The sequence below is a fragment of the Gorilla gorilla genome, chromosome 22, assembly GCF_029281585.2.
Source record: "Gorilla gorilla gorilla isolate KB3781 chromosome 22, NHGRI_mGorGor1-v2.1_pri, whole genome shotgun sequence".
NCBI classification, from domain to species: Eukaryota; Metazoa; Chordata; class Mammalia; order Primates; family Hominidae; genus Gorilla; species Gorilla gorilla.
The window spans coordinates 15767351-15911529 of record NC_073246.2 but is presented as its reverse complement, the minus strand read 5'-3'; the positions used below and the strand labels follow the sequence as shown (position 1 = coordinate 15911529).

Here is a 144179-nt window from a genome sequence, read left to right as displayed (position 1 = left end):
CCAAAGTGCTGAGATTACAGGGGTAAGTCACTGAACCTGGCCAGAATGGTTTTTTCTTTATAGAGCTGAATAATATTCCATGTGTGTGTGTAGATCACATTTTGCTTATCCGTTTACCTATTGATGGGCACTAGGGTTGGTTGTACCTTTTGGCCATTGTGAATAATGTTGCTATGGTGTACAAATACCTGTTTGAGTCCTTGCTCTCAGTTCTTTTGGGTATATACCCTGAAAGGGAGTTGTTGGATTATGTGATAATTCTGTGCTTAATATTTTAAGGAGCTGCCAAACCATTTTCCACAGGGGCTGCACCAGTTACATTCCAAAAAGCAGTGCATAAAGGGTCAAGTTTTTTGATATCCTTGCTGACATTTAATATTTTCTGTTTATGTGTTGAACATTTAAAGTGTTTGAAATTCATTTGAGGGTCTTTGTTGTTACCAAAATATTACAAAAAGTTTTTCAAATAGAGCAATATGCTGTAATATAAATCATCTTACTTGTTTCTTGATGCCTGTGATCTATTTTCTCAGTAAGAAGAGAAACTTCTCTCCACCCAGCCTCAGTCCACTGCACCCACCCTTCGCTGTGTCAGGATGTGCAGGGGAGAGAGGGAGCTTGGCAGCTCTGTCCTGCATTGGTCTGTGGTAGTCCATCACTGGGTTGTAAAGCACCTCTCCTCCTCCTCCTTCTTGGGAGAAATTTCACTGATTCTGAGTGCCATCTGCATTTATTTTGGGTGTGATATTAACCCAATGTTATTGAAATAACACTAGATAGAAAGTTAGGGGGTAGATTTTCTATCTGATGAGAGTTTTGGGCAAATCACATACTTAGTTTTTGAGTCTTGTTTTTTCTCTTAGGCAAGAAAGCAGTAAATTAGGCAGCCAGTGGGAGATCCTCAAAGCTCTGAATGTGGGTCTGGAACACCAGGTTTCTACCACTCACTTTCTTATTACTGGTCTTGCACAAAGATCATGGCCAAAGTAACAATGTCCACCCTGGCTGTTGAAGATGAGGAGTCCTCAGAGAGCAGGATGGTGGTGACATTCCTCATGTCAGCTCTTGAGTCCATGGTGAGACCTTCTATTCTGACATTCCATTGTTGGGTAGAACTGTGCTGTAGATAAGGTTGATTTGTTTTTGTAGAAGATACAATTTTATGTTTTTTTTAGTTTTAAGTAGTTTTTTTTCTTCAATAGTAATTATGCCTTTCAAATCACATTTTATTACCATGCTTCAGAATGTTTAATTTTTACTTTGAATCTCAAATAATTTTCTACCATTATTTTAGGCAATCATTTGTTTTGCAAGTGTTAACTTTGAAATTATGTACAATATTTGTGGTTACTCAGAATGAGTTTGTATACTAGAGTATGGGGCTGGAGTTTTATTGTATCGATATGTAGAAAATTCCCAGAATTTGGGGTCGTTAGGGCATCTTTACAGTGTGTATCTATATTTCTTCTGCTTACACATTCACTATTGCATTAACCACCTCTTTCTAAATTGTTTAGTGTTAGCTATTTATGTGTGTGTGTGTGTGTTTTGTTTTTTAGATGGAGTCTTACTCTGTCATCCTGGGTAGAGTGCAGTGGTACGATCTTAGCTCACTGCAACCTCTGCCTCCCAGGCTCAAGTGATTCTCCTGACAGCATTTGTAGTAGCTGGGACTGCAGATGTGTGCCACCACACTCAGCTAATTTTTGTATTTTTGCTAAAGATGGGGTTTCACAATGTTGGTGGGGCTTGTCTTAAACTCCGGAGCTCAAGTGATCTGTCTGCCTTGGCCTCCCAAATTGCTGGGATTGCAGATAAGAGCCACCACACCTGGCCAGCTCTTTACTTAAAAAAAAAAAAAAGCCTATCATATGCATAATGACAGTGAAATATTGAGTACTGATTATGTAGTTTTGTATTTTTATATTGCTATCATGGTAGTTATACAATTTATATTTTTATGGGTATGTAGCTGGAAATAATGTTTATTATAAAAAGTATCAGGTGGCTGGGCACGATGACTCACACCTTTAATCCCAGCACTTTGGGAGGCCAAGGTGGGCGGATCACGAGGTCAGGAGATCGAGACCATCGTGGCTAACACGGTGAAACCCCATTTCTACTAAAAATACAAAAAAATTAACTGGATGTGGTGGCGGGTGCCTGTAGTCCCAGCTACTTGGGAGGCTGAGGCAGGAGAATGGTGTGAATCTGGGAGGCAGAGCTTGCAGTGAGCCGAGATCATGCCACTGCATTTCAGCCTGGGTGACACAGCAAGACTCCGTCTCAAAAAAAAAAAAAAAAGTATCGGGCTTAGGTAGTCTCTGTTTTTTAAAAACCTTTTTTTTTTTTTTTTTTTTGAGAAAGGGTCTTACTCTGTTGTCCAGATTGGAATGCAGTGGTGTAATCATGGCTCACTGCAGCCTGGACATCCTGGGTTCAAGTGGTCTTCCCACATCAGCCTCAGAGTAGCTAGGACTGTAGGCATGTGCTACCACATCTGGCTACTTTGTTTTGCTTTTTAGTGGAGATGAGGTCTTAATATATTGCCCAGGCTGGTCTCTAACTCTTGAGCTCAATCAATTCTGCCTCTGCCTTTCAAAGTCTTGAGATTACAGGCATGAGCCACTGTTCCTGGCCTAGCTATTGCTTAAGCTTTTTTGTAGAGACAGGGTTTCTTTATGTTGCCCAGGTTTGTCTCAAACTCCTGGGCTCAAGCAATTGTCCTGCCTTGGCTTCCCAAAGTGTTGGAATTACAGGTATGAGCCACTATGCATGGCCTTAGGTATTTTCTGACATATTAAATGTAAATGTTTTAAGCAGGAGGAGCTATGCATTTTCCTCCTCTTAAGTGGTTGAAAAGTATTTAGGTGGTGCTTAACCTCACAGAACTCTGTGTGACATAGTTTGTGAATGCTTTTTATTTTTCATTTTTTTGAGACAGGATCTGACTCTTTTAGGATGGAGGGCAGTGGCATGATCATAGCTCAGTGTACCCTTGACCTCTTGGTTTCAAGTGACCTTCCTGCTTCAGCCTCCCAAAGTGCTCAGATTATAGGCTTGAGCAACTGTGCTTGGCTATCTTTTTTGTTTTCTTATTAGGGCATTTAAAAAAATGTTGTAAGAACTTTAAAAAATTATCTCCTTAAAGAAATTTTAGAATGGTTGGTGGTTATATATTGTTATTTTATGAATGGCTTGTTTCTGCCTTGTGATCATAAAACCAGGCAAAATTTGTGACTGTTAATGTTAAATAAAAATTTAGAGACGAAATGCTGTTCTGTTGATAATAAAATAATTTTTAAAATATTGATCTCCGCAAAGAGTACCATAAGGCCACATAAGACCCATTCACTTCCTTAGAGTTTCTCTACAGTTCCCTCATCTTTGGCATAGTCATTTCACTATTCTCAGCCTTTATTTCTTCCTCCCCAGCATTAGTATGACCATTTCTCCTCCTATTCCTAGTTGTATATTACACAGTATAATTACAGTTGTAGAAACTGCTGAGTTCTTCACTGGCTTGTCAGAGTGCTAAGCAGATCAAGGCTGACTTTATTCCTTCCTTGGCTGGTAGACTTCTTTTATCTAATCTATGGATAGTATGTGAATCTTTCTTACTCTTTCATAAACATTGCCTTTGTTGACAGGATTGTTTTAGAGTGTAGATATTGAAGCAATAATTTACCCTCATTTACTGCAAGGTAAGTAAATAATAGTTCCTTACGGGAGAGTAGCCACAGCACATGTCATGTAAGTGCAATGGAAGGAAATTACTGAGGCTCATCATTCTTCACGCTGGGGCAGCTGTTGGCCCACCTCCAGTTCAGAAGTTCTCTACCATGGCTTTATTATAGCTCAAAAGATTTCTGATCACCTCACTAGCTGCTAAATTAGTTACTGAAGATAACATTTTAAAGCAATATTATGCAGAAATAATCTCCATTTAAGAAATTAAAGGGCATTTATCGTACAAATCAAAAACAAATAGTGGAAAGCGTATAGTTTTCAACAAATGATACTGAGAAACTAGGCTATTTGGTAAAAAGTAAAAATTTGGTAAAAACAAGCTTCAACATATAGTCTTCATCATGTGATGAGTTAAATTCTAGATGAGCAAAAATAGTTACACTGAGACAAATTTTAAAACCAAAATAAAATATATGTAATTATTATATAATTATTCAATTCCATAAATGGCTTTTCTATGCCTAAAATAAGTGATGTACTTGTATGGGTCAGTCAGAGATACACCAACACATTTGATAAATAGACAAAGGATATGGTAATGTGCAGAAAATTATGCTGTGATACTCTTTAATTTTAACACCAATCAGTGGAGTATGTTTATGACCCTAAGATACCCTTCTTCAAGGTTTCTGGAAAAGTCACATGGTAACATTTGCTAGGATATTATGAACCTTATTAGAAAGCAAATTTTAGTAGATTTTGAGTATTTGGAGTATTGACTCTCAATGGTTATTTTTCTTGACTCTCATGTCTTTTTTGAGAAAGTCATTGAAGATGTACATAAATATTTCCTTCCCAGGTTATTACAGTAGTGGTATTTTTAGGAGGCAAAATTGGAATCACTGACCTTTGAAATGATGTTAGCACTAAATGAATTATGGTGTATCCATAAAATGGAATACTATGTACTCTATAACGTTTTTAAAGAATTTGACTCTCATAGAAATATTCTTAGTGAAAGTAAGTAATCACCTAAATGTGATTCTGGCTATGTGTAGATGGGGTAATACTTTTGGAGGAGGGGATTATGTACTGAATACTGTAGTGTGGGTTTCAGTCCCTTCTTTCAATACTGATGGCACTAACTTCCCCAGCTGCTGTGAGTGTTCGAGTCACCTTGTCCACCGTTTCCCTGGAGGGCCACACTGGCTTCTGAGCTCTTGGTGCAGCTGCATCCCTGTTCAGCACTTTGCCTGCTCAGCCATGCCTGCCTCCCACCTCCTGGGTGCTGTTATTGATAGTGCTCCCCGGCAAGCCTGTGTGAAATCTCAGTCTCTTTCTTGGAGAATCTGACCTATAATAGATTACAAGGGATTTCTGCATTTTTTTCTTATAAATTTTGTGGTGTCTTTTGCTTAAAATCAGGCAAAAATCTATGTAGAAAGAGTAGTAACTTTAAAAAATGGTGTTAGATTTTGTGTGTGTGTGTGTCTGTTTCCATAAGCCGCTAGGTGGCAGAGATTCTTGGGATTTCTTCTGCTGACCCTGGTGAAGTCATTACAGGTCTTCAACATGAAATTCTCTCTTAAAGATCCCTGCCAGGATGCAGATTTGAATACCACAGTGAAGTTTGTAAGTGAAGAATTGATGCTTTTAGGAAAAGAAAAATATAAAAAGGTAACAACCATCTTCAAGAACCCCTGCATCTCAACTCAGCATGAACAAGGCAAGATTCTGAGAATGGCTGCCCTGGGAAGCAGAAATTATTCTTGAGGATATCCATCGGCTGAGGCTCTCATCAGAGGTGGAGCACCTTTAATACCAGGAAGTGGCTGTTCCCCATATGCCACTGGAAAATCAGCTTTCAGGAACTGCCCAGGATCCTGAAGCTGCTGGTACTGGTGCATCTCCTGACTGTCACGTAGAAGGCAACAAAGCTTTGGTGACGTTACAACATAAGAACTGTGGAGAGGTGTAATCCCAGTGGAAGACTGAATCCAGAGACTCAGGAAGGTAAACACTCTGAAAAATGAGAATAGTGTCATCTCCTTTGTATATTGGAAGGATCACCTTAGAGGAGAGGAGAGGCAGATCTGTGGAGTGTACATTTTGGGGTGCATTCTTTCCTCGTGAGGATAAACAGTAACAATGGGCCCTCACCATATGTTCTCTCCATCGACTCATGTCAGCAGTTCTCTTCTACACTTAGTCACTTGGAGACTTTAAAATTTTAAATGCTGTTGCTCAGACCCACCCCAGATCAATTAAATCCAAATCTCTGAGTGTAGGGGCTGAGCACTGGCTTCTTTATAAATTTCCAGCAGTATTTAGCCAGGGCTGAAAACCCCTGAGCTTGCCTATCACCACCACAAGTGGGATTGCACCACAGAAGAGAGACAGTCCTGCATTGAATTCCCCAATGTAATAGAGGAGTAGGGCATCACAGCCTTTAAACTTACGTCTTAGAGGGCTTCTCTGTAGTGTCTGCCATACCTGCACAAAGCAGAAGCTCCAGGATTTGAATTTAGCCTTAATATGATGCATTAACCAGATGCTTCTTTTCCGTTTTTCCTAGTTGAGCCTTTTCAGAATGCTGTGTTTTTCTCAGTAGGGGAAGATGGAGAAGGAAGAAAGGAATGCTGGATCACTGATGATGAGGTCCTAGGTAAGTTCAATTTTCTTCTCCTTTGAAATGCTATTACAGTTCTCAGTATGTGGGCAATTTTCCTTTTCAATTCTCAGAAGTGCTGAGTCCCCAAAATCCAGAGCCCAGGAGATTCATGTGACAGATGATATACTCTCCACGGCATCTTTTCCTTTCACCTATATAGGTCTTTCTAGCTCTTCTTTCCTTCCAGCATTTTCACCAGACTCAATTTCATGGGTTCATGCCTGTACTGGATGTTGTGAAGAAAACAATGGACTGTCTTTTAATCTCCCTTAAAAAGCTCACTAGAATTTAAATGATGCTTACATTCTCTCTGTGAACACAGTGACTGATGCCCAGGCCCCTGGGACTGCTTGAAGCTAATGGGGTTATTAAGGATGCATGAGGATAGCAACTACCACAAATTAATGTTTACCAAGCATCTGTTCTATCTCTTCCAAAACCTGTTTAAGCCTGTTATGACGATTCTGTAATTTGATTCTGTGTTATGTAAACTGATGAGTATGAGTGCAACAAGGATGTTTCTATAAAAAGTCAAATGTTTGGGAAAGAGTTGATAAATGCTGTCACTTAAAAAATCGCTATCAGGTTAGGTGTGAGCAATACTAAATCACTGAAGAAAAATTATAAAAATCTCAGGATTCCTTCACGAATATTATTTCTTAAGTGTCAGTTGCTCGTTGCAAGTTCATGAAACAGAAACTGTTGCGTAATAGGTATGAGCACTCAGTCTTTAAAATCATTCTCATAGAAAGGGGCGTAACTTCATTTCCAAAGATAAGAGAATGAATGCACATTTATTTTTTAAAGTAAAATATTTAAGATCTCTTCTATGGATCTCTACTTTAGCCATCCTTTTTGCTAACACAACAAATACCAGTCTCAATTGCTTCAGATAAAACGACTTCTATCATTCCAATTATATGAGATAATCATTATTCTTATGCAGCCAGTAAACTCATTGAAGGGGATTTTTTTGTTTGTTTTTTTGTAGAGACAAGGTCTCACTATGTTGCCAAAGCTTGACCACCCTAATCAGTCAGCAGCCATCAACATCAAGGCAACACCCTCCACCAGCAAAAAGATTACAGCTCGTAAATGGCTCAGATGACCATTAGCACTTTTAGTAATATAATATTTTATCTTACCTCTTTATTTATTTATTCTGAGATGGACATTTGCTCCATCGCTGAGGCCGGAGTGCAGTGGTGCAGTCTCGGGTCACTGCCACCTCCGCCTCCCGGGTTCAAGCAATTCTCTTGCTTCAGCCTCCTGACTAGCTGGGACTAGAGGCGTGCACCACCACAACCAGCTAATTTTTGTATTTTTAGTAGAGGCGAGGTTTCACCATGTTGACCAGGCTGATGTCAAACTCCTGACCTCAGGTGATCTGCCTACCTCTGTCTCCCAAAGTGCTGGGATTACAGGCGTGAGCCACCGCACCCCGCCTAGCAATAGAGTATTTTAAATTAAGGTATGCACATTATTTTTTTAGACATAATGCCATTACACACTTAACAGACTACAATATGGAGTAAATTTAACTTTTATAGGCACTGGGAAACCAAAAAATTTATGGCTGACTTTATTGCAATATTCATGTGGTAGTCTGAAGCTGAACCCACAGTATCTCTGAGGTATGCTTATAGTTCTTTAGTCATTTAGATGAAATAAGAGTCATATTTCCCCTGCAGCAAATTGTAAAACTTAAATGCAGCAATTATTTCATGTATGTTTTCATTTGTCTTGAAAGATGGTAGAAAGGCAGGTACTAATTTTTTAGAAAACGTTTGAGGGCCCAGCGTGGTGGCTCACGCCTGAAATCCCTGCACTTTGGGTGTCCAAGGTGGATGGTTCACTTGAGGTCAGGAGTTTGAGACCAGCCTGGCCAATATGGTGAAACCCTGTCTCTACTAAAAATACAAAAAATTAGCTGGGCGTGATGGTGCACGCCTGTAATCCCAGCTACTTGGGAGGCTGAGGCAGGAGAATCACTTGAACGTGGGAGGCGGAAGTTACAGTGAGTCAAGATCGCTCCACTACACTGTAGCCTGGGCAACAGAGCCATACTCTGTCTCAAAAAAAAAAATAAGGGAATCGCCACCAGAAATACCATTTAACCCAGCAATCCCATTATTGGGTATATACCCAAAGGATAATAAATCATTCTACTATAAAGACTCATGCACACGTATGTTTATTGCAGCACCGTTCATAATAGCAAAAACTTGGAACCAACCAAAATGCCCATCAATGATAGGCTAGATACAGAAAATGTTGCACATATACACCATGAAATACTATGCAGCCATAAAAAAGGATGAGTTCTTGTCCTTTGCAGGGACATAGATGAAGCTGGAAACCATCATTCTCAGCAAACTAACACAGGAACAGAAAACCAAACACCGCATGTTCCCACTCACAAATGAAAGTTGAAAAATGAGAACATAGGGACACAGGGAGGGGAACATCACACACCAGGGCCTGTTGAGGTCTGGGGGGCTAGGGGAGGGATAGCATTAGGAGAAATACCTGATGTAGATGACGGGTTGATGGGTGCAGCAAACCACCATGGCACATTTTATACCTATGTAACAAACCTGCACGCTCTGTACATGTATCCCAGAACTTAAAGTGTAATTAAAAAAAAAAAACAACAACAATATTACTTTGAAACAACCCCTTCCCCCAAAAAACGGTTTGACCTGAATTACTCAGAGTCCTGAAGACTGTCAAGCACAACAGTTTAGATATCCCAGTGCTGCACTTTTACCCCTCTCCTGAGGGTCCCTGTAAGAACAGTTTCTGCCTGAGCAGGGATGTGCTTGATGTTTCATGAATCAGTGACATTTCAGGATGTGGCCATGGACTTCACCAGAGAGGAGTGGGTCAGCTGTACCGTGCCCAGAAGAACCTCTACTGAAACGCAGTGCTGGAGAACTACAGGAATCTGGTCACACTGGGTGAGGGTGGCATCCCTGTGAAACTGGAAGCCATTCATGTGGGTTTATTTCCTTAAATAGTGGAAGCCTTCAAAGCTTTTGTTAATGCAGTTTGGGCCAGGACAGAAGAATGCTAATCAGTTTTGGAGTCAGAGACCTTTGTTTTCTGCTGTTTCTTCTCTGGTGGAATGTCTTGATTGAGTTTGAGATGGGGAGCTTTATTTTGCTGCCTCTGAAGTCTCCCCTCCAGAGGCCCTAAAGACTAAAAAGGTTGGGAATGTGTCTGAGAGAGAATTTTGCTCGCAGTATAAGCTCCTAAGATGTATGTGTCTCCCATGAATAAGGCATCATCTTTATAAGCCGGAGGTAATCACGCAGCTGGAGCTACAGGAGGAGTGGGTGATAGAAAGGTACAGCCCGCTGGACACTCATCCAGGAAAGGGCATGCTTCTGGGCACTGCTGCTTAGTGAGGGAGAACAGCCACTTCTGAATGACTCAGTGGAGGGTGCTCCACAAATTTCCCTCTGGGATTTAAAGAATACTGAGGCTTAAACAAAAATTCAGTTCATACTTGATATTTTTCAAACTTGAAATTGTTGTCTTATTTTTTCTCACTGAACAGATAATATATACTTATCATTTTACAAATGGACACAAATCAAAGGCTATTTTGATGGTATCCATTTAAACACCCATAAATACCTTGATATTGCAGATATCCACATAGCACTTTCTTTGTATTTTTTATTTACACCTCCTCTCTCAGTATTATTTAAATCTTTCTTTTCCATGGAAGGTGACCCCAGAAGAAATTTCCGTATCAAAAATCTTCTGCCATTTTAACCTATTTTTCATTTTTTCTTTTTCCTTTTATCATCAAACTTTTTACACTTCAAAACTTCCGAATTTGATTGTGCGCGTACATGTGGATGCCCAAGGCTCTTGGTTCACAGATAAGCTTGAGCAAGTGATTTTTTTCACATCTCTTCTCAGGGACAGGCAGCCTAACTGTCTTCTCTGAGGAGACTGCTTGCATTTCTTCCACATCCTGTGAGACAGAATCAGTGGTTCCTGTGAGAGCATGTAGTCAAACATTTCTGTTTGTCAGGTGTCTAAGAATGATAGAGCTTATGTTGAGAGGTGACAATGTGCTGGCAGCCCTCGCTCTCTCTCAGCACCTCCTCAGCCTCGGCGTCCGCTCTGGCCACACTTGAGGAGCCCCTTCAGCCCGCCACTGCACTGTGGGAGCCCCTCTTTGGGCTGGCCGAGGCTGGAGCCGGCTCCCTCTGCTTTCGGGGAAGTGTAGAGGGAGAGGCACGGGCGGGAACTGGGGCTGTGCGTATGACCTAATTCTGCATGCCCCCTAGGTACTGCGTGCCTCGTTGTTACAGACATTTGCTGGTCCCTATAGATAAATTAGCTTAGAAATCTTTTCTAAGCTAAGCTGAGACCTGGAAAACACCCAGTGGATTGAGCAGCAAGAAGGTTGGCAATTATATTGAGAGAAGTGTGTGTGGGGGGGAATGATTAGAACAGTCAGTTTGTACATTGTTGCATGAACAATGGGGAGGTTAAAAGAGAAAGAAGTAGAAATCTGGCCTAGTAGTTACTTCAGGTGGTAACAGATGGTAAAGCTGGATCAGTCTTTAATAAGAGCATCCTCTTTAATAATAGGGAAAAGATTTATTGAAATTTATAGGCATAGCAGTTTCCTGCTGACAGCTCTTCAGGTGCTTGTCCGTGTTCTCTGGAATACTGAGGCTCTAGTTAAGGCATACCCGGGTGTTGTCAGTAAATGAATTTGTATACATATATATGTTTTTACAGTTCCTCTTCTTGCTTCCACTGCTGACCTTTTCAGTTACCCTCCCACATTGAGTTTATTTAATTATGTAATCTCTCCTTAAATGTAGAATTAATTCAACTAAATTAAAAGGGCTAATTTTTAATAGGCATCTAATGTTCATGCTATTTATGGAATAACTGTTTTTAATACTTGAGTTTTAAAAATTTGCTTTAGATTTTGTCATTTTAGTATGTCTTTATGTGGTGTATTGCTTGGCTTTTTTAATTTGGTAAAACACATGTAACATTTAATTTGCACATTTCACTATTTTCAAGTGCACACAGTTCCCTGGTATTGAGCACATTTCCATTGCTGTCAGCACTCTCCACCTCCAGAGCTTTTGCATCATTCTCAACTGAAACTCTCCACCCACTAAACAATAACTTCCCATCGAACCCTCCTCTTGGCGATACATATTTTCTGTCTATGAATTTGTCTATTCTAGGTTCCTTATATAAGTGGAATTGTACAGTTTTTGTCTTTTTGTGCTTTTTGTTCTTTTAAAAAAGAACCTATAGATTCATGGCTTTTGTTGAAACCGGCTCAATAGTCCCATAGACAGTTGTTTTTGATCACCATGGAAACTGACCCTGCTGTTAAAAGGTTGAAACTTGTATCTGTTTTATCTGAGTTTACTGCTCAAAAAAAAAAAAAGACCTTCAGGAAGTATGAAAGAACAGAAACTCACCAGACCACAGCACCAGATTCCTCCTTGTCCCTCCCTAATTAGTGTTTTCTTATACACATTGTTACATTTCTTCTCTGCCAAATAAACCCCTTCATCAGTCAAGGAGAGAAATTTGAGACTGAGCTCCCATGTCCTGTCAGCAGCAGCCAGTTACAGCCTGTTTCTTACCAATACTCGTTATTGGCTTTCTTTGTGGTGAGCAGCAGGATCTAGACCAAACCCCTGATGTTTCAGTAAGAACACGAACAACCCTTGTTACTCTTTACCAAAACTACTTTTTAACTACTGGTCTCTTTTTATCTCTCATTTTTTTTGCTCTTACATCTCTTTTATTCTTTGATTTTACAGTCAGAAAACTTAATGCTCCCTAATTCAAATATTAAGCTTAACAAAAGAGAAAGAAAGCGTGTGTAGAGAAAGCATCTTTTAAAAATGAATTAAAGATTGATTCATAGGTATAGGTTTGTAGATTTACCTAGAGTTTTGAGTTCAAGTGAGTTTTCACAATATAAAGTGGAAAAGAATCCCAAGATAATTGTGGCATGACATAGCTATACTGAAAACCAAAAAGATTTGACCTGAGTATGGCACTTTTAATTCGAGAATACTAGCCACTGAAAGACAGTTTTTCAGAGTGTAATGATAACTCTTTAAAAATTAAGAAAAAAATATATTTTATCTTACTTTTAGTACAGCTTCTGAATTTAGTTATCAGTAGACAGGACAAAATAGATAAGCATCTGCTGCCCTTGCCCCTAAGTGATGCATTCTCACTGAGATGTAATATATGTTTATTCATACCTGAAGGCAGTGTTTTTCAATCTTTTCCATGTTAGTAGCTCACATCTTTTAAGGACAGAGGATGCATATTGGGGGCAGCTTGTGTTCTTAATCCTAAGTGGCTCTCTGATGTCTTAGGTTCTTTCTTTCTTATTTGTGAGTAAAACTTCTGCTCGAGTAGGTTGAGCCTGTTTACCTCACTGATGATCCATTGCTTTATGTTCCAGTTTTTAGAAGCAGGCAGATTCTATTACCTGAATTAAAATGCTTTTGAGACTAAAGGTAGTATCTTAAATGTTACCTTTTGAGTTACTTTAAGCACAACTTTGATTAAATTGTGGGGATTGCGTTTCCATGGCTTTCACCATAGTGAAAATGGAAAGCAGGAAATGTTCCACAGTGAACCCTGAACTTATTCATAGAGAGTTAATTAAGTGTGTGAGCAAAGCGAGCATTTACTCTGATTTGATTTGTATGTGTGTGTCATTGACAGATGAGCATGGTACTTGAAGCGTAATTGTGCTTTCTTAGATTCCAATACCAGTAATTTTATTATGTAGTTACAGTAACTAATATTAAATCCCCAAACCTACTTAGGTCTACTCTGTATTTGTATTTTAAAATAAAGTTTTTTATCTTCCAAATAGAAGTGTTATTTTGTTCTGAATTAGAAAGCATTGTTGAATTAATTGAGTTAAATGAATCATTTTTATATGTTTATTATATCTTAAAAGTGTTAGCATTGTTAACTAGATTTTCTTTTATCTCTCAATGTGAGTTTTTATTGGTTTATTATATGTTGTTGTTGTTTTAGGAAGCCGTCATTCTTCAGAGGGCAACAAGGGGACAGTACCAGCAGAAATGGAAGTATCAGCAGAAGGTTAGGAGAAAAAGAGCTTTTATATTTTACTGTATTTGTTGTATGCTTATTCTATTTTATAGATTATACTATTTTAAAACACCTTATTTGGAAATATAAGATGATTCTTTTGGTATGCTTTCCTAGTCAACAGGCTGTGTTTTTTTAAGTTATAAGATATAATATGCCTCTTTTACCATACTGATCAGTAAAGCCAATAGGGGTGGAAGCTAAGTGGTTAAGTAAAGCTCTTCGTGATGCAAAATACTGTTTTTCTTACCGTGGTTTTTGTTATAAATTGTAACTTCCTAAGTGTGTATGCTTCATTACTTGTTGATGCCTAAACCTGCCCTAGCAGTCAATGCACATGGGAACAGATGGTAAAGCTAGATTGCAGTCTTTAATAATAGGAAATTAGAGCATCCTCTGTAATAATAGGCAAGAGATTTACTGACATTTTTAGGCACAACAGTTTCTTGCTGACAGCTCTTCAGGTGCTTCGATCTTCTCTGGAATACTGGCGCTTTAGATAAGGGATACTCGCGTGTTGTCAGTAAATTAGTTTATATACATAGATATGTTTTTACAGTTTCTCTTCTTGCTTCCAGTGTCTAATTTTTCAGTTATCCTTCCAATTAAGTGTAATTATTTAATCTCTCCTTAAAAGTAGAATTAATTCAACTAAATTAAATAGGCATCTAATTCGCATGCTATTTACAGAAAACTACTTGAGTTTTAAAAATTTGCTTTAGATTTTGCCATCTTAGTATGTCCTTATGTGGTGTATTGTTTGGTTTTTTATTTTTTTATTTTGGTAAAATATACATAAAATTTACACTTTTAACCCTTTTTATTATTTTTATTTTTATTTTTATTTTGAAACGGAGTCTTTTCGTGCCCAGGGTGGAGTGCAGTGTTGTGATCTCGGCTCACTGCAAGCTTTGCCTCCCGGGTTCACGCCATTCTCCTGCCTCAGCCTCCCGAGTAGCTGGGTCTACAGGCACCTGCCACCATACCCAGCTAATTTTTTGTACTTTTAGTAGAGATCGGGTTTCACCGCCTTAGCCAGGATGGTCTTGATCTCCTGACCTCCTGATCTGGATGCCTTGGTCTGCCAAAGTGCTGGGAATACAGGCGTGAGCCACCGTGCCTGGCCACTTTTAACCCTTTCTAAGTGCACACAGCTCCCGGGTGTTAAGCACATTTCCATTGTTGTCAGCCATCACCACTCTCCGTCTCCAGAGCTTTTGCATCATCCTCAACTGAAGCTCTATACCCGATAAACAATAAGTCCCCCTTGAGCCCTCCTCCTGTCCCTGGCAACTACTATTCTATTTCCTGTCTATGAATTTGTTTATTCTAGATACCTTATATAAGTGGAATTGCGGAATATTTGTCCTTTTGAGTCTGGTTTATTTTACTTAGCATAATTCTATCAAGGTGCATCTATAGCACTATCAGAATTTCCTTTAAAAATATTTTTTTATTTGTAGAGATGAGGTTTTGCTATGTTGCCCAGGCTGGTCTCAGATTTCTGCCCTCAAGTGATGTGCCTGCCTTGGCCTCCCAAAATGCTGAGATTACAAGTGTAAGCCACCGAACCTGGCCAGATTTTTTTTCTTTTTACAGCTGAATAATATTCCAGGTGTGTATATATAGCAGTTCCTTTTTTATTTATTTATTATTTATTTACTTATTTATTTTTGAGATGGAGTCTTGCTCTGTTTCCCAGGCTGGACTGCAGTGGCACCATCTCAGCTCACTGCAAGCTCTGCCTCCCAGGTTCAAGCAGTTCTCTGCTTCAGCCTCCCCAGTAGCCGGGATTATAGGTGACCACCAGCATGCCCAGCTAATTTTTGTATTTTTAGTAGAGATGGGGTTTCACCATCATAGCCAGGCTGGTCTTAAACTCCTGACCTTGTGATCTACCCGCCTTGGCCTCCCAATGTGCTGGGCTTATAGGCGTGAGCCACTGCGCCCAGCTATATTGCGTTTTCTTTATCCATTCACCTGTTGGTGGGCATTAGGGTTGGTTCTACCTTTTGGCCACTGTGAATAATGCTGCTATGAACATGGGTGTACAGATAACTGTTTGAGTCCCTGCTCTCATTTTTTTTTTTTTTTTTTGGTATATGCCCTTAAAGAGTGTTGTTGGATCATATAATAATACTATGCTTAATATTTTAAGGAACCGCCAAACCATTTTTCACAGTGGCTGCACCATATTACATTCCAAAAACCTATGAATAAAAGTTCTAATTTCACTATATCCTTGCTGGTTGTTAATGTTATCTGTTTATTTGTTGTATTTTTATAGTGTTTGAAATTCATCTGAGGGTCTTTGCTGATAGGAAACATTAGGAAATCTTTTTCAGAGAGAATAATATGCTGTATTATATAAAGGCTTACATGTTACTTGATGTCCTGTGATCTGTTTTCTCAGTAAGAAGAGGAGCTTCTCTCCACCTAGCCTCAGGCCACTGCCCCCAGTCTTTTCTGTGTTGGGTTGTACAGGGTAGAAAGGAAGTTTGGCACCTCTTTCCAGTGTTGAGTTGTGGTAACCGATCACTGGGTTGTAAACCGCCTCGCCTCCTCTTCCTCCTACTTAGAGAAGTGTCACTGATTCTCGGTGTCATGTGTGTTTATTTTGGGTGCGATATTGATCTGACTTTATGGAAATAATACTAGATAGAAAGTTAGGGGATGGATTCCCTATCTGTATAAGTGTCTTGGGCGAATAGAATACTTAGTTTCTGAGCCTTATTTTTCCTCTGATGCAAGAAAACTGTCAATTAGCCTGTGAAAAACCCTCACAGCTCTGAATGTGGGTTTAGGACACCGGATTTCTACCACTCACTTTTCTGATTACTTCTCTTATGCAGAGATCATGGCCCAAGTCGCAATGTCCAGCCTGCCCATTGAAGATGTGGGGTCCTTGGAGAGCAGGATGGTGGTGACACTCCTCTTGTCAGCTCTCCAGTCCACGGTGAGACCTTCTGTTCTAACATTTCACAGTTGGATAGGCCTGGGCTGTAGATAAAGTAGAGTTGTTTTTGTAGAACTTATGATGTTAAGTTTTTTAGTTCTAATGAGTAGTTGCTTTTCTTGAATAATAGTTATAGTCAAACACTTCCAACCGAATGTGTGTGCAGAGTTTCCACACCAATTTTCGGACAACCTGGATACCAACTGTGTATTCCATAATTCCATTCTGACACTACCTGCAGATAGTGCAGACCCCACACGTTAGGGGCTCAGTCCCGCAAGACTACCCTCACTTCACATGTCAATTGCAAGTCCTAGGTTGTTACATGTACTTTTAACCCATCAGTTAGAAATCAGGGTCTCATGACCCCATTCTTGGGTTGAATCATTTGCTAGAATAGCTTGCAGAGCTCAGAAAAACAGGGTTTTTTGATTTCTGCGATACAGGGTCTCACTCTGTTTCCAGGCTGGAGCGCAGTGGTGTGATCATAGCTCAATGGAGGCTTGCATTCCTGGGCTCAAATGATCCTCCTGCCTCCGTCTCCCAAGGAGTTGAGACTGCACCACCATATCTGGCTAAGTTCTTTTGTTTTTTGTAGACATGGGGTCTTATTTTGTTGCCCAGGCTGGTCTCAAATTTCTGGGTTCACACGATCCTCCCACTTCAACCTCCCAAAGTGCTGTGTTTACAGGAGTGAGCCACCATGTCTTGCTAATTTACTTTCTATTATGGGTTCATCGTAAAGGATACATCTCAGACACAGCCAGTGAAAGAGATGTGCATGCCGGGCACAGTGGCTCACGCCTGTAATTCCAGTACTTGAGCAGGCCAAGGTGGGAGCGTTGCTTAAGCTCAGGAGTTTGAGACCAGCCTAGGCAACATGATGAAACCCCATATCTACAAAAAATGTGTCAAAAACTTAGCCAGGTGTGGTGACATGCACCTGTAGTTCAGCTGCTTAGGTGGCTGAGTTGAGAGGATGGCTAGAGCTGGGGGTGCGTGGGTTGCAGTGAGTGAGCTGCGATTGTGTCACTGCACTCTAGCCTGGGTGACAGAGCCAGGCCCTGTCTCAAGAAAAACAAAAAAGAAAGAGATGCACAAGGCAAGGTATGTAGGGAGGGGCACAGAGCTCCCGTGCCCTCTATTGGACATGTTACCCTCCCAGTATCCCCTTGTGTTCGGCAACCCGGACACTCTCCAAACCCTGTTGTTGAGGGTGTTTATGATGGCTTCACTATGCAGGCATGAAAGCTTCACTATGCAGGCGTGATTGATCAAAATCATTGACCCTTGTGATTAAGTCAATCTTCAGCCACTATTTCTTCCTGGAGGTCAGTGGGTGACACTGAAAGTTCCAAGCCTCTAATCACATGGTTTGTTCTTCTGGCCACCAGACCTTTCCCTGAGGCTATCTAGCAGCTTTCAGTCACCCAGTCATCTCAGTAACAGCACCAAATGCATTCTTATTATGGTGGAGATCTCAAAGGTCTTAGAGGCTCTTGTGTTAGAAGCGTGGGACTAACACCAAATATTCAAACAGAAGATGCTGCTATCACCTTTATCACTGAGGACTTATAAGAACTTTAGAAGCTCTGTGCCAGGACAAGAGGCAGAAACAAAATGTGTTTTTCTTTTCTTTTTGTGGACACAGATTCTCTCTCTTTCACCCAGACTGGAGTGCAGTGATGCAATCATGGCTCAGGCAGTCCTACTTCTGGGACTACAGGTGCACACCACCCATGTCCAGCTAATTTTTGTGTTTTTTTGTAGGGACAGGATATTGTTATGTTGCTGAGGCTAGTCTCAAACTCCCGGGGTAAAGCGATCTTTTCACCTCAGCCTCTCAAGTAGCTGAAACTACAGGTGCAAACCACCATACCCAGATAATTTTTCTTTACTTCTTTCTTTCTTTTTTTTTTGTGGAGTTTGGGTTCCACTATATTTCCTACGCTGGTCTCGAACTCCTGGCCTCAAGCGTTCCTCCTGCTTTGACCTCCAAAATGTTGAGATTACGGGTGTAAGTCACGGCCACAGTGTCCAACAATCACAAGGTTCTTCGTAAGAGAAAGAGGGAGGTAGGAGAGTCAGCCTTGGAGGAGATGTGGTGATGGAAGCAGAGGTCAGAGAGGGAGATTTGAATATGCTTCACTTCTGGTTTGAAGATGGAGTTAGAGGCCATGAGCCAAGGAATGTGGGTGGCTTCTAGAAGCTGAGAAAGGCAAGGGAACACATTCTCTCCAGAGCTTCCAGAAAGAATGCAGTTCTGCTGACTACTTTTTAATTAATTCGTTGTTGTTGTTGTTGAGACAGAGTTGTGCTCTGTCGCCCAGGCTGGAGTTCAGTCACAGGTCTCACCCCACAGCAATCTCCACCTTCTGGGTTCATTCGATTCTCCTGCCACAGCCTCCTGAGTAGCTGGGATTACAGGCACGTGCCACCACACGACCTTGATTTTAATGTTTTTTTTTTTTTTATCCTTTTCTTTAGAAACAAGCTGTTGTTCTGTCACCCACATTGGAGTTCAGTGGTGCAGTCATGGCTCACTGCAGCCTCAAACCCCTGTGTTGAAGTCATCCTCCCACCTCCACCTCCCAAGTATCTGGGACTATGGGTGAGTGCCATGTCACTCAGAAAATTTTAAAGTTTATTTGTAGAGATGGGGCCTTGCTACATTGCCAGTGCTGTTCTTGAGCTCTTGCACTCAAGGGATTTTCTTGCCTTGACCTCCCAAAATGTTGGGATTCCAGGCGTGAGCCATTGTGCTCAGCCTCTCTGGTTCTTAACCTTCTTCGTCTCTCTTCCACATTTAAAGAACCCTTGTAGTACCTGGGCTTACCCAGATACGCCAATATAATCTTGTTTTAAGGTCAGCTGATTAGCAATGTTAGTTGTATCTGCACCTTTATTTCTTTCTTCCTATGTAATTGTGTTGTGTAACAGAAATTTCACAGGGATTAGGACATGAGCATTTTAGGGAGCATCGCTCTGGCCACCACAGAGACTATTTTGTGCCAGGTGCTGAGCTAACACTGGGAACTTAAGCATGAATAACACATACACCTTAATCTTCATTCATTCATTCATTCATTCATTCATTCATTCATGGGAGAGGCACCTCAGCTTTCATGCTCCCAAGAATCTAGGGAGTCAAGGAAGGCCTCCCGGAAGAGGTGATGCCAAAGTAGACATGACAAATGAGTAGACAAAGGTGATGCCAAAGTAGACAGGTGAGCCAAAGCAGACAGGTGAGCCAAAGCTAGCCAAGAAGAGTAGAGGTTTAGGGGGAAGCATATTCTAAGCAAAGGGGATCACCTACTTCAGAGGCTCCCAGAAAAGACAGTGTGGGTATTCTTGGGGCAGATGATGGTCAGTTGGACATGACAGCAGGTAAAATGGAGAGGGGCAAGCAGTAAGCCTGCCTTGCTTGGAAGGTCAGAGCAAGGACTGTTAAGGAGTTTGGACCTAATCCCTGAGGCAAGGAGAAGCGACGTAAATGGGGGTGTAATGTGATCACATTCATGGATTAGAGACATCACTCAGGCTGCTGTGTGGAGGAGGCACCAGGGGGAGCAGAAGGCTCAGCGGCTGTGCTGGAGACCTAAAGCAGGGGACACCTTGAATTTAAGGAAGGTCTTTTAAAATAGAAGAAGTATGAGTAATTTAAATGCTTGTGAGGGGGAACTGAAAGAGGGGCACAGGTTAAAGATGCAAGAAAGCGGGAGGAAGAACTGACAAATGAGGCTCCAGGGAAGGCAGGAGAAGAAGAGATCCCAAGAGGGGGATTAGCACTTCTTTTTCGTTTCCTTTCTTCATTTTTAATGACATAGTCTCACTCTGTCGCCCAGGCTGGAGTGCAGTGGTGCAACCATAGCTCACTGCAGCTTTGACCTCCTGAGCTCAAGCAATCCTCCCACCTCAGCCACCAGAGGAGCTGGGGTGACAGATACGTGCAACTGCACCCAGCTAATTAAAAAAAAATTGTAGAGATGGGTTGTCACTGTGTTGCCCAGGCTGGTCTGAAACTCCTGCCCTTAAGCAAGTCTCTCACCTTGGGAGTGCTGGGATGGTAGGCATGAGACACTCTGCCCAGTTAGCATTTTCTTTACTTTTTTTTTCTCTCAGGGCATGCATGTTTTTGTTTCCTTTTTCAATTTTTGTTTTAGATTCAGGGGTACATGTGTAGGTTTGTTACCTGGGTATACTGTGTGGTGCTGAAGTTCGGGGCATGAATGATCCAATCACCCAGGTACTAAGCACAGTACCCAATAGGTAGGTTTTCAGTTTTTTCCCTCCTCTCTTTCTGCCCCACTGTAGTCGTCCCCAGTGTCTATTGTTGCCATCTTTATGTCTATGAGTACCCAAAGTTTAGCTCACACTTATAAGTGAGAACATGCGGTGTTTGGTTTTCTGTCCTAGGTTAGGTCACATAGGATAGTGGCCTCTGGCTACATTCATGTTGCTACAAAGAACATGATTTCATTCTTTTTTATGGCTCTGTAGAACTTTATAACATGAGCAAAAGAGGAAAGATAGAGTGCAGGTTTCCGTTAGATGCTGGGGCAAAAAGTTGCGGGAGTTTTGGTGTGATGGTTTTTGAGTTATTTGTGAAATAGGAGATGGGGACACTCACTGCCAATGAGGGACAAGTCCCTGGCATTAGGGACGTGAGGAGCACAGAGAAGCATCTGGGGAACACGGGAGAGAAAGTGGACTAGAGACATGTAGTCTCCTCCTTGGATGCATCAAGGGTCCAGTGTTGGGGTGATCAGACCGAACACCAGGCCATGGGGGCTACGAAGTCCAGTGGAGTCAAAGGAATGAGACGAGACAAGTTAAGCATAAAGTGGGACGAGGGGGCCAACGCTAGTATGGAGGCTGCGAAGGCCCTGAGTTCTGGGAGCCCACGCTATTTATTGGTGATCAAACAAAGAAACAGGTGGTGAGGATGTGGGGGTTGAAAGGTAGCGATGCATAAAGCACATCATCTACAGCTGTGACAGTTTAGCATTTTCTTTGAAACATATGGAACATATTCTGCTACTTGAGATAATGGGAAACGTGTTCTTCTAGTTTAAGATACATTCGATCTATGAGCCTGGGAGTGCCAGAAGCAAGGAGCCAGCAAGTCTAGGCACATTCCAGAGGCCACAGGGGGTTTTATGCCCTGAGCCCTGGATTCCATCCAAGCCACGAGGGGTTTTATGCCCTGGGCTTAGATTGTGGTGCAGCAGGGCAGCGTTCCACCCTTTGGCACAGAGCTTGGTGTTCCAAAGGCCATGAGGGGTTTTAGACCCTGGACCCTGGACATGTTCCAGGACTCTTTTACATTATGTCAGACGTGCAAGCCCTGCCTCAGCTTTTTTCCTAACACTCGGCTTTTCCTCAACAGTCCAGTGGAAAGTGACAATCATTAAACGATGGTGACCCTGACCCTTGTGGTTACAGCACTCTTTGTCCTGTTTTTATCAGACTGTTATCTTCAGACCTGGAGGAGCCAGCTTCCTTTCCTTTTCTTCCTTCCTTCCCACCCTCTCTCTCTTTTTATTTTTATTATCATTTTCTTAAAACAGAGTTGCACTCTGTCATCCAGGATGGAGTGCAGTAGTGTGATCTTGGCTCACTGCAAACTTTTCCTTCTGGGCTCAAGCGATCCTCCTACTTCAGCCTCCCAAATAGCTGGGACCACAGGTGTGGGTCACCAGACCCAACTAATCTTTTTTTTAATTTTGTTTTTTGTAGAGACAGGGTGTCACTATGTTGCCCAGAATGTTCTGAAGCTCCTGGCCTCAAGCAATCCTCCTGCCCTGGCTTCCAGGATTTCTGGGATTACAGGCATGAGCCACCATGCCTGGCCTCTGCTAGTCCTATATTCTTTAGAGTTCTCTTTACTTTGTATTAGCCATTCCCTCATTATGCTGTCCCTCTGTTGTAATTAATAGTTCTTAATATTACATTTTTACCAGTTTAAACTTTTGAGTGCTTTATGTGTCCCAATTGGACTCTGACAAGTACAGAATTGATGCTAGGAAGGGAACCAATAGATAGACCGGCAAAGATGGGATTTGGGGATAGGTTTAGTTGTTGAAGGAGCAGTGCTGACCTCCTTGCCAATGGGAAATGGACTGCTGGTGTTTTACAGGAAGTGACCTCACAATGAATCAAGCTACCACTTGCTGTTGATTGTGATGAAATGCCAGCCGAGGCCCATGCCTTGGAAGCTAAGTGGCGCTACCCTTGACCACTATGGCAATAAAGATGGCATGAAGACACATGGGATGGATCCTTCTGGATGCACTTCAGCAGGGTTCTTAACCCCTGGGCCATGGACTGGACTGATACCAGGCCACACAGCAGGAGGTGAGCCAGTGGCAGGTGGGCAAAGGTTCATTGGTAATTACAGCTGCTCCCCATCACTCGCGTTACCGCCTGAGCTCTTCCTCCTGTCAGATCAGTGGAGGCATTAGATTCTCATAGGAGTGCAAACCCTATTGTGAGCTGCTCATGGGAGCTGCTCAAGAACAGATCTACCTTGCTCTGTCCTTACGAGAATCTAATGCCTGATGATCTGTCACTCTCCCATCACCCCCACATGGGACTGCCTAGTTTCAGAAAAACAAACTCAGGCTTCCCACTGATTCTACATTATGGTGAGTTGTATAATTCTGTCATTATATATTATAATGTAATAATAATAAAAATAAAGTGCACACTAAATGTAATGCACTTGATCATCCCGAAGGTTGCACCCAGCCTTCACCATTCATTATTAATGTAATTATGCACTACTCAGCCTAACAAAGAGTTGGGATTACACACCTGAACCACAATGCCCAGCTTCTTTGTTTTTTAATTTGTACAAATTTATGGGGTAGAAGTATAATTTTGTTATGTGGATAGATTGCATAGTGGCAACCAAAACTTTTAGGGTATCCATCAGTCAAAATAATGTACATTGTACCCAGTAAATTATTTCCCATCATCCACCTTCCTCCCATCCTCCAGCCTCTCTGAGTCTGTGTTGCCTGTCATCCTGCACTACACACCCTTGTGTACACATGATTTAGCTCCCACTTATGAATAAAAACATGCAGTATTTGTCTTTCTGTGACTGATTGTCTTAAGATAAGGGTTAAGTTAGGCTTTCTGTTACTGAAATTGAACAACTCCTAACTGAGGGATCACTCTCCAATTCCCCCATCATTTAGTCTTCGTGGGTGCTCCTGTGTCCTATTTTATAGAGCAGGAAATGCTGTAGTTAAGTTTTTCACCTTTAGCTGAGAAAAAGAAAGAAAAGGAAAAGAAAAGAGAAGAAAACAAAATAGTACCATTCTCCCATTCCGTAGAACAATCCTTTCATCCGTACTGGTAGTACCTGCCCGGTTTCTTCTTTAATCAGTTCTATTTTTTTATTGTTGTTTTTGTTGAGTCATGATCTCGCTGTGTAACTCAAGTTGTTCTCAAATGTCTGGCCTTAAGTGATTGTCCTACCTTGGCCTCTTACAGTACTGAGATTACAGGTATGTATGAACCACTACACCTGACCTCTTGTCAGTTCAGTGAACTCTACTAAATTGGGTACAGTGTGAGCCTGTTATGTTCACTGCTGTATCCCCAATACCTACAGAGTATCTGACATGGAGTAGTAACTCAACACGTATTTTCTTTCTTTTTTTCTTTTTTTTTGAGACGGAGTCTTGCTCTGTCACCCAGACTGGAGTGCAGTAGCGCGATCTCGGCTCACTGCAAGCTCCGCTTCCCAGGTTCATGCCATTCTCCTGCCTCAGCCTCCTGTGTAGCTGGGACTACAGGCACCCACCACCATGCCCGGCTAATTTTTTTTTGTATTTTTAGTAGAGACGGGTTTTCACCGTGTTAGCCAGGATGGTCGCGATCTCCTGACCTTGTGATCCACCTGCCTCGGCCTCCCAAAGTGCTGGGATTACAGGCGTGAGTCTCCGCGCCTGGCCTCAACACGTATTTTCTAAATGAATGAGTGACTGTTTGTTTCTGATTGCTGCTGTAACAAATTTTAGAGGCGTCAACACCAATTTATTATATTACAATGCTGGAGATCAGAGTCCCACATGCATCTCACTGGGCTGAATTAAGGTGTTGGTGGGGCTGTGTCTCCTTCTGGAGGCTCTAGGAGAGAATTGATTTCCTGTCCTTTTGCAGTTTCTCAAGGCTGCCCACATTCTTTGCTTTTTGCTCACTTCCAAGGTCACAATGGCTTATCGAGATTTTCTCATGATGCCATCTCTCTGGTTCTGTTTTTCTTTTTTGTCTGTGTTTTGAGACAGAGCTTCATTCTGTCACCCAGGCTATAGTGCAGCAGTGCGATCATGGCTCACTATAGCTTCCACCTCCTTGGCTCAGGTAATCCTCTCACCTCAGCCTCCCAAGTAGCTGCAGCCACAGACATGCGCCACTGCATTCTAATTAAAAGAAAATTGCAAAGGGAGAGCCAGGGTCTTGTGATGTTGACAAGGCTGGTCTTGAATTCCTTGTCTCAGGTGATCCTCCCACCTCAGCTTTTCAATGTGCTTGGATTACAGGTGTGAGCCACCATACCTGCCCTCTACCCTGGCTTTTGAGAATCAAAAGAAGGAACCAAATTTTCTTTAGCTCAACTAGGGCCATTTCCTGATTGCTTCATCAGCAAGAAGCTGGTTATTGGGCTGTCCAGCCCTCCCAAGCAGCACAGAAATGAGGTGAGGGAGTTTTCCTGCTGCTGCACTCTGTGGGGAGTTGGACGATGACGTTTACTCATTTGCAGAGAGAGATACTCTGTAGGTACCTTAGGATGGAGGGGACTCTGATTCCAATGTCCTTATTTGTTCTTTTTTTTTTTTTTTTGTCTTGCTCTGTCACTTAGGCTGGAGTTCAGTGGTGCAGTGATGGCTCACTGCAGCCTTAAGCTCTGGGGGCTCAAGAAATCCCCTTACCTTACCCTCCTGAGTAGCTGGGACTACAAGTGAGTGCCGTGACACTTGGTTAATTTTAAAATTGTTTTGTAGAGATAGGGGCCTCACCAAGGTTCCAGGGTGGGTCTTGAACTCTTGCACTCAAGGGATTTTCCCGCCTAGGCCTCCCAGTGTGCTAGGATTACAGATGTGAGCCATCATGCCTAGCCTCTTTGTTTTTTTATTCATGTGATTTCCTGGGGAACAAGTGTAATTGTTTCCATGAGTAGATTATGCAGTGGCATAGTCAGGACTTTTAGGGTATTCATCAACTGGAATAATGTATATTGCACCCGTTATAAGAAATTTCTAATCATCCACTCTCCTATCATCCCCCAACACCTCTGACTTTGTTTTCTATCATTTTGCACTGCACACGGTAGTATACACATGATTTAGCTCCCCTTATAAATAAGAAAATGCAGTATTTGTTTTTCTGTAACTGATTTGTTTCACTTAAGACTGGTTAAATTAAAGTTGAACAAAAGTCATTGAGATTGAACAACTCGGAATTAAGGGGTCAGTCTCCGGTTCCTACTTCATTTAGTCTTTGTGAGTGTTCCTGTCTTATATTATGAAGCAGGAACTGCTGTAGTTCAGTTTTTTGCTTCTGACCACAGAAATGAAAGGAAACAAAATGAAAACAGAAGCAAACAAAATGGTACTGTTCTCCTATTTCTTCCAAGGACAATTCTTCCATCTATACTTATGCAACCTGCCTAGTTTCTTTTCCAATCAGTATTTTTTTTTTTTTTGTTTTGAGTCCGAGTCTCACTGTGTTGCCCACTGTGGTCTTAAACTCCTGACCTTATGTGATCCGCCAACCTCAGCCCCACTTAGTGCTGGGATTACAGGTGGGAACCACGGCACATAGCCTTTAGTCAGTTCAGAGAACTCCACAATGTTTGGCAGCATGTGAGCCTGTTTTGTTCACTGCTGTATCCCCAGTGCCTACAGAGAACCTGACACAGAGTAGGAACTCAGTACGTGTTTGTTGAGTTAATGAGTGACTGTGTTTCTGATTGCCGCTGTGACAAATCACCACAAGTTTTAGGGATGTCAGTGAACACCAATTTATTGTGTTACACTGCTGGAGATCAGAAGTTTAACATGGGTCTCACTGGGCTGAAATTAAGGTGTTGGTGGGGCTGTGTCTTTTGGAAGCTCTAGGAGATAATCTGTTCCTTTCCTTGTGCATCTATAGGCTGCTTGCATTCTTTGCTTGTTGCCCACTTTCAAGCTCACAATGGCTGGTCAAGTTTCTCTCATGATTCCATCTCTCCTGTTCTTGTTTTTTGAGACAGGACTTCATTTTGCCACCCAGGCTTGAGTAACATGGTACAATCATGGCTCACTGCAGCTTCAAGCTCCTGAACACAAGTGGTTTTCCCACCTTAGCCTTCCAAGTAACTGGGACCACAGGCATGCGCCACTACACAAAAAGCAATTCTTCTGTTAGAGATAGGGTCTTACTATGTTGCCCAGGCTCTTCTTGAACTCCTAGCCTGAAGTGATCCTCCCACCTTGGCCTTCCAACCCCCTGGGGTTACAGATGTGAGCCGCCATGGCTGCCCTCTACCTTGCCTTTGGAGAACCAAACAAAAAAGGAGCTAAATTTTCGTTAGCTAAACTAGGGCCATTTCCTGATTGCTTCATCAGCAAGAAACTGGTTATTGGGCTGTCCCAGCCTCCCACGGAGCCCATAACATGAGGTCAGGGAGTTTTCTTTCTGCTCCACGCTGTGCAGAGTTGGAGGCTAATGTATACTCTTTGCAGAGTGAGATGCTCTGTAGGCACCTTAAGGTGGTGGGGACACTGATCCCAGTGTCTTTTTTTTTTTTTTATTCTTTAGAAACCGGGTCTTGCTTTGTCACCCAGGTTGAAGTTTAGTGGTGCAATGATGGCTCACTGCAGTCTCAAACTCCCGGACTCAAGCGATCCTCCCACTGCAGCCTCCTGAGTAGAAGTGACTACAGGTGAGCACCGTGACACTTGGCTAATTTTTTTTCTTTTTTTTTTGTAGAGGTAAGGCCTCCCTGTGTTGTCAGGGCTGGTCTTGAACTCTTGCACTAAAGAGATTTTTCCACTTCGGCCTCCCAATGTGCTGGGATTACAGAGGTGAGCCATAGTGCTCAGCCTCCCTCTTTTTGTATTTGTGTAAATTTATGGGTTGCAAATGTTTTTACATGGATAGGTTGTCTAGTGGTGAAGTCAGAACTTTTAGGGCATCCATCAACTGGAATAATGTACATTTTGCCCAGTAAAATTTCTCATCATCTACTCTCCTTGCATTCCCAGCACCTCCGACTCTTCATTGTTTGTCATTTTGAACTCCACTTCTTCATGTACACATGATTTATCTCCCACTTATAAATGAGAACAGTCAGGATTTTTCTGTGACTGACTTGTTTTACTTAACAGTTAAGTTGAAATTGAACAAAAGTCTTTGAAATTGAATAACTTGGAAATGAGTGGTCACTCTCCAGTTCCTACTAATTTAATCTTTATGGGTACTCCTATGTTTTATTTTATAGAGCACGAAGTGCCCTGGTTAAGTTTTTGCCTCTGTCCAAATAAATGAAAGTAAAGGAAAAGATAAGAAAAGAAAATGGAACTATTCTCTGATTCCATCCAAAAGCAATCATTCTATCTGTACTGGTAGAACCTGTCCTGTTTCTTCTTCAATCAGTTCTGTTTTTTTTTTTTCTTGTAGAATGAGGGTCTTGCTGTGTTGCCCAGGCTGGTCTCAAACTTCTGACGTTACATTATCCTCCCACGTTGGCATCTCATAGTGCTGTGATTACGGGTATGAATCCCTGCACCCAGACTTTAATCAGTTCAGTGAACTCTACAAGGTTTAGTAGCATGTGTTTTGTTCGCTGCTGTTTTCCCAGTGCCTGCAGAGTACCTGACACAGAGTAGGACTCAATATGTACTTACTGAATGAATAAGTGACTGGGTTAATTTTTTTGCTGTGGCTGTAACAAATGACCATAAAGTTTAGGGATGTCAAATCACACCAATTTATTATGTTACAGTGCTGGAGATCAGAAGTCCAACATGGGTCTCGCTGGCCTGAAATCAAGATGTTGGTGAAGCTGGGTCCCCTTTTGGAGGCTCTAGGAGAGAATTTGTTTTCTTTTGTTTTGCAACTCCTAAAGGCTGCAAAAGATCAAAACAAGAGATACCGGGGACTCCAATGCGGGGAGGGTGGGAGAGGAGCAAAGGTTGAAAAACTACCTGTTGGATACAGCGTTCACTATTTGGGTAATGGGCGTACCAGAAGTTTAGTCACCACCGCTATGCAATTTACCCATGCAACAAACAAGCACATATATACCCTCTGAATCTAAAATAAAGCTTAATTTTTTAAAAAAGTAATAGATTTATTTTGTAGAGCAGTTTTAGGTTCACAGAAATACTAATAAAAAGATGTAGAGTTTCAACAGACCACCTCCCCTGACTGTTTCTCTTTTTTTTGTATCTTGTATTGGTGTGGTTCATTTGTTACAGCTGATAAACCCATATTGATACATTTTTACTAACTGTGGATCACTTTTTGTGTTGCATATTCCATGTGTTTGCACAAATGTAAAATGATGTATCTATCATTACTGTATCACAGGCAATAGTTTCATTTTCCTCAAACATCCCTGTGCTCTGTCCTTCCTTTCCTCCTTCTCCCCTAACCTCTGGAAAAACTAGAAAACTACTAGAAGATAACATAGGGAAAAATCTTGGGTTTGGTGATGACTTTTTACATACAGCATCCAAAGCATGATTCATGAAAGAAACATTAGTAGGTGGGACTTCATTAAAATTAAAAACTTCTAGGCTAGGCAGAGTGGCTCATGCCTTTAATTCCTGTACCCAGAGAGACTGAGGTGGGGGGATCACTTGAGCCCAGGAGTTCAAGATCATCCTGGGTAATGTAGTGAGACCCTGTCTCTACCAAAGTTTTAAAAAATTAAATAAATAGCCTGGAGTTGTGGTCATGTCTACAGTCCCAGCTACTCAGGAGTCTGAGGTGGGAGGATCACCTGATCCTGGGAAGCAGAGGCTGCAGTGAGCTGTGATTGCGCCACTGTACTTCAGCCTGGGTGACAGAGCGAGATCCTGTCTCAGAAAAACAAAAAACAAAAACGAAGTACAAAAAAAAAATGCAAAGAAAACTAACAGGGTGGGGCAAGGTGGTGCATGCCTATGATCCCAGAATTTAGAAAGGCCAAGGTGAGAGGATGGCTTTGAGGCCAGGAGTTTGACACCAGCCTGGGCAACAAAATGAGAACTTGTCTCTACAAAATATTTAGAAATTAGCTGGCTGTGGTGGCACCTCTACTCCAGAGGCTGAGAGGGAGGATCACTTGAACCCAGGAGTTCGAGGCTGCTGTGAGCTCTGACTGCACCACTGCACTCCACCCTGGGCAACAGAGCCAGATCCTGTCTTGAAAAAACAAAAACAAAACAAAACAAAAGAAAAAAGAAAAGAAACAACCTGATTTAAAATGGGCAAAATATCTGAACAGACACCTGACCAAGGAAGATATACAGATAGCAAATAGCATAGGAAAATATGCTCCACATCATATGTCAGTAGGGAATTGCAAATTAAATTAAAACAACAGTGAGACACCACTACATTCCTATTCAAATGACTAAATTGCAAATGCTAGTGACAACCTGAAACCATAAGAACTCTCATTCTTTGCTGATAGGAATGCAAAATGGTAGAGTCACTTTGGAAGATGATATGGCAGTTTCTTACAAAACTAGTTGTAATTTTTTATATATGTGATCTTGCTCTGTCATCCAGGCCAGATGGCATGCAGATCAGCAGTGGCATGATCATAGCACACTGCTGTCTCAAACTTCCAGGCTCAAGAGATCCTCCCATCTCAGCCCCATGAGTAGCTGGGACTACAGGCATGTGCAACTATGCCCAGCTTTTTTTTTTTTTTTTTTTTTTTAATTTTGTAGAGACATGATCATCCTATGTTGCCTACGCTGGCCTTTAACTCCTGGGCCCAAGTGATCCTTCTGCTTGGCCTCTCAAAGTGCTGAGATTACAGGCATGGGCCGTGGTACCTGGCTTTAGTTGTAAATTTTAAATTGGAAAATAAATATATAACTTGTTTGAGTTGTATAGTGCCATAAGCAGATTTTTTAAAAGAGTGAAATCTCAAAAAGCAAGTGATAATAGAAGACAAAGTTCCTGGGGGTAGGACCTGTAGTACAAAGAATACTGTATGAGTACCTGGATAATCAGGCCATTTATTGTGCAGTAGCCCACCTTTAAGTATATATATTGTTGACTCTCCATAATCCAGGCAGAATTCAAACTTCACATTCAACAACAACCTGACTGTTCTTAAAACCATTTTTTTGGTTGGATTGAGGGTGGGCCAAGATTTTATTCTGTCACCCAGGCTGGAGTGTAGTGGCTGCAATCACAGCTCACTGCAGCCTCAGCCTCTCAGGATGAAGTAATCCTCCCACCTCAGTGTCCTAAGTAGCTGGGGTTACAGGTGTGCTTCACAATGCCTGGCTAATTTTTAAAAGTTATTTGTAGAGTAGGGATCTTTCTATGTTGCCCAGGATGGTTTTGAAATCCTTGGTCTAGGTAAGTAGGGAGATCATGTGTCCCCCAAAATGGTGCTGGGATTCCAGGTGTTAGCCACTGTGCCCAGCTGAAAACTATCTTTAAAAAGGCATAACCTAGGTTCTTTCACATGACCAATTCCATCTGAGTTCAGATGTGTCTAAGGATTCAGGTCAGTGGTCTTCAAAATGTGATCAAAGGAGACTCCCACAAGGTGAAAATGATTTTGATAAAAATACTAAGACATAGAAAAAAACTGTTGAAAAAAATTAGACACAAGCAAATGAAAACACATCCACATTTATAAATTGGAAGAAATGATAATGTTAAAATGTCCATACTAGCCAAGCAATCTACACATTCAGTGCAATCCCTACCAAAATCCCAATAGCAGTTGATATGGTTTGGCTGTGTCTCCACCCAAATCTCATCTTGAAAAAAAAATACTAAGACATTATCTGCCTCTTTCACCCTTGTTCTCTTACTAGTGTGTGGTGGAATTTTCCTACATGAGTTGTGGTATCACAACAGATTAAATCGTGATATGAGAATCCACTTGTTTTTTGTTATGCCATTCAAGAAATGCAAAAATGTACAAGTCAATTTTTCTGTTTTTTAAAATTTTGAAAATAGTTATTTTATTTTATTTTATTTACTTATTATTTATTTTTTTTTTTTACACCACATAGAAAAAATTTTTTTTTATTATTATACTTTAAGTTTTAGGGTACATGTGCACAATGTGCAGGTTAGTTACATATGTATACATGTGCCATACTGGTGTGCTGCACCCATTAACTCGTCATTTAGCATTAGGTGTATCTCCTAGAGCTATCCCTCCCCCCTTCCCCCACCCCACAACAGTCCCCAGAGTGTGATGTTCCCCTTCCTGTGTCCATGTGTCTCATTGTTCGATTCCCACCTATGAGTGAGAACATGCGGTGTTTGGTTTTTTGTCCTTGTGATAGTTTACTGAGAATGATGATTTCCAATTTCATCCATGTCCCTACAAAGGACATGAACTCATCATTTTTTATGGCTGCATAGTATTCCATGGTGTATATGTGCCACATTTTCTTAATCCAGTCTATCATTGTTGGACATTTGGGTTGGTTCCAAGTCTTTGCTATTGTGAATAGTGTCGTAATAAACATACGTGTGCATGTGTCTTTATAGCAGCATGATTTATAGTCCTTTGGGTATATACCCAGTAATGGGATGGCTGGCTCAAATGGTATTTCTAGTTCTAGATCCCTGAGGAATCGCCACACTGACTTCCACAATGGTTGAACTAGTTTACAGTCCCACAAACAGTGTAAAAGTGTTCCTATTTCTCCACATCCTCTCCGGCATCTGTTGTTTCCTGACTTTTTAATGATTGCCATTCTAACTGGTGTGAGATGGTATCTCATTGTGGTTTTGATTTGCATTTCTCTGACAGCCAGTGATGGTGAGCATCTTTTCATGTGTTTTTTGGCTGCATAAATGTCTTCTTTTGAGAAGTGTCTGTTCATGTCCTTTGCCCAGTTTTTGATGGGGTTGTTTGTTTTTTTCTTGTAAATTTGTTTGAGTTCATTGTAGATTCTGGATATTAGCCCTTTGTCAGATGAGTAGGTTGTGAAAATTTTCTCCCATTTTGTAGGTTGCCTGTTCACTCTGATGGTAGTTTCTTTTGCTGTGCAGAAGCTCTTTAGTTTAATTAGATCCCATTTGTCAATTTTGGCTTTTGTAAATTTATTACTTACGTGGATATATAACAGTTTTATTATAATTATATAATTAACAATACATTTTTTCAATTTTTGTTTTAATTTCTAATTTTAATAGAATAACTTATATGAGCAAAAAGTCTTAGAGATCTTAAATAAAGTTAAAAAATATAAAGGGATGTTACACCCCAAAAGTTTGAAAACCAGTAGTTAAGCAGTATTCAGAGTAAGCCACATACAGTTTGCTACTTCATCAATTTTCTGCTTTTTCTTTTTCATTTTAGGAGATGGGGCCTCATTCTGTCGCCCAGGCTGGAGTGCATTGGTGCTATCACAGCTCACTGCAGCCTTGAACTCCTGGTCTCAGGATTCTGTCCCATTAGCCTCCTGAGTAGCTGGGCTCGCAGCTATACACCACCATGCCTGGCTAATTTTTAATTTTTTTGTAGACATGAGGTCTTAAGTTGTTGCCCAGCCTGGTCTCAAACTTCAGACCTCAAGCGATCCTTCCACCTCTGCCTCCCAAATCTCTAGGTTTACAGGTATGAATCACTATGCCTAACACGTGCACAATTTTCTAAAATAAGGCTGTAGGATGATAGGAAGATAAAGGTAGAACAACAAGAATAAGTTCTAGTATGACTACTCATGCCTACCCATTCTTTTGACAGCAAGAAGAACTTTTAGTAGATACTTCTTACAAACAAAGGCAACTGAACAATATTGTACAGGAACTTCAACACACTGTGTGCAATATTTCTGCTTTGCTAACATCAGTTATGGAAGTTGTTTATGATTTACTTGACCATCACTGTATTTCCTTTTCTGATCATTTTTATCAACTTCCTCATTTGTTAACTTCTCTCCAAGGTATGTCATGTCATATTGTGTCATACTTCTGCTGCATGAACATGGCCAGTGTCATCTTTTTTTTTTCTTTTTTTTGAGACAGAGTCTCACTCTATTGTCAGGCTGGAGTGCAGTGGCGTGATTTCGGCTCACTGCAACTTCCACCTCCCGGGTTCAAGCGATTCTCCTGCCTCAGCCTCCCAACTACCTGGAACTACAGGTGCACACCACCATGCCCAGCTAATTTTTGGATTTTTAGTAGAGACAGGGTTTCACCATATTGGCCAGGATGGTCTTGATCTCTTGACCTCGTGATCCACCTGCCTCGGCCTCCCAAAATGTTGGAATTACAGGTGTGAGCCACCACACCCAGCCAGTGTCATCCTTTTAAACACGTAGAATACTTCCCTATTTTCTTCTGTACTCTCTTTGTGTCTTGCATTTTTCTTGCCATCATTTTCATAAACTATGGAAAATGAATTGTTCTATTTTTATCACCGTTTGCTTCATTAATTTATACTTTGCTTATATAGAATTTTGCCCAACACACTTCATGACAATTTCTAACTTTTTTTTTTTTTTTTTTTGAGGCAGGGCCTCACTGTTTTCCAGGCTAGAGTCCAGTGGTGCTATCACAGCTCACTGCAGCCTCAACCTCCTAGGCTCAAGCGACGCTCCCACCTCAGCCTGCCGAGTAGCTGGAACTACAGGTGCTTGCCACTATGCCCGACTAATTTTTTTACTTTTCCTACATGTGGGTTCCAGAGGACTGACTGCAAAACCTGAGTACGTGTGGATTTTGGTATATACAGAGTTGGGGGGCTGGAACCAATCTTCTTCGTATACTGACGTACAACTGTATATGTTTTTATAATACAGTTAGACTGTAGGACACAAAACTGTTGTATAGTTTTGACAATGACATTTTTAATGACAAATAATTTTTAATTGAGTGGAATTACCATAATAATAGTAATAATAAAATAGCAGCTGGCAGTGTGTGCTGGCTCACAACATAATCCCAGAACTTTGGGAGGCCAAGACAAGGATCGCTTGAGACCAAGAGCTGGAGAGCAGCCTGGGCAACACAGTGAGACTCTGTCTGTCTCTACAAAAATAAATAAATAAATAAGTAAATAAATAAATATACAAGAACTAGCCTGGAGTGGTCATGTCTGCCTGTATTCCCAGCTACTTCAGAGGCTGAGGAGGGAAGATACCTGAGCCCAGGGAGGTGAAGACTGCAGTGAGTCATAATGAGGCCACTGCTCTCCAGCCTGGGCAGCAGAGTGAGACCCTGTCTCAAAAAAAAAAAAAAAAAAGTAGCAGCTAACATTAACTTCTTACCAGGAGCCTGTAAATACTATGGATTGTTTAATCACCGTAACTGTTTCTTATTTCCCTTAACCACTCTATCTTAAATTACTCCCAGATTTTCACCGTGTTTGTGCATCTGACCATTTGTTTAGGTTGAATTGTCTCCAAAGATATCTCCAGAAGTGAGATGACTGTGATTCACAGGGCATGAACATTCTTACTGCCCTTGATGTAAATTGCCAAGCTTTTGGGCACCTCACAGCTATAATCCCAGCACTTTGGGAGGCCAAGATGGGGTGACTGCTTGAGGCCAGGAGTTGGAGAAGGCAGTATAGTGAGACACTGTCTCTTTCATTTTAAAAAAATTGCCAAGCTTTACCCTGGAAGGCTTATATAAAATTTAAACAGCACTAATAGTATAACAAAGTGCCCATTTCACTGAATCTTTGCCAGCACAGGGTATTATAATTTAACCAATTATTTTTTGTTTATTTTTAATAGATAAAACATGTCATGTTACTTCACTTTTGTCTGTCACATTTGAACAGCTTTCCTTATGTTAGCTTATTAGCTCTGTGTTTTGTTTTGTTTTTGTCTGTTCTTGGTTTTTGTTTTTTTTTTTTTTTTTTGAGACAAGGTCTCACACTCTCTCTCAGGCTTGAGTGCAGTGGCACGATCGTGACCCACTGCAGCCTTGACCTCCCAAGCTCAAGTAACCCTCCCATTTAAGCTTCCTGAGTAGCTGGGTATGCAGACGTTTGCCACCATGCCTAGCTAATTTTTTCAATTTTTTATTGTAAGGATGTTTATGTTATGTTGCTATGCTTCCCAGGATGGTGTCAAACTCCTGGCCTCAAGTGATCTTTCTGCCTCAGCTTTCCAACATGCTGGGATTATAGGCAGGCATGAGCAACCTGTGCCCAATGCACTATTTTCATTTTTTAATAATTTATTGCAATATAATTCACATGCCGTACACTTTATCTATCAATGTATGCAATTCAGGCTGGGCACAGTGGCTAACACGTGTAATGTTAGCGTTTTGGGATGCTGAGGCCGGTGGATTGCTTGAGCTCAGGAATTGGAGACCAGCCTGGGCAAAATGGCAAAACCCCATCTTTAGAAAAATACAAAAATTAACCAGGCATGGTGGCTTGCTCTTGTGGTCCAGCTCTTTGGGGGCCTGAAGCTGGAGGATTGCCTGAGCCCAGGAGGCATAGGTTGCAGTGAGCCGAGATGGCTGCACTTCAGCCTGAGTGACAGAAGGAAACTCTGTCTCAAAATAAAAAGAAAGAGAGAGAGAGAGAGACAGTGATTTTTAGAATACTCATGGAGCTATGCATCCATCGCCACAATCATATTTAGAATGTTTCATTATGCTTTAGAGAAATCCTCAGCTCTTAGCCACTACCTTCTATTTCCCCTATGTCCCTGTGTCTTCATAGGCAACCACTGATTTACTTTCTGTCGCTAGAGATTTGCCTAATCTGGGTCTTTTATGGAAGTAGGATTGTACAATATGTGATCCTTTGCGGCTGGCTTTTTTTTTTCCCTCTTAGCTCAGTGTTTTCAAAGTTTATGTCGTACTGTGTCATAGAAATACCCAGTATTTCTTTCCTTTTAGAGCTGAATAGGAGTCCATGTTTATCCATTCATCAGTTGATGGACATTTGGGTTGTTTCTACCTATTTGCCATCATGAATAATGCTGCTATTAAGATTCATGTAAAAATTTTTGTATGAACATGTATTTTTATTTCTCTTGGATTTATACCCAGGAGTGAAATTGTTGCATTATGTGATTACTGTACATTTAGCCTTTGAGAACCTGTCAGACACTTTTGCCAAAATGGTTACACCAGTCAGGTGTGGTGGCTCACGCCTGCAATCTCAGTTATTTAGGATGCTGAGGAGTTCAAGACCCTTAGCCTAGGAGTTCAGGACCAGCCTGGGCAACACAGGGAGACTCTATCTTGATTTTTTTAATAAATCAAATGAAAAGGAACACCCAAAATGATTACACCATTTTATGTTCACACCAGTAATGTGTGTGGGTTCCAATTCTTCCACATTTTCACCAACTGTTTTTTTGTTGTTGTTGTTGTTTGTTTTTTGAGACAAAATCTTGCTCTGTTGCCCAAGTTGAAGTGCATTGGCATAAACATGGCTCAGTACAGCCTCAACCTCCCAGGCACAAGTGACCCTCTTACCTCAGCCTCCCGAGTAGCTGGGACTTACAGGTGCCCGCCATCATGCCCAGCTAATTTTTGCATTTTTTCAGTAGAGATGGGGTTTTGCCATGTAGCCCAGGTTGGTGTCAAACTCCTTAACTCAAGTGATCTTCTTGCTTTGGCTTTTCAAAGGGTTTGGATTACAGGTGTGTGTCACCATGCCTGACTGGTGTAACCACATTGGAAAACAGCCACTATGCCCAGCCTTCACCAACATATGTATTCTTTTTTTTTTCTGTTTTTTCATTAAAATTTTTTTTATTATAATAAACAACAAAGAATTTTGTAGTAGAGTTGTGTCCCCTCAAAACTATTTGTTGTTTAACTGAAATAGTTTTTTTAACCTAGATATTTTGTTTCCATTTTCATTTTATTTTCAATTATTCTTTTAAAAATTATTTATTTTTATTTTAATAGGCTTTTGGGAAACTGGTGGTTTTTGATTCCATCATTAAGTTATTTAGTGTTGATTTCTAAGATTTTTTAGCACCCTCACCAACCAGTGTACATTGTACCCAATTTGTAGTCTCTTATTCCTCACCCCCCTCTCACCCTTTCCCCTGAGTTCCCAGAGTCCATTGGGTTATCCATTTATGAGTGAGAACATGAAGTGTTTGCTTTTCCATTCCTGAGTTACTTCACTTGTTACTTCACTTAGAATAATAGTTTCCAGTTTCATCCAGGTTGCTGAAAATGCCATTATTTCATTCCTTTTTATGGCTGGGTAATATTCCATCATATATATATATGATGTGTGTGTGTGTGTGTGTGTGTGTGTGTGTATCACACAGTTTCTTTACTCACTGATGCATTGATTGATGGGCATTTGGGCTGGTTCCATGTTATTGTGATTGTGAATTGTGCTACTATAAATATACATGTGCAAGAATCTTTTTTTGTATAATGACTTCTTTTCCTCTGGGTAGATACGTAGTAGTGGGATTGCTGGATCAAATGGTAAATCTACTTTTAGTTCTTTAAGGATTGTCCACACTGTTTTCCATAGTGGTTTTAGTAGTTTACATCCTCACCAGCAGTGTAAAACTGTTCTTTTTTCCACCACATCCATGCCAAATCTATTATTTTTTGATTTTTTTGATAATGGCCATTCTTGCAGGAGTAAGGTGGTATTGCATTGTGATTTTGATTTTCATTTCCCTGATCATTAGTGATGTTAAGCATTTTTTCATGTTTGTTGGCCATTTGTATATCTTCTTTTAAGAATTATTTATTCATGTCCTTAGCCCACTTTTTGATGGGATTGCTTTTTTTTTTCTTGCTGATTTGTTTGAATTCCTTGTAGATTCTGGATATTAGTCCTTTGTGAGATACACAGACTGTGAAGGTTTTCTCCCACTCTGTGGGCTGTCTTGTTTACCCTGCTGATTGTTTCTTTTGCTGTGCAGAAGCTTTTTAATGTAATTGTTTCAATTTTTTGTCTACTTTATGATATAATCACCATTAGTTTGCTTATTCAGCTGGTGATAAACATTTGGGTTGTTTACATTTCTTGGCAATCATAAAGAAAGCTGCTATGAATATTTGGGTGCAAATCTTTGTCAAGACATATGTTATATCTTCTGGGTAAATGCCTCAAATTGGTAGGGCTGGATCATCTGGTAGTTACAGGTTTAACTTTTTGAGAAACCACCAAACCAGGTTTCAAAGTGATCCTTCCATTTTACATTACTACCAGCAGGGGGTGAAAGTTCTGGTTTTTCTACATCTTCATCAACATTTGGTGGAGGGGAAAGTCAGTCTTTCTTTGTGTGGGTTTTTTTTTTCAGTTTTAAAATTGAGATATAATTAACATAACATAAAATTTACCATTTTAAAGTGTACTATTCAATAGTGTTTAGTATATTTGCAAGTTATGCAACTATCACCACTAATTCTAGAACATATTTCTCACCATATAAACCTCCTTTCTGTTAGCAGTCACTCCTTTCCAGTTCTCTGAGACAGACGAATCCTTAGTAGCAGTCTAGGGTTGGGCACAATGGCTTATGGCTGTAATCCCAGCACTTTGGGAGGCCAAAGTGGGAGTCTTCCTTGAAGGCATGAGTTCAAGAGCAGCCTGGGCAATGTAGCAAGATCCCATCTCTACAAAAATTAGAAAAAATCCATATTGTCATTTATACATCAGTAGAGTCATATTCTATGTATTCTGTCTTAGAGAAATGGTATGTTTCTGTTTCTCACCGACAAAAAGGAGAGCTTATTCATTAAAACAAGGTACAGATGGGAGAAGGGATGAAAAGCTGTGAGATGATTGTCATTCATATTTATCTTCCTTACAGGAGAAAACAAAGTATACTCTTTGATAACTAATGCAGTACTTATTCTCGTATGACCCAGAACTGCAAAACCTTGTTCAACCCCTAGTTATTCTATATTTAAAGCCTTTGGAAACATCAGTTATATCTGAAATATTGAAAAAACTAAATCTAATTCTTTTTTTGTACGTAGGTGGTCACGTGATGGTAACAGATGCTGACGTGACAATAATATCTTTAGGTGAAAAGTAAAATCTAATTTCCTTACTGCTGTTTAACCTCCATGCCTCAAAATGTTTTAGTTTTTGGAGTATTGAGATTGAAGAATATTTAAAAGGCCTTATGTCACGCATCTCAAAGTTTAATAGGCAAGAAAATCATTTGGAGATCTTATGAACGTGCCCTCTTTCACTTCGCGTTTCTGAATAGTAGTGTTCCTAGGTAAAGCTGGGGGGATTAGTGACAGTGTGAATTGGAAAGCCTTAGAGTGGGGTTTGTAAATTAATATGCGACTCTGTAGTATTTTGTACTTTTGTCCACAAAAGATAGATTGGAATTAAAGTACTAAATTCAGTTGACACCTGTTATTTATGCAAGAAATAAACAGTTCAATTTGCAGTTGAGTCAGTTTTGCACTCTCCTTGGTCAGGTAAGTGATCTTACACTTTGAGACCCACAGTATCTGAATGCTGTAGGAGTGGCTGTCACCAGCATATGGCTTGATCAGGGCTTACTTCTACTTGTAGTTGTGTCCCCATCAGAGTAAAAACTGAACCTGCGAAAGATTCTTGTATGTACTAGTGCTTTTAGAATCAATTGTTAAATTAAGGAAGACTTTTCCTTAGTTTAGAATATTATATTTTGACTCAATTGTTGTTTTATTTTAATTAAAAACAGGCAGTTGGTATAAATGTGTTGCAACTGTGACACTGTTCATAGGATTTTCTTGGAATCTGTCCTGATAAATGATTTCTTTGTTTCATACCGCATAGGAGCCAGCAAGGGCAGCTCCAGTGAGAGGTTGTTAATGGATGTCAGTTGGTGAGGAAATGAAGTGTGTTTCGTATTGGAGAGAGAGAAAGAAGTGGGTGCTGTCTATGAGTACCCACTGTGGGGTGGAGGAGTTGACAGAAAGAAGGGGACGACCAGTAGGGATGTCTCCAGGGAAAGCCTTCTAATTTGGTGCATGGTGGGGCGGCGCTGACATAAAGGAGTAGGGGAGGAAGGAGATGTAAATGTAGTGGTAATGGATGGATGGGTTCCAGATAAATGGATAGGTGTGGTCAGATATTGGATGAGCCAATTTTGTGATTGATTTGAATGTTTTGGTGGTCTTGAGAAAGCTGAAGATTGAGGACGTATTAGCAATGGGGTTTTGGGAGGGCCCCAAGAAAAGTTGTTTAAGAAGGGTTTGTAAAAGAGCAGTTGAGGCAAGGAAAGGCCAAATTGGTTTGAGTAGATATAGGACCCCAAATGGGGAGCCTGGCAGATTTTGCTTGGTCTTGGAGTAGTTGGAGTCCAGAAGCTATAAGTCTGAGATAAGCTATGACCCTTTGTGAGATAGTGTGGATGGATTGAGGAGGAAAGGAACCTTGGAAGCGGATCTGCTGAGTAGGTAAGGTGTAAACTCATACTGGAACTGGTCCAAGTGGTTAGATGGGCTGGAACAGCAGTGGAACCTTGGGTTTGAGCTGACAGACATATCCAGCAATTGGAGGACAAGGAGGATTTTGTTTGCCTTAATAGTTGGTGGGTGATATTGACAAGAGGTGTCCAGCTGTTGGGTTGAAGAGGTTCCCACAAAAAGAGTAAACAAAAGGAGAAGAAAGACTTGGATTGGGGTGAAATCTTGAAATGTGCCTTGGAGCCATAGTTCTTGTATTAGGTTGAGAAGTGAGCTGGGGTGTGTATAGGGGCTGGAAGTAGGTACCAGTAGAGGTCCTGGACAAGATGGGAAAGAAAGGATTGGAAGTTAAAAAATCACAGTGACATGTGCCGGCAGTTTCTTGAGGAGATTCTGGGACTCTGGTTAGTCAGAGTGATGGTGTGCCTGTGGGAGATGAAAGATACTTAGGTAGAACTGTGGGGTATATGGAGGGATGGGGTTGAGGTGCCTTTTAAGATTTGGAGTGGTATATCTAATGTGTTAAGTTCTTACCTTTGGCTGCCGTGGGTGTGGTTAGTATCACCTGATAAGGCCCCTTCCATTTAGGCTGTAATGGAGTGGGAGATTCAGCCACCCATACCAGTCTCCAGGTTGGAGGGGGAAGGTTGTGAGTTGGGTGCCAGGTTTTGGTTGGGGGAGAAATGCATCTGCATATTCTCTGAGGAATGCTGCCTGAGGTGTAGGGTAGGCTAGACTTCGTCGGTGAGAGAAGTTGTGGTTTGTGGGAAACTATGTAGGATGAATGTCCACCCATACATGAGTTCCAAGGGGCTTAGTTTTAGTGGCTGACAGGGAAGGATTTTCAGCCTTACAAGCTCAGTGGACAGGAGCATGGGCCAGGCAAGCTTAACCTTCAGGGCGAGTTTAGTTAGTTGTTTTAGGAGAGCGTTGGCCTGCTGTACCTTGCCCAAGGATTGGGAGCAGTAAGGGATGTGGATGATCCATTTGATATTTAATGCCTTGGAGACCTGTTGAATGACTTTTGAGATAAAGGCAGGGCCATTTTCAGACGTATGGTTGTGGGCAGTCCAAACCGTGGGATAATTTGTTATAGGAAGATCGAGGTAACCTCTTTTGCCCTCTTGACGGTGGTGGGAAAGGCCTCGATCTACCTGGCGAAAGTGATCAACAAGGGCGAGGATATATCCATGTTTCTTGACAGGGGACATATGAGTGAAATCAATTTGCCAGGTTTGCCCTGACCTCTGGACGCTGGAAGGTGGCCTCTAGCTTGATTTGTGGGCTAAGGGGGTGGTCTGAGTGCTTCCTGGAAAGAAACGTGGTTGCAAATGGTACAGGCTGAGTGAGTTGTTTAAGGGTGGTGGCCACGGCAGGAGACTGCAGGTAGGGCTATAAAAGCTGAAGCAGAGGATGATAGCAGGTTTGAAAGAGGCTGTGGATGTGAGTGAGTATGGATTTTTTCTGGGACATGGGCAAAACAAGCTTGTTGTCTAGAAAGAACCAGCCCTCCTTGTTCTTTCATAGAGACTTTCTTCTTATGAGTGTGAGGGCTGTAGAGCTGGGAAACAGGTAGTAGGAATGGGGGTTTATGGGCTGCCTGTTTAGCTGTGGAGTCACCTAATGAGTTTCTTTTTGATAATGGGTTTGTTGAGAGCCTGATAAGAGGTGCAGGACTGACGAAGGGAAGACCACGAGTGGAGGTAACTGAAAGCTTGAATATAGGATATCTTGGACCACTTCCCATTGCAGTGGATAAAGTTTTCAAGATTTCCTTGAATTTGAAAGTCAAAGGTGCCATTTTCAGGCCATTGTCTACCATTGTCCAGTCGGTATTGGGGCCAGGTCATGTTGCAAAATAAAATTAAACATTTGGGTTTAATGGGAGGGCTGAGACATAGGGTCCGGAGGTTGCAAGGGAGCAACCAAGTGATGTGTCACGGGGAGGTTTTGAGGGAGCCTGCCCCATAGTAAGAACCAAAAGAACAAGGAAGGCTGCGAGGAGGATGAGAATCCCAGTTTTCTGGATGAAGAGGGACAGCAGGAAGCCGGGGCATCCCCACAGGTTTCTGCTGTCTCTCAGGATAGAGTGATGAGGACTCTGATAGCGTCCCTGATAATCCAGGTTGCAGTCACCCAGTGGTGACTGGGGAAACCTCTCACCCAGTGCGGGGATTTCCAGGCAGAGAATGAGAGGATTCCGGGAGTAGGAAAAAAGGGGAGACTCACCCAACAACTGGTGACTGGTGATGGATGAAGTGTCCTGCAATGGGAGGTCCTTGCTGGAGCCACCCAGAAGGGAAAGGGGGAAAAAGGGGTGGGGAAGGGGGAGGTCAGATGAGGGGGAACGGGGCTGGGAATGGGAAGTCTCCTCTCAGGGACTGGAAGTTAGCCCCAGATGAGCTGCTGCTGCCCACTGCTTTCCAGATTGCAAGAAAAGACTCACCTGTTTGAAACCCAATCCTTGTCTCAGGTTTTGGTACCAAAAATGAAAGGTTTGGAGTTAGGGGGTAGGGGTAAAAAAGGAGAACAAGCGGCTCAACAGCAACACAGGTTTATTAAGAAAACGTGGAGGGGAACACCAGCCAGCTTCAGAGTTCATTCTCCGCTTACAGACTAAGGTAGATACATGCTCCGGGTGTGGGGTGGGGAGTATCTAAGGCCATCTGGAGTACAGAAAATTTCGGCATTACCTGTTGCCTAGAGCGGCTGAGGAAGTCAGCATTGTGTTTAGGCTAGCTTTTGCAGAACAGAATGTTTTTAATGGCCCGGGAGTTGGAAGGAGCATGAGATGGTGGAGGCTGCTACAATGGCGTGACTTGAGTGAACAGTCTAACACTGATCACCTGGAAAAAGTCACCATCGAAGGCCTTGGTGGAGGGTCAGGGCAGGCCTGGCAGTGCCTTCCCTTGCATTTCTCCTGGGCAGGCTTTTGCCATGAGGGGGTGCTTCCTTCTGCCTGTCCATGGCCCACAACAAAGGAAAGTCTGCTTCTGGGGGTTGGGCGGGGGACTGCTGACCTGACCCGAAACCTTCTTCAGGTGGGTTTTGAGGCTTCACTGCAATACTAGCTTCCCGTTGCTGCTGCAACAAATTATTAAGACCACATGCTTAGTGGCTTAAAACAACACAGAGGTATTCCCTTTCAGTTCTAGAGGCCAGAATTCTGAAGTCGGTCCCACTGAGTCAAGGTGGGAGCAGGGCCGGTGCCTTCCAAGGCTCTGCGGAAGAATCAGTTTCCTGGCTCTGGAGGCGGCCTGCACTCCTCAACTTTTGATGCCCTCCTTGAATGACTCCAGTTTCTTGCTTCCATCACTACACCTCCCACCACTCTCCCATCACCTCCTCTGCTCTTATAAGGATCCAGGTGAGTACATCAACTTGCCACCTAAATAAGCTGGGATAATCTTCCCTGCCAAAGATCCTTAATTTCATTACATCTGGAAAGCCCCTTTTGCTATATAAGGTAATGTTCACAGGGTCCTGGGATTAGGATATGGGCATCTTGAAGGGCCACTATCAGTCTCCTACAGCTAGGCTGCAAAATACTACAGCTAGACTGCAAAGCCATTACACCTTCCTGGTGTTTCAATGACTGGGAGAAAAACAGTTGGGATTTTTTCTTTGGGGTCCCTCTTAACGTTGTATTTTTAAGGTCTAGGCCTCACCAACCCTCTCCATCCCACCAGAGACACCCACTGCAGTGTCTTCTTGAAAGTCTGGTGACATGTCTAAATCTTAAGTACTTGTGAGAGGCACAGGGCCAGCCAACAGCCCTCACGGCAGTTCCCTTGGCCAGAGGGTGCCTACCCAGGCCACACTTCAGAGGGTACCTACCTAGGCCATACCTGCTGACTACAACAAGCCCATGGCTGGGAAGGAACATATAGAAGGGTCTGGGGCCTGGTGAGGCCGTTCCCACTGTTCATGTTGCCCTGGGTGCACCAGGTACCCTCAGCATAGGGATGATCTGCTTCATCTTCAGTCACACAACTTCCAGGCGCTGGGAGTGGTCCTCCTGCAGGAGGACGTTCAGCTTAGACTTTGGTCAGGTGCAGAAGCACTGTGGCCAGCTTGGTCCAGGGCATCCACCGGGCCCCTCGTAGCAGTTTGGTGATGACAGGGTCATGATTGGTGCAGGCCGCAATCTAGTCATTGCCATTGCAGGAGGCAAAGTGTAGAGCTGTGCGGCGCTTGTCAGCCGCACAGGGATCTGTGCCATCTTCCCGCAGCTGCCGCACTTTTTCCACATCATTGACATTGTCATCCCTCAGTCTCTTCAGAGCTGCACCTCAGCCACCAGCCCTTGCAGCACAGCTCCTGGCACAGCTCTGCATCTTACTGCCACTGGGTGTGCAGGTAGCACAGCGGGGACTGGGCCCCAGGGGCCTCCGTGCAGCTGCCCAGTGCAGACCCAAAGTTGGCAAAGGAGAAGAGGCCCCAGGCACCCTTCGGCATTTTTTTTTTTTTTTTTTTTTTGGAGGCAGGATCTCGCTCTTTCACCCAGGCTGGAGTGCAGCAGCGCAACCTCAGCTCACTGCAACCTCTGCCTCCTGGGCTCAACCAATCCTCCCGCCTCAGTCTCCTGAGTAGCTGGGACAACAGGTGCACTCCACCCGGCCCAGCTAATTTTTGTATTCTTTGTATTTTTGGTAGAGATAGGGGCTTTCACTACGTTGCCCTGAGCTCAAAGCGATCTACCCGCCTCACCTGCCAAAGTGCTAGGATTACAGGCCTGCACCACCACACCCGGCCACTGTAAAGTCTTATTTCCACACAGCTAAGACATGTTTTAGGAAGTTTGCTAAAAGACCCCTGGAGACCTCTTATTGTGGCCTCCCTTTTGTGGTGTTTAATTTGATTGATCTTTCTGCCCGCCTGCTTTTCGGAAATTAAAAGGCTAAAAAGAGGTACTAAACTTTAAAACTTCTCTTTTAGTCTCCCATTAAACTAATTCTAAGAACCACCAAAAAAGGGAAAAATTCTTAGGAAAATATTCTTTGGAAAGCAGTAAAATGATATGGACTCTTAGGATGTAAAACGGAGAATATAAGCCATTACATGTTAGTGCTGCTCTGACATAGGGACATAATATTTTGAATCAACTTTTGTGCAATTTTCAGAGAAATGGAATGGTTGCGTCACTGATCTACATAAACAATTGAAGAATTGTCTGAAAGAAAATGCGGTATGTTTATACTGGAAAAGTCTAGTAATCCTTTGTTCATGAGCATTTACACAGTGGAGTTACTGTTCATCATGGAGGTACTGGGGACAAGCCCAGGGCTGCCGGTGAATCAAGCCATCCTTACACGTCTCACCTCATAAGGTGCTTTGTAGCGTCTGTCTAAATGTTAAAAACATTGTTTCTAGATTATTGCAAAGCTAAGGAAAAGTTGTATTTCTTTCATTGTCAGCTAGCATTTCTTTTAAACTTTTAGCATGGATATTTGGGGATTTATTTACATATTTATTGCAAAGCCCTGGATCTTAGAGATTTCATTGAAGATTTTTTTTAAATACTAGTTTCTCTTAATCTGTTTTGTTAAATCCAGTATTCATCAAGATGCCCCTGTTGTCTCTACTTTTATCTTGATGCATCACTGAGGTGACGTTAGATTTCAAATTCTTCTTTGCCCTTATACTATTCTATCCTGAAGCCACCTTTATATAATGATGAAAGAAATAAGCAATTTGTGATTATCATCTGTTGGTATATATCAAATGCTCACCTAAAAATAACATCAACCAGTGAAAAACATTATGTTTTTGTTTGGATGACTATTTACTTTGCAATCAACTAGCAAGCTATAAAGTTGTATGATATGCAGAACTTTAACTGGATTGTTTTAAGTGAACATTTAAACATGATAAACTATATTGATGGTATTTATGTTAATACTCTTAAAATGAACATTTTTCTTCATCATGAGTAATATAACCTACCCCTAAATGAAAATCGAGAGTTAGAATAATTTGCTAATGAATTCAGTAACTTTTCCATAATATTTTTAGTTACTTGCTTCAGGTTGTCTTAGTGTTTCTCCCACTTTTAAATAGCTTATGCTTTTTTTGCCTGTGGGGTTTTGTTTGTTTGTTTGTTTGTTTGTTTGTTTTTTGAGATGGAGTCTTGCTCTGCTGCCCAGGCTGGAGTGCAGTGGTACAATCTCGGCTTACTGCAAGCTCCACCTCCCGGGTTCACGCCATTCTCCTGCCTCAGCCTCCCGAGTAGCTGGGACTACAGGCGCCTGCCACCGCGCCCGGCTAATTTTTTGTGTTTTTAGTAGAGATGGGGTTTCACCGTGGTCTTGATCTCCTGATCCACCCGCCTCAGCCTCCCAGAGTGCTGGGATTACAGGCGTGAGCCACCGCTCCTGAACAACCTGTGTTTTTTTATTGGTTTGTTAAAAGCAAAAGCCTCATAACATGTGCTCCCTGGAAGCACTGTAACCTAGTGGCAAGATCATAGGCTCTGGGGACACAGTGCCTGGCCATGTCTCATCCTGTCTGAACCTTAATATCTGCTTTTGTGGTCATGAGAACCGAAGATTCTATCCTGAAGATTCGATTAGATAGTAAAGTGCTTCACATAATACCTGGCATATAAATACATAATAAAGGCTTCTACTTTGTATTTTTATTATATTCTTAATTTAATACTATTCTGAGTAAAAATAGTTAGCTATTTTTATAATTTTACCATGACTATTTTATAAATGTCAGTGCTTTTCATAAAGTGAAACAGGTTGTGTTGTGGGCCTTTTGTCTTTACTTTGTGCTGGCCCCTGTTGTGATTAATACTTACTTATATTAATTTTATCAGTTTAGGCCGGGCGTGGTGGCTCAAACCTGTAATCCCAGCAGTTTGGGAGGCCGAGGCAGGCAGATCACCTGAAGTCAGGAGTTTGAGACCAGCCTGACCAATATGGTGAAACCCCGTCTCTACTAAAAATACAAAAATTAGTCGGGTGTAGTGGCGGGCTCCTGTAGTCCCAGCTACTTGGGAGGCTGAGACAGGAGAATTGCTTGAACCCAGGAGGCAGAAGTTGCAGTGAGTCGAGATCGTGCCACTGCACTCCAGCCTGGGCGACAGAGTGAGACTCTGTCTCAAAAAAGAAAAAAAAAACAGTTTATATTTTGAGTGATTTGTGTCTCCTGATCGGACTCTGACAAATAGAAAACTGATGCTAGGAAGGGTACCAGGAGATAGCCCCACAAAGATGGGATTTGGGCATAGGTTTGGTTATCTAAGTAGAAGTGCTTAGCTTCTTGCCAATGGGAAATGGAATGCTGGTAATTTATAGGAAGTGACCTCACAATGAACAAAGCTGCCACTTGTTGATTGTGATGAAATGCAAGCTGAGGCACATGTCTTGGGAGCTAAGTGGCAGCTCTACTTAACCACTATGGCAGTAAAGATGACTATAAAGACTGGCATGGGGTGGATCCTTTCAAATGTACTTGAGCAGGGATGCCCAATCCCTGGAACGCACAGCAGGAGGTGAGCAGTGGCCAGTGAGTGAAGCTTCATGTGTATCTACAGCCCCTCCTCATCACTGGCATTACCACTTGAGCTCTGCCTCCTGTCAGATCAGAGGCAACATTAGATTCTCATAAGAGTGTGAGCCCTGTTGTGAACTGCACATGCCAGGGATCTGGGTTGTGCTGTCCTTATGAGAATCTAATGCCTGATGATCTGTCACTGTCTCCCATCACCCCCAAATGAGACTGTATAGTTACAGGAAAACAAGCTCAGGCCTCCTGCTGATTCTGCATTACGGTAAGGATTCTACATTACGGTAAGTTGTATAATTATTTCATTATTTATTAGAAAGTAATAATAATAGAAATGAAGGGCACAGTGCATGTAATGCACTTGAATCATCCTGAAACCATCCCTCTCATCCATGGTCTGTGGAAAAATTGCCTCCCATGAATTCATCCTTCTTTTTTTTGGTAGAGACAGGGTCTTGCTATGCTGCCTGTGGGAGTTCAGTCAGGCTGGTGGGAAAAATTTTCAAGATAGTTATAATAGACACAAACCTTCTGGAAGGCCAGGGGTGGAGTTTGCATAAGTTCCAGTAATAGATCTGGCTGAAGGCAGCCTAATTCTTACCTTGAGTAAATAACTTAGAGTAGATACATAGGAATGTAGAGTAGTTTATCTGAATAGCTTGTTTACTCATGTGGTTTTAAAACTAAAGTTCCTTTGATCATTCAAGGGGAGGATGGCTGTCTTGGGGGAGGTGGGTGGGGGGAAGGCCAGGGAGTCAGACCTCAGTCACAATTGTTTACAGCACTCTCCTGGGAGTCTGTAAGTGGCCCGGACTCTCAGCCAGACTGACAAGCAGAATATCCATGTCAGTGTACATTACTCATCCGTAGTTGGGTCAGGGTCTGCGGGACAGACCCCAGCAGCTGCCCAGGCAGATCTCCAACTCCTGGGCTTGAGTAATCCACCTGTCTCAGCCTCCCAAAATTCTGGGATTACAGACGCAAGCCACCACAGCAGGTCAAGACCACATTTCTTGAACAAAATAAAAACTTAGTGGGAAGATTGCTTGAGCCCAGGAGGTTGAGGCTGCGGTGAGTCCTTATCTTGCTACTGCACTCCAGCGTAGGTGACAGAGAAAGATGCTATCTCGAAAACTAAAATAATCCCACTCTGCCCACATCTTAAAAATATTACATTGTCTGTATCTTCAGGACTCTCATTCCTGGCCCTGAAAATTCTCACACTGGACCTTCGTATTCATCTACATGTTTGACCCCTTCTGGGACCTGACCTATCCCAGGAAGAGTCCCCATTCTCCTCCAACACACTCATCTCTGGGTCTCCCTGGCCAGAGGCCCAGAAGTTACCTTGAGGTGTTGCTTTCCCCCCTTCCCACATCCAGCTTAGCAAGGCCTGCTGATTCTGCCCTGAACACAAATCCCAGAACATACCCCATCCTCCTTCACTGCCCTCCAGCAATCAGTCAAAGCCATGCCACAGAGCAGCCAGGTCAGTTTCATTGAAAGTAGAAGGTGGAGCCTGTCATTCTCTAGTCTGTCATCTGTAGTGGCTTCCCGCTGTACCTGGAATAAACTAATAGGCCCTGACTGGGCCTGCAGGGGCATAGGTGAACCCCCTGCCATTCCTCTGCCATCCTCACATCCCTTCTGTGGATTGCTTGCTCTGTGCCAGCCACCATGGAGGTCTGTGTACCTTTCTTCCAATCAAGTCACAGCCTCCTGGCACTGTCATGCTGAGGGGTGGTGGTTGTGGAATGCTCTTTCTTTAGGGCTTTCTGTGGCTCTCCTTTGTATTTGTGTCACAGTTTTCGACATCACCATATTGGAGAGGTCTTCACTGAGCACTGTCTCACCTCAGCCTTGAGGCTTGCTGACTCATCATCCTTTCATTTTCCACGAAGTGCTGCTGGCTTTTTTTCCACCCACTGCAGCACAGTAGCTCTGACAACCCAGATCGTGCCTGTCTTACTTCCTTCTCAAGCAGGTGCTCAACAAACATTCATAGAGTGAATCTGTGGCATTAAAGTGTTCTCTAAGCCAGCAGAAATGTCTGAGGATGTTGGTCATGTAGCATGCATTGTGACATTTAGGGGCACAGGAGGTACCACAAACTCCACACCTGGAAGTGCCATAAGCAGTCATGAGCAAGGAAGGCTGCAGTGGGGATCTGCGTTCCCATGACCCTGGGGCCCTCATCTTCTCCTGAAACAAACCCTTTGACTTTCAGTGCACAGAAGCCAACCCTCCTGGGCGAGGAGCTCTACCTTCTCCATGGATTTGAAGTGGGCTTCATGGCATTCCGAGTCGTCAAAGACCAGCTTTAGGTGCAGCTCGGTTGGCAACTACACACTTAGGTCACGAATTGTGTGCTGTTTGCAGAATTCATGTAGTTATTTTTTAACTACATATACCGTAAATTGCTTGAATCTTTCTTTTTAGAGTACTGTTTGGATGTGGTTTCAAAGCAAGGTTTAGTATATTTATTTTTATCTTTCAATTACAATTTTTATGCTTATTCAAAAGTAGAGAAAATAGTATAATGAACACTAGAATACTGATTAGTCAATTTCTGTGATCATTAAGATTGTCCCACATTTTGTTCATCTATCCATTCATCTGCCTTTTTTTTTTTTTTTTTTTTGAGACGGAGTCTTGCTCTGTTGTTGCCCAGGCTAGAGTGCAGTGGTGCCATCTTGGCGCACTGCAACCTCTGCCTCCTGGGTTCAAGCGATTCTCCTGCCTCAGCCTCCCAAGTAGCTGGGACTACAGGCACGTGCCACCACACCCAGCTAATTTTTTGTATTTTTGGTAGAGATGGGGTTTCAGCATGTTAGCCAGGATGGTCTCGATCTTCTGACTTCATGATCCACCCGCCTCAGCCTTCCAAAGTGCTGGGATTACAGGTGTGAGCCACCGCGCCTGGCCCATTTATCTCTCTTTACAGGAATATTATAAAGCAAATCACAACCATCACACCATTTTATCTGTTCAGTGTGCATCCCTGGACAGCACTAAAGTTTGTTTTTTTTTCCTTCAGCCTTTAAGTTCTGGGGTCCATGTGCAGGATGAGCAGGTTTGTTACATAGGTAAATGTGTGTCCTAGTGGTTTGCTGCACAGATCAACCCATCACTTAGGTATTAAGTCCAGTATCCATTAGCTATTCTTCCTGATGCTCTGCCTCCTCCTGCCCCCACAACAGGTCCCAGTGTGTGTTGTTACCCCTCATGCGTCCGTGTGTTGTAATTCAGCCCCCATTTATAAGTGAGAATATGTGGTTGTTGGTTTTCTATTCCTGCGTTAGTTTGCGGAGAATAATGACTTCTAGCTCAATCCATGTCCCTGCAGATGACATGATCTTGTTTCTTTTTATGTCTGCATGATATTCCGTGGTGCATATGCACCACATTTTCTTCATGCAGTCTATCATTGATGGGCATTGGGGTTGATTCCATGTCTTTACTGTTGTGAATAGTGCTGCAGTGAACATATGTGTGCATGTGTCTTTATAATAGAATGATTTATATTCCTTTAGGTATATACCTAGCAATGGGATTGCTGGGTCAAGTAGTATTTCTCCTTCTAGATCTTTGAGGAGTTGCCACACTGTCTTCCACAATGGTTGAATTAATTTACATTCTCGCCAACGTTGTAAAAGTGTTCCTATTTCTCCACAACCTTGCCAGCATCTGTTGTTTCTTGACTTTTTGATAACTGCCATTCTGACTGGAGTGAAATGGTATCTCATTGTGGTTTGGATTCACATTTGTCTAATAATCAATGATTTTGAGCTTCTTTTCATATGTTTGTTGGCCACGTAAATGTCTTCTTTTGAGAAGCGTCTGTTCATGTTCTTTGCCCACTTTTTAATGGGGTTGATTTTTCTTGTAAATTTGTTTAAGTTCGTTGTAGACTCCAGATATTAGAACTTTGTCAGATGGATAAATTGCAAAGATTTTCTCCTATTCTATAGGTTGTCTGTTTATTCTGATGATAGTTTCTTTTGCTGTGCAGAAGCTCTTTAGTTTAATTAGATCCCATTTGTCAATCTTTGCTTTTTGTGCAATGGCTTTTGGAGTTTTTGTCATGAAATCTTCGTTCATGTCTGTGTCCTGAATGGTATTGCCTAGATTTTCTTCTAGGGTTTTTATAGTTTTTGGGTATTACATTTAAGTCATTAATCCATCTTGAGTTAATTTCTATATAAAATGTAAAGAAGTGGTCCAGTTTCGGTTTTCTGCATATGGCTAGCCAGTTCTCCCAGCATCATTTATTAAATAGGGAGTTATTTCCTTATTGCTTGTTTTTGCCAGCATTGTTGAAGATCAAATGGTTGTAGGTGTGCAGTTTTATTTCTGAGTGCTCTATTCTGTTCCATTGTTCTATGTGTCTGTTTTTCTACCAGTACCGTGTTGTTTGGTTACTGTAGCCTTGTAGTACAGTTTAAAGTCAGATGGCATTATGCCTCCAGCTTTGTTCTTTTTGCTTAGGATTGTCTTGGCTATTCAGGCTCAGGGTCTTTTTTGGTTTCATGAATTTTAAAATAATTTTTTTCAAATTCTGTGAAGAATATAAATGGTAGCTTAATGAGGATAGCATTGAATCTATAAATTATTTTATAGATTCAATGGCCATTTTCATGACATCAATTCTTCCTATCTGTGAGCATGGAATGTTTTTCTTTTTCTTTTTTTTTTTTTTTTTTTGAGATGGAGTCTCACTCAGTTGCCCAGGCTGGAGTGCAGTGGCATGATCTCGGCTCACTGCAACCTCAGCCTCCTGGGTTCAAGCTATTCTCCTGCCTCAGCCTCCTAAGTAGCTGGGACTACAGGCACCCGCCACCACGCCCGGCTAATTTTTGTATTTTTAGTAGAGATAGGGTTTCACCATCTTGGACAGGCTGGTCTCGAAATCCTGACCTTGTGATCTGCCCACCTTAGCCTCCCAAAGTGCTGGGATTCCAGGCATTAGCCACCATGCCTGGCCTAGCATGGAATGTTTCTCTATTTGTTTGTCCTCTTAATTTCCTTGAGCAGTGGTTGTATTTTTCCTTGAAGAGGTCCTTCACTTCCCTTGTTAGTAGCTGGATTGTTAGGGATTTTATTCTCTTTGTAACAACTGGGAAATGGGAGTTCATTCATGATTTGGCCCTCTGCTTGTGTGGTGGTGTATAGTAATGTTTGTGATTTTTGCACATTAATTTTGTATTCTGAGACTTTGCTGAACAACCACAGTCTCATTACATCTGACCAAATACAGAATGATTTTTTTGGTATGAGCTTATATGAGGTTTTTAGTTGAGTTTCCTCACTTACCTGAAGAGTATCTCATTTCCTCCTTATCTGAAAAGTATTGCCTTAAATCTGGATCCAAATGAACTTATGCATTAACTTTAGTTGTCATGCCTCTTTTAATCTAAACCAGCCTCTGCTTTTATTATTTCCCATTCCATGACTTCATTGTGGAACATTAGTTCATTTAAAATCGCGTGCTCACGAGGTTGAAGGGGTGAAGAGCATTGATCTCATCATTGCGGTGCAGATGAAAGTGTAGCCTGAAACACAGCAGTGTGCAGCAGCCAATGGAGGAGGGTTATCACGGCCAGGAGCAATTAGTAGCAAAAGGCTACTTCCAGGTTGTAGTTAGGTTGTGTTCTGTATTGTATATCATGCTTTTCTTTCTCTTTTTCTTTCTTAGGATATTGAAAAACAAAGATTAATCTTTTGGGATCTTAGAGCTATTAAGATTATCTTAGGACCAGGACACTTAAATCTGCCTCAATCTGGCTGTTGATGATGGGTCCTTTCTACTTGCCTTTGCTGTTTCAATAATTTCTACTTGCCTTTGTCTATTTCAATAATTAGTACATTTCTAGAGTCTTCCCAATTTAAAAACAAAATTGACATGTGCCTTGCTTTGGATTGTACTAAAATCTGATTTCAGCACAAACATAGTCCTGTGAATTGCTTTGAATTTTTTCAGCTGAAGACTTGGGGAGCACTGAAGCAGAGACTGTTCTGTACCAAAAATTTGAGGCACACCCAGATGATCTGTATATGGAAGGACTGCCCAGAAAACATTCCTCTCAGAAGTCCCTCATGGTATAGAATCCCAAGGCTGGAAAACATCATTCAAGTGGGAAGTCAAATTAAATTTGTTATAAAAGGTAAGATGATAATCTGCAGAAATAAATTCAATGTGTTCACTAAGAAAATATTAATTTGATGAAGATAGGCCTTTGGTTCCCCTCTTATCACAACTTCTCTACATTTGGCAACTAAAATTGAGGCATTAACATTTAGATTCAGTTATTGAACAAATATTTATTTACTATAAGCATCAGATGTGCAAAATTGGGTCTAACAAGAACCCTGTCCTTTGGAGGCTTACTACAAAGAAAAATGCAATAAAGAATTGTTGAGGCCAGGCATGGTGTTTCACTCCTTTAATCCCAGCACTTTGGGAGGCTGAGGCGGGCAGATCACGAGGTCAGTTCAAGACCAGCCTGGCCAATATAGTGAAACCCCATCTCTACTAAAAATACAAGAAAAAGTTAGCCAGGCTTGGTGGCAGGTGCCTGTAGTCCCAGCTACTTAGGAGGCTGAGGCAGAAGAATTGCTTGAACTCGGGAGGCGGAGGTTGCAGTGAGCCAAGATCATGCCACTGAACTCCAGCCTGGGTGACACAGCAAGATTCTGTCTCCAAAAAAATAAAATAAAATAAAATAAAATGAATTTTTGAGCATTTTTAGGGGAGAAGGCAAGGATGGCATACCCAGATAGGTCACTTATGCATATAGAAAAGTGGGAAAGTGTTTTAAATAAAGGAAATCATCTAAGTAGGGGCAGGGAAGTGTCAGATATGCTCACATATTCACATATCTCACCCATTCTGTGTGGAGTAAGGCGTGCCATGTGGGCATAGTGGGACTGCATGGATAGATTTGGGTGGCTATGCGGAGGAAGGCCTCAGATCCTACGAAAACAGTACCAGTCACTAAATGGTCTCGAAGCAGATCCCTCTTAAAATAATTTGGATCTTTAGAAAGGTTTATTCTGGCATGATTTTGAAGGGTAACAGACTGAGTAGTTTGAGTGTAGGGGATAGAAAGAGAAGGCCTCTCTCTACTCATGGAAGGAGGGTTGAAGGATAAATGTTGCTTCCTGATTGGGGTTGTGCATCTGTGTATGTTTGTCGGGACTGAGTTACAAGGGAGAGGAAACATTTAAGAAGCAAGTTGCTTCTGGCTGTGGCTTGGGACAGTTTATCTAAGATTCAGAAATAAAAATGAGCTGGTTTGGGGAGAAGTGACTTGCATATTTATCTTAAATATAAGATGACGTTGGAGACATCTAGGTGGTCTCACCTGAATGTCTGAATTGCCATTTTCAAAACAAAGTCAAGTCACCAAAATGATTTTTTTTTACTACAAAATGAAGACAGAATCAACCTTATTTAAAAATAATTATCAATGCACAGCTGTGTGAGAAAAGCCTTTAAGTTTCCTCTAAATGCTTTATTACTGGCCAGGCACAGTGGCTCATGCCTGTAATCCCAGCACTTTGGGAGGCTGAGGCAGGTGGATCACGAGGTCAGGAGATCGAGACCATGGTGAAACCCCGTCTCTACTAAAAATATAAAAAATTAGCCGGGCATGGTGGTGGGCGCCTGTAGTCCCAGCTACTCGGGAGGCTGAGGCAGGAGAATGGCGTGAACCCAGGAGGCGGAGCTTGCAGTGAACCAAGATCGCACCACTGCACTCCAGCCTGAGCGAAAGAGCGAGACTCTGTCTCAAAAACAAACAAACAAAAATAAAAACAAAAACAAACAAACAAATGCTTTATTAGTAATATCAACTCTATTTTTACAGACCAGAACTTCTGACTCACAGTATAACTGAAGTTACTCAGCCACGAACAAATACACCAGGTAAAATAGTTGTGATATCCTTTTTAAAAGCACAGATCAATAATTTCTAAGCTTTTTAAAATTATTTTAATCTTTTTAAATGACAGAACTCTTCCTGCCATAGTCTCCCCAAAAATTATTTTGCAGAAGCTCAATATGGGCCCTCTTTGATTTATTAATATGAACACATGCAGTGTGGGGATAACTCAAACGCTGAACTTAAGACTACTGGTATCCAAGATAAATACAGCATGCACCACAAATATAAGCCACATACGTGATTTTCAGTTGTCTAGTTCAACTGGTAATTATTATAAATAAATACACAATGAAGCATTTCATGTTCTCTATGTTATGTGCATATATTCTTTGACAATTGGTGTGTGTTTCATACTCATAGCATGTTTCAGTTCCAAGTAGCCACATTTTAAATACACGGGGATAGCAACTACTGTACAGTTAAATCTTAATGTTTATTCATATGTATCCTGTTCATAAAATGGCACATAATGTATCTCTGTGGCCTGCACACTAATATCGCAACCTAATAGAAAAGATCTAAAAAGTCTCCGTTGAATGAATGATTTTATTTTATTACTGATCTAAGTGTGCCTTTATTTTTTCCCCCTTTTTTTGTTTGCCATTGGGTAGTGTCACAGTGAGTGACCACTATTTGGAGATCGTCTACCATCTTAGGAGCTTTTGTTGCAAAGAACCAAGAAATGGTCATACCCTGTAGAGTGAAGTTTTATGTTGTCAGGCAATAAGTGTGTGGAATCAAGTGTGAATTTAGTATGTGTATCAGGTTTTTACAGAGTTTTGCAGTTAATCATTCTGATGAATACTAACGTGAATAAGGATTCTCAAGCTCGGTTGATGGATGTGTCCTGAAGTACTGCTCCTTCAGCTTTCACAGTATCTTGGAGACATTAGTGATGGTCAGTGTGCCAAACAGATTTAGTATGTATGATGAATGCAAAGTAGTTGAGAAATTCTGTACTAGAGTAAGAAAATTATCCTGGTCCATGAGCCCTGAAGTGGAGAAGAAAAAAAGTCAATGCTTAACACACAGGTTAATTTCCTCAGTGTGCTTTTGATTGGGGCAAATCATCTAAATATTGGAAAAGAAGCTAGGAAGTGACATGGTTTTTGCTCTCAGCCGACATCCCAACCAACCAGTCTCTCAGTAAACCTCTAAGACAGACTCTCAGGCAGCCTTTCGGGCAGCCTCCCAGCCAGCCAGCCTCAAAATCAGGCTTCCATGCAGCCAGCATTTTGAACAGCCTTCCAACAAGCCTCTCACCCAGGCAGAAAACCTGCAACTTGGCCAGCCTCCTAGCCAGCCTCTTGGTTAGCCTCACATGAAGACAGCTTCTAGACCAGCCACCTAACAAGCTGTCCTGCCACCCAGCCTCTTAGCCAGACTCAGCCTGCCAAACTCTCAGCAAGCCTTTTAGCAAGCATTTAAGGCAGCCTCTCAGACAGACAGCTTGTCACACAGGCTCTCTGCCAGCCAACCAGCCTCTCATCCAGGCTCTCAGCACACCTCTCAGCAAGCCTCTATGTCAGCCTCCCAGCCAGCCAGCCTCAAGACCAGCCTCCCATGCAGACACTGTTTCAAACAGCCTTCCAGCAAGCCACTCGCCCAGCCAGAAAACCTGCCACTCAGCCCGCCTACTAGCTAGCTTCATGGCCAGCCTCCCATGCAGCCAGACTCTAGGCCAACCTCCTAAAACACAGCCTTCTACCTAGCCTCCTAGCAAAATTCAGCCTGCCAGACTCTCAGCAAGCGATTTAAGAAGCATTTAAGGTAGCTTCTCAGACAACCTCTTACACGGGATTCAGCCAGACTCCTAACCAGCCAGCATCTTATCCAGCCTGTTATCTAGCTTCTCAGCAAGCCTCTAAGCCAATAACATTGTCAGCCAGGCTCCAGACCAGTTTTACCTGCATTCAGTGTCTGGGCCACCCTCTGAGCAAGCCTCTTGGCTACACAGCCTGCCTGCCCCTGGGCCAGGCTCCTACCCGGCCAGCCCATTGGCAAGAATCTTAGTCGAGTTCTCGGCCATCCAGCCTCTCAAAAAGCCTCTCAAGAAGCCTCTAAGCCAGCCTCCCGTGCAGCCATCATATCGACCACACTCCTAGCAAGCCTCTTGGACATCCACCCTGCCTGTCTCTTGGCCAGTCTTCTAACCACCCAGCCCGCCTGCCAATCAGACTCTTAGTTGGCTTCTCAGCCAAGCAGCTCCTCAAGAAGCCTCTCAGCAAGCCTCTAAGCTAGCCACGTAGCCAGCCAGGCTCAAGACCAGCAGCCCCATGCAGCCAGCGTCTTGGGAAGCCTCTTGACCTTCCAGTCTGCCTGCCTCTGGGCCAGTCTCCTAGCCAGCCAGCCTGTGAGCAAGAATCTTAGCCTACTTCTTGGCCATTCAGCCTCTCAAAAAGCCTCTCAACAAGCCTCTAAGCCAGACTCCTAGCCAACCAACCTCACGACCAGCCTCCCATGCAGCCGGCATTTCGACCAGCCTTCCAACGAGCCTCCCGCACAGCCATGCAACCTGCCACTCGGATGGCCTCCTAACTAGCCTCTCGTTTAGCCTCCAATGCAGGCAGACTCTAGGTCAGCCTACTAACAAACCACCTTCCATTCGGCCTCTTAACTGGAATCTGCCTGCTGGGTTCAAGCAGGCCTTTTAGCATGCCTTTAAAACATCCTCTCAGACAGCCTCTCAAACAGGCTCTATGCCAGCTTACCTGCCAGCCTCACAGAAAGCCTCTCACCCAGCCTCCCAGCCAGCAAGCCTCAAGCCCAGCCCCTCCTGCAGCCAGCGTCTCAGACAGCCTCCCAGCCAGCCTCTCGGCCATCCAGCCTGTCTGCCTCTTGGCAAGCTTCCCAGCCAGCCAGCGTGCTGGCTAGACTCTTAGCCAGCTTTTCCGCCACGCAGCCTCTCAGCAAGCCTGTAAGCCATCCTCTCAGCCAGCCTGCCTCAAGACCAGCCTCCAGTGCAGACAGTGTGTTGAACAGACTTCCAGCAAAACTCTCACCCAGCCAGACATACTGCCACTTGGTCAGCCTCCTCACCAGACTTTTGGTTAGCCTCTGATGCAGCAGGCCACTAGGCCAACCTCCTAACAAGCCATCCTTGCATTTACCCTCTTAGCCAGACACATTCTGCAAGACTCCCAGGAAACTTTTTAGCAAGCCTATATGGCAGCCTCTCAGACAGACAAACAGCCTCTCACACAGACTCTCAGTCAGTCTACCTGTGCACCAGGCTCTCTTGCAGCCTTTCAGCAAGACTGTAAGCCAGCCTTGAAATCTGCTGTCCTCTAGACCAGCCTCAAATGCCATTAGCCTCCCAGGGAAATTCTCTGACCATCCAGCCTGCCTGCCTCTTGACAAGCCTCCTAGCCAGCCACCATGCCGGCCAGAATCTTAGCCAGCTTCTCAGCCAACCAACCTCTCCGTGAGCCTCTCAGCAAGCATGTAAGCCATCCTTCTAGACAGCCAGCCTCAAGACCAGCCTTCCATGCAGGCTGTGTTTGGAACAGCTTTCCAGCAAGCCTTTTATCCAGCCAGACAACCTGCCACATGGCCAGGCTTCTCAGTAGCCTTTTGCTTAGCCTCCTATGCAGCAAGCCTCTATGCCAGCATCCTAACGAACCATGTGTTCAGCCTCTTACCCAAACTCATCCTGCCAGGCTCTCAGGAAACGTTTTAGCAATTCTTTACAGGAGCATCTCAGACAGACAGCCGCCCTCTCCCACAGTCTCTCGGCCTGTCTCCTGGTGAGCCAGACTCTCATAAAGCATTTCAACGAGGCTTGTAAGCAAGCCTCCTAAACTACCATCCTCTAGACCAGCCTTCCAGGCCACCAGCATCTTGGCCAGCCTTCCAGCAAACTGCTGAGAAAGACTCTAAGCCAGCAAGCTAACCAGCCAGCCTCAACACCAGCCTCCCACACAGCCAGCATCTTCACCAGCCTTTCAGCAAGCCTCTAGCCAGGCCAGACAACCAGCCACTCAGTAAGCCTCTAAGATTGCCTCTGAGCCTGGCCTGCCTCTCCTACAGCCAGCCTGTATGTCAGCCTCCTAGTAAGCCAGCCTCCCACCCATCCTGCTAGCCAGACTCAGCCTACTGGGCCCTTAGCCTTTCCACAAGCATTTAATGTGGCCTCTCAGCCTCTCACACAGGCTCTTGGCGAGACTCACAGCCAGTCAACCTCTTACTTCACCTTTCATCCGGCCACTCAGCAAGCCTCTAAACCAGCGATGTAGGCAGCCAGGCTCAAGAGCAGCCTCTTAGGCAGCCAACGTTTCGGCCAGCCTCCCAGCAAGACTCCTGGACTCCCAGCCTACCTTCCTCTGGGCCAGCTTCCTAGCCAGCCAGCCTGCCAGAAGGAGACTTAACCACCTTTTCAGCCATCCTGTTTTTCAAAAAGCCCCTCAAGCCACTAAGCCAGCCTCCTAACCAGCCAGCCTCATGACCAGCGTCCCATGCAGCCAGTGTTTTGAACAGCATTCCAACAAGCCTCTGCCCACCCAGAAAAACTGACACTCGGCCAGCCTTTTAAATGCCTCTCATTTAGCCTCCAGTGCAGCCAGACTCGAGGCCAGAACCCTAAAAAGCTTACCTTCCATTCAGCCTCTTAGCTGGACTCCACCAGCCTGGCACCTTGCAGTCCATTTAGAATGCTTTTAAGGCAGCGTCTCAGACAGACAGCCTCTCAAACAGGCTCTCTGGAGCCCACCATCCAGCCTCCCAGCCAACCCTCTAAGCCAGCCTCCCAGCCAGCAAACTTCAAGACCAGCCTCTCATGCAGCCCATGTGTCGGACAGCATCCCAGCAAGCCTCTCTGACCATCCAGGATGCCTGCCTCTTGACAAGCCTCCTAGCCCACCACCATCCCGGCCAGAATTGTAGCCAGACTCTCAGTGAGCCGCTCAGCAATCCTGTAAGCCATCCTCCTCGCCAGCCGGCTTCAAGACCAGCCTTCCATGCAACCAGTGTTTGAAACAGTTTTTCAGCAAGCCTCTCGCCCAGCCAGACAGCCTGCTACTTGGCTACCCTCCTCAACAGCCTTTCGCTAAGCCTGCCATGCAGCAAGCCACTAGGCCAGCCTTCTAGTAAGCCAGCCTTGCATTCAGCCTCTTAGCCGGACTCATCCTGCCAGGCTCTCAGGAAGCTTTTTAGCAAGCCCCTACGACAGGTTTCTTCACTTAATCCAACTGTCTCCATCCAAGTTGGTGTCATTTCCAATATTTCCACATTTTCCCCAATGAATTTTAAGCCAATAGTGCTTTTTAAATACAAGTGTAAAAAGACTGTGCAAAGAAAAATCTTTGTGCTTCACGTCAATTTTACATTACCTATCTTCTTTGCTGGGTAAGTCTTTAATGATTTCCTATTTCTGAGAAATCATTCCCTACCTCACATTCCACACTATGTTACCACCAGCACACCCCCAACACTCACAATACACATGCCCTATTTTTACTCAGAAGGTAAAATGCAGGCTAAATTTATATCACTGCATGGGGGCTTTTTTTAAAGCCCAGGCTTAATTGAACGATTCCCTCCCCAAACTCACTTTTCTTCGAGATTTGGAGCGAATCTGTGTACTAAGAACTCTGCAACTTAGGATAAGTATGACAAATATCTACTAATAGATATTAATAATTGGTCACAGAATTATTTTGCCCATCACTCATGAATGGTCCCACACTCAATCAGAATACTAGTCAATCAGACTGTCAAGTGAGATGAAGATTTTTGTTCTCTGTAATCCCTTTCCTTGGTCTAAAATGATTGAAGTGCTTTGTGTCCCTCTTTCGTTCCTGTTATAGTGCTCTACCTTTTTTTTTTTTTTTTTTTTTTTGGTGGAGTTTTGCTCTGTCACCCAGGCTAGAGTGCGGTGGCGCAATCTTGGCTCACTGCAACCTCCGCCTCCTGGGTTCAAGCAATTCTACCTCAGCCTCCCTAGTAGCTGGGATTACAGGCACCTGCCACAATGCCCTGCTAATTTTTGTATTTCTAGTAGAGACAACGTTTCACCATGTTGGCCAGGCTGGTCTCGAACCCCGGACTTCGTGATTCACCCGCCTTGGCCTCCCAAAGTGCCTGAGGCACTGCGCCCGGCAGCGCTCTATCTCTTTCTAAAGTTGCCTCAAGCACAAAAGCAAAAGAAACATAATATGATCTTGCAGTAGGCAGGCTCTTTTGACATGGGGACTATAAGAAAAATTAGCAGTTAATTTGCTTTGTCTTATTTTCAGTTCTTGAATTCAATTCTTTTTTCCTTTTTGAAAGTGCAATTGTTTGTCAGAAAGCAAACACCTGTGTAACTACCATCCAGACTACAAAATAAAATATTGTCAGTGTCCTCTGTGCCCCCTCTCAATCATTGCCTCTCTCCTAAAGTTACCATTACTAGGGATGCTAGAAGAATCATTTCCTTGCTTTTGTTTATACCATCTAAGCTGGCATTGTTAAACACTCCCTTTTGTTTAGTTCAAATATATGAATATACTATACATATATTTTTTAATTGAGTCATACTATATATATATTTTTTCCTGGCTGCTTTCACTCAGCGTTACTCCATATACTCATGAATATGCCCCAAGTTATTTAATCATTCTATTATTGAAGACATTGGATTGTTTTCAGTTCTGACTATGGTAAAAAATGCTGCTATGAACATTTTAATGCATGTCTCCTAGTATACATGTTTTGCATTATCTTAGGTCTGTATTAAAAAATCAAACTGTAGGGTCGTAACCTATGTGTATTTTCAGCTTTAGCAGGCACATTTTTCCAAAATGGTGTAGCAATATACAACCCAATCTCCCTAATATTTATTATTGATATTTTAAAATTTAAGCTTTCTTATAGTGGCTTGAATTTGCATTTTCCTCATTACTAATGAGGTTGAATATCTTTTCATATATTCTGTGTGTTTACTCGACATTCGTCTAGCATTCCGGGCATGTTCCCTTCTTGGTGCTTTCACATGAGTTTTTCCCTCTGCTTGGAACATCATCCTCAGTTGTCTCCCTGCAGGGAGCTATGTATCTGAATTCCTTATTCCCTTTTGTCCTTTACTCTAAAGTTATCTTCTCAGTGCGACCATCCCTGGACATTCTATCTAAAATTTCACAGTCTGACATCCTTTCACATCGATTTCTATGCCCTATTTTTCTCCTAAACACTTGTCACATTTAACGTACTGTCTGACATGCATATTTTACTTATTTATATTGCTTGTGGCCAGGAGAATAGGGTAAATGTCCACATAAGTGAGTTTATATGTTTGATTGGTTGAGAAGTCAATAACCTACATTCTATAATATTCCTAGATTCCACTACATATTATCTCCAGAGGGCTTGGCTGGGATGACTGGATTTCCTTGAACTATGTTTTGAAAAAAATTATTCATGATTGTTCATTTCTGTGTTTTATAAACACATTTGGACATTTTGAGCTTTAAATATAGTGAAAGTGGAGTGGGGAAATGGAGAGGTAGAATGGGGATAAGAAGAGAAAAATATGCGTATGCAAGTCCAATGTAAGCTCCCTTGAGCCTAAAAATACTTGGCAATTTAAGAAGTAGTTGAAAGTTCTATCTGTAGGTTTAGTTACGATTGTGTCAGTGCAAATGTGGTAAAGCCTGAAATGGGATTGGCCTTATAAAAGGGCCAGTTAGTTAATTCCAGGTCACTTGCAGTAAGTATAAATTACAGTGTTAGAAGAAAATATTAGCACTATACAACACTACTACTCTCATATGAGGCACTCAATGAGTGAGGTGACTTTCTAGATAAACAAATAGACATTTTGGATTCAAAGACGATGTCTGTTATGGATTAGATTATGTTCCTCCACCAAAGATGTTGAAAACATTATCCCTAGTACCTGTACTGTGACCTTTATTTGGAAATTAGTTAAGATAGGGTCATTAGGGTACAGCCTAATCAAGTATGACTGGCATCGTTATGAAAAGGAAATTTAGGCACAGAGACTGACATGCGCGCAGGAAGAATGCCGGGTGAAGACAAAGGCAGTGATCACGGTGATGGATCTACAAGCCAGGAATGCCAAAGATTGCCAGCAAACCACCAGAAGCTAGGCAAGAGTCATGGAACAGGTTTTTTCTCACAGCCCTCAGAAAGAACCAATTCTGCCAACACTTTGATCTCATACTTCCATCCTCTAGAACTGTGAGACAATAAATTTCTGGTGTTTAAGCAGCCTAGTTTTTGTTACTTTGTTATGGCAGCCCTAGGAAACTAATACACTCCCTATTGTTTTTTAAAACTTGAGTAAATAAGATTTGACTTGTGACCATGTTCAAAGGAAAACAATTTTCATCGAGTAAGATTGCCAAGCATTGAAGAGTCATTATTTTAAAAATAAACTTTCTTTTTTAGAATAGTTTTAGATTTGTTAGTGCCGTATAAAAACAATAAATTGGGAAATTGTGACTTTACATTTTAATGTAAGCAAATATAGCTCTTGAGATAATTTCAGTAATCATTGTAATTGAGATTTTATCATAATAGGTTAAATGTTATAAAATTACATTTATATAATCTGCTCCATTCATCCCTTGCCCCCATTTCAGATGCTAATATGAAACTTGCCTTCTTACTTACCCTCTCTTTGCTTTCAAGCCATAGGCTACTCTGAAAGGGAAAAAAGAAAATAAAAGAGAAAACGAGAGACTGGAAACAAACATTTGTTGAGGCCTATATTATTAATTTACATTTTGTTAATATTTGAGTTTTAATAGCAACTGTGGAAGGGGGAATTTTTAAAAAGTATACCTGTAAAATGAAGCTGAGGAAGTTTAAATGGCTTGCATAGTGTCTGGATTATAGCAACTCATCAATATAGACAAACCGACATTATAATTTGGCACTCCCTCACAAAGTAAACTATGATTAGCATATATGTATGAAAAACTATGATTATCATATATAGATTTGTCAAATACTTTGTTAGCATCAAACAGTGCAAAAGTCCTGGGGAAGAAAAATTTTAAACAAACATGCTCCAAACCTAATACCTGGATGATGTAAAAAAAGTCATAAATCTCTCCTCCCGTGTTTTGGTCTACTTATTTGTCATATGAAAAATACTTCTATCTTTTCATTCCACTGGATAGAGTTTCAAAATAGTAAATGATTTCAATATGAAATATTTTCAGAAGAAATGGGGTTCTAAAATGTGCTATTAAAATTAAGTAATATGTGATCATTTTAAAATTGTTTCAATACAATTTAAAGAAATAGCTAAGAAATCAAAATAGATATTTTCTTATAGACTCATAAACATATTGGGCTAGAAGATCTACTCAATGGGAAAAGTTACTTCCTGTATCCCTGTTGAAAGTTTTTTTTTTTTCATTTATTTTGCTGCATTTGAAAAGCTGGTGATCTTAAAAATATAGGCAATTAATTATTAGTCTCTTCCACTTATTGTAGTTTAAAGGGATTTATTTATTTATTTTTAATTTTTTTGCAGAGACTAGGTCTTGCTATGTTGCCCAGGCTGGCCTCAAACTCCAGGCCTCAAGTGATCCTCCTGCCTCAGCCTTCCAAAGTGTTGGGATTACAGGCATGAGCCAGCACCCCTGACTGATATAGATGTTCAAGAAAATATTTCCACTTCCCTCTTTTCATTAAAAAAATTAATGAACGTTGTTTTTCATTTCCCTTAAATGGATTGTTTTGTTTTCATTTTTGCAAAAGGAATGAGAGAAAGAAAGTGCAAAGAAGATTGTTCTGTTTTCAGGGGTAGACTCCCCTTTATTGCAATATATAAATATTTAAGAGATCCCCAAGGTTTTCTAAAGCCAAAGAAGATGCCATCTGATCTTTATTTTATCAGCAAGCTCGTTTTCAATATTTCTATATTAGTTTTATATCACATATATTTTATTCTTATGTGTTGGAGATAGATTTTTTAGGTTTTTTTTATTTTTTAGTTTTTAAATTATTTATATATTTTTAGTTTTTAGTTTAGTTTATTCTTATGTGTGTGAGATAGATTTTTTAGTTTTTATGTTTTGTTAGGAATCAGGCAATTGGAAGATGCATATTTATCAATGAAACTTACAATATAAGGTAAATATTGACTTACTAATAGTCATACAATAATATTTATTTGATCCCAATTTTATATAGTTGAGTGTGTCAAGTTGCAGGTCAAGATAACTTGGAGTTTCAACACCAAGTTTTATTCATGTGTTCATTCATGAACTGGATGCCTCCAATGTGGAGAAATTTACAATGAATAAGCATGAATAGGACCTGGCCAGTGAGCTTTCAGTCTAGCAAGGAATGTAGAACAGGAACATAGCAACTTTAATCCAATATATAGAGAGAGACAATTTTAAATCCAACTGAAAAATAAATAGCTGTATTAGACTGAGGCCATCAAATAAATCTTCATGCAATAAGCAGCAATAGGTCTTCAAAGACGACAATTTAGCAAAAGGCACAAAGATGAAAAGTGCAGAGCATTAAGTAGTGTGTGGTTTAGTGTGCTGGAAATAACAGGTTGGACAAGACTTGTGACTAGGATAAACAGCAAAAAGGATTTATGAGAGCCTGATGGCCACTAGTGACTGGGTAAGATGTGTACACTTTATGTGCAGGAAAAGGGACAAAGCTTTTGAGCAGCAGAGAAACATGATCAGAGGGATGCATGAGGAAGGTCCTCAAAACCCTAATGAGTAATCTTGGTTAAACCATTTCACTATATTATAACTCAAGTTTTGCATGTATATCCTATAATATAAACAACATTTGTGCTCTTCCCATATGTAGAGAGGTCAAAAGAAAATCTGTTCATATAGTCTTCCAAGCCAGTCACAAAGACTAAGGCAAAACACTTATATAAATAAAATTCATAAGATGAATTTAAAAAGATGAAAGATAGTCAATACATTTTATTTTATCACTTGGAAGTTTAAACTCCTCAAAGTATACCTTAATTTAAAACACGGAGGAAAGGAATTTTGGTCAGTATCATTTTAAAATCTTTGAACTTTTTCATGAGAGACTTGTATAAAAATATTAAACCAGTGTCATTGGCTGTGTTAACATATATTTTTTAAAGAAAAGACACACAAAACCAAGTAGCAAACAGTCAAGCAAGACCATTTAAATTGCACTTTGTAGTACAAATTCTTTCCTTTTTTCTTCATTGGGAATAGCTTGTCAAGGCCTAATGGTTTATTTAAATGGAGGGATTTTTACAAGCGTAGAATATTAGGACCCTTTATTAAATTTTACACTCTGTGCATAAACAAGAGGCAGCATATGAAGTTTCCTATGGAACACAAAATCCCCTTTTAAAATCACATATTCAGTTTAAAACCTCAGCACTTCATGGGCATTATTTATGCCCAACAAATAAATTGGCTTCTTGCCTGTATCAATTGCTTACCTTATTAAAACATTTCGGGGATAACATATGTAAAGGAGTCATTTGGGGGTACTTATCCCAATTCTCAGGGTATCATTTATTTTCATCACAAAGAATGCCACCTCAACCTGCTGGGCAGGAGCATTCACTCTTTCCTTCCTGGCACCTTCCTCCATTCATGCAGTCCTCGCAGCTCAAGCTACAGTTCTGTAATGTGATACCACCTTAGTTGGCCCTTAACTGTCTACGTAACTAAAAATCAAACTGAAATCTTTAATTACCCCAAGAAGCTATGATCCTTGAGTATAGTTCCCAAAGAGTCTTGAAAAAAGGACAACAGCAAGATCTAGTTTTAAAATAAAGCTATTTTACTTTTTCCAATTAGTACACTGGAATATTGTCCCTAAGAATTTTTAGAATCTTTAGGATTTTTTTAAAAAAAGAAATTAATATTGATTCAAGAACATAAAAATAATTGATGTTCCTGGAAATTTGATGCTTTTTCTTTCCAAATATTTTATGCATAGTTTTTTCCCAAGTAAATGTTTATATTAAAATTTAATACACACACAGAGAAGTAAACAAATCTTAACTGTATACTTCAAACTTCTTTTCACATTGTAAATAACTCATGTAAATGCCACTCAGATCAAGATGCAGAATATTACTAGCAATCCAAAATCTCAAAGGTGACTTGATAATTTTCAATCATTATCTTCATAAATTAAGTGCTCTTCTGATGTCTATCAGCACAGATAATTTTTCTTATTTTTCAACATTTTTTAGGTGGAATTGTAAAGTATGTATTCTTTGGTGCCAAGCTTCTTTCATTCAATATAATGTATGTGAGATTCACCCACATTGTGTATGCAAGAGTTTATTTTTTATGGCTATATGGTATTCCATTGTGTAAATGTACCATAATGTGTTAATTTATTCATTCTGTTTTTGAGGGAAATTACCATATTGAATAAAGTTGGAGAGACTTGTATTCAGTTGTTAAAACTCATTCCACTTTAAGTTTTGTTCCTGTTTCTAGACTAGGCCCTTTCAGGTGCCATAATTGAAAACTTGGCATTTTTACCAAGGCCTCTTTGGCAGGCCTGAAATTCATCTTCTGCCTCCCTACCATCATGAAACTGCTGGTAATTGTTCTTCACTCTTCAAGCTCTTAGCAGCTATCTTATAGATTTCCTGGCACAACCCATTAACTGGCAAATGGCTTGAGGAGAAAAGCACCAGAGACCATCCTACTTGTCTGGTCTTCTCTTCTTTGCAGATCTTGGCCACTCAAGTTCTGACTGTCTTTGTTGCCTCAAACTATTTCTCTTCTGATTTTTAGTGGCTAAAGCTGATTTTTGCTTCCTCTTTTGACCTTTATTAATCAATAACAATGTACCACCACATAGAAAGCAATTAAATTAAAGGAATTTAATTTAAAAACATTAAAGTATTTCTATTTTTATACAGAGACATTTATTGATATTATGATTTGACCACTGCATGAAAATATTTTTCCCATTTTTCTGAATACATTCTAAAGAAATCATCAAGCTTTGATATTGTTAAAATACAACAAATAGAAGGAGAACAAAAAGAGCAGCTCGATTTTGCAAAGAAAGAAAGCAGTGAACTGGCTGCAAACAGTTACTTCTGATAGAGATTTATTTTGATCAGAAGGGATTTGATGCTTGAGTTCTGTTATTTAGATACATAAGAAAAACTGCTCACATTTTGAAGATTTCTTTTTTGGTTCACTTAAGTATATTAAACAATTAGTTCTCTACATTTTAAAACCTACAAAGGAACTACATTTTAGGGCTATTTAAGGTAAATTTTAACTATATAAAGTGACTTCTAATGGAATGTTAATAGAAGAATTAAAATATCTCAATCTTTCTCCCCATTATGTGAATTTAAAGATAATTTTCATCTGCATTTCCCCATATTAACTTCAAGGGCACCCTTGCTTCTACAAGTACCTACTCAGCACTGCCTTACTGTGCAAAAGAGAAAAAAAGACAAAAGATGATGGATTTGATGGGAAGCTCTGAAGAAGTGACCTTGGCCCTACTTTTCTTGCAAACTTCATGTTAAAACATATGACAGCAATAAATATTGACGGTAAAATTGCCTACACAAATGTAAATTATCTAAAATAAAAGTGCAACGAGGTAAATTCTTTTACACACCAAATTGGTGCAACGCAGTCATTTCTCTAGGAGTATCTTTTTCCTGTTTTCTTTTTTGTAGGTGGGAAGCAGAGAGGTAGCAACATCATGTAGCAGTTGAGGTGGGCTCTTGAAGAGAAGACCTGGAAGCCTCACAACTTCTAATTCCTCTTCTTCGTCTAGCTCATCATCATCTAAAGCTCAGGCCGTAGAGGAAAATGGGAGGTTTCAACTTGGTTAAAAGGAGGAAAAGCTGTGCAAAGGTTGATAGAGAAATGAGAGAGTTTGAACTGGACGGCCAAGGCAGCGGATGACTGAAAGGTAAAATGCTTTGAGATGACCATTTCAAAAGTCTATTATAAAGGAAAGTGAGAAGCTGCCAGCTCAAAGTTAAAACTGTAGCAGAGAGAACAGAAGAAAATAAGGAAAGATCTCAGCCTCTGAAGAGAGAAAAGGGAAGGCAGGTCGAGTTAAGAAATATGTTGCCTCCATTGCTCCTGAAGAACAAGATGAGGGTGGAAATAGTTTTAAAAAGATATTAATACAATAAAATTATTCAGTGACTTATGGGAGCAAGTTTTTCTGTCACTTCCAATTCTGTAGCCTTCTCCACAACTACACTTGTATGTTCCCACAGAATTAACATATAATTGGTCACAGATATACTGACATCCAGACACTCATCCACATCTAAGAAAATTTAGATAATATCTGCTTTTAGTCATCTAGAGATAAAATAGACATTAACTAATAGACATTATTGGTTTTCCTCTTGTGACCTTTATTAATCAATAACAATGTACCACCACATAGAAAGCAAGCACAGCCCCAAATTCTTTCTCAAGTGCACCCTGCCACTTATTTTTCTTTCACTTTTCTTTTCCTTTCTTTTTTCTTTTCTTTTTTTTTTTTTTTTTTTTTTGAGACGGAGTCTCGCTCTGTCACCCAGGTTGGAGTGCAATGGCATCTCAGCTCACTGCAACCTCCACCTCTCGGGATCAAGTGATTCTCCTGCCTCAGCCTCCCGATTAGCTGGGACTACAGGCGGCCGCCGCCACGCCCAGCTAATTTTTGTATTTTTAGTAGAGACAGGGTTTCAGCATATTGGCCAGGCTGGTCTCGAACTCCTGACCTTGTGATCCACCTGCCTCAGCTTTCCAAAGTGCTGGGATTACAGGCGTGAGCCACCGTGCCCGGCCATCTTTCATTTATTTTCAAGTTTACTGTAGTTCATCTACACAAACGAGGTCTTTCTGAGACCTTGTTTTTGAGGTTTAGATAAAGAATATAAAATAAATTCAATGGTTTCAGGCTGTGCATCCTTTTGTAGAATGTTCATTTACTCTTGAATTATTCAATATACATGATAGAAACTTATTCTGTGTGTAAGTCTGTACAAAGTTTGTGGAGAATTTTAGAGATGAAAGAACTTTAGGCCTTAATTGCATGTGACTTACTGGTTTATGGTCAAGTCTGGGTGCAGACTTTGGTTAATATGTTCACAATACTAAAAGTTCATGTATGAGCTTCTAAGCTTTGCCTTAGGAGCGGGAGAGCCTAGGTGCACCGCTGCGGACCGGGCGGGTGGCCGACCGCGGGTGCCAGGGGAGGCCCAGGCTGCGGCTCCGCAAGGCAGCCCCCACGCCCACCTGCCTTGGCGCGCCGGCCCTGGTGAGCCTCTGTGGGGGTCAGGGAACCGTAGCCTCTCCTGGGTGTCCTGACTGGCGGCGGGAGGCGCCGCTCTGGCTTCCCGCATGCAGCGCCGCGTGCTTGCCGCCTGGCTCTGCCACAGTCTGGCAAACGACTCCCAGGACGCACCCAGGCGACCACCGACCGCATGGCAACCTGCCCTTCTTGGCAGGAGTCGAAGAGGGCCTTCGCTTCCGCGGTGGAAGTACCTGTTGTGTCTCCCAATTCCGGAGTTTGCGGGGGATTGGTGGCGGCTGTCGGGGTTGCGGGGCTTCTTGGGAAAATGCTTCTTTTCGAAGCATTCTGTTTGGCTGCCATAAGCAACTGTTTGCCTTATGCGCGTATTGAGAAATGTGTTTTCACTAAGGTTAGTCGCTGAGCCCAAGGACAGCGTCGGCCTGAATCTCAAATGCATTAATTATGGTCCAGCACCCAGCCGAGAGACTTCCACAAATGCAGTCATTTAGTCACGGGAACTGAATGCCGAGAAAGTAGCCATAGTCTGTTATAGGCAGTTGTTATAGCATTGTGATCCTGCAGAAAACCTGTTTCTTAAATGTGCTTTCTCCCCCTTCTTTCCATGTACTACTTTCTCTCAGTGTCTTTTAGAATGAGGAGCAACTTGCTGACTTCAAACACGTGGTATATATTTCAGAAAGGTAAAATGGTTAGGCTTGTGGATTTGACAGATACAAAATACAGTTGCTCAGATAACTAAAGAGTTTATTTTAATAATTGGACTAATGGTTCGTTTGATAACATACTAAAAAATAAAACAGAGGCTGGGCGCGGTGGCTCACGCCTGTAATCCCAGCACTTTGGGAGGCCGAGGCAGGCTGATCACAAGGTCAAAAGACCGAGACCATCCTGGCCAACATGGTGAAACCCCGTCTCTACTAAAAATACAAAAATTAGCTGGGCATGCTGGCGCGCGCCTGTAGTCCCAGCTACTCGGGAAGCTGAGGCAAGAGAATCACTTGAACCCGGGAGTCGGAGGCTGCAGTGAGCCAAGATTGCACCACTGCACTCCAGCCTGGCAACACAGCGAGACTCCATCTCAAAAATAAATAACTAAATAAAATTAAACAGAGTATTTGAGACATGGAAAATAATAAATTACGATGACTCTGCACTCTTGAGTAGAAGTAAAATTAAGCCAACTTGTTAATATTTTTATGCTTCAACTTACTGCCCGGTGAGGTGGTGGAAAATTCCTGGTGTGCAGCTGTGCCAGGGAAGGACAGCCGGCTCCTTTCTCTAGGATACAGGATCCGCTCTGCTTGGGCTTGGTAGGGTGGTTAGTGCAGCTCATAGTCCAATTGCTACAGCAAAAGTTGCTTGAGACTTTGATAGGAGAGGGCACTTGAAGGCAGGAAATGAGAAACAAATTTTGATCTTTATGTAGGAGCTCATTGTTCCTGACTCTCTCCTGGGATAAAGGACAGGGAAGAGTGGACTTTTTTGCACTTCTAGGTCCTTCTCCCTGTAGCTGTAGTCGTAGCAAGTAAAGGGGTTGTACTGATGCTTTCTAAGCATATTATCAACATCCAGCCATGACTTGTCCACAGAATCTCACCTGACAAAAAAACTCAGAGAAGGGAGAAAGAGGACGAAATGGCTGGTTTTCAGGTAAATGTGTCCCAGTTCAAGGGCTGTGACATGGATAGACTGCATAGTGGTGAAGTCAGGGCTTAGGGTATCCGTCACCAGAATAACATACATGTCTCTGAATTTTGATATCAGCCATCCTAACAAGTGTGAAGTGACATGTCATCATGGTTTCTATTTGCATTTGCCTCACGATTGAAGATGTTGAGCAGCTTTTCAAATACTCTTAGTTTACATCTTCACTAAAAAAATTTCTTTACCCATCTTTTAATCACGTTATCATTATTATTGTTGTTTTGGTTTATTTGTATGAGTTCCTTACATATTTTGGATATTAACTACTTAACAGTGGTTTGCAAATATTTTCTCCCAACCTGTAAGTTTTCTTGTTTTCTGTTTAGAAGTTTTTTAGTTTGATGTAATCCAACTTGTTTATATTTGCCTTTGTGGCTACACTTTTGGTGTCAGATCGAAAAAAATACTGTCAAGACCAATATAAAGGAGGTTGACCATGTTTCGTTTTCCTTTAGGATTTTTAAAAATTCTTGTGTTTTATTTTCTTTGAGTTAATTTTGGGATATGATGTGAGAAAAATAGTCTAATTTTATTCTTTTGCTTGTGGATATCCACTTTTCTTAGCTCCAAATAATAAAGAGATTTACTTACTGCATTGTGCATTCTCAGTATCCTTGTTAAAGATTAATTGATTTTATAGGCATAGTTTTTTTTTTTTCTGGGCTCTCTACTGTGTTCTATAGGTTTTTGTGTCCATTTTTATGCACATGCTGTCTTGCTTTTATTACTATAGTATTGAATATAGTTTAAGATCAGAAACTATAGGGGCGGGTGCGATGGCTCACACCAGTAATCCTAGCACTTTGGGAAGCCGAGGTGGGTGGATCACGAGGTCAGAAGTTCGAGATCAGCCTTGACCAACATGGTGAAACCCCGTCTCTACTAAAAATACAAAAATTAGCCAGGCGTGGTGGTGTAAGCCTGTAATCCCAGCTACTCAGGAGACTGATGTAGGAGAATCACTTGAACCTGGGAGGCAGAGGTTGCAGTGAGCCCAGATCGTGACAGAGCAAGACTCTGTCTCAAAAAAAAAAAAAAAAAAAAAAAAATCAGAAACTATGTCCTTAGCTTTCTTCTTTTTCTTCAAGATTGCTTTAGCTATTCAAAGTCTGTTGTAGTTTCATATAAATTTTAAGCTCGTATTTTCTATTACTGTGAAACAAGTTATTGGAATTTCTATAGGGAGTTTATTGAATCTATAGATCATTTTGGATAATGTGGAATTTAAACAATATTTACCCTTCCAATCTATAAATGTGGAATAGCTTTATATTTTTTGCCTTCTCCAATTTCCTTTATCAATATTTCTATTTTTCAGCATAAAGATCTTTCATCTTCTTTGTTAAATTTGTTCCTAAGAAATTTATTATTTTTATTCTATTTTAAGTGAGATCATTTTCATCCTTTTAATTGGATAGTTTGTTGTTAGTGTATAAAAACACAATTGAAATTTGTGTGCTATTTTTATATTCTGAAAATTTATTGAGTGCATTTATTAGTTCAAATAGGTTTTTGGTGTACTATTTATGGTTTTTGTATATAAGATAATGTCATCTACAAAAAGTGACATTTTTATATTTTCAATTTAGATGGCTTTAAAATATTTTTTTCCCAAATTTTTCTACTTAGGACTTCCAGTAGTATGTTAAAATAGAAGCATTAAAATTGGGCACAATGTAGCCTCATTGTGAATCCTCTCGTATTTTGAGCAGACTCGACTGCTTTCAGAACTTTGATCTGTAGGGCAGATGCCAGGGCCAGGGTTCTGAAGTTGGGTTTGCAGATGGTGGCCCTGACGGTAGTTGTGTGTGGATGAAGTGTGGCTTCTGCTGAGTACCTGAGAGGGTTTTCTCTCCCTATGTGGGTCCCTAGCTGGGCAGGACTGTCTATAAACTATGGTGAAGAGGGCTGAAACAGAGTCACAGACCTGCTTCAGAGGCCACAGTAAAGGCCAAAGGCTAAGTTCTGTAGGTCTGCCTCCATGACCATGAATGAGTGCCTCTCCCCAGTTTTCTGTATGGGAAGGACTAATTCCAGACCATAACTGGGAATCATTGGAGATGGTTACAGAGTCACTTCAGGATTCTTAGTGTGACTGAGTAAGGTGTGTCAATTCCTGGCCTGTAGACAAGATCAGGGGTTCTCAAGTTTGCCCCCTTGAATGAGGGCCTGCCTCCCCAAAACAGCCCTCCTCAGTCTTTGTTTTTCACAGGGTATCATAATGCCCTCTCTAATCCCAAAGCTCCACTAAAGGCACTTTTGTCCATGGATGGCTGCAAAAGTATTGTAGCTGTGGGAAGATAAACAAGAGTGATCCCCTTATTCCAACATCCTTGCTGATGTCACTCTACTTATATGGTTTCACTTTGTATTTTGCTCTATTACAAATTTGTCTGTAATTTTAGATTCAAACATTCAGAACAATATGCTGTAATTTCCACACCATGTAAGAAGTAAATCAGATGGTAGGCACTCCCTATTTATTAAAATGTTCATTTGTAAGTTAAAGTTTGCTGTAGTCATACAGGAATCATTAATATTTTTTTCTCAACCTATATCTAAATGATAAATTATTAAAAATTATTTCAAAATATGTATTTTGTATATAACTCATTTTACAACTTACATGGTTTACTTTATTTCAAGGTCTAATGCTTTTCTTTGCTTCTAAAGACTGAATGAATTGCAGCCCTTTTATTTTATGTAAGAATAGCATCAATATATTAATAGTAACAAGTCACCTTTACTGTCTTTAAATATTTATTCATTAAAAATTTTTACTAGAGCCTTTTCTTAATGTCTGTAGTGAATTTTTGGTTAAACTTTACTGCCATACAGTAGACATCAATGATTCCAAGTATGCGCGCTCCATAGATGCACAATCACAGGTGAACTCTGTAATTATCTTAAAAAAGATGTTATAATGGTATGTCAATGTTGCATACATAATTTTATAGGTAAATGTTTATCTTATGTTTTGTCTTGCAATCCCTGATTACTGTGTAAGGATATGTTTATAGACAGTAGATTATTGTGTTTTTGTTTTATCTATGCATTATAATTTTGAACGACAATTTGAAACTCTGTATATATACTTTAAATCAAAGTGGGGTTTAATTCAAAGATGAATTAACCAGATGTCTATCATTGTTAAGTTATACATATGTATGTGCACGGTTATCTCTATAAATATAACACCAGCTTTGTTCATGGTTCATCTTGTATATTTCTATTCTTGGCTGATTTTTATTTTTAAAATTTTATTTATTTTTTTTTTTAGATGGAGTCTCGCTCTGTTGTCAGGCTGGAGTACAGTGGTGTGATCTCAGCTCACTGCAACCTCCGCCTCCGGGTTCAAGCAATTCTCCTGCCTCAGCCTCCCAAGTAGCTGGGATTACAAGTGCGCACCACCATGCCCAGCTAATTTTTGTATTTTTAGTAGAGACGGGGTTTCACCATGTTGGCTAGGCTGGTCTCGATCTCCTGACCTTGTGATCCGCTGGCCTCGGCCTCCCAAAGTGCTGGGATTACAGGCATGAGCCACCATGCCCAGCCTCTTGGCTGACTTTTTTCTTTTTTCGAGACCAAGTTTTGCTCTTGTTGCCCAGGCTGGAGTGCAGTGGTGCAATCTCAGCTCACCACAACCTCCGCCTCCTGGGTTCAAGTGATTCTCCTGCCTCAGCCTTCCTGAGTAGCTGGGATTACAGGCATGGGCCACCACGCCCGGCTAATTTTGTATTTTTAGTAGAGACGGGGTTTCTCCATGTTGGTCAGGTTGGTCTTGAATTCCCGACCTCAGATGATCTGCCCGCCTCAGCCTCCCAAGTGTTGGGATTACAGGCGTGAGCCACCGCGCCTGGCCTTGGCTGATTTTTAATGTTTTTATCATCTAGCCTAGGTGAGCAGTCAGGAAAATTATCTAAATTTCTGCATCTATGTATTGATGAATTCATATTTTTTTGTATGTGAGAAAAACACTGTGATGTAAAGGTAGTTCTTGAAAAGCTTCATAACTCTGTATCTTAGGTTTTATTGTTTAGTTCCAAACCCCTTTAGCTATTGTAGCTTCATACTGTATTTTGAAATCAGGAGGTGTGATGCCCCCAGCATTGTTCTTATATTTCAAGATTGTTGAGACTTCTTGGTCTCTTTATACTCTATATAATTTTGGGGTTGCTTTTTTATTTCTGCAAAAATAAACTGAGAATTTGGAAAGGACTGCATTGCATCTTTAGACTACCACTTTAGGTAGTCTGGACATCATAATGTTAAGTATTCCCACCCTCGAAGAAAAGCATGTTTGAGGGTGTATTGTTCAACTTCTATATATTTGTGAATGTTTCATTTTTTGTTTTATACAATTTTGGTTATAAATAAGAAGCAATATTTCAATTTAAAAAAAAAGCTAAGACTTGTTTTCTGGCCTGAAGTATTCTATGGCCTGAAGTATTCTATCAAGAATGTTTTCTGAAATATTGAAAAAATTGTGTATTTTGCTGTGTGGGTGTTCTCTATGCATGGTGAATTTGATTTTTTATAGTGTTTTCAAGTCTTTGGTTCACTGTATATTTCTTGCTTCAATGTCATCAATGTTTGCTTTATAAATTGGAAACCCTGATGTGTGATACAGATGTAGATATAAGCGCACACACAGGAACCCACACACACACATATGCAATTGTTATAGGTTTCCAATGAATGAACCCTTTTGTTATTAATGTCTGTTTTGTCTTGTAGTTTTAAATTTTATAAAATATAATTATTGACTTAAAATGTGTTTTCCCGAATGTTAACGGTGACTACTTCTGCTCTCATTTGGCTAACATTTGCATGGAATATCTTTTTCCATCCTATCTTTGTCATTGGATCTAGTGATTCTCTTGTACACAGAATATAGTTGAAGCTTTTAATTTTTAGAATCTCTTCATGAAATATGTCTTTTGATTGGTAAAGGTAGTCCATAAATATTTTTCAAATATGCCGAAATGGAACTTACTATTGTTATTAATCATTTATTATTGCAGCCATTTTGTTCTTTTTCATCTTTCTTACTGATTCCTGTATTGACATAGTCTTATTTCTTTCTCCCTTCCTACAGTGTATTTCTCTAGTATTTGTGGTTATCATGGAGATTACAAAAATCCTCTTAAAGTTACAATATATTTTGAATTGGTAAGATCTTCAGATGCATACAATTTTTTTCAGTATGTCTGCTCTCAACTTTGTTATTAATGTCACAAATTATTTTTATATTAACAGGTGTTTATAACTCCTTTCATGTTTTTATCAAATCTTGAAAATTATTAAAATTGTTTTCTGTATAATTTTACAATTTTGTTATGTGCATGTCTTTATCAGAGAGTTATGTGTTTTTTACATAATGTGTTTTTTTTTCTAGAATTTGATTTGCAATGGAAGAGACTCCCTTTAGCATTTTTAGTAAGGCAGATACACTAGTGATGTACTTCTACTGCATTTTGTTACTTTGAATTTTTTTTTGAAGAATTTTCCTAGTTATAGTATTCTTGCTTGGAAATTTTTTGTTTCAGCACTTTGCCTATATCACTTAACTTTTTTTCTGGCCTGCAAGGACTGTGTTGATAAATCCACTGCAAATCTCATTGAAGCATGCTATAGATGACACATCAGGTTTCTCTTACTGCTTCCAAGATTCCTTTTGCCTATGACTTTGAAAATTTTGCTTATCATCTGTCTTGTTATGAATAACTTTGTGTTTATCTTAGTCAAAGTAATTTAAGCTTGATATTTTACAAGTTTTTTTCTTAGGTGTGAGAAGTTGAGAATTTCTCAGTCATTATGACTTACTGTATTCTTCAGCTCCATAATTTTTGGAGGTTTTTATACTTTTAATCTTTTTGTTGATATTCTCATTTTGCTGCTTTCATTTAGTTGTCTGTGTTCCCATTTCATAAACTGAGCATCACTTAAATGGTTATTTTGAATATTTTCAGGTAATTTGTATATCTCAATTTTTCAGGGTTGATATCTGTAAATTTATTGTGGTTTTTTGGCCATATTACTCTGGTACTGTTGTCATCTTTCACTGAGATTTGAGCATTAACAAAAAACTGTCACAGTCTTTATAAAGTGGCTTAGAGTCTGACACAAGTTGACCAGGCCAGAGATTCTGGAGGCTGAGCTCTCAAGCCTGTTCTCAGGATGTGTCTACTCTGGAACTGTGTATTTTCTTTCTCTCTTCAGAAAGAAGTCAGAAGTTTACTTCTATAAGCAACATGCTGCATTGGAGAGGAAGAACCAATTTTCCTTCCTCTAGTAATTGGCTCTTGGCATTGTGCTTACCTGGGGTGCTGCAAACTCATGATTTTTAAACTTATCACAATGGAATTCTGTTCAGTATATTTCTGTTAAGTGTATATGTATATGAAGAAATTAGGGCTTATGATTTTTATTATGCCATTTTGCTAATGTGCTTAATATAACTTTATACATTACATTCCTAACACATATTCACTTGAGTCAAGTAAGAGGGATAATTTATTTTCCTTTCTTCCAGATGTGTCTTCTCATTTTATGGAAGACATGTTGCCAGAGTAAAGCATAATAGATTCATTTCAAAATGCAATACTGAGAAGATACGGAAGATATGGAAGTTGTGGCCTTCAGCATTTACACTTACAGAGAGACTAGAACAGCATGGGTGAGTGTAAGGGGCAGGAAGCATGTTATAATGGACTTAACTAATTGTCATCAACTATTCACAGTAAAATCTTTCAATATAATAAATTTAATAATCTGATAAAAAAAGCAAAATATTTGAATAGACATTTTTCATAAGAAGATATACAAAGGGCAGACAGGCATATGAAAAGGTGCTTAACATTTTTGATCAGACAAATGTAAATCAAAACTACAATGAGATATTATGTCACTCAGTTAAAAGGGCTTATATCCAAAAGGTAGGCAGTAACAAATGCTGAAGAGGAAGTGGAGAAAGGCAGCCCTTGTATGCTGTTGGCAGGAATGTAACATTTTGAAAATTCCTCAAAACAACTAAAAATAAAGTTATCATATAATTCAGGAATTCCACTCCTGGGGATTTACTTACTAGAAAGGAAATCCATACACTGAAGAGATATCTACCCTCCCATGTTTGTTGCAGCAGTGTGCTCTAGCCAATATTTGGAAGTAACCTAAATGCCCATCAACAAATGATTGGATGAAGAAACATGGCACATATACACGATGGAATACTATTTAACCATAAAAAATAAGATCCTATTATTTGCAACAACATAGATGGAACCAGAGATTATTAAGTGAAATAAGCCAGGCATAGAAAAACAAACTTTACGTGTTTTCATTTATTTGTCAGAGCTAAAAACCAAAACAATATAACTCATGTAGGTAGAGATAGTTACCAGAGGCTGGGAAGGGTAGTGGGGAATGTAGGGGAAGGTAGGGATGGTTAATGAGTACAAAAAAAAAGAATTAGTAAGACCTAGTGTTTGATAGTACATCTGGGTGACTATAGTCAATAATAATTTAATTGTACATTTTATAATAACTAAAAGAGTATAATTAGATTAGCTGTAACACAAAGAATAAATGCCTGAGGGGATGATGGATACCCCATTTTCCATGAAGTGATTATTGCTTTCTGTGCCTGTATTAAAGTATCTCATATATCACAAATATATCTCCAACTAGGTTGGAGATATAGCTCCACAAAAATAAAAAATTAAAAACAATTCAAAATGTCAGCAGAATTTCTATACATTAACTATAAACTACCTGAAAAAGTCAAGTAAACAATGTTATTTATAATAACTACAAAAAAATACTCATAAATAAATGTAACCAAAATGGTGAAAGATTTCTATATTAAAAACTAAAAACACTGAGTTGAAAAAATTTTTAAATCACATATAAATGGAAAAACATTTCTGGTTCATTGATTGGCAGAATTAATATTGTTAAAATGTCTATACTGAGCAAAACAATCTACAGATTCAAAGCAGTCCCTATCAATATACAAATGAAATTATTATTTCAAAAATTCTAAAGTTCATATGGCATCACAAAAGACACTAAGTAGCAAAATAAATTAAGCACAAATAACAAAGCTGGAAGCATTACACTACCTTTGAAATACACTACAAAGTTTTAGGAACTGGACATACAGTGGGGAAAGGACAGTTCCTTCAAAAGTGGCGTTATGAAAACTGAATATCCCCAGGCAGAACAATGAAATGAGACCCTCCACCAACAGAAATCGAAGACTCAAAACTCTGGAACTGCTACAAAAAACAGAGTGAAAGCTCCATGACATTGGTGGGGACATTAATTTTTTTTTTATTTATTTAACCTCAAAATCCCAGCAATCAAAAGTGGAAATAGACAAATGAGATTACTTGAAAACTAAAAAGCATCTACACAACACTAGATAACAACCAACAGAAGAAAAATAACGTATAAATAAGAGAAAATATTTATGAGTTATACCTCTGACAAAGGGTTACTATCCAAAATAGACAGGAAACTCAAACGACTATAGAATAAACAAGTAACTATTAAAATGGGTGAAAGATGTAAATAAACATTTCTTAAAGGAAGACATACAGATGGTTAACAAATATATGAAAAAAATGCTAGGTAAATTATAAGGCTAATCTAAGGTTAAGGCTAATCTAAGGTTAGGGCTAATGTAAACCTCTGTTAGATAACAACTCACTCTAGTTAGAATGACTATTATTAAAAAGCCAAAAAATTAATTATTGGCAAAGACGTGGAGAAAAGGGAATGCTTGCACACTGAATGTAAATCAGTGTAGCCATTATACAAAACAGTATGGAGATTTCTCAAACAGTAAAAGCTGAACTATCATATGACACAGCAATCTCATTGGGCATATATAAAAAAAAATCAAGTATGTGAAAGAGATATCTGTGCTGTTAATGTTTATTGCAGCACTATGCACAATAGCCAAGATATAAAATCAAATTGTTTATTATCAAATAAACTGATGAAGAACATGTGGCATACATACAGAATGTATTATACAGCCCTAAAATAGAAAATCTTGTAATTTTCGATTACATGGATGAACCTGAAGGAGATTATGTTAACTGAAATAATCCAGACACAGAAAGACAAATACCTCATGATTTTGCTCATATGTGGAATTTTAAAAAGTTGATCTCATTAAAGTAGAGACTGAAATGGTGGAACCAGAGGCTAAGATTTTCTGGAAGGGGATTGGGTAGATGTCTTTTGAAGGATACATAATTACAGTTAGATTAAAGGATTAAGTTAAAAAAAAAACCTGTTGTAAAGTCCGGTGACTATAGTTAATGATGATATACTGTATGTTTAAAAAATGCTGATACAGTCAATGTTAAGTGTTCTCTATCACAAAAATGATAACTATATGAGGTAAAGCATTTGTTAATTAGCTAGAATTTAACATTAGACAATGTATGCATGCTTCAAAACCACATTTTACATAATACATAGAATTTTTGTCAATTAAAAAAATTTAAAAACATGAAAAGGTAGTGTTTCAAATAATGAGTCTGTGTCTTATTCATAAGCTTAGCCTAGTAGTATCAAAATATATAGTTTTTGTGATGTTTTTGTCATTTCATTTGTCAGTCATAAGCATAGAAACTCTGATATTGACCAGCATGTTCAAGAACCAGCACAACCCATGGGAGAAGCCACTGCACTTTAGAGCTTTTACTTTGAACTCCAGGCACCTGGAATTCCAAGTATAGAAGACACTAAAAAGGCAGGTGGTGCTAATGGTTTCACCTCTGGCCCTTCTGTAAACACTGAAAACAAGTTTGCATCCAAAATCACTGAGAAAATGTTTTAATCCAAAAGCCTGCCATTGTCTTTGAGATTTCTCTAAAGAGAATGACCTAGAATTTGGCTATAACTAGGTGAGAAAAAAAACCGTGGACTGTAACTGTACCCATTCAAGTAAAAGAAGTTATAGTAATATGAGTCAGAAATTCCCCAAGATTGCAGTATCAATCTGGAAAAAATATTATTCCAAATTTTAAACTCACAAAGGTTATTTTATTATTGTCCATGACTTACTATACACACTCAACAACAGAAGATTCTGCATGGAAACATAAGTGGTGGGATAAATATTTCGTAGAAATTCGAATTTAAAATGTTTTGCTTACCACTAACTCTCCTTAAGAATTTATTTCTAAGATACATCTCTTATGAGATATCCAAATTTTGATTTGTTTTCTTATGTAGCACTAATAATACATGGCCCACTGGTATTAATGCTTCACTTATTCTAATTTGATATTTACCATTGTGTTATAATTTAATAACATTTTTCTTTAACAAACAATGCTATCTGCCTAACGATCTAGCCCATGGATGCTGCATTATCTTATCTAAATTAAGTGACCAGAATGTTGCATTTGTAATCTATAAATGACCTCAAATTCTCCAGCTACAAATAATTTTTAACCACATTAAAAATAATTCTAACGTCTCCTCAGAACCTGCAGAGCACTGTGTGAAATAACACGGGGTGGGAAGAACAGTGAGAAAGCTGTTGCCATAACACAGGCAAAGAAAGAGAAGAGCTGTAGTGGACATGCATTTGGGGGTGAAGATAAAAAGACAGTGGAAAAAAGAAGAAAAAAAACCTAAAGATAACTAGAAATAAAAGAAACAGAATTTATCTTTCTAAATTTCAAGTTAGTTGTGTAGCCTGGCTAGAGATTTCCTCTCTCACCATGCAAAATCAATGCCACTTCTTCACTTTAGGTGTTTTTAATCTCTTATATGAAGATACAAACTCACTCGAGCAGAAATATTTACTCATAATTGTAAAGCATTTGTTACACACCTAGTACTGTCTTGTGTTTACTTCATAAAAATGGCAAGAAAATCCCATGGCTTATGAAGCCTGCCGAGTTTTTACCTTAAAAAATGGCTCAATAAATTCAATACTTATATCAAATATATCTATTTGAAAACATGAAATAAACAATAAAAACATTTGGCTTAAATAGGATTCACTAATTGAGAGGAAAAGATTAAATGTACTAATTAAATAATAAAATTTAAATTAGTACACTCACTGTGAAATTACTCAAATCTTCAGATTATTTAGTTAGCACCATTACATTTTACAGAAAGAACTATAATCATTAGGCAGGTTACGTAAAGAATATTTTATGAACTTTGAAAGAAGAAAATTATATATTAGGTCTAGCATGAGTAAAAGCCAAGTTAGAACAAAGGGTTTGCAAGGGGAGATTCTGAACCATAAGATTTTAGAGATGAATGGGAAGCAGAGGAAATAAATTTGCTTTCAAAATCTGTGAGGTTCTACTTTGCTAGTAAATCATAAACACTCTTTAAATTATCTGCTTTGTTCTGATATATTTTTCTTCTCAAAATAGGTCCACACTTACACTTACATAAAAACAATTCTTCCCCAATTCTTTTACATCTAAAGTTTATCTTTAAAGTAATATATTTAGAAATTTTACACCATGTAAATTAAAACTAAAATTTTGTGTTTGTAGAACCAAAGAGGTCACATGTTCAAAAAAATGTAGGCTGAATTTTGTAAACAGTTATTCAGAATTCAGAAATGCAGGGCTTTTTGATTATACTCCTATATAATCTTCAGTATAACCATCACAATAACCTCACAGTTACAAAATGAATAAAAATGTAACCTATGGGAACAATATTCTCTAAATTATTTGAAGTATAAGGCCACTGGGAAAAAGAATCACTACAGTACAGATGTTATTCCACCATGTTACTTAATGGTATAGTCTGACCATGTTTTACCTACAAGCCTGAGTAAGGTAGAATAAGTTAATGTTGGCAGCAGGATGACACTTCAGTCGATGTATAACACCCTTAACATATTTGAAAACATTTTTTATTTGTCAAAACAAATAAAGTTTACAAATAATCTAAGAGAGGTATCAAAATCCACTCTATTTTATTAGCTTAATATGCATTTGGTGAAATGATTTTCTTCTAAATTTTACAGTGTTTATTAATAAAATGCAGAGGATATTGCACTGAATACCTACCTCACGCATCACTTACAACACTGTTATCACTTAACCACAAACAGCCTCTCCACTTAGATTTTCTTCATGTATCTTAATCTTTTATGGAGAAGTATATAAATGATGACCAGCTAATACAGAAGGACCGCTCAGAGCTGTAATGCATCAAAAATTGACCACATGCTTCCACATAAACATCAGGAATAAAGGTAAAGCACTAAGTTATTTGAAAGCTTAATTATATCAATACTTGCTTTTCAAAACATTTAAAATTATTTTAATGCAAATAATTACACTGAATATAATTTTAAATCTTCAAAAAATAATCTCCTACTACTTTTATCCTACATACAAATGAATTATCTAATTATGTTAACTTTGGATTATTCTCTATAATCAACACTCTGAATAATTTAACTCATCACAGGATTTATAAAATCAACCTTTTAAAAACATCTGTCTTATAGTTTACATCACATTGATTATCCTTTTATCAGATCTCAGTAGCACCAAAAACCTGACAATGGTATAGACACTGCCCACTAGCCTGTGGACACCCAGGATGACACCAGGATATACCCATAACAGGGTTGAGGAGGTTGAGATGATGAAGTCCATCTTATACGTGCCCACCAATAAACTCACCAGCAGCAGGATGGGCTGATGGCCCTTTCCTCTGGAAAGATTCTAAGGTAGCAGCTGGGGCTGTGAAGGTACCAGGATCTCCTCTAGTTCCTGAACAAGAGAGTCATCATGTAGACATTTGAGAGCAGCATTGTTTCTTTAAGAAAAACATCTCTGAATAATGACAGAGTGAAAAACAGTCCTCCGATTATGGAGTTTATTGGGAAAAGTGAACAGTATTTACTGACATGCAGATTGGTCTGGGTCACATTGGAAGAAGCCACAGTGTAAAAGATCAGGTTACTACTAAGAGGAAAACTGAGAGACCATCAGAATAAATGGAAGGTAAAAATGGTGGATTTCCCTTTAAACCTCACCAACCAGGAAGTGTTGGGGCTGATGGTGACGACCTGCAGCATGCCCAGGAGGCAGGTGGTACAAATGGAGAGGACCCTCATCACCCTCCTCAGGTAGAAAGATGCCTCATATTTGAAGTCATTCTGAAAATTCAGTGATTCAAAGAGCTGTGGAGACAAGAACACTGTGGTGAGAAGGACCACAGTGGGGACGAGGGCCACATGACAGACTGGTAGGTAAGTGGCCTCTGGCCTGAGATCCAGAAAAAGCAGAAAAGGAGAAGATGCAGAAAAGGAGGAGAAAAGTGTTGGCTGAGATGCCAATACCAGCTTAGAAAACAGAGACATTTTTCATGGGAACACAAGTGGAAAGTAATCATCTAAACTGCAAAGAGAAACATATTTTGTACATAAAAATATAAAGTACAAAAAACATATTTTGTACTTCACATCATCTATATTATGTATTCTGTGGCCAAAATTATCACAAACACCATTACTTATTTTATTCCACTAATTTTTTTCTTAAACCTATCATATAAATCCTTGATATATATAGTGTATGTGTGCATGTATGTATATATAATTTGATGTATAAAATAATGTTGAGACTGTATTTTGAAGAATTTATATGACAGGATTAAGCAAGAAAAAATTGGCTCACTTTTTACAAAACATTTCTTAATAAAGAGTATAATTATGTAACAATAACTCATATGTTTGTATAGTTGAACTAAAGCAAATTTTATGTTAAAGGAAAATAATCACCAAAAGAAAAAGTTGTAAAAAAAGTTTGATTGACTCACATCATAGCACTCAGTTTGTCTTATTATTTCTTTCACTTTTAAGAATGCTTGTAATTACAATAGGCCCAAATCTGTAATTCAAGTTAATCTTTTGGTTTTAGAGTCAGCTGGTTATCAACTTTGATATCATCTGCAGCCTGAATTCCCCTTTGTCATATATCATAATATATTCCTAGAACCTGGTGGTTAGACATGGGCACCTTTGCATGGCATTATTCCACCTACCACAAGCCCTATTAAACGAACCTCCTTAAACTAATTCTGGCTCTGTTCAAGTTTTGTTTTTATCCCAGAGAAACCTCATGAAAGCTTTATTTCATCTCAGGAGGAAACTGCTAAAATCCAGCTTTAAATGCTAAAAGGACATGGACTACCTTTTTCTACTTTATGGGATCTATGAATTTGCATTAAGTGATAATTTTCTTGATGCTTCACTTTATACAGAAATACCCTTCCATGCCTTGGAAAAACACTAAGGTCTCTAATAGTAAAGATAATTCTCCATATCTTAATCATGATTATCTCTGTATGAGAACCTTCCATAAAATTTTGAGGGCCGGGTGCGGTGGCTGACGCCTGTAATCCCAGCACTTTGGGAGGCCGAGGCGGGTGGATCACGAGGTCAGGAGATCGAGACCATCATGGCTAACATGGCAATACTCCATCTCTACTAAAAAAAACAAAAAATTAGCCGGGCGTGGTGGCGGGCGCCTGTAGTCCCAGCTACTCGGGAGGCTGAGGCAGGAGAATGGCGTGAACCCAGGAGGCGGAGCTTACAGTGAGCCGAGATCGTGCCACTGCACTCTAGCCAGGGCGACAAGTGAGACTCTGTCTCAAAAAAAAAAAAAAAAAAATTATTGAATAATTCTGCAATTACTTTCTTATTTGCTCTGAATACAGTCATCACTATTGTATCCAACTAATTCAGCCCACAGCTTAGAATAATACAGCTCTGGCCAGGTGTGGTGGCTCATGCCTTTAATTCCACCACTTTGAGAGGCTGAGGCAAGGACATTGCTTGAGCCAGTTTGAGATTAGCTTGAGCAACACAATGACACCCTGTGTCTATCAAAAATAAGAAAGAAATTAGCTGGGCATGGTGGCACGTGCCTGTGGTCCCAGTTACATGGGAAGCTGACATGGTAGGATCACTTGAACACAGGAACTTGAGGCTACAGTGAGCCAGTGAGTTGTGATGGTACTAATGCACAGACCATAAATATAAATGTGTAACGTAATGAAGATAATTTGACAGTATTTTTTACCTCATACTCAGAAATTAACATCTGAGTTAGAAAACTGCTAACCAGTTTTAAACCACCTGATGTGGATGAGTTTACACAAAGGAAATCGTATAGCTTATATATCAGTTTTTATTTTTTCTCCTAACACATAATCTAGTATAGGTACACATTTATCTCAATGTCCAGAACCAAACAATGGATAGTTGCCACCAAAATATCATGGTGCCGTCAACATGATATGGTTTTGTCACGTTAAACCTAAAAGAAGCTCCAGGATAATATCAAATTAAAGCCACAATAATCTCCACATATTAAGTATTGCAGTCTAGTTCCAGAAAATAAACATGGACAATTAATATACAAGAAACTACTTAGTACTTACATAAAAATCACTTTTACTAATATACTATATGTATTAAAAGTTACATCACAGAAAGAGATAACATAATTAGATAAAACAGCATAGGTAAGAATTCTAATTTTTTCTCCCCATAAGGGATCCAGATCACACACTTTAATTCATGCCACACCCTCTCTAATGACTACTGCATACTGCAAAAGAATGTATCTGCTAATTATCAACCTTTTTTTTTCTCTAATGAAGGTTTTCAGGTCATTAATGCTGAGTCTGGAGAAAAGAACAGCGGCCCCCATGAACAGGGGTTGACAAATGTAACACACTTGGTTCTATCTGAATTTCAGGTAAATGATTGTTATTTGTATATACTCCAATAACTGCTTACACATATTATACACAGATATACAAACATTGCATAGTTATACTAAAACTATACTAAAACATTACAATATTACAACATTTTAACTAAAACATTAAAACTATACTAAAACTATACAAACATAGCATAGCTATACTAAAAGAACTATTTGTTATTTATCCCAAATTTAAATGTAACTTATGTTTTCGTATTTTGTCATGTATCTGTTCACAACTACCATAGAACTATTGTATAATTTGGAACAACATGTTACAAACATGGGAAAGCAGAATAAAAGAAAAAATACCAAAGGTCTTATAAAGGCCGAGTGCTGTGGCTCATGCCTGTAAGTGTTTTAGGAGGCAACAGTGGGAGGACTGCTTGAGCCCAAGAGTTTTAGACCTGCCTGGGCAACATAGTGAGACCCCATCGTCACAAAAAAATTTCAAAAATTAGCCAGGCATTGTAGCACAAGCCTGTAGCTCTGGCTACTCGTGAGGCTGAGGCAGCAAGTTCACTTGAGCCTAGAAGGTCAAGGCTTCTGAGAGCCATGATCAAACCACTGCACTCATCCTGGATGACAGAGTGTGAATTTGTATCAAAAAAATAAAAATAATATTAAGGTTATATATGTTGGTCAGAGTGTAAAAGAAAATTGAGTCCTAAATTATACATTAAATTATAAACCAGAATGTACACCTGAATTCTCAACGTAACACCTGGCAAACAGGCCATGGCTGGGCCTAAGAAAGTCGCTGAGCACTCTTAAGAGACAGACAATGCAGGTCAATTTTATCCTCATTGTGCTTGCTTTACCTTCTAAATAGTGTAAGCCCCTAAGCGCATATATATATATATATATATATATATATATATATATATATATATGTGTGTGTGTGTGTGTATATATATGTATATACACACATACACATACACACATACACACACACACACACACACACACTCTCTCACAAATAACGGTGAAAAGGTAACATCATTACATGGACCAATAAAAAAGACAGATCACAAATTCTGCAGGCTTAGATCAGATGTCTGAAGCAAAGAGAGTGTAATGAAAGTTGCTAGTCATTTACAAAGACTCAAGTGCTAATGCATGAGAACATTCTAATTTAGAGAAAAAGTTTGAGAAAATCTATTTCATTGTTTTTATAATATCAAATTTGTAGAGATATTTTTAAATAAATGACATGATTTGTCCACATATTTTTACTGCCTAGTTTAAAGTTACATACAACCTACATAACAAAATAGCATACTGGGCTTGTTCTATTATAATTTCTTAGTCACCACTATTTTCACCATATTCTATGAATAGCATTGTAAGACTTCTGACTGATTATATACAACATAAAAGTAATTATGAAAATTTCAGGTGGCATGTGAAGCAGGATTGATTGATTCAGCTGCAACAGGTGACAACCTGAGAAATAAAGCTCACAATTTCAGAAAAAAATGTACATTTTCTATCTCAAGAGTTTAATAAAAACCTTGTAAAATGCAGAAATGCCAATAAAACGATAAGATAATAGCTGAATAAAATATCTTATTTTTTGGAAATTTAACGTAGTGAAGTGTGCACCTGGAAAGACAACGTTTGCTAAGATAAATTAAATTACTGATGATCCCAAAACATTTAATTCTCAGCTCCCTGAGAGGGAAAACAAAACAAACAAACAAAAAAGAAGTGGAAGTGCCTCCTGCAGAGACAGGAAATAAAAAACACTGGAGGGGCTTGATCACAAGTTATATGCTACAAAATTTGGAAAGCTCTAAAAATTCCTAGCATATGTTTTTCTCATCTCCAGAGTAAAGAATATATGAGAAGGCTGAGTGTGGTGGCTCGCACTTGTAATAACAACACTTTAGGAGGCTGAAGTGGGAGGATCACTTGAGGACAGGAATTCAAGATCAGTCTGGGCAACATAGTGAGACCCCATCTCTATTAAAAAAAAAAAAAAAGTTTTTAAACTAGTCAGTGTAGTGGCATGTACCTGTTGTCCCCGTTACTAAAGAGGCTGAGAGCTCACAAGTTTGAGGTTGGACTGAGCTCTAGTGTGACACTGCACTCTGGCCAAGATGACAAAGCTGTCTATACATATACATATACACATACACATACACATACACATACATATACATATATATACATACACACACACACGCAAAACATAACACTTCTCTTTTAAAGCTTACAATTTATTTTATCACCATGTCTCTGTGCATCACTGTAACATGTAGATTAGAAGCAGAGTAACTGTGTCCAATACAGAGTTTATGAGAAAATAGAGATACATCTTTTGGACTTCAGGTGCCCTGCTAAGAATCAGTGGGAGGCCCTGCCCTCTGACTTTTTCTCCTAAATGCATGAAAGGCAGAGCTTTTCAACATGAATAATTTTAAGACATATAATATTCTCTAATATTCAGGAACAAAGAGGTTTCCTACTGATTATGTTTTTTGAGAATTTTATGCCCTGGTAGACCACAAATGAACAATCTTTGTCAACACCATTTTGTTAATTTATGTTTTCAAACTATTTTAATTCCATCCTATCATTCATTCATTCATTTATTTATTTATTTAGAGATGGAGTCTCACCTGTTGCCCAGGCTGAATTTATTTATTTAGAGATGGAGTCTCACTCTGCTGCCCAGGCTGCAGTGCAGTGACATGATCTTGGCTCACTGCAACCTCCACCTCTCAGGTTTAAGTTATTTTCCTGTCTCAGCTTCCCAAGTAGCTAGGATTACAGGAGCCCACCACCACACCCAGCTAATTTTTTTGTATTTTTGGTAGAGACAGGGTTTTACTAAGTTGGCTAGGCTAGTCTCGAACTCCTGACCTCAGGTGATCTGCCCACCTGGGCCTCCCGAAGTGCTGGGATTACAGGCATTAGCCACTGCGCCTGCCCGTCTTTCACTTTAAAGAGGCACAGATGCTGGAAACTACTACCCTTACTGAATGCAGAAAAAGCAAACATATAAATTTCAACATTTACAAGTCACATTTATGAATATATCACTTATTTAGAGAATTACAATTTTAAACTATCAAAGGAAATAAGGATACAAAATGTAGAGTACTTTTTAAAATAATAATAATTTATTCTCTATATGTTGTAAATTATTTTCTCATTACAAAACAATCTCACCTAAACTAATACACAACCAATTTTGTAAGTTTAGCTTTTTTAATAAAACAATAAAACTAAATTAAGACAATATTTTAAAAATTCAATCCAAATTGGGGGAAAAAAGGTATATAGTGGTAATATTTTATATCTCATTGGAATTAATATAAATATAAAGCAGATTCTGATAAGGTATATAAGGGCTAGAGAAAACAAGGAAGTAACTTCAAAAACATGAACAATTATAAAAATTAAAAGATTACATGGAAAGTAATAAGAAAGCAGTAAAGGAAGAATAAATAAAAATACGTGAGACATAAAAATAGAAAGCAAAATGATGCAAATTCAACTATACTGACAATATTACAGGCTATAAATAGATTAAATAATCAAATCCATTATTTGGAGTTTATCAGAAGTATAGAAACTTCTATACTCCAATGTAAATAATGGGCAGAAAAAGTGGGAAGATCAACAGGAAAACATAACACTTGAACACTGTAAACAAATATGAACTGATAGAATTCTCCACTCAAAATTAGAAGTACACATAAATCATTCTCCAGGATAGACCATATGCTAGGCCATACAGCAGGCAAACGTCAATAAAATTAACAGGATCAAAATAATCCAAAGTATTTTCCCTGACTTTAGTAGAAGGAAATTAAAAATAAATGAATGCAGAAAATGGGGGGAACTCACAAATATATGGAAATTAAAAATACTCCTAATTAATGTTTTAAAGAAAAAATGAAACTGGAAAGTATTTTCAGATAAATGAAAATGAAGTTATGACATATCAAAACATGAGATGCAGCAAACTGTTCAGAGAAATTCATAGCAGTGAACACCTACATGAAAAACAAACAATTTTAAATTAATAACCTAATGTTTGGCAATTAGCTAAGGGCTAATTAACTACTCATCACACCTTGGGGAACTTGTTAGAGTAACAAGTAATAACTTATGGAATCAACATTCTCCAAACTATTTGGAGTTTAATACCACTAAGGGTAAAAAATGCTAAAGACAGGATGAACTAGACATACCCAATAGTATATCATTACCATTTACTACCTGGAATCTTGAGCAAGGTGGAATAAGTTAACATTTTTGTCAGGATAAGACATTTTTCAATAAGCAACAGTGTTAACAAATTAAAAGACATTTCATTTTATTCTTAAAAACAAATTAAGTTTACAGACTGAATAAAGCATTTCAAAATCCAGTTTCCTCAATCATCAAAATTACAGACTGCAAACATTCAAAAAGCATTCTTATTCTGATACCATGACCTATGTTAAAAAAAAGTGTTCTCTCTTTTCTTAAACTGAGCCTAAGTATTTAGAGGATTGAATTAATAATCTATGTTCTACCAGAGAGAAGTTATTTGCACCACTCTCTGATATTTGTGATGATTTCTTTATTGTTATCACAGTAATATTCAGGACTTCTAACTTGCTGCTATGAAGATACATTAGAATATTAATGGACTAGCAAGACTTTTTAATGGGTAGTTGGTAAAACTATTCATATCTAAAACTCAGAGTGTTTCTGTCTCACACTTTAATGCAGAACAATAATATTCTGAACACCTAACTCATATATGACTTATATTCACTGTTGTAAGTCAAACAAAAAGAGCAACTCCATTTAGATTTCATCATACATCCTATATGCCAATGCTCTTAGTCTTCCATGGGAAACTTGTGAATGATGTCATGAGACATGTGAATGATGACATGTGAATGAGACATGTGAATGATGTCTACCTAACATAGAAGGGACTCTCATGTCAGAGACAGCAATAATCACAGTGGGGAAAAAAAAGGTTAATTTGAATTTAATTACATCAATAATACTTTCTCAATCATGAATACTGTGATTACAAAAATAAGTGAACATTGAATATAATTATGCCTCTCCATCAATGTCGTCACTCTTTTTAAACATACAATTTAATTATCTAATTGAGTTTGAATTATTTGTTATAATAAACACACTGATTCAGAGTAATTTACAGAAGTGCTAGCACCTTAGTTCTTTCTAAAGTGACACTTCTGATTTTTATTTAGACTTCATCTTGATGTTTCAAAAATCATTACACATATGGGATTTCTATCCAGTATTGATTTTCTAATGTTGAGTAAGGTGTGAGCACCAGTTTAGGGTTTTAGCACATTCTTTACACTTGCAGGGTTTCTACCTGGTATGAATTATTTGATGTTGAGTAAGGGTTGAGCGTCTGTTAAAAGCTTTGCCACATTCTTTACATTTGAAAGGTTTCTCTCCAGTATGAATTCTCTGATGTTGAGTAAGGTGTGAGCTCCTGGTAAAAGCTTTGCCACATTCTTTACATTTGAAGAATTTCTCTCCAGTATGGATTCTCTGATGTTGAGTAAGGTGTGAGCCCCAGATAAAAGCTTTGCCACATTCTTTACATTTGAAAGACTTCTCTCCAGTATGGATTCTTTGATGTCGAGTAAGGTGTGAGCCCCTGTTAAAGGCTTTGCCACATTCTTTACATTTGAAGTGTTTCTCTCCAGTATGGATTCTCTGATGTTGAGTAAGGTGTGAAGCTCTGTTAAAAGCTTTGCCACATTCCTTACACTTGAAAGGTTTCTCTCCAGTATGCATTCTCTGATGCTGAGTAACGTATGAGCTTCTATTAAAGGCTTTGCCACATTCCTTACATCTGAAAGGTTTCTCTCCGGTATGGATTCTCTGGTGTTGAGTAAGGTATGACCCCCTGTTAAAGGCTTTGCCACATTCTTTACATTTGAAAGCTCTCTCTCCAGTATGGATTCTCTGATGTTGAGTAAGGTATGAGCCTCTGTTAAACGCTTTGCCACATTCCTTACACTTGAAAGGCTTCTCTCCAGTATGGATTCTCTGATGTTGAGCAAGGTGTGAGCTCTTGTTAAAGGCTTTGTCACATTTTTTACATTTGTAAGGTTTCTCTCCAGTATGAATTTTCTGATGTCCAAGATGTAAGCCCCTGGTAAAAGCTTTGCCACATTCTTTATATTTCACTGATTTCTCTCCAGTGTTAATTATCTTATGTCCCTTTAGATGTGACTGACTAAAGACTATTATACATTTTTTATTACATCTTTGTGAGCTCTCTCCAATATAAATTCTTTGATGTTGAGTAAGTTTTGAGAATGGGTCAGAAGTTTCACCACATTCATTAGAGTTGTAAGGCTTTTCTTGAATATGGATATTTTCAGGGAAAATAAGCTTTGAGGATTGGTAAAATACTTTCTCACATTCATTACAATTGTAATAGTTTTCTAGAAAATGAGTACTATGATGTTTACTAATATTTGAGTCATGGTTAAAGTTTATCTGATTTTTATTACAAAAGACAGATTTCAAAAACTGATGTTGATATTTATTCATAGGAATACATGGTTCTATAGGAGCAGCTGACAGAAACTGAGGCTTCTTCTGAAATATTCTATATTCTTTGTCTCCTTTCACAGTTAAATGTTTGTTATGACTAGTTGTCAAATACTGGCTACATAGATAATAACATTCTTTTTGTCCTTCACCTTCACCTATACTTTCCCAGTTTTTCCATAAGCATATATTTTCAAGGCCACAGCTCCCATATCTTCCCAGTGTTGCTTTTTTGAATGAATCTTCTATGCCTTGCTCTGGTAAAATGCCTTGGTTGTAATAAGAATACACAGCTGAAAGAAGTAAAAATAACTAATTATTCTACATACTGATTTCAGTTGAATATACTTTACAAATCTAATATGAAATTTTACCAAGCTGAGAACATCAGCACAATGCCATAGTAGAAAACCAAGAAAGGACAGAGCAAGATGGCTAAATAGAAGGCTCCAGTGATCATTTCCCCTGCAAGGTCACCAATTTAACAACAATCTATTAAAAAAGAAAAAGAAAAAAAAAACCTTCATAAGAATAAAGGTGAGCACTCACAGTACCTGGTTTTAACCTTGTACTACTCACTAAAAGAGGGTAGGAAAGACCGTCTTGAATCACTAATGCCACCCCTCACTCATGCCCTGGCAGCTGTCACATACTATGTAGATAGAAGCTGTACACTTGGGAGATAGAGAACACTGGGATTATGAGCACTGAACTCAGTGCTGCCCTATCACAGCAGAAAGCAAAACTGGAATGCACTCAGCTGACGCCTGCCCACAGAGGGAGTATTTCAACTGGCCCTGGGCAGAGAGGAATCACCCTTCCCGGTGATTGGAACTTGAGTTCTGGCAAGCCTCATCGACATAGTCTAAAATGCTCTGGGGCCCTAAAAAAACTTGAAAGGCAGTTTAGGTCACAAGGACTGCAACTCCCAGGTGAGTCCTAGTGCTGAACTGGGCTTAGAGCCAGTGGACTTGGGGGCCACATTACCTACTGAGATACAAGCTGGGGCAGCTAAGAGAGTGCTTACACCACCCCTCCTCCAAACTAGGGCTGCACGGTTCACAGATTCAAGAGACCACGTCCATCTACTTAAGAAGACAGAAAAGAGTAAACAGGACTTTGTCTTGCATTTTGGATACCAGCAAGGCCACCAGTCAGAGTTGTGAAACCCCTTTTCAGCCACTAGCTCCTAGTTAAAATTTCTAGGTACATGCTGGGCCAGAAAGAAATCTGCTGCCTTGAATGAAAAATTTTGGCACTGACAAGACCCATCAACTGCTAAGTAAAGAGCCCTCGACCTGGAATAACCTGCAGTGATAACCAGGTAGTTTGCTATGAGCTTTCATTGGGACTCTGAGGCTTGCTAGAATCAGGTGAGACTCAGCACATTCACAACTGTGGTGGCTACAGGGAGTCACTGAAAAAGGTAGAGGAAAAACTATAGAGGACTTCATCTTGCCAACTTAGGTCCCAGCATGGCCAAAGGGAGGAAGAGCATCAAGTGGGCTCTTGGGGTCCCTTATTCCAGGCCTTGGCACTTGGATGGCACTTCTGGACCTGCGCTGAGACAGAAGGGACACCACTGACAAAAAGGGTGAGTACCAGGCCAAGCATCATTCACTACAAGTGAACTAAAGAGCCTTGAATCTTAAGGGAACATTGGTGGTAGCCTGGCGGTATTCCCCATGGGCCTGTGGTGATGGTAGCAATGGGATGAGGCTCTTCTGCCTGTGGAATAAGGACGGAAAAATGGGAAGAACTGAATCTTATGGTTTAATTGCTAGCTCTACCACAGTACAACAGAAAACGAAGTAGAGTCCTAAGGTTATTGACTAGCCCCTGGCTCCTGGATGGCACCGATGGGCTTGCCCAGAGCCTGAGGGAACTCACTACTCTGAAGGAAAGGATACAACGCTGGCTGGCTTACCACCTACAAATTATAAAGCCCCAGGACCTTGAGCAATTACTGGTGGTACCAGGTAGTGGTTACAGCTCACCTTGGGTGTGATCAACTGCTGTGCTGGTTTCAGGTCTGACCCACTGCAGTCCTACTGATAGTGACAGAAGACAAACTCCTAGGCAGGCAGGGATGGGTCCTTGGTGAAACTCGACCTTCGAGGAAAGGACAGTCTAAAGCCTGAAAACTGAGCTACCAGTTCCAGGAAGAATTCATGGACTGGAGTGAGAACTTCCATCCCTAACCCACTCTCTCTATTGGTTCTTTGAGAATGATTCCTTTTAATCAATTGAATGGTGCCTTTTCCAAGTCCACCCATGAACCAGTCAGCATGCATTCCCCCATTCTAAACCCATAAAAATCCTGGACTCAGCCTCACAGATGGCTACCCACTTTCAGGTCCCCTCTTGCTGTTGATAGCAAGACAAGAAAACAACAAAATGGCAGGAGTAAATCTTTATATAATCAATAACAACACTGAATGTAAATCGACTAAACTCTCCAATCAAAAGACATAGAGTGGCTAAATGGATAAAAAAAAAAAAAGACTGATTTGTTGCCTACAAGAAACACACTTCACCTATAAACACATAGATTAAAAAGATACAAAAATTCCATGTGAATGAAAACAAACAAAAAAAGCAGTAGTAGCTATACTTATATCAGACAAAATAGATTTCAAGACAAAACTGTAAGAAGAGACAAAGACGGTTATCTATATAATAATAATGGGGCCGGGCGCAGTGGCTCATGCTTGTAATCTCAGCACTTTGGGAGGCCGAGGTGGGTGGATCACCTGAGGTTGGGAGTTTGAGACCAGCCTGATTAACATGGAGAAACCCCGTCTCTACTAAAAATACAAAACAACAACAACAACAAAATTATCCGGGCATGGTGGCACATGCCCGTAATCCCAGCTACTCAGGAGGCTGAGACAGGAGAATCACCTGAACCTGGGAGGCAGAGGTTGCAGGGAGCCGAGATTGCACCATTGTACTCCAGCCTGGGCAACAAGAGTGAAACTCAGCGAAACTCCGTCTCAAAAAAAAATAATAATAATGAGGTTAATTCATCAAGAAGATATAAGAATGTCACATACATATGCACCTATCACTGGAGTACTCAGATATATTAAGCCAGTATTATTAGAGCTAAAGAGAAAGACAGGCCCCAATATAATAATACCTAGAGACTGCAACACCCCACTTTCAGCATTGAATAAATCCTCCAGACAGAAAAACCAACGAAGAAATATCAGGCCTAATCTGTGCTATAAACCAAATGGACATAATGGATATTTACAGAACATTTTATCGAATGGCTTCAGAATACACATTTTTCTCTGCAGTGCATGAATCATTCTCATTGATAGACCATATGTTAGGTCACAAAACAAGTCTTAAAACATTTTAAAAATTAAAATAATATCAAGCATCTTTTCTGACTACAATGAAAAAACCTAGAAATTAATAACCAGAAAAAGTTTTGAAATTATACAAACACATAGAATTTAAACAATATGCTCCTGAAAGGCCAGTGGGTCAATGAGGAAATTAATAAATAAATTGAAATATTTCTGAAATATGTGATCATGGAAATACATGAAAACTTAGGATATACAGTAAAAGCAGTACTAAAAGTTTATAACTAAAAGTGTCTACATAAAAAACTCAAATAAACAACTTCATGACAGATTTAATGAAATTTCCATGAAAATACCATCAGTATGCTTCACAGAACTATAAAAAACAATCCTAAAATTCATGTGGATCAAAAAAGAGCCTATGTAGCCAAAGTAATACTAATCAAAACAAAATAAATAAAAAATCTGGAGGCATCACATTACTCTACTTCAAATTATACTACAAAGCTATAGCTACCAAAACAGCATGGTATTGGTATTAAAATAGACACATAGACCAATGAAGCATAATAGAGAATCCAGAAATTAAGCCAAATACAGGCAATTCATCTTAACTAATAATCAACAAGGCATACAAATTAAACAAATTGAGGAAACAACACCCTATTCAATAAATGGTGCTAGGAAAACTGGCAAGCCACACATAGAAGAATAAAACTGGATCCCCCATCTCTGACCTTATACAAAAATCAATTCAAGATGGATCAAAGATTTAAATCTAAGGCCTGAAAGCACACAAATTCTAAAAGGTAACATATAAAAAAACTCTTCTGGACATTCACTTAGGCAAAAAATTCATGACTAAGACCCCAAAAGCAAATGCAACAAAAAGAAACATAAATAAATGGGACCTTATTAAACTAAAAAGCTTCTGCACAGCAAAAGAAATAATCAGCAGAGTACATAGACAACCCACAGAGTAGCGGAAAATATTTGCAAACTACGCACAAAAAGCTAGTATCCAGAATCTATACAGAACTCAAATAAATTAGCCAAATAATAATAATTCCACCAAAAAGTAGGCAAAGAAAATGAATATATATTTTTCAAAAGAAGACATACGAACACCAAACAATAATCTAAAAATGCTCAACATCACTAATCAGAGAAATAGAAATGAAAACCACAATTGGATACCAACTTACTCCTACAAAAATGGCCATAATTCAAAAGTCAAGAAAACAACAGATGTTGGCATGGTTGTGGTGAAATGGGAACACTTAACAAATAAAATGTCATTTGCAGCAACTTAGATGGAGCTGAAGGCTATTATTCTAAGTGAAGTAACTCAGAAATGCAAAACTAGATATTGTATGTTCTTATAAGTGAGAGCTAATCTATGAGGATGCAAAGGCATAAGAGTAATGTAATGGACTTTGGGGACTTGAAGGGGAAGGCTGGGAGGCGGGTGAGGGATAAAAGCTATATATTAAGTACAGTGTACACTGCTCGGGTGACAGGTGCACTAAAATCTCAGAAATTACACTAAAGAACTTATCCGTGTCACGAAAAACCACCTGTATTTCCAAAACCATTGAAAAAACCTAATGATGTATCTTAGAGAGCTAGAAAAACAAGAGCAAACAAAACCAAAATTAGAAGAAAAGAAATAATAAAGATCAAAGCAGAAACAAATGAATTTGAAATAAATAAAATACAAAAGGTCAATAAAATGCAAAGTTGTTTTCTAAAAAAAAAAAAAAAAAAAAACTTTTAGCCAGACTAAGAAAAAAAAAAGAAAACTCAGCCAGGCACAGTGGCTCATGCCTGTAATCCCGGCACTTTAGGAGGCTAAGGCAGGGGGATCACCTGAGGTCAGGAGTTTAAGACCAGCCTGTCCAACATGGCGAAACCCCGTCTCTACTAAAAAATATAAAAATTAGCTGGGCACGGTGGCGGGCACCTGTAATCCCACCTACTTGGGAGGCTGAGGCAGGTAGAATTGCTGGAAGTCAGGAGAAGGAGGTTGCAGTGAGCCAAGATCAAGCCATTGCACCCCAGCCTGGGCGACAGAGTGAGACTCCAACTCAAAAAACAGAAAAAAAAAAAAAAAAAAAAAAGAAAGAAAGAAAAGAAAAAAGAAAAAAAGACTCAAATAAATAATAACAAAGATGAAAAAGGAGACATTTCAACTCTACAACTTATACTGCAGGAATTCAAGATCATTAGTGGCTGCTATGAGCAGATAGATGCCATAAATTGGAAAATCTAGAACAAATGGATAAATTTCTAGACACATAGAACCTAACAAGATTGAACTGTTAAGAAATCCAAAACCTGAATAGAGAAACAAGACATGTTGAGATCCATAATAAAAAACCTCCTATGAGAGAAAAGCCTGAAATCTGATGGCTTCACTGAATTCGACCAAACATGTATAAAACTAATAGCAATCTGACTTAAACTATTCCAAAACAGAGGAGGAGGAAACACTTCCAACCTTGTTCTGTAAGGCAAGCATTACTCTCATACTAAAACCAGACAAACGCCTATCAAAAAAATCTATAGGCCAATATCAGCAATAGATGCAAAATTTCTAATAAAAATACTGGCAAGTAAAATTCAGCAACATATTAAAAAGATTATTATAGATGTAAAATTTCTAATAAAAATACTGGCAAGTAAAATTCAGCAACAGATTAAAAAGATTATTATACCTCATGATCAAGTAGGATTTATCTCAGGAATGCAAAGATACTTCAACATATGCAAATCAATTAATGTAATACATCATATCAACAAAAGAAAGAACAAAAACCAAGATCATTTTGATCCTGAAAATCATTTGATAAAATTTAATATCCCCTCATGACAGAAACCCTCAAAACTACAGAAGAAACATACCTCAACATATAAAAAGCTATATATGACACTCACATTATATGATACTAAATGGAGAAAAATGAAAAGCTTTTCCTAAGATTGAGAACATGACAAGGATGCACACTTTCACCACTGTTAATTCAACATACGGCAGCTAGAGCAATTAGACAAGAGAAAAAAAATAAAGGGCAACCAAATTGGAAAGGAAGAAGTCAAATTAGCTTTGCTTGCAGATGATGTGCTCTTATATTTGGAAAATCCTAATTCACTAAAACACTATTAGAACTCATAAATTTAGTCAAGATATAGGATTAAAAAGCTAGCAGCATTTTTATATACCAACAGTGAACAATGTGAAAAAGAAACGAAGAGAGTAATCCCATTTACGATAGCCACAAATTAAAATAAAATACCTAGGAATTAACCAAAGAAATTAAAGATCTCTACAATGAACACTATAAAACATTGATGCAAGAAATTTAAAAAGACAAAAAAGAAAATATATTTTTTGTTCATAAGAAAAATCAGTATTTTTAGTGTCTATACTACCCAATCCAATCTACAGACTTAATGCAACCTTATCAAAACATCAATGATATTCTTCACAGAAATAGGAAAAACAATCCTATAAAGTGGACAGAACCAAAAAAGACTCAGAAGAGCCAAAGGTCTTGCAAGAAAAAATTTTGCCTTTATGTGGCTGGCTTATTTTTCTTAACATATGACCTCCAGTTCCATCCATGTTGTTGCAAACAACAGGATCTTATTATTTATAAGTGAAAAGTACTCCTTTGTGTATAGGTACATTGGCTTTATCCATTCATCTGTTTTTGATAGACACTTTGGTTACTTCTAAATCTTGGCTAATGTAAACAATGCTGTGTGAAAGGAAAACAAATCTTTGAACCCCCAAATCACTAAGCTAAAGGGACAAGTCAAGCTGGGAACCGCTTAGGGCAAATCTGCCTCCCATTCTATTCAGTCATCCCTCTGCTCACTGAGATAAATGCATACCTGATTGCCTCCTTTGGAAAGGCTAGTCAGAAACTCAAAAGAATGCAACAGTTTGTCTCCCACCTACCCATGACCGGGAAACTCCCTCCCTGCTTCGAGTTGTCCCACCTTTCCAGACTGAACCAATGTACAACTTACACATACTGAAGTCTCATGTCTCCCTAAAATGTATAAAACCAAGCTGTGCCCTGACCTCTTGAGGCTGTGTCATAGGTGTGCATCCTTAACTTTGGTAAAATAAACCACCTAAATTGGATGAGACCTGTCTCAGATATTTTGTGTTCACAGCTACAATAAAAATGGAGGTGCAAATCTCTCTCTGATGTCCTGATTTTCCTTGTGTACATAACCTAGGAGTGGGGTTGCTAGGTAGTATAGTAGCTCTATTTTTTTTTTTTTGAGGAACCTCTAAACTGTTCTCCATAGTAGCTGTAATAATTTACATCCCCACCAAGAGAGTACTAGAGTTCCCTTTTCTCCACATACTCACCAGCATTTGTTATTGCCTGACTTTTGGAGAACAGCCATTGTAACTGGGATGAGATAACATCTCACTGTCATTTTGATTTCATTTCTCTGATGATCACATGTTGAGCACCTTGTCACATGCACTGTTATTCGTATGCCCTCTTTAGAGAAATGTCTATTCACGTTTTTTGCTCATTTTTAATCAGATTATTAAATTTTATCCTATAGAGTTGTTTGTGTGCCTTACATAATCTGGTTATCAATTTTTTTTCTGATGGGCCATTTGCAAATATTTTCTTCCATTTGGTATGTTGTCTCTTCACTTTGTTGATTGTTTCACTTGCTGTTTAAAAGTTCTTTAACTTGATGTGATTCCATTTGTCCATTTTTGCTTTGGTTACCTGTGCCTGCAGGGTATTATTCAAGACATCTTTACCCCATTTAATTTCCTGGTGAGTTTCTACAATGTTTTCTTAATAGTACTTTCATAGTTTTAGGTCTCAGTTAAGTCTCTAATCCATTTTGATTTAACTTTTTAATATAGCAAGAGATAGGGGTCTAGTTTCATTCTTCTGAATATGGATATTTAGTTTCTGTAGCATAATTTAGTCAATAAATTCCTTTCCTCAATATATATTCTTGAAACCTTTGTCGAAAATAGGTTTGCTATAGCTATATGGATTTATCTCTGCGTTCTCTCTACTGTTTCACTGATCAATACCATGCTGTTTTAATTACTATAGCTCTGTAGTATCATTTACAGTCAAATACTATGATTCCTCCAGTTTCTTTTGCATGTTCTCACACATTTGCTGGAGCTAAAAATTAAATTAATTCAGTTCATGGAGGGAGAGAGCAGAATTGTTACCAGAGGCTGGAAAGTATAGTGGGGGGTTGGTGGGAAGTGGGGAAGGTTAATGAGCAGAAAAATAATTAGAATAAGATTTAGTAGTTGCTAGTACAACAGAGTAACTATAGTCAAAAGCAATTTAATTGTATATTTTTAAATAACAAAAGGAATGTAATTAGATTGTAAACAAAGGATTAAATACTTGAAGTAATGAATACACCATTTACCCTGATGTGATTTTTATGCATTTCATGGCTACTTCAAAATATCTCATGTAACCCATAGATATATATAGCTACTACTATGAACTCACAAAAATTAAAAAATAAAATTTGAAAATAAAAAATATATATAAATTTAAGTTGCAAAGCTTAAAAAAAGACCACTAGTCTTCATTTCTTCATAGATATATGCACTTAACACCATGTTGATCACATTGCCTTTGTGGGAATTCCAAAACACAGTTAAGAATTTGTACTACTTCAGTTGCTGTAGCTTTATCTATGCCAAAAGCATGTAGAAGAGAAGGAAAATTTTATTACATGTGCCCAGCACAGCTTTATCTTCTCCCAGTACAGCATGGTACAACCAGGAGAAACTCCCAACTCTATGTTTCTTCCTCAGGAGAGAAAGAAGTGTGGAGTATGTGTCCACATCTCTGGTTTCCGAGGGGCTATCCAAAGACGGGGTTTGGCTCCCCTGACAGAGTGCTGAAGGAAATGGTGGTATACTCTGGATGATGGCTATACATATTTTACATCAATATAAGAAGGAATCCTAAAAATTATATCAGAACTAAAGAGACCACAAGTGTTCAACAATTGTCAAAAAGAGAAATACTGGAGGCATACACCCTGATTTTAAAAACCTATTATAAAGTTATATTAATCAAAATAGTTTATAACCGGATTAAAAAGAGACAATACCAGTGAAACAGAACAGAGCACATCAATAATCCCTTGCATATATTATCAAATGAAGAGTAATCTGCACATCCATATTCACTGTAGTATTATTTACAGAAGCAAGTAAGTGGAAAGAACCAACTTAATAAATGAATAAAGACAATTTCAAATATACAAATAAATATTATTCAGCTTTTTAAAAGCAGAAAATGTTGTTATATTCACAATAAATACATTTTTAAGACTTTATGTGCAAAAAGCCAGGCACAAAAAGACAAATACTATACAATTTTACTTATGTAAGATACCTAAAGTAGTTAAACTCCTAGAAACAGAAAACAGACTGAACTGTGTCAGGGGCTAAGTGGAGAAGATGGGTAGTTGTTGTTTCATGGACAACCTGTTAGGACACAAAGCAACTCTTATTCTTTTTAACTTTTAAGTTTGGGGTTATATGTACAGGTTTGTTATATAGGTAAACTTGTGTCATGTGGGTTTGTTGTACAGATTATTTTTTCACCAAGGTATTAAGCCTAGTACACATTAAAGATTGAATCATACAATGTATCCTTTCTTACCACATGGAATAAAACTAGAAATCAAAAGCAGAAGCAAAATTGCCAAATTGAAAAATCTGTGAAACTTAACACACTCTTTAAGATACTCTTCTTTAAGTGTCAGGAGATTTAATATTGTTAAATGACAATACTATCCCCAGTGATATTCAAATTCAATGTAGTCTCAATGAAAATCCAAAAGATACTTTTTGAAGAAATATATTTTTAAATTATTACATTTACACAGAATTTCAAAGGACCATTGATGGCCCAAACATTCTTAGAAAAAAAGAACAAAATTAGAGGCACCACACTTCCTGCTTTTAGAATAGATTACAAAGCTACATAAATAGAAACAGTGCGGTTCTTGCAGGAAGACAGATGATGGAACAGAACGGAGAACTCAAAAACAAAGCATTGTGTATATGGTCAAATGATCTTCAACAAGGTTACTATAACAACATATTAAGGAAAAGATAGTCTCTTCAATAAATGGTGTTGGAAAACTCTATATCAACATGGGAAAAATTGAGGTTGGATCCTTCCCCTAAACCATACACAAAAACTGTCTTGAATGAGTTAAATATTTAAATGTAAGAATTATAACTCTACAATTTTTGGAGGAAAATATAGGGAGTGGCTGGGTGTGGTGGCTCACACCTGTAATCCTAGCACTTTGAGAGCCCAAGGCAGGCAGATTACTTGAGGTCAGGAGTTCAAAAGCAGCCTGACCAACAGGGTGAAACCCTGTCTCTACTAAAAATATTTTTAAAAATTAGCCAGGTATGGTGGTACATGCCTGTAATCCCAGCTACTCAGGAGGCTGAGGCAGGAGAATTGCTTGAACCCAGGAGGGGAAGGTTGCAGTGAGCCAAGATCATGCCATTGCACTCCAGCATGGGCAACGAGAGCAAAACTCCATCTCAAAATAGTAATAATATAGGGAGAAAGATTATGACATTGGTCTCGGCAATGTTTTCTTGCATATAACATCAAATACATGAGCAACAAATTTAAAAACACAGAAAAATGGGACTACATTAAATTTATCTCTGCAGGTTAAACATTTAGTGAAGTAAGCAGAAGAAGAAAAAAAATTGTATGTTTGACAGAAGTTAACACCCAGAATATATAAACTTTGAAAAATCAACAACAAAGAGTAAGTAACATGATTAACAAATGGACAAGAGATGAAAATGCTTCTCCAAAGATGAAATAATACACATAGCAATTACTGAAAACATTTCTAGTCTTTAGAAAAATGTAAAGCAAAACCACAATGAGATATTATTGTGCATTAATTAGGATGGCCAATATCAAGCAAACAAAAAATAACAAATGTTGTCAAGAGCATAGAGGAATTGAAACCCTTGTGCACTGCTGGTAGGGAAAAAGTGACTTCTGGGCATCTAATCAAAATATGCAGAGTATACTTGAAAGAAATATTTGCACATCCATGTTCATTGCAGCAATATTCACTGTATTCGTTTATTATTGCACTGCTATAAATACCTGAGACTGGGTATTTTAAAAAAAAGAGGTTTAATTGGCTCATGGTTATGCAGGCTGTACAGGAAGCATAACAGCTTCTGCTTCTGTGTCGGCCTCAAAAAGCTTCCAATCACGGCAGAAAGCAAAGAGGGAGTGAGTCATCTCACATGGTGGGAGCAGGAGCAAGACAGAGTGAGGGTGGGGGTGCCACATGCTTTTTAAAAATAAGATCTCAGGAGAACTTACTACAGCACAGACAGTACCAAAGGGAATGGTGTTAAACCATTCATGAGAAACCAACTCTATGATCCAATCACCTCCCACCAGGCCCCACCTCCAACATTAGAAACTGCAATCTTAGATGAGATTTAAATGGGAACCCAGATCCAAACTATCATTTACAAAAGACAAAAAGTGAAAAAACTCAAACGTTCTTCAATGAATAGGTAATTTTTAAAGATGTGCCTTATATATACAATGAAATATTCTTTTTTTTTTTTGAGAGAGAGTCTCGCTCTGTCGTCCAGGCTGGAGTGCCGTGGCATGGCCTCGGCTCACTGCAAGCTCTGCCTCCTGGGTTCATACCATTCTCCTGCCTCAGCCTCCTGAGTAGCTGGGACTACAGGCGCCCGCCACCACGCCCGGCTAATTTTTTGTATTTTTAATAGAGCCGGGTTTTCACCATGTTAGCCAGGATGGTCTCAATCTCCTGACCTCGTGATCCGCCTGCCTCGGCCTACCAAAGTGCTGGGATTACAGGGGTGAGCCACCGCGCCTGGCCACAATGAATTATTCTTTAGCCTCAAATGAAAATATCTTGTCAGATGCTACAATAAGAATAAATCTTTAAGCCATGATTTTAAGTGAAATAAGACACTAATGAAGTGACAGTGTATGATTCCACTTACATAAGACATCTTATGTCGTAAACTTACAGAAACAGGCAGTAGAAAGATGACTGCCTATGGTTGGGGTTGTGAAACCTTTGTGGAGCCAAAGATCAAGGAGGGTCATTTGGAAAAAGCAGGCCCTCACCCAGGGGGCAAACTGAAGAGCCCATGGACATGGCTACAGACAAGGAAATGGCACGCCAAACTTGGTCTTACTGAGGATCCTGAAGCAGTTCTGCAACCTGTCTCAAACTCCTCTCAGCTATAGTCCAGAAATAGTCCTCCTATCAAGAGAGATGTAGGAAGACACACCCAGCCATGGCCCTAGAGGCAGGCCTGTAGATCTTGGCCTCAGCTGTGGTCCTGGAAGCAGCCCTGTAATTCAGTTCTAGCCCTCACAGCCACAGTCCATGGCCAGTTATAGGCACCCAGTTAGAGACCTGTGAAAACTGCTTCAAGGTAGCTAGTAGAAGACAAACCCATTCATACACCTGGTATGTGGCCCATCATATGCAGACAAATTTCAAAACCCTACCCTAGTGCCTGCTGTATAGATTAATGTCCACAAGGAAATCTCTACCCTAGTGCCTGCCATATAGATTAATGTCCTAAAGGAAATCTAATCTTTCCAGGTCCCAAAAAGAATCCATGACTATCCTAATCTCTGGTAACAGGACCATCAAAGGCAGACCCCACAGTGACCCAGGAGCACCCTTGTGACCCAGCTTTACAACCCTTCTTCTCTGCAACCCCAGAGGTAACCTCATCAGCCTGGGAACCCAACAAAAGGAGATCTTTACCTGCCAAAAACAGTTTACAGAAACTGTAACCATTGTTAGATCCTTCAAATGTACAGAAACAGGGCTGCTTCAGGGTCCACAGCTGAGGTCAAGGTCTGTAGGTCTGCCTCCAGGGCCATGGGTAGTTATACTGTGCCACTCTCAATGCTTCTACTTTAACATATTACTGAAAGTTTGTATCAGAACAATTAGGCAAGGAAAGAACAAGGCTCTCCAGTTTGGAAAAGAAGTAAAAATGTTACTGTTTGTAGATGATATGATCATACATATGTATATAAAACCTTAGAGTACAACAACAAAAACTGTTTGAACTAATAAATGCATTTATTAAAGTATCAGGATAATCAACATATAAATACTTGTGGGGTTTTTTGAGACAGGGTGTCACTCTGTTGCCCAGGCTCACCTCAAACTGCTAGGCTCAAATGATCCACCTGCCTCAGCCTCTGAAAGCACTGAGATTACAGAAATGCAGCACTGCACCAGGCTCAGCATACAAATATTTGTTGCATTTCCATACAGTAACAACAAACTTTCCACAAAAAAAGAAACAATTTTTATTTACAATTGTATAAAAGCAGTTTAATCAAAATAAATTTAACTGATGATATAAAAAATTTATACATTAAATACAGTAAGATATTGATGACAGACATTAAAGTAGACCCAAATAAATAGAAACATATTCCATTGGAATAATTAATACTGTCAAAGTACCATATTATCCAAAGTAATCTACGGATTCAAAGTTTTAGTGGAATTTTCAACAGTAATAGAAAATAAAATTGTAAAATTTAAGTGTAACCTAACACAACTTGAAATAACCTGAGCAATATTGAAAAAGAACAAAGCTGGGGGCATCATACTTTCTAATTTCAAACTTTATTTAAAGGTTATAGTAATGAAAAGAGTGTGGTATGTGCATAAAAACAGATACAAAAACCAATGGAACACAATAGAGAGCCCAGAAGCAATCCATGCTTACAAGGTCAACTAATCTTTGACAAGAGCACTAAGAATATACAATGCAGAAAGTATATAGTCTTGTCAATACACGGTGCCAGAAAAACTAGATATCCACAAGCAAAAGAATATAATTAAATTATTTTCTTTGACCATACCCTAAAATTAACTAAAAATAAAAGACTTAAATGTAAGACATAAAACCTTAAAACTCCTGAAGAAAACATATTGGAAAACCTTGTTGATATTGGTCTTGGCAACAGCTTTTTGGATATAACACCAAAAGCATAACATTGAAAGAAAATATAAACAAGTGGGACTGCATCAAAGTAAACAGCTTCTGCACAGGAAAGGAAAAAAAAAATTTTAAACCTTACAGGATAGAAAAATATTTGCAAGCCATGTATAAGAAGTTAATATCCAAAATGTGTAAGAAACTTCTGCAATTCAAAGCAAAACAATGACGATGACAACCTATTCAAAAATAGACAAAAGATTATTTTTCCCCAAAGAAGACATACATACAAGGGAAATCCTGTATGTTGTCAGTGAGATGTAAATTGATAAAGTCATCATAAAAACCAATAAAAAATAAAAATAGAAGTATCATATAATCCAGTAATATCACTTCTAGGCATACTACTACCAAAGGAAATAAAATTAGCACCTTGAAGAAGTATCTTCAGCCCCCATGTTCGTTGTAGTATTGTTTACAACAGACAAAATATGGTGTGTGTGTGTGTACATACACACACACACAGAAGAATACTATTCAGCCATAAGAGAAGGAAATCTAGCCATTTACAACATGGATACACCTGGAGGACATTATGCTAAATGAAATAAGGCAAACACAGAAAGACAAACTGTATGTTCTCAATTAGATGGGGAACGTAAAAATGTAAACTCATAGAAGCAGAGAGTAGAAGGGTGGTTGTTAGTGCCTGAGGGTGGGAATATGAGATATTGTTCAAAGAATACAAATTTAGTTACAAATTGAGCAAGTCTGAGAAATCTAATGTACATTAGCATTAGATTAGCAAAATAGCATTGTTTATAGTAAGTAATACTGTAACATATGCTTAAAATTTGCCACAACAGTAGACCTTAAGTATACTTACTATAAAAAAAAAAGGTTATCCATGTAAGGTAATAGATGTGTTCATCAACTTGACTATATTTTATTTCACAACGTATACACATATCAAATCATTACATTGTACACATTAAATATATAGTTATACAATTTTTATTTATCTGAAAAATCCATGCCACACAAACACAGTCATGTAGTAAGTCCTCACTTAATGTTCAAAATAGGTTCTTGAAAACTGTGGGCTTTTTTTTAAATGAAACAACACTGCTATATGCCATTCAAATACCTTTCTTTTCTATCAATTAAACTATGGTAAGAATTCATTTTCTTAAACAATATGTTGCTTCACTTACAGTTACAGCTTCTAAGAACTATCAACATTAAGAACTGACTATACACATATACGATTTATGTAAGTATGTGTATGTGTATCACCTTACACATTTATATATATAGATATATCTCAATGACACAGTCCCAGCAGGTTCCCTACTAAATAAGACAAAATTATAAGATAATAGTTATTAAAAAATAAGATAATAGATGGCTTAATATTTGCTTAGCAATGTTCTAAGCTCATTAATGACACAGGGCATTTAAAAAATCTAGAAGGTGAGTAGATACTTTTAATCAGTGGTGTCCAACCAACTCTTTGAATGAGAGGACTTTTTGCTTATCTGTGGTGACGAATATCATGAAAACTGCATGAACCTTTTTTCTTTTTAGCACATCAGCTATCATTAGTGTTCGTGTATTTTATGTGTGGCCCAAGACAATGTTTCTTCTTCCAATGTGACCCGGGGAAGCCAAAAGGTTGGACACTCATTCTTTGAACTATAATTTGAAAATCTGCACATATAGAGTTTAAGTTACAAATCTCAGTTTATTCTAAAGCAGTAACACTTTGAGGTAAAATAACATTACATTTTTTCATATTTAGAAAAATGCTTATTGTTCTGATAAAATTGCTGAGTAAGGATTTTTGTAGAATCACATTTGCAACCTCTACAGGATTAAAAATTATTAAGCGGAAAAGATGCAACATCTGTCCCTGGTGTTCCTGGGATTTCTGAACCAAATCCCAGTATGTCCCCTACTCACCTTATACATTTTAGACATGATGCAAAAAGAATATCTGAAAAAGATACTTTAACATAGAACTCCTCAAAAATACAAATATTCCTATGTATCCAAAACCAATGGAAAAGCAGACAGATCATGTAGCCCTTTATAAGTGATATAAAGGGGACATTGGGTCTCACTGTAAACTTGAAGGGAGATCACTAAAGAAAAAAAAAAAATTCTTAGAAAATTTAAGAGCATGAGACAGAAGATGTCCCTATCTGTGAATATGAAAACAAAACAAAACAAAAAACACCTTTTCAGAAATTGTTTTCATTGGAGCAAAGCTTCCCAAACTACATTTTTTTTTCTTTTTGAAAATTCACATTTCCAAGTGATTTTTTTTTTATTATACTTTAAGTTCTAGGGTGCATGTGCACAACATGCAGGTTTGTTACATATGTATACACGTGCCATGTTGGTGTGCTGCACCCATTAACTCGTCATTTACGTTAGGTATATCTCCTAATGTTATCCCTCCCCCCTCCCCCCACCCCACGACAGGCCTCGGTGTGTGATGTTCCCCTTCCTGTGTCCATGTGTTCTCATTGTTCAATTCCCACCTATGAGTGAGAACATGCGGTGCCTAAACTACATTTTAAGGCCTGGCTTCCTTCTTGACCTTTGGTCCCCTTGCCTGTGTCATCTCCTTCATTCACCCTCACTTACTTGGGGGTTTGGCTACTGTCTCATCTATCTTCAAATTGTAAGGCTCTTTTCTTTGCTCCAGACAGGTGACCAGGTCTGGTTAGAGATAGCAACACTTGTTTTATTAAAAAAAAAAAAAAAAAAAAAAAAAAAAAAATCAACATGACTGTTGCTGGGGATTCTCCAATTACCAACCTAGTACTATGCTAAGCAGAAAAGAGAAATTACAAATGATTCTAGAAAATTAATCCAAAAATTGTTTCCTGACAGAATCTTTAGAATATTTAAGTATTTTAAATCTGCGGGTTCTAAGTTCCACTACCCAGTACCCAGTACTATCGAATCAAAAATAACTGGTACAAGGCCGGGAATGGTGGCTCACGCCTGTAATCTCAACACTTTGAGAGGCCGAGGCAAGAGGACTGCCTGAGCTCAGGAGTTCAAGATCAGCCTGGGCAACACGGCAAAACCCTGTCTCTACTAAAATACAAAAAATCAGCCGGGCGTGGTGGTGCGTGTCTGTAGTCTCAGCTACCCGGGAGGCTGAGGCAGAAGTGCTTGAACCCAGAAGGCAGAGATTGCAGTGAACCAAGACTGTGCCACTGCACTCCAGCTTGGGTGACAAAGCGACACTCCGTTTGCAAAATACATAAATAAATAAATAAGTGGTACAAAATGAATGTAAAGGTGTGGGAAACAATATTTTATGTCATTCAATTTCTAAAACTACCACTAATCTAGAGTAAAGGAAACAAATTAGCTCAAAAAAAGAGAAGGTTTATGTAAAGATGAATCATCTTAAAGATTTTCTTTTTGGCTGGGCATGGTGGCTCACACCTGTAATCCTAGCACTTTGGGAGGCCCAGGCGGGTGGATCACCTGAGGTCAGGAGTTCGAAACCAGCCTGGCCAACATGGTGAAACCCTGTCTCTACTAAAAATACAAAAAATTAGCCAAACGTGGTGGTGGGCGCCTGTAATCCCAGCTGTTCGGGAGGTTGAGGCAGGAGAATCACTTGAACCCAGGAGGTGGAGGTTGCAGTGAGCCAAGATCGCGTCATTGCACTCCAGCCTGGGTAACAAGAGCGAAACTCTGTCTCAATTAAAAAAAAAAAAAAAAAAGATTTTCTTTTTTACACTAGCAAACTCCCATTTTTTCTTGAAGAAAAGAACTGAAATTAATTCATGCAAAGCAGAAGCTCTCAAGAGACAGTCTACAAAGAAAGAAAATAAAACTCTGAGGGAGAATTAGGAATTATGTATTGAAGTTATTCTCACCCAGGGAGACCAGGTTTCTGTAGTTCTCCAACATCACATCTCTATATAAATTCTGTTGGGCAGGGTCCAGGCATTTCCACTCTTCTGGAGAGAATTCTATGGCCACATCCCTGAATGTTAAGAGTTCCTGAAAACACATATATCAAGTGACAGATCTCTTAATTTGACTAGAGATGAAATGAGTTAAAATAACTAGTTCTGACTTATGTGGCTGACTAGGATTATCTGATAAAATAACTTTTAACACAGTAATGTTCTCTAAAGCATTCTATAACTCTGAGGGAAAAGGATGCCAGCAAGCAATTTCTGCTGCTGCAATGGAAATATGAGCTGCACTGACCTACCCCTACCAAAACCAAGCAGAGCAGGCCCTGTGACCTCCTTCTGGAACAACGGGTGAACTCACCTCTCATTAAAGTATCTGGAAGCCCTCATGTTTGACCCTGGCCTCACCGCAGAATCACGCGAGGAACTTAATTTAAAAAACAGGGATGTTTTCACCCAGAACAATAGACAGGATCTCTGGGGAGGGCACAGGTGATGGTCTCTCTTCAAACTCTCCATGTGATCCTATTGAAAGACTGCACTGAGAGGCACTTAACTAAGCACTGCCTCTCAAGCTTCAATGTGCATATAAATTATTTGGTATTCTAGGCCTCACTGTTACAAAATTTTGCAGGTTTAAAAAGGGTCCATGAATTAGCTTCTTATAACAAGTCTCCTGTTAATGCTGATATTCCTCCTCCTACACTCATTATAGTACCACTCAGCTAGAGAAAGCAGGCACACACAGAATCCCTTATCCCAACACCCTTATCACAACACACATATCCTTCATCCAAAGAAAAGACCACCGATCATCATCCTGAAACTTGGCATTCTCTGCAGGCCCTTTTACATAGTTTACACAGGCTGGAGATAATGGCAATGTCTGAATAAGTCTGCAGTTGAAAAACATGTGCACAAGCATTAATGCAATGTTTATGGAGCATGTACTATGTGCTCAGGAGTATGTCACAGAGCACTGTGCTGGGAAGCTCACATTATGTGTTAATTCTCATAACAGGTTTCTGCAGAGGTGGGTACTAATTGTCCCACACTTCCCAGGATTTAAATGCAGGGCCTGCCATTTCTATTTCTTCTGTTTTCCTATCACTGATTTTAAAAATAAAATGTATAGAATAATAGCTCATTTTAGACAGATGGAGAGATACAGAAAGGAACTGTTAACTGCAATTCAGTGTTTGTATTTACTTTGAGACTTGTGAAGAAATCATTGAAACTGCAGGAATGGAGAACAGGTTGCTGGATGGGATGTCTCTAGAAACACTGGTTTTAATTTTTTTTTTTTTTTAAGACTGAGTTTCGCTCTTATTGCCCAGGCTGGAGTGCAATGGTGCGATCTCGGCTCACTGCAACCTCCACCTCCCAGGTCCAAGCAATTCTCCTGCCTCAACCTCCCAAATAGCTGGGATTACGGGTGCCCACCACCGCGCCCAGCTAATTTTTAGTATTTTTAGTACAGCCGGGGTTTCATCATGTTGGCCAGGCTGGTCTTGCACTCCTGACCTCAAGTGATCTGTCCGCCTTGGCCTCCCAAAGTGCTGGGATTACAGGCATGAGCCACCACACCCGGCCTAATTTTTTAAAAAAGAATTTAAGGCCCCAAAGTATATAGTTTTTCCCCTTTTATCTCCTTTTGGGTTTCAGGAAATTGTGAGCACCAGCTGTGGAGAGGCAGTAGGGGTAGTCACTCCAAACTCTGATCTCCTCTAGGCAGTTCTGTGAGAGATTTCAGTGTGGGATCAGACCTGGAGAAAGTTTAGCAGTAGAGGGTGGATCTGCACAGGGTTGGGACAGATCTCCATGCTGCTAAGAATTTTCAGTTTTATCTTTTCTAAGCCTGACCAAGAGAAATCTGATTTTCAGAGTTTGTGCAATTTTAATCTATTTTAGCCACTTCCCTATTTTGTAACATACGATAAGAAGGAATTTAACCAAAACCCTTATGTTTTCCTAGAGCAATTATATTAGAAGGTAAATATTTATTCTTAGCAAGGTAAAAACAATACAAATAATAACTTCTCTTCTGTCCTTGAATAGACCTTCAGTTGGTGGCATCAAAACTCAAAACAAGGGATGTGACCCAAATGAAGCTTAAGTCTCCTCTGCACCTTCCGTCTTTGTGCTTAACACACGATGCTGAATTCAACTACTTATTCATGTGCTCTAGATTGCAAGTTCCTTCATAGTAGGGACCATGACTGCTTCATCTTTTTCTAATGACATATGAAATAGAAGCAATTAGCTTATTGACCAGTTTGAGTCTCCAGATCTCCTCATTTTTCACCAAAGAACCAGAAAACTGAAGCAACTCCCATCTGGATACAAATCAAGGAAATTATTTCTGTGAGGGGAGGAACAAACCCTGGCTGAACCATTTCTCTTCCTCTAAAATGGGGGCAGAATTAAACCTTGTAGTCAGACTGACCCCAATTTGCACAGGACATCCTCAGATGTCTCCAAAATTCACAGGTGCTGGTGAGAGCATCCCCAGTGACTATGGGCTGATGCCTCCATAATGATCCTGAGACAGGAGACACTCAGGCTTTGTGGGGTGCAAATATTATAGAAAATGGTTCTGCTCTGGTGGAGCGACAGATCCCGAATCTAGCTGTAATATGCCGCCCCTGTCCAGCTAAGTCTGAGGTAAGGGGAAGAACAAAAATACTCTACTCCACTAACAGTTTACAGGGAGGCACAGTTGTGATTATGGCTCTGGTTATTTTGTAGCTCTGACCTCCCACTGCTAAGGTGCTTGTTTAACTTACAGGATTCTGTTGACACCAGAAGCCTCTCACAGAGCTGCAGCAGGTCGCTGGACAAGATCTGGAAAACTCAAAGGGCCCCACTCTGAAACTGATACTTAAGATGTCTATGTTGACCTCTCATGATGCAGAAAATGTCTTCTGTGAGTTTTCTGTATGTCTTCAACCCAAAGTCTGGCCCTGTCTTGTGAATCCTAGGCAGAGGCCAGCTTTTATGTGCAGATTCCAGGTGGGATCAATGTGCCTCTGCATTCTTGGGGGTTACAGCAAGCAGAGTAAAACCAGAGGAAAGATCCTCTCATGGAGGCTCCTTCAACACCTTTTCTTCTCTCAAATCCCAGGACATAAATTCAAAATCTGGAGCTGCACATTTAGGTCTTGAAGGGCTGATGAGCGGTGGCACATGTGTGGGCATTTGGACAAGGGGAGGTGGGAGGGAGTTGAAGTTTTCAGGTTTAATTAATGCACATGTGTGATCCTAATTGGGTTTATGGGCCCCATGATCTCTGAATCAGTGTCAGATGTGAAGATGCCAGGAGCACTAACGGAGGTGGAATACTTGACTGCTGTCCTGAAAAGTTATTTTTGTAAAAATCTACTCTCCCTGCTCTAGAAGGGACTGTAGATTCCAAAGAGAGACCATTCTGTTTGAAGATTTGGGGGGCACTTTGCTGCACAATTGTGGGTTGGGACTGGAATCCTGAGAAAGAAAGTTCTCTCTAAAGTGAAGCCTGGTGGGCACCTTGTGTATAACATGTAGTAATGCTGGACAGTGTGGAAAACATAACTGAAAGCAAACTCATTTCTGACCCTAAAAAACTCTCCACCAGCCGGGCGCGGTGGCTCACGCCTGTAATCCTAGCACTTTGGGAGGCCGAGACGGGCGGATCACGAGGTCAGGAGATCGAGACCATCCTGGCAAACACGGTGAAACCCCGTCTCTACTAAAAATACAAAAAAAAAATTAGCTGGGCGTGGTGGTAGGTGCCTGTAGTCCCAGCTACTCGGCAGGCTGAGCCAGGAGAATGGCATGAACCTGGGAGGCAGAGCTTGCAGTGAGCCGAGATCGCACCACTGCACTCCAGCCTGGGTGACAGAGCGAGACTCTCTCTCTCAAAAAAAAAAACAACAAAAAAAAAAAACAGAAAAAACAAACAACAACTCTCCACCATAACAGAACAGCAAGAAAACTGTTTTGTTATATAATTAAACTAAAATGTGATGTGCATCACAGGCAATATACTAAGAGATTGCAAACAGAGAAAGGTCAACGTAATTAGTACTCAACTGTACCATTTGTCATACACAGCTTATTATAATTTGGGCTGTCATCTGGGTTTTCTAATTGGTAATATTTAAAGGAAAAATAAACTTCCCTCATCTTCATGACAGGAGGTAGTGTTGCAATGTGGAGTTAGACACCTGCTGAAGGCAGCCTTCTACTCTCCTACAGAAACTGTGGGATAGGGTGTATAAACTTGCTAATTACATTTCAAAGCAACAGTTCCCAGGTCCTAGATTAAGACAATTCTGAGTCAAACACACACACACACACACACACACACACACACACACACAACCAAATGACCTATTTAACTGATAAAAATGATTTACATATATTTCAAAGAAGTAGAGAAAGGTTTTCAAACTAAATGCTTTAAGAAAAGAAAGAAGAGCAAAAATTCTTCCCTCATTTTAAAGAGAAAGCATTAAACCTTTTCTTTCTAATTTGTATTTGCTCCTACAACAGCCAGGTCTAAAGGCATGGTCTTGAACTCATTAACATCTGACTTCTAGTAGGCACTGGATTCAGGCACTGGAGGGATGGCCTTGGGCACACTGTGTACGCGTGAAAGAGGATTTGTGGGGAAGAAAAAAGCAGAAAAGAGAAAGATGCTATCAAGAACTATGGGTGGGGATGCAGGGCAGAACTGGTTAAGGAACTGGTTTGTGCTACAGATACAGGCTCAGGCTGCGCTATGTTCTGACTTATTCCTGTGTTCATACAATCAGAAGAGATTATGATCAGGTAGTCCAAGAAACCTGGGTTGGTGAAAAAAACAGGTTCCCGATAGAGATTCAGTGTCTACAGTTGAGATAAGCCAGGAGTCTTCTAGGCACCTGTGTATGTTCTTGGCAGAAAACTCTAGGAGGAAAGCTGTTGTGAGCACAATTCCTGAGGGTAAAACTTTGTCATGGGAGGAGTGTAGCCAGATCAATTTTTAGTGGGTATGTTCAGGAGTGGGTTAGAAGCATGTAGGGGCTGGCAGCAGGGTCAGGGGAGGGAATAGGTTCTCAGAGCTCCTTCACTCTAAGCTCTCGTTCCATCTCACAGTAGGAGGAGACCTGGAATTACAGGACAACGCACAGGGTGACGACAAGCCTGTGTGCAGAACAAAGCCTCACTTCCCTCAGACACCTGGAGTCTCCTTGTAGACCAGGCCCCAGTGATGTCTTTCTTCTGATACAAAACGTAAGGAGTTTGCTGAACACCAACCAATTATCCAACACCAACTAGCTGTCCAACACCTCAATTCCAACACCGCCCAGAGTCAGCATAGATCCCACAAGTTCAGGCTAAGTCCCATAACACTGTCCCCACTGCCGATGCCAGTCACATGCCTCTGGATACCCATCTTTATTTCTCAACTACTTCCTACAAATCAAGGGCTTCCAGATTCCCCTCCTCAAGCTCAATAATTTGATAGAACTATTCACAGAACTCAGCAAAGCACTGTACTTACATATACCAGTTTATTATTGAAGATACAGCTCAGGAACAGCCACATGGAAGAGATGCATAGGGCAAGAAAAAGTGGTGAAAGCTGGGGCAGGTAGGTAATTCTGCTAAATAGCTGTGACAAAAAATTCCTCATGCTTTTTGTTCTCTGAAATCAGCTTAACGAAAAGAGACACCCTTCCCATTGTGACTTCAATAATACTCTCTCTTCTTTTTTTCTAAACCTATCACAGAGTCAGACACGGACCACACATTTCCATTTTTTTCTCATATACAATTGGCTGAACAATTTCATCTTCGATGGTAAAAAAAAAAAAAAAAAAAAAAAAAAATCCTATTTGTTCAGATCCCTGAACTTTGACCTATTCTCAGCCTGATTCAACATTCAATCTCTCTTTATTAACCTCCTAAGAAAAAGCTGACTTCAGGGTTGAACGCTCTCTGATTTAGAATCTGATTTTGCCACCCTTCATTCTGCCCACCCTCTCTCACCTTCCTTCTAATCTTATTTGCTCTTTCCAACTTTTTTTAAAAGCCCTTTTCTGCCTATCCTTTGAGATCCAATTTACAGTTAATTAAAAAAACCGAAGTTGAAATAAGTGAGCAAATCTATATAGGGGGACAAACTCAGGGAGTGGCAGTGCTTTCTGGAACAGGGACATCTGACTCAAGTGTCAAATCAGGCCACCTTATCCCTTGGGACTTTCTCTCACCCCCATACTCCTCACTGAAGTGCTCAATGCCCACTCTCCCAGGAGACACTGCACTGTGCCCCACTCCGCTTTTTGCTTTGCAGGTTCTTGCACTGCCTCCCTGGGGTGGGTTTTTCTTGTCCTTCAGGTTAGTTTCTCTCCCTTCGCAAATATAAGACAATTCAGAAGACAGGAATAGTCTCTTTTTCTCTGTATACCAGCATCTGATTGGTGACAAGCAATGTGTTTCCATGGAATGAAAACTGGGGTTGGGGGAAAAAAAAAAAAAAAAATCTTAAAAATCCCAAGCGATTATTTTTTTACAGGAAGGGTAAGCCTGGATATTTCTCTCACCCCCACGGCATTCAGCTGCTCCTTTGAGAAGCTGCACTCCCATCCCTCAGTGTGTCCTCTGGAAGATTACCAAAGGGCTGATATTCACCAGAACTCCCAAAAGACATGGCTCTGGTTTGTATCTTGGGCCATCTCAAGACAGTTCTAAAACTCAGGACTAGAAAAAGGCCCGAATGTGGCTAAGGAAACATTGCCCCATAAAGTTTCCCAAGGAAAACCTCAATCCCAAGATGTCCTAATAACGGCGTTTGTGCTAAGGGAGGATACAAGGAGAAACAGCAGAAAGATTTTTTACGGTTGAGTGCCAGGGGATTATTTTCTGCTTTTTTCTCATGTGAAATATTTGTAAGTAGAAAACAAGTATTTTACAAATTGCCATCCACTGCTCTGTGAAAAAGTGATTAATTAAAATACTGTTTCTGAAATGTGCGATAAAGGACAAAAATAGTTGATAATGTATGGGAGGGTAGAAGTTGGCTTTGGGGAATGTCAGCAAGAAACCGGAAATTTAAGATTTTACTTCAAGCCAGGTTAGGCTGGCAGAACAGAGTAGTGGATGTGAGACCCTGCTTGCCACACATTTGGAAAATGCAGGCGAAAACCAGTGTCTTTGATTAAAGTTAAAATAATTACATAGCAGTCAATTAGATTGAAGTGGCTCTAGTGGTCTACGCCTCTATGTAAAAAAAGAAACCTAACTCAAATGCATTTTTTCTAAGTTACTACCTTAGGAGGAAACGAAATTCAAGCTTAAACAACTACAAACCTCCAATTAATCCCTGATTACATAACCAGGAAATTTCCATCCAGACACTCCAAATAAAGCGACTACATAACTGTACCCAATTATTTCATCGTCTTTGCTTCCTCACACACCTTATACAAGCCTTTCTTTCAAGACCTTCTAGTAGCCACCAAACCACAAACCATTGCTGAGCGCTGTCCCATTAATTAATCACTGTTTACTCATATAAGCTGTCTATGTTTTAATGGCGCCTCAGTCTAATTCCGAACAGGGTAAGGTAGGGACGGGGGACCCCACGGACCACAGCTCCTTCCACGCAGGAACCCTGCACACCGAGTCGGCGTCTTTCCGATGACTTTCGCCTCATCACCTCACAACCTGGGGAAGACGCAGGGCTGCGGGCGCAGAGCTGCGCAAAGAGGGCTACAGGCTGGGGCCAAAGCCGCCGTGCAGGGACAGGACAGGACGCCCGGAGTCCCTGCACCGGAGGGGACTGAGGGCTGAGCTGCAGAGGACTCGACTCGCAGACTAGGTCCCGTCACCGCCATGTCCAGCCGGTTCCAAGGAGCCCCCTCCCCAGTCTCCGGACGCCCTGCCCCCCACACTCACCATTTCTCGGCTTCAGGGGTGTCCTGGAGTCTTAGCTATAAATCATTCAATGCCAGCAGGTCACAGAGCGACGGAGTGAGTGGCAGAATCACCGAAGTCTCCCGGAGCAGAGGACACAAGGCAATGAAGCCCTAACCCTGCACTCTGGCTCAAGTGAGACAAAGGCCGCGCCAGATTCCGGAAGCCGCCCCTTCCTCCCTGGCTGCGCGCCTGATTGGACAGTTCCCACCCCAGCGCCCTGATTGGATAGTAGTGCAGGCACCGCGCCCTCAGGCCTTTCGTGTCAGAAGATGCTACCATACACTGTACGGAATGAGCCGAGAGTGACAGGCTCTTGGCTCCAGTCACTTTCAGGCAGGGCTTTCTGTCTGTGCTGCGCCTGGCTCTAACCAGGGGTCATTTTTTAGCATTGTGGTGTATAACATTATGAAGGTTATGTTCGTTTATAAAACACACACACACACGTTGTTCACAAATGGAAGCAATATAATGACAATTATTTAATATTTCAGATTTCATAACCTTTCTGGCCGCCGGTCTTTGGAGTGGGACACCTAAGATTTTAAGAGAGAAGCAATCCTCTAAAAAATAAAACGTTAGCTATCGTGAATTTTAAATTTTTTATTAGCCAGATCAAAAATAGTAATAAAAAAGACTCCGGACATGGTGGCTCACGCCTGTAATCCCAGCACTCTGAGAGGCCAGAGGTCAGAAGTTCGAGACCACTCTGGCCAACATAATGAAGCCCTGTCTACTAAAAATACAAAAATTAGCCGGGCATGGTGGCGGGCGCCTGTAATCCCAGCTGCTTGGGATGCTGAGGCAGGAGAATCGCTTGAACCCAGGAGGTGGAGGTTGCAGTGAGCTGAGTTTGTGCCACTGCACTGCAGCCTGGGTGACAGAGCAAGACTCCATCTCAAAAATAATAGTAATAATAAAAAGAAACAAGTGAAATTGTTTGTAATACTGTTTAAGCCATTATACCCAAAATATTATTTTTCATGTGTGGTCAACAAATAATTATAAATATTTTGGATCTAAATCTTTTAAACTCGCTGTGTATTTTATGTTTGCAGCACATTTTACTTCAAACCAGCAGCCATGAGGGCTCTGATGCTCCGATCTCAGGGAGGTGAAGGCCTGAACACCTCTTTTCTGCTGGAAGTGGGCTCTCTCCCTACCAACTACTGGCCTCTCTCTACTAACTTTTCTCCTCAGGCTCAAGGGTGGGAGGGTCAGTGCCCCTAGAGAGATCAGGGGCTGCAAGTAGAGAGTGTCACGTAGAGACCACTGTCTCCCAGTTGCTGTTTGATGGGAGTTTCTCTTCCTTTCAAATATCAAACAGTAAACAAAAAATGATGGGGCCCCAGGAGGGGAGAACACCGTGTCTTCAGATCTCTTTACAGCCTTGACCTCCAGAGTTCAGATGTGGAGGGAATAGATTAAAGGCAAACTCCTTATTTTGCTATTTGGCTTTGGACCTAATTGTCTGTCTGTAACTGTGTGTTTTTCTCCTGTGGTGTGGGGCACTGCGTGCGTTTAAGCACCAGTCATATGCATCCACATCTACCTGCACTTCCATATAACTCAATACCATCTAACAACAAATCTAACTCTAAATAAAGGGAAAATAAAATCAGTACTTACAGGGTGCCAAGCATTTGCAGGTTATTTGTAATCAATCTGTCCTGGCATCCTGGCATCCTGTCTTTAATGGTTGTATATATTAGTAAGCATAATAAACAATCCCAAACGCTCATGATTGAGCTGATTAGAAATTTAGGCTGGGCTCAGCTGGGCTATTCTTCAGGGCTCAGAATGGCTCCTTCAGACGTGAGTGGTGAACGGCTGGTGAATTAAGTGGCTCTGCTTCTGTAAGTGAGCTGTCAATGGGGACATTTTGGCTTTTGCCCAGCAGGCCAAAATGGGCTTGTTCTCATGGAGATGGAAGGGTTCTGAAAAAGAAAACGGAAGCATTTGAGACTTTTTGAGCCTAGGCCCCAAACTAGCACACTGTCATATGCACAGCTTTGGCCTGTGTAAATAAGGCCATAAAGATTCAAGATGTGGAAAACAAATTCTGTTTCTTGATGGGAACCACCATAAAATCCATTGTCAAGGCATGAATACAAGAAGAAATTTTAAAAATTTGCTGTTGTTTTCAATCAATTTTAGTATGGCCTTTTTTTGCAGATGAGGTTTATATAACTGTCCCACAGCTTCTAACTCAGCTGGGCTGGGACTCAGGATCAACTCTGCCTGACTCTGAAACCTATGCACCTCCGTAGACCACACTCCTCAGCCAGGTTTCCTAGTCCTTCAAGATGCTGCACAGTGGCACTTCTGAAATAGAAGCAAGATTTCTTTGAGATTCTCATCCTGTCCATCTAGTACTCTTCACCATTGGAAATAATTCATTCCAGGGAATGCTTCTGAAGTCTCTTGGAAAAACTGGAAACAATTTGAGGAAATGGCTGAGCACTGAGTTTAGGAAATTAATGCCCAACATTCTATTTTTAATTTCTCATCACAGGAGAAATTTGAAAACAAATAATGCACTCCACATATCTGCAAACTCTGTCTCTTTTTTGTTTTTTTGTATTTCTAGGCTATTTATGATTTTTAACACAGACTAAATCAAATTACTGTGCCTGGAAAACCTTTTGCTTTGAAGGCAAGTGACATAAAGACAGAGCTGCTGATATTTTTTCCTGCTGCAATTTAGCCAATCAGCAGAATATGCTTTGAAGGGTAAAGATGTTTTCTAAGACCCCACATTCTGGAGCAGCTATGGGGCAAATCCCTAAAGCACACATAAAAATCACATACAGCCAATGTATTCCTCACCCTGAATCAATGCTTCTCACCCTTGGCTGCATATTTCAATAACCTTGTAGAGGAGTGTTTAAAGTCTTCAAACCCAAGTTGCAATGGGGTAATTAAGTCAGAATCTCTGGAGTGAGACCTAGGCAACAGTGTGATTTAAAGCTTTCGGGTGATTATAGCACACAGCTCAACTCCCATGTTACTGCTTTAAACCAACATCTTTTGGAGAGCCGGTTGAAATTATTTCTCAAATTAACATAGAAGTGTTTGCTGCTGAGTTGCGGCCTTTCAGTCTTGATTACTTACTTTCTATCCTTTGCAGAACTGACCTCTGCTACATGTTTTGTTTCTGATTCAAACCAGTTCCACACACACTGAGTGCACACTATGTACAGGGCCCTGTGCTAAGTGTCCTGGCCGTGGTGAGTACTATCATGGAGGAAGGACTTTGCTGTAAAAAATTGCATTCCCCAAAACTACAACCATGCTACTTACTCAATTGAGGTAAAAATGAAAGATCGAGGGGGACCCCCAAGAGTCAGGATGTGAATAAATACCTTGGAATATTAATACCCATCTCATGATGTCTGACACTAAATGCCTCACTTTCAAACAAAACAATACCAAACATTGCTATTATTCTGTTAAGATTAAATATGTAATATTTAAATTTTATTGAATGACATGCATACAGAAATATATGTCCAAAGCATTAACATAATGCTCAGTAAATTATTACAAGCAAATACATTTGTGTAGGCATAGGATAGAACTAGCCTTGTTTCTGCCACACAAACCACTTTCTCTTTTCCTCCCCTCCAAAAGTAACCACAATCTTAAGAGCTAATGTTGTAGATAAAGTTTGTCTTTTTATACAAGTATTTTATTAGAGAATATTTTAAACATATATACGATAAGCAATGTAGTATAATAGACTGATGCTCAGCCTAAACATCTACTAATTATGTGCCATTTCTGTTTAACTTCTACTTCAACTCATTCCCCATCCCCACTTTATTATTGTTTTTAGTTATTTTCTATGAGATAAGATATATATACATTGAAACATACAATCTTTTCTGTACCTTTTTAACAAATAAATACACTCATATAACCTTTTCCCTTTTAATTATAGAATTACCCCCACTTAACAATTATTAATATGCATGTGAATCACCTGGGAATATTATTTAAAAACCTGATTTTGATACAATATACTTGGGTTTTGCCTGAAAATCTGTATTTCTAATAAAATAGAGATCCATAGAGCACATGGTAACTACAAGGTGTCTTTTATCTAAAGCATATAAAATTTGATGAATAAAATTAAGAAAAATTGAGCTCAGGTAAAAGAATACATTAAAATGCATATGCAATATGCTATCTATAGGAGATTTGGTTACTAATGACTCACATTCATAGGTGGCCTTTACAGAATTACCCAAAATGAGTCATTTACACACCAAATGCACACAATTTTCATAGCTTCCCATTAAAATTATATTTAATGCCTTTACAGAATCTAACTCAGCTTTCTTACAAAATAAGCAACAACATTTTATATGACATTATAAGTTCCATCTATATTAAACTTAAACTTACATAATTTTATTAGGTAGGGTCTGTGTGTCTACCACCCAATATTCTTTTGGGTTCCACCATTTGCACAGGCACCACAGCTGAGGAGCGCAGATTCACCACACACAAGATGTTCCCTGCATCTTTTTCTTTCTCAGTGTATCAGTTTATCAGTCAATCAAGTCATGTGAGAATGGAGGTCATGTATTTCCTGGCATAGAGTGTCTCATGGACCCTCTCTTCAGGGGAGAAAAATACTAGAAGGTTCTTTTAAGGGGCACTTCCTGGGACATGGGCTAAGCCATGTAAGGGATGAAGGCTCAGACCAGCAGGTATAGACTTCTCAGAAGGGAAAGATGAGGCAACCATTCTGAACCTGGACCTCTACCACTGCTTGTCCCATCTCATCAAGACAATTCTGAGGGATTGTTCCTAATGTCTGGATGGTGGAGGTTGGGGAACAGTATGGGCTTTGATGGGACTCAGGTAAGATCCGTCATCGGAAGGCAGGAGGCCAGTGCTCAGCATCTGAATTTGTGTCCTTGTGGACAGTGGGGTGCCTTTTTAGGTCCAAGTCCATTTTCACCAAAGAGGAGGCTGGAGACTCTGAATGGCTCCCAGATTCCATCTATGATACTTTTTGGGGTGGGGTCAGAATGGGTCTGAGTTTCAGTATCTTTGGGGAATTCTGAAAAGTCTGTTTGGGGAATCTGGAAAGACCTCTTGCCTGGTGCCCAAATGCTTGGTTTTCTGTCCTGGATTTATACATTCTTGGGAGCCAGAGAGCCAGTTTTGCATTCACACCAACACAACTGAGTCAGAGGTGGAAGCAGCCAAGACAAGTGTCTTGGTGACAGGTGTCTCATCTTTGCCTTAGTTCCTCCCATCAGTCTTGGTAAAGAGCCCTGGAGTCTGGAGCTGCTGGGGCTTTCCTGGTCCCAGGTTCTGCTTTTCCTTCTCATTTGGCCCAAAAGCTATGGGACTGTACCCTATCCTAGCACTTCACTGGGCATCTTCTGGTTCTGTCCATGTGCCCTAAGACTTGGTAGCTCTTTCGCTTTCTCTGTAGGTTGAAGAGAAGGGAGGTCAGTGAGTCCGAATCATCACAGGCAGCTTTCAAAGATTAATCTTAGGATGACTTTTTGAATTTAGGTATTGATTTCCTAGGACGGGACCCAGACAAGTGACATACTGGGTGCCTGAAAACTTATGATGCGTTAGTAATATTCACAACCCATTTTAAACTGAGAAACAAAAAGAAAATACCAAAATGGTAAGGGTTGTGATAATCCAGGTAAGTTTATCAGCTCAGATTTTGAATCCTGAGCAAATTCTACAGAACACAGTGTGGCCCCCAGGATGAATGAGGGAGGGTGGGATAGAGCACAAGTTTCCCTCTCCAGCTGGGCTTTCTGCTGCCTTAGGAATTGGAAGTTGATTGAGTTAGCACTGGCTCCAATCTGATCAATTCAACGTGATCATATCTGATCTAATTATCCTTCCAACATTCAAGGGATAAAGGAATATTCTATTTGGGGTTTACTTTTCTGCAGCCCTGTATATCTTAATGGCACACGCAGCCCAACTAGGCCTTCAAGATGCCACATCCCCTATCATAGAATTTTATTTTATCATATATATATATATTTAATACAATCAAGTATAATTTAATATTTGTCATTTCCAAGCATTTGAAAAATTATGACCTATATATATACACATACAATTGTAATACTATAATGATTTTCTTCATGTGCAAAATATATATACAACTGTTAATATATGGTCTGTTTAATTTTGCATTTTGAATCTGGGCAGAGTTTTGAGTACTCCTGGGTGGGAACTGGACCGGGAAACAAAAGGTGATGAGCCTCCTGCATTCTAGTCCCTGTGCCTCCTGGTTTTGTTATATCTTGTTTTTTGATGCTATGGCAGGACTCTGCAAAAGTCTCCCCTTATGTGTGTCTAAGTCCCCAGCGTAATCACATCCTGAAACATTCCTTATGGAGGCTATGAAGAGCGGCAGGCAAGAGAAATCAATCTCTTCAGCCAGTAAGAGTGAGCCATGCTTATAAACAGAGGCTTATGGCCGGACACGGTGGCTCACTCCTGTAATCCCAGCACTTTGGGAGGCTGAGGCGGGTGGATCACAAGGTCAGGAGATTGAGACCAGCTTGACCAACATGGTGAAACCCTGTCTCTACTAAAAATACAAAAATTAGCCAGGCCTAGTGGCACACACCTGTAATGCCAGCTACTCAGGAGGCTGAGGCAGGAGAATCTTACATTGAGCCAAGATCACGCCACTGCACTCCAGCCTGGGCGACAGAGTGAGACCCTGTCTCAAAAAAGCAAAACAAAACAAAAACAAAAAACGAAGCAAAGAGAGACTTAAAAAAGACAAGTCCAGCATAACACGCTACACTCTGAATCTGGATGTGTAAGAGAGAGGACCTTTCATTTGAGCTTCAACATGGAATGGGGAACTGCAGACCAAAATCCTCACTGTGCCTCCATCCAAGACCTCACTGGCCAGCCCCCTTTCCAACATATCTCCTTTGCAGAAAGGGGCTCAGATGAGGAGGAGAAATGATTTGAAGAAAAAGGCAAGATGCTCTCTTTCCATTCCAGTGAGAGCTGCACTCAAAGCTCAGGTAAGACCTTGGGCTGTTCTTATGAAGGTTGCAAAGAGGGGTGGAATCAAGGATACTAAGCTGTATGTCTTTGATAGGAGTTTATTTGGTAATTGAGGACAGGAAATGGATTACAGCCCTCAGGTGGCTTTGAGAAATGTGGTGATGATCTCCTGGAACTGTATTCTTCCCACTCACTTTTGACGCTGGCTGAACAGCATCAGTTGAGAAAATGACCCACGAATATGAGTCAGAAATAGACTATGGGACTCTGGGTCTAGAGAGAGGTGAGTCACCCGAACTCCCTTTTCCACTAGGACCAGACCCCAATCCAAATGGGAAATAGAATTCCAAGAAAACTAAGCTCAAAACCAGAAACAGCAATGCTAGGTCAAATAAGACTTGACTCTTCCAAGGTGAGAAGGGACAGGATATAGATTAACACAGTCTCCCCTGGGAAAAAAACTGAGAGCGTTTTTGAATGCAGCACTTTACAGATCCTGGGCGCTGGAGCACAGAGGAGAGCTGAGTTTTTGCGGAAACCTCATCTCTAGTGTATCAAAAATGGACTAAGGCTTCCAAGGTGTTCAGTTGGAGGCACTCACACACACTCCATTTTTATCAACAGAATCAGAGTCCAGCTCAGATGAGCAGAAGAAATGAAGAAAAAAAAATAATTTCAAGGACACCTGACAAGATAGAGCAGGTAGAGTCTTGCCTTTTTATCCTAACAGACAAGCAAGACAAGCAAGGCTTGGGTAAGAAGGGGCCTTCTTGGTGGTTGAAAGAATTTTAGAGATCCTGGCATTCAGAGAGCATCTGGGGACCCAGGAGCGAACTCAATCTCACTTTATTAGGCAGGCTGAGGGAGCTGGCAAGTGGGAGGTGAGACAAGTGGGGGTCACCTGAATGTGCATGGGAAGGTTCTGGAATGAGCTTCTGTGTGAACTATTGTGGTGAATCTTTAACTCACGTGCTCTCTCCACAGGAAAGAGTCTAGGATATGAGCACAGCTTGACTTTGAAAAAGAAAGCAAAGGACTCTGAGGATGGACACAGTCGCAAATTAAGAAGACCAGTGATGCCCACCATAAGAGACCCTCAAGGGGTGCCACTGGGCACAGCAAGCAGCCCAGATCTTGGTTACCAAGAGACCAACCACCACCACTTCAAAAGACTGGTGACTCCCTGCATGCTATTTCTGAGGGCGTTATCAAGACCCAGTCCAGGTATGGGCAGAGGTGCATTCTCACCTGATGTGGAAGTAGCTTTCTTCCCAGATTCAGGGGCTTCTGTGCACTGTGCTGGAGGCATTCTACACCATGACTACCCAGGTAGCCTGTGTCTTCCCTGATGATGAATGGCTCATCCCAGCCACACTGCCTGGTCCTAGGGAGACATCCCTGTCTGGAGGAACTAAGAGCTCCTCCTAGGATGGAGATGGGTCTGCCTCTTCTCCAGTCAGGAGATAACTGAGTCAGTAAGTGAATAAGGTGAGGCTTGCGCTGGGGGCACCCAGACCTATTCAGCAGAGGATGCAGTTCTGGAAACAAGAACAGAGCTGCTACTTCTCGGATTCTTCCAAACGACCGGCAGTGACAATTTTAGAAACACTTCGTTAATAAATAAAAAAATTGGCCAGGTGCAGTGGTTGATACCTGTAATCCTAACACTTTGGGAGGTCAAGTGGAAAGACTGCTTGAACTCAGGATTTGGAGACCAGCCTGAGCAATATAGTGAGACCCTGTCTCAAAAAAAAACAATTAATTAGGTGGAGCATGATGACGTGTGCCTATAGTTTCAGCTACTCTGGAGGCAGAGGCAGGAGGATCACTTAAGCACAGAAAGTTGAGGCTACAGTGAGTCATGATCACACCACTGCACTGCAGCCTTGATGGCAGAGTGAAACTGTCTCAAAACAAAAACAAAGACAAAAATAAATGACAGAACCTTGAGCTGTCCTGGAAAAGGAACTTGAACAATATACTCAGAATTGGGAAATCTGGGTTTCCTTGAGGGCTAAGATTACTGCATATTTTATATTTTGCGTTAGATATTTGATGTATTTTGGATCTCTTATGACAGTCAGTTGCTAAATAATAATTATTTAGAAAGAACAACCATCAAGAAGCTCTGAACTTAAAAGTAAAAATAAAGTCCTAACTGAAAGACAGACAAGAACACCTTAACATGTGGCTTAGAAAAAGATAATCAGTTAAAATTCATTCATTTAACAAATATTTATGAAGCATTCACTACAAGGCGACACCACGCTAAATACTCATGAAAGGATAAAGACGTAAAAATGTGAGAGCCAACAGTCTAGAGGGGAGAGAAACTTGTAAAGTAAATCATCACAATTGTTACAATGGTGGAGTGCAGCACAGAACAACGCACATTTCTTTGTTCGTGGGTAGTGTATGTATGGGTAGTACCTGGTAACAGGCAGAAAAAGCTTCACAGAAATGGTGGTTTAAACTGCACTCTGGGCTGGGCATGGTGGCTTACACTTGTAATCCCAGCACTTTTGGAGGCCAAGGTGGGCAGATCACCTGAGGTCAGGAGTTTGAGACCAGTCTGGCCAACATGCTGAAACACTGTCTCTACTAAAAATACAAAAAAAAAAAAAGTAACTGGGTGTGTTGGTACACACCTGTAATCCCAGCTGCTCAGGAGGCTGAGGCAGGAGAATCCCATGAACCCAGGAGGTGGAGATTGCAGTGAGCCGAAACTGCATCACTGCACTCAAGCCTGAATGGCAGAGTGAGACTGTCTTAAATTAAAAAAAAAAAAAAATAGGCTGGGTCCGGTGACTCTCACCTGTAATGCCGGCACTTTGGGAGGCCGAGGTGGGTGGATCACCTGAGGTCAGGAGTTCCAGACCAGCCTGGCCAACATGGTGAAACCCCGTCTCTACTAAAGATACAAAAAATGTCCTGGGGTCACCCCCTTTGGCCTCTCCCACTCCTGCCCTCTGTGGGGTGGCCCAGGTTGTGCCCAGCTAGGCAGCTCTGCTGTCCTGAGTTCTAAGTGCTGGGACTAGCTGTCTGTCCATTGATGACCTCAAACCTCCGTCCAGGCTGCGTTCAGATTCTGCTCATCATCAAGCACCTCATTCTCCGAGGGCCCCAGAGGCTCCTGTGCCATGATCCCAACTTCAGCCTGACACTGGGCATAGTGTGGGGAAACCTCCCAAGGTACAGGAGGGGAGAGAGGATTCTGCCGAGCATCTAAGGGGCTTGCTCTGGAGGGGGTCAGGCACCCCAAGGCCCAGCCTGGCCATGAGCAGCAGATGGGCCCTCTGGCCTCCTACAGGGCGAGGATATTGAGTGTCTGACCCAGGGAGGCGTGCTCTGATCAGGTGGGAGTGCAATCAAGCTCACCTGCAGGCTGGGCTGTTACAGCGGAGCAGGGAGAGTTCTCAGTGGCAAGTTTTACACAGATAGCCCCGTAGAGAAAAGCAACTTACTTTGCACAGTGATATTCCCTGCTTTTCAGAGCAAAGATTTTTAGGGGTTGTTTAGGAAAAGTGGGTAAAGGTTTGTTTTGGTTTGGTTTTTGCAGACAGAGTCTCGCTCTATTGCCCATGCTGGAGTGCAGTGGTGGGATCTCTGCTCACTGCAACCTCTGGCTCCCAGGTTCAAGTAATTCTCCTGCCTCAGCCTCCTGAGTAGCTGGGACTACAGGCATGCGTCACCATGCCCGCCTAATTTTTTGTATTTTAGTAGACGTGGGGTTTTGCTATGTTGCCCAGGGTGGTCTCAAACTCCTGAGCTTGGGCAATCGGCCCATCTCGGCCTCCCAAAAGTGCTGGGATTACAGGTGTGAGCCACCACACCCAGCTGAGGGTAAAGATTTTTTTTTGAATTGGAGTCTCACTCTGGTGCCCAGGCCAGAATGCAGTAGCATGATCTTGGCTCACTGCGACCTCCACCTCCCAGGTTCAAGTGATTCTCCTGCCTCAGCCTCCCGAGTAGCTGGGACTACAGGCGTGTGCCACCACACTCGGCTAATTTTTGTATTTTTAGTAGAGACGGGTTTTACCATATTGGCCAGGCTGGTCTCGAACTTCTGACCTCGTGATCCACCTGCCTCGGCCTCCCAAAGTGCTGGGATTACAGGCGTGAGCCACCATGCCTGGCTTGATAAAGATTTTTAAGAATTTCAGTGACTAAACTTTAAGAAGGAATGAAGCCCACGCAGGAACTCTGTATGACTTTCAACCCGAGGGGCTCTGGCCTGGGCTTTCCAGTGACTGGCAGCATCGGGACATCCACTGCTGTGGCCTTGGCCCCATTTCCCGTGTTGTGTCCCCCACTTGCTGCAGATGCCCTGACGGCAGCGTGGCCAAACAAGGGGAGGAGCTGTGAGCACAGACATGGCCTGCTGGTCAACAGGGCAGGGAGAGCCAGCCTGGCGCTGAGCTTGCAGCCTGGCTGGGGGAGATGCCCGGAGCCCCAGTACCACACAGACCCTCCAGGACTGCTGGGGGTCAGTGGGCAGGGTCCTCTGAGGTGTCAGACCTGCCTCGCCTGTCGGGGGAGGGTAGGACAGGTGGGATGCTTGCAGGCTGAGCTGCATTGGGCAGTGAGGCTGGGGGCACCCTCACCCCACTGCAGGCAGGCCCTCCACAAGCATGGAAACAGGAGTGACTGGGATGCACTGCCAGGTGTGAAAGGCACCTTGTCCTCTCCTAGAGGAATCCAGCCCAAGGACTTCCCCACTGTTGGCTGGACCTACTGGGAGCTCAGGCCCCAGGGCCTCTGCACAGCTTTGCCCTTGCCAGGTGTGCCCTCCTCCCCATTCAAGCCCAGTCCTACCTTCCCCCTCAGGTTTACCTGGCCCTAGCATCTACCCCAGCTGTCCTGCCCTCCTGCTAAACTCCCAACCCCTGACCCCAAAGGCCAGAAGAGGTATCTGTTCACTGAAGGATGCCAGGGACCTTCTTCCTGTGGGGGGATGGATGGGATTCAGCTTGCTGGAGGGGCTGGCCAGACTCCAGCCTCCTCACAGGGAGCGCCTCCCTCTCCACTCTCTCCCCAGGAATGGCTCTTGGAGGCTCAAGGGAGCCTGAGCCTCTGCCCATCTGCAAGCTGCCTCCAACTCTCAGTCAGGGTTTGGATGCCCCAAGTGCAGTCCTGAGGCCCCCGCCCCCCCCCATCCTACTGTCCTGGCTTCTGAGGCATCTGGAAATCTAGGCCTCCCATGAAAGGGGAGCAGCAGGCGAGGTCTGCATGAGCCCCACAGATGCCTGCTCACCTGCTGGACTTAAAGTCTGTGCCCCTCCCCGACCACCAGGGTACCCAGATCCCAGGCGGCTCAGCCAGGCCCAGAGCCCCAAGAGCTGGGCTGTTCTCTCTAACTGGGATCTGGGGTAGGGGCTGCCCCCACCAAGTCCCTGGGGGACCGTCTGGGGCATCCAGGCCCTGTCTTCTTGTCTTAACCACTCACAACAGAGAACACAGATGTTCTGTCCAAGAAGGAAGCCCCCACACTCCTCCCATCCTGCCTCTATTTAAATGCGTGGGCATGACCACCCCGAGCCAGCCTGTAAGGGGTCACGGGGCCATCGGGGAAGCAGTGTGGAGAAGACCCCTGGCCTGGCCTCAGCCTGCTCCCAAGGGAGCTAAGAGCTGGGGACAGAGCCTGGAAGCCGCAGCCTTTGCACCCAGGCAGGCCTGCCCACCTACCCCCCACGCCCCACACACCTGCTGACAGCCTCCTCTGTCCTGGCCACTGTGGGCAGCGGGGGCGGGGGGCCTCCCGGCCCGGACCCGTGTTCACAGCATCCATGGCACTCACTGCCTTCTGGTCGTCATGTATCGCTGTTGGAGCCCCCACAGGAGCTGCTGTCAGAGGCCAGCAGGGGGGCCTTCCTGGTGACACACACGGAGGTACACGGAGGAACATGGAGAAGCTGGGTTGACTGCAGAGTAGGAGGCCTGTGCAGTCCAGTGAGGCAGGAGGGGCCACAGGGTGTGGCAACCCCGGCCATAGGGATCCCTTACGTGTAGCCCTCTCACATGCAGCCTGTTGCCTGCACACGTGTACCTGTGTGGAAACCGCATGATGAGGCTAACAGGCTCACACACCTTCCATGAGGTCTCCACACAAGCAACACTGTTGCCTCCCCCATGATACAGGGCAATGTGCCCTGGTCTCACATGAGGACGCAGAGGTTCAGAAAGGGGCCCGCTCTGCCTTGTGTGGTCCTGACACAGCTCCTTCAAGCACCGGGGACACCAGTGTTGGAAGCCAGCTGTCGCTCGCCTGGAGCTCTCAGCCTTGTCTGGGGGAGCCTCTCGGCCTGACTAGGGGCCTGGGGGCCAGGGGCTCTGATCAGGCCCCAGAATGGCTTCCTGCCAACAACCCACCCACACACATCTCAATGCTGGGGTCCTGGTGCTGCTGTCTAGAACCAAGGGTGCAGACCTGGGCTGTGCCACCTGCTTAGACGGGGCTCAGGGCCAGCCCAATGGCCTTGCTGCCTCCCCTCTGGGGGCTGGGGGCCTCCCCATCTGCACGTGGCTGCTCCAGTCCCACTGCTGTATCAAACCCCAATGTCACCAGAGACCTAGCAGCATGCGGGGTCCTGGCCACCTCCTCCCACTGACCCCAAGGAGGGGGGCCAGCTGGCCTCAGGCCTTAAACTGGGCAAGGCTAGGCCTCTGCAGGAGGCTGGGTGCCGCCTGCACTGCTGCTACTCACAGGCTTTCTTGAGGCCTTGGCTCTGGCTGCCTCAGCCTGGCTGTGTTCTGTGTCCATCAGAGAGCTGCACCTGGGTCCTGACTCGGAGCTACAGACAAGGACGAGGACAGGGTCAGTCCCGGGGAACGGGCACCTCCTGACCCTGACAGGCACTTCCTGACACGGCCCCCTCCTGCCAATGCATTTGTTACCAGCAGAAAGGCTGGAATTCGGTGAACTGGCCCAGGCTTTCTCCTCTGGAGCTGAGGTGCCAGCTGCCCACATGCTGGAACCCATGTCCCTCACCACTCCTGGGGCTATGGGCGTCGAGTTCGCTGGCTCATCAAACACTGTCATCCACATGGCGTCTGCTGGGTGAGAGACACAGTGGTCAGGTGAGGGCAGGCCTGTCTCGGGTGCTGCAGGCAAAGTGGAGGCAGCACACCCCCCACCGGGGGCCCCACAGAGGTTGACAGGAACATGGGGCTGCTCCAGGAGGGAGGCCCAGGCAGTGCCCCTCAGCCCCTCAGAGAATAACAGGGGACAGCTCGAGGGTCCTGACAAGCTGCCAACATCCATGGGGCGTGTGAACCCGGGCTCAGCCAGGCGCCTGAGGGCCCCCAGGCCTCCAGCAGGGCTGACACTGACAGTGTGGAAGCGATGCCACTACCCTCCATGATCCGGGGCTCAGTCAGGCACCTGAGGGCCCCTAGGCCTCCAGCAGGGCTGACGCTGATAGTGTGGAGGCAATGCCACTGCCCTCCATGACCTGGGGCTCAGTCAGGCACCTGAGGGCCCCTAGGCCTCCAGCACGGCTGACGCTGACAGTGTGGAGGTGATGCCACTGCCCTGTCCTATCCAGGACCGCATCCAACAGAGACGGCAGCTCACCAAGCACCACCGGGCCCTCCCTGGCCTCAAGGATGAGCCGCCTTCCTCCTATCTGGGACGTTCCTGCTTCCCCAGGGTGTTGCCCTTGCTCTCTCTTTTGGCCTCAGCTAAGAGCTCGGCACCTCCTAACAGAGATCCCTGCCCCCTCCCCAAAGTCCTGAATGGGTCAGTGCTGCCCCCAGGGCAGGGGTAAGGAGAGGGGTCTTATCAGCCGCGCAGCCTGCGGGGTGGACTGGCTCCTGCCCTAGATGTCAGCCGTGAGGGTGGAGGCCAGCCTGTGCTGCTGTGCTGGGGTGGGCATCAGGCCTGTGCCGCATTGTGTGGGGGCCGGGTGGACGATGGGGACTAGGTGGACACCACCCACCAACCTTGGTGATAGTGGCGGAGTGACAACAACCGAGAGGCAGGGGCAGGAGACCACCTTGTGCCGGGCACAGGGCAGCACAGACCCCTACTCAGGATGGCTGGGAAAGAGCTGGAGATGCAGGTTTCGGGCCACAGTGAGCCCCAAATGCCTCAGCTCCAAATGAAGCCTCCACACCCCTAGGCCAGGGTACCATGTCCTGTCCCCATCACACACGTCCCCGGCCCCTGCCCCACAGCACCACCTTCTGAGTCACCCTCCAGAGGAGGGGCTTTGTTCTTTCCAGGGTCTGGGGGGCACCTGCCCCAGGCGCATCATGGTCTGCTTCCAAGCTCGCCTTCTCATCCTGGCCTCCGCACTCCGGGCCATTCTTTGAGCAGCTCTCTGAAGCATGGGGGGCTCCAAACCTCGGGGAGATGCAGAGTCAGATGCCTGGTGGCCCAGGACAGATGCCTAACACTGAGGGTCAGTGACAGCACCAGGCTCCAGGCTGAGGGTGAGCACAGAATGCCCTGAGGAGCACGAGTCGCTCCAGGCCTCAGCTCCGAGCTCCTGAGGGTCACCCGCTGCGTTGGGCGCCAGTGCTTGCAGGACGGGTGTGCTTGCTCTGCGAGCCGGCATAACAAACAGCAGGGCGTCTGGGCATCTGACGGGTGTTCTGGGGGCTGCACCTCCTCGGCAGAGGCTTTGGGGGGATGGGCAGGCCCCGCACCTGGCTCTGGCCTTCACCTGGGCAGCAGTCCTCCGAGATGTCCTCGTCCTCATCAAAGTGCTGGATGCGGTCGCTGCAGCAGGCCTCAGAGCTGCGCTGGGCTGCAGAGTAAAACGCCAAGGTCAGTTTCCAGAGGGTCTGGGGGAGACAGGAGGCGCTGTCCCCACAGGGCTCCCAGAGGGGCTTAGTTCAGGATGTGGGCGCCATGGGCTGGAGGGCATGATGGGGAGGGTCAAGAAAAGCGACTGTTCCTAGCTCCACAGAGGGGCCTCTCCCAGCCCCACCGCACAGGCCCACGACAGACCGAGCCATGGGCGCGGCCTGAGCTGCCTGGCAAAAGGGTGCCTGCATGACCCCGCACAGCCCCGCTCGCTCACACTGTCCTCGTCAGTGTCGATGTTGAAGTTGATCTCCGCGATCCTGTCAAATGGGGCGCTGCAACAGCAAGGGGGATGGCCTCGGCGCTCCCTGCCCCGCCCACTGCTCATCTGGGGGCCTCGGTGCTCCTCCTCCACTGCTCATCTGGGGCCTCGGCGCTCCTCCCCCGGTGCTCATCTGGGGCCTTGGCGTTCCTCCCCCGGTGCTCATCTGGGGCCTCAGAGCTCCTCCCCCGGGGCTCATCTGGGGCCTCAGCTCTCCTCCTCTGGTGCTCATCGGGGGCCTCAACACTCCTCCCCCGGTGCTCATCTGGGGCCTCAATGCTTCTCCCCTGGTGCTCATCTGGGGCCTCAGGACTCCTCCCCCGGTGCTCATCTGAGGCCTCAGTGCTCCTCCCCTGGTGCTCACTGGGGGCCTCAGCACCCTCACGCAACTGGAAACACCTGTTATCTCCTGGCAAGGCCTAAGGGAGCTGCCCCCGTGGGACTTCAGCAGCGAGGAGGGGGAGTCGCGCCTCATGCAGGAGGCATCCAAGTGGACTCACTTGATGTTGTCGTCATGGTCTGCAAACTCCTCATCATTGAAGCCAAACTGATCCACAAAGTTGGCCGTCATCTGCTGGATCTGGTAGTCAGAGAAGGCCTGGGAGGGAAGGAGGGAAGGAGGGACGGAGGGAGGGAGGCAGGGATTGACGCCGGTCATACAGCAGTCCTCAGGCCTACAGGCTGCTCTTTGGGAACCACAGACTCTCTAGTTGTTCAGGAGCTTCTCCTCCAGCAAAAGTGGGCAGTAAACTCTGACTGTTCAGGGCTCACGATTCTACCAAAACTCAGGCCGCGTGCTCACTGTGCTCACATCCGAGATACGTCCCATATTCTTTGACTTTCGAGTTTATCTGCTGTGTCCTCAGTGCTCTCGTCAAGGTGGAGTGACTTTGGAGTTCTCCCCTCAGACCCACCCCACCCCATACGTGCTCGGAGATGAGCCCCCTCTCCCTTTTGCTAGTGAGATGCCATCAGAGACTTGTCTGGAGGACCAAGCACAGAGCACACAGGTGCCAGGAAGGGCCCGGCAGGTGCAGGGGCCGGCCACACCCTCACCTGCTGAAGGGACAGCTCATTAGGGAAAGCACCCTCAATGTCCTCACTCGAGGAGTGAAGTTAGTGAGTGCTTGCCTAAAACACAGGCCAGATGGGGTGGGTGTGTGAGCCAGCCCAGCGCCCCAGACCCTACCCAGCCCAGGGCTCCCAGACCCCACCCAGCATGTCACTCATCAGATCTCTGGGCCCAGGAGGCCTTGCTGTGTAAGGAGGTGCCCAGGTGAGGCCAAGGCCCCGTGACAGCCCAACATCCATGTGCAGGGGGCAGGTTGGTCTCAGGCATGTGGAGCCCTCTGCCAACAAGCTACAGCTCCTGGACTGGGAGGGAAGGGACCTGGGGCCAACACTGGCTCTGCACAGAGGTCCTCAGAGACCAGCCCTGGGTGTGGCACAGGACAGGGTCTGTGTTGCAGGCATCAGCCTGGAGGACAGACTGCACACTTGCAGGGTATGCTCGGGCACCCGTGTCCAAGAGGAGCAGGCAGGTGTGCGGCCCTTGTGCCTCTCTTGGCCTCTGCTTCGGGGCAAAGACAGGAGTGTCTGACAGCGTCCCAGCACTGTGCATGCACCAAGGGGGCAGCCCCGAGCCTCCTGCGTCCCAGCACCATGCCGGCGCCTAGGGCGCAGCCCCGAGCCTCCTCAACAAGTCCACAGTGTTCCTGCAGTTGGTCTCCGTCAGCCTCTCCTCCACGAAGCTCTCCTAGCAGCCATGGCAATCCACAGGGAGCCCTGCAAGGAAAGTGCTGCCTGGTGAGCCCTGGGAGACCCCTTGCAGATGGCTCAGGGCACTCAGGCGCTCCGGCAGGTGCATCCTGGGTCCAGGAGGATGGGGCGGTGCTACTGTGGTCAGTCCATCTGAGGGCCTGAAGCAGGAGCTTTGCTGGGTGGGAAGGAGTCAGCATAGTCGCGTGTCCGGAGGGGCCTGGGGCCACAGTGAGATTGAGGTGCAGCAACTGTGGGCAGGGTGGTGGGCACTTCTGCCCCTACCGAGACCTCAGTGGGCAACTGAGTTCCAAGTCTGTTGGTGTGGAAGCCCATTCTGAGGAACTCCCAGAAACGCAGAAGCTGTGGAACAGAATCTGAGAAAGCAGCAAGCTTCCTTCACCCTGCCTCACAGGCCCAAACTCAGCAGCAGCCTACAGGCCTGGGTGTGTGTCCTGTCTGTTTTTCCGGGGAGGTCAGAACCCTGGAAGGATTCACGATCTGGAGACTGTATGGGATGATCCAAGAGCTTCCTGCTTGCCCCTCGCCTCCCTAAACCACCCCTGCCCTGGGGATCCCTCCCTGGCCTCCACCTTCACCCATCTCTTTTGCCCTCCTCTTGCCCTGCTCTTATTATTTGTGACAGCGGCCGGCAGGCCTGACCTTGCTAGGGGCTAATGGGGCCCAACCCAGGAGACCCCTCACCCTATGGTCCTGGGGTGCGGGGACGACCATCCAGAGCTTCCTCACCTTGTACCGGTATAGGGAGGAGGGGCCATGGCTGGGCCCGCCTCTGCCACACATGTGGTGTGCCTGTGTCCACCTAACCCACTGTGCTCTTAAGAAACAGGGTGCTACCTGTTCCCCTGAGACTTGTGCTATGAAGTCTCACACCTGAGTGAGAATGTGAGACTCTCCAACCACCTGAATGCAGAGCAAAGCTGGCACACGGCCAGGACTGCCTGCACCCAGGCAGGACTCCATGAGCTGCAAGGAGCCTGGCAGCGCTAATGGCTTCAGAGCACCAGCTCCGGAGTCACCAACTACTCCCAGCAGGGACTGTCTCTTATGCCACATGCTGACGCCTGGTAGGGTCTCCACAGAAGTCTGCCCAACAGAACTGACACATGAGACCCAGGTCCCCCTGAGGACAGATCTGATGTGGGAAGTGAGAGGACAGAGACGGCTGTGGGATGGAGACTTTCACTGTCAGTGCAGTCAGCACCTGCTGACGGGCAGAGGGGAGCCTCAGGCAGCAGCTCCTTCAGAGCCCCGGTGCCCGCGACCAGCAAAAGGATGACCGGGTGGGGGGCTCACCTCAGATGACCTCGCTGATGTGTGTCTGCACAGAGCCCCGCTCCAGGTTCTGCACCAGCACGTTGGCGATCTGCGTGAGGTGGCCTATGTTCCCACGCCTCATGCCACCCGTCGCCCTAAAAGCCACAGGCACCATCAGGGTGGCCGCCTGGCCCCAACCTTGCCAGACCCATGACCCGGTGAGCCAAGTGGCACGGGCCTCCAGGTTCACCTCCAGAGCGAGTTCCCGGCCCTTGCCCAGAGCCCGTGCCCCCGGCCCTGCCTCCAAGACACTTCTGTTTGAGCAGCACCTGTCACGTGAAGCAGGCTCACCCCAACCTAACTACCAAAAGTGCCACTGAGACAGACGTGGAGACAGACACTGCTCTCATCCCATTTTACAGACAGGGAAACGGAGGCAGAAAGGCCGTGGTGTGGTCTGAGCCCTGCTGGTGGCAGCAGTGGCGCAGGAACTGAGCCCACGCTGTCAGCTACAAAGCTCAGGCTCAGCACCCTGCAGGGAGGGTCGGGCAGGACCTCCATGCTGTGCAGCCCAGCTCAGCCTCTGCTTCCCCACAGCTGCACTCAAACCCCTCCCAGCTCCAGTGAGTCCCTCCTCATATCGCCCAGAGCCAGACAGCTCCCAGCAGGACAATGAATGGGTGGGGATGGCTTTGGGTCCAGGACAATAAGCAGGACATGTGTCCTGACCAGAGGGAGCACCCATTAAGCAGAAGACACGGAAAGACCAAAATAACGCGTCCCCATGTGCGAGTGCTGATGGAGCACCCGAGTTCTTGGGGAAGATCAGGAATGGACAGGGGACCCGCAAGAGGGCAAAGCCTAGGCAAGCCAGGCTGGGCAGGGGCCAGAGCAGGTGCCTGGTGGGGATGGGACTGCTTCCTGTCAGCTCCCTGTGTCCCCTCCCCAAGTAGCATTTGCAGCTGTCCACCCAGTAGGAGGGCCCCTTGCATGGCAGCCTCAGAGTGTGGAGCTGTGTCGCACACCCAGCACTCCACCAGAGCGTGCAGTCCTGCACCCAGCATCACCAGTGCCCGGCTGAGGTGCGTCTCTGCATCCCTGACTGGCCAGGCTGGGTCCCTCCATGTCTGAGTGGCTCTTACTGTGTGTGGTCACTGGCTTCCCAGGCCTCCAGGATCCTCTGCACCAGGCAGCACTTCTAAAACAACTGGGGGTGGCAGGGGCGGTAGCATGAGTCAGGGTCTGACTTGGCGCACCGCAACCTCTGCCTCCCAGGTTCAAGCGATTCTCCTGCCTCAGCCTACTGAGTAGCTGGGATTACAGGCGCCCACCACCATGCCCGGTTAATTTTTGTATTTTTAGTAGAGACGGGGTCTTGCCATGTTGGTCACGCTAGTCTTGAACTTCCGACCTCAGGTGATTTGTCCACCTCAGCCTCCCAAAGTGCTGGGATTACAGGTGTGAGCCACCATGACTTGCCTCTTTTGTCCTTAAGTTGGAAGCTTAACTCATTAATTTGTAGCCTTTCTTCTTTTCCAGTCTGTCTTTAAAAGGCTACATTTCCCTGTATACAATGAACTTTAACTACATTCTACACATTTTGCTATGTAGTATTTTTATTATTCTTCAGTTCTAAGTATTTGAAAAGTTCCTTTATAATTTTGTCTTCCTCATGAGTTATTAGAAGTGTGTTAGACTCTCAAGCACGTGAGGATTCCACCCAGGATGGGCAGCCATGTGCACATCGTCCACCACACAAACGTGAGACTGTGAGGTGCACGTTCAGAGACTCCCCAAGGGATCCCGGACCTAAGCAGCATGGGCTGAAGCCCAGAGGAGGTTCTGGCCACCTAGGCACTCCCCTGGGGGACAGAGGTAGCTGAATGAGGACAGCGGGTCTGCAAGCTACCATCCATAGGCCAAATCCAGCCTATCACTTGCTATTGTAAATATAAAGTCTTAGTTAAACACAGCCATGCCCGTTCATTCACATATTGTCTGTGGCCACTTTCCTGCTTCAGAGGCAGAACTGAATGGTTATGACAGAAACTGTATGACCCGCAAAGCCTAAAATATTTACTATCTGGCCTTAAGAGAAAAGTTTCCCGATCCCTACTCTAGAGCTGCAGTGTCTAACATGGTAGCCACTGGGCAGCCACACATGGCTATCGAGGACTTTAAGTGTGGCTTGTTCAAATTGAGATGTGCTGCAAGTATAAAAGACACACCAAAATTCGAAGACTTTATTTAAAAAAGACAATGAAATATGTCATTAATAACTTTTATATTGATTACATGTTGAAATTATATTACAGATAATATACACTGGGTTAAATAAAATATTAGTACAATTAACTTTACCTGCTTCTTTTTACTCTTTAATGTAGGAAACTTTAACATATGGGGTTCTCATTATATTACTATTGGAGAGCATTGCTCTAGAGTAAGGTTTAATTCAGCTGCCAAGTAACTTAGCACGCCCATTCCTATAAGATAATGGCAAACTTGAGGTTTACACATTTCCATTTTCCTCAGTGTGGTGACTTTATGTTCATGAAAATGTAATGACTTATATAATCTAGGAAGTAGACCACAAAATTCTGTATATATTTTTGTCTTCTGAGCAGGTGTCCATGCTTAATTCATTCATCAAAAGCATTGGTATTACAGAAAGTTTGTGAAAGATCACACAGCTTAAAAAACTGAAAAAACAATATTTTTACAAAATTTTATCATTCTAGGCTTAAAACTGTGAAAATCTATTAAAATCACAGTAGTAACCACAATGAAATCTGAAAAAGGGAATATACCAAACAACAGTACTTATGTTTGGGTGACAAAATTTAGCACTATTCTTAAAACTTATTTTCTAAATTGCTGTGACACATTTTTTTACAGTTAAAACAAGAAATTCTAATAATTTGAAGTCAAAAAAATACCAAATCATAAAACCTTTGGAAGTATAAGTTTTACAATATACTAAATACTATAGAGTTAATATTTCAAG

The 144179-nt window shown here is 41.5% G+C and overlaps 1 protein-coding gene, 1 long non-coding RNA gene and 1 pseudogene across 5 annotated transcripts; 1 reads left to right on the top strand and 2 right to left on the bottom strand.

Moving 5' to 3' along the window:
• The first annotated feature begins 50277 nt into the window (after positions 1-50277).
• LOC115931859 (uncharacterized) lies at positions 50278-111813 on the top strand. 4 transcript variants are annotated; one of them, XR_010132424.1, is made up of 8 exons: positions 50278-50866; positions 54523-54706; positions 56411-56469; positions 69840-70004; positions 70134-70372; positions 79959-80102; positions 89108-89205; positions 111736-111813. It is a non-coding gene; the product is annotated as an uncharacterized lncRNA (long non-coding RNA). The 4 variants fall into 4 exon arrangements; XR_004068294.3 differs by having other exon boundaries at positions 69840-70372; XR_008674689.2 differs by lacking the exons at positions 89108-89205; positions 111736-111813 and adding an exon at positions 83057-83189 and having other exon boundaries at positions 69840-70372.
• On the bottom strand, positions 89859-122244 carry LOC115931857 (zinc finger protein 519-like). The gene is made up of 3 exons (XM_031005259.3): positions 122025-122244; positions 114057-114183; positions 89859-96065 (listed from the first exon to the last, which is right to left on the bottom strand). Exons 1-3 carry the CDS (start codon positions 122025-122027, stop codon positions 94573-94575), a joined length of 1623 nt encoding a protein of 540 aa, XP_030861119.2. The 5' UTR covers positions 122028-122244; the 3' UTR covers positions 89859-94572.
• Positions 122245-133238: 10994 nt separating this feature from the next.
• Positions 133239-143572, bottom strand: LOC109023948 (serine/threonine-protein phosphatase 6 regulatory subunit 2-like; annotated as a pseudogene).
• Positions 143573-144179: the final 607 nt, after the last annotated feature.

Coding starts and splice junctions, on each gene's coding strand:
- LOC115931857 (XM_031005259.3), bottom strand. Junction 96,066..114,056: donor CAGAAACCTGGTCTCCCTGG/GTGAGAATAACT, acceptor TACTTCTTTCAG/CTGTGTATTCTTATTACAAC.